The 144,179-nt window shown below is 36.2% G+C and overlaps 4 protein-coding genes, 1 non-coding gene and 1 pseudogene across 6 annotated transcripts; 3 read left to right on the top strand and 3 right to left on the bottom strand.

Annotated features, from left to right (window-relative positions):
* Nucleotides 1-48,467: 48,467 nt before the first annotated feature.
* On the bottom strand, nucleotides 48,468-50,543 carry LOC121249104 (dCTP pyrophosphatase 1-like). The gene is made up of 2 exons (XM_041147779.1): nucleotides 50,245-50,543; nucleotides 48,468-49,250 (listed from the first exon to the last, which is right to left on the bottom strand). Exons 1-2 carry the CDS (start codon nucleotides 50,368-50,370, stop codon nucleotides 49,029-49,031), a joined length of 348 nt encoding a protein of 115 aa, XP_041003713.1. The 5' UTR covers nucleotides 50,371-50,543; the 3' UTR covers nucleotides 48,468-49,028.
* Nucleotides 50,544-70,676: 20,133 nt separating this feature from the next.
* On the top strand, nucleotides 70,677-72,551 carry LOC121248805 (dCTP pyrophosphatase 1-like). Its single transcript, XM_041147390.1, has 2 exons — nucleotides 70,677-70,953; nucleotides 72,039-72,551. Exons 1-2 carry the CDS (start codon nucleotides 70,828-70,830, stop codon nucleotides 72,378-72,380), a joined length of 468 nt encoding a protein of 155 aa, XP_041003324.1. The 5' UTR covers nucleotides 70,677-70,827; the 3' UTR covers nucleotides 72,381-72,551.
* A 5,130-nt stretch (nucleotides 72,552-77,681) lies between these two features.
* Nucleotides 77,682-79,529, top strand: LOC121248797 (annotated as a pseudogene).
* A 13,266-nt stretch (nucleotides 79,530-92,795) lies between these two features.
* On the top strand, nucleotides 92,796-92,903 carry LOC121243811. Its single transcript, XR_005936298.1, has one exon. It is a non-coding gene; the product is annotated as a small nucleolar RNA R71 (small nucleolar RNA).
* Nucleotides 92,904-104,086: 11,183 nt separating this feature from the next.
* On the bottom strand, nucleotides 104,087-115,173 carry LOC121265608 (30S ribosomal protein S1). 2 transcript variants are annotated; one of them, XM_041169301.1, is made up of 11 exons: nucleotides 114,787-114,928; nucleotides 114,493-114,658; nucleotides 113,126-113,270; nucleotides 111,172-111,233; nucleotides 109,730-109,889; nucleotides 109,522-109,642; nucleotides 108,393-108,474; nucleotides 108,196-108,299; nucleotides 104,647-104,725; nucleotides 104,505-104,555; nucleotides 104,087-104,427 (listed from the first exon to the last, which is right to left on the bottom strand). In XM_041169301.1, exons 3-11 carry the CDS (start codon nucleotides 113,139-113,141, stop codon nucleotides 104,344-104,346), a joined length of 759 nt encoding a protein of 252 aa, XP_041025235.1. In that variant the 5' UTR covers nucleotides 113,142-113,270; nucleotides 114,493-114,658; nucleotides 114,787-114,928; the 3' UTR covers nucleotides 104,087-104,343. The 2 variants fall into 2 exon arrangements, with proteins under 2 accessions (XP_041025235.1, XP_041025226.1); XM_041169292.1 differs by lacking the exon at nucleotides 113,126-113,270 and having other exon boundaries at nucleotides 114,493-114,652; nucleotides 114,787-115,173.
* A 6,821-nt stretch (nucleotides 115,174-121,994) lies between these two features.
* On the bottom strand, nucleotides 121,995-123,279 carry LOC121245376. Its single transcript, XM_041143527.1, has 2 exons — nucleotides 122,761-123,279; nucleotides 121,995-122,624 (listed from the first exon to the last, which is right to left on the bottom strand). The coding sequence occupies exons 1-2, from the start codon at nucleotides 123,277-123,279 to the stop codon at nucleotides 121,995-121,997; spliced, it is 1,149 nt and encodes a 382-aa protein (XP_040999461.1).
* Nucleotides 123,280-144,179: the final 20,900 nt, after the last annotated feature.

Raw genomic sequence — 144,179 nt, 5'->3', positions numbered from 1 at the left:
CAGGCGATCGGATCATTCCTTTCCATTTGTATCTGTTCTGCTTGTTGCAAATTCCAATTTGAGTATACAACTTTCTTAGCCTCTTGAATCTTCTATTTACTTTTTTTTTTCTTTTCTTTTATTTGTGTGTAATGCAGCTTTACTCCGTACTCCAGCTTGGTAGTTTCCACCACCTGTCAGGGGTTGAGCCCTGGGATTTGACGGCGGACTTAAAAAGCTACCTACAGACACTTTACGCCCAATCATTCCGGATAACGCTTGTATCCTCTGTATTACCACGGCTGCTGGTACAGAGTTAGCCAATGCTTATTCCGCAGATACCGTCATTGCTTCTTCTCCGGGGAAAGAAGTTCACGACCCGTAGGCCTTCTACCTCCACATGGCATTGCTTGATCAACTATTAACGAGTAATCCTAATGTGGGTGGATTTGGTCAGGGGATGCTGAAATCGTACTTCAAGATCCATTACGTGTCCAAGGCCTTTCAGATGTTCCTTTTAGAAGGGTAGAATCGAAGTATAGTGTCGAACAAGTAGGTATAACTGTGGAGTTCTATGGCGGCGAACTGAATGAAGTCAGTTATAGTGATCCTGCTACTGATTATAATTCGATTACACTTGATTGCATTTGATTCTATTCAATTGGCAAAATCGACAAAACAAACTAGTTATGAAATCATATTAATAGCCTCTACTCGTGTCCTAGCTCGTCTGAGAGCTAGATTTGCCTCAATTGTTTGTCTCTTACCTTCAGCTTTACTCAAGTTCGCTTCGAAATTGTCAAAACATTTGACCGTTCACCTATTCCATATAAAAAATTAGTCAATCAAATAATAGATAGTAAATGGGTCAATACTCTTGGTCATAATCTTGTTTTGATCGGCCCACACGGAACCTGCATATAAGGGCACTCTATATATAATTGCCTTTTGTACGTGCACTGCTATTTCTAGAGATTCATGCTTTTTCGTTGACAATATTGGTTTAGTGTTCTATTGAATTTGAATGGACCAGATCTTACAGAGCGCATTCATATTACTTATTTATATATGTTATTTTGATCTTTTCCAAGCTTAGGTTAATAATTAATTCCACAGTATTGACTACACTTTTGGAATCTTCCTACGTCAATGCGTACATACATGTATGACTTTATAACATATATATATATATATATATATATATTCTACGACTCGAAAAAAAAAAAATTAACGTTGCAAAAACTAAAGAGAAAAGCATTGAATTGATTAGGCAGGGGAATCCAATTCCACTCAACTCATATATGTTATAAAATGCAAGGGAAATTAATTGAACGTTTTTTTAGTGCTTATATATATATATAGTCGTATATAAGAAGCGTGACAAATTATTAATCTGCATCGTAACTTGCAAATTTAAACCGAGAAAACTGTATGGAAATATATAGCTAGAACTTGTAACTAATTTGGCTCCTCTATTGTAATATTCTTCTTTGTACGACTATACTTGTCCTCAAACTCGTAGTAGTTATACTTTTGCCACCATTCCTTAACTAATGAATTTTATTACGTATAGTCACTTTTTATGTATACTCCTTGAGCATTCTGGTGATGTGATTGGCTGCATTATTTCTTTTATATTTTTAAAAAATAATGCAACCAATCACATTATCAGAGTGTACAAAAAATACGCAAAAGTGACTGTACATAAAATTTTTGTTAATTATATGATTTCCTCAATCGTTAACACCATCTAAAACAAACAAAACATCTATTTATAAATCTTATTTGTTACATACCTAACACATTGTTGAACTAGATTTGCAAAAAATTATTGGTATTTTAGTTTTTTTTTTTTTTTTTAAATGTTAATGGGTTCCACCATAAGTAATGTGTTAACACACCAATTTATGTATATATAGCAAAACTCATATGAAAATAACACGTCGATCAACACAGTTTGGAAGTTGATTATAAGTTAGGGAAATCAAAGTACTAATGCGTACTCATTTCATAACATAAACATATATATACATATATATATATATATATATGTATATATATAAATTAAGGTATGGGGGTTGCAAATTAATCTTGCAATGTAATATATGGTAAAAGTAGATGCGGTCAAGGCGTAGGATGACTGCATGTAGTCCTTCAATCGAGTTATTTATTAAATGTCTTAAAGCCTTTCGGGTTTGATGAACAATATTAATATTGGTGGAAGCTTATTACCAACTACATTTCATTATATATTTTTTTTCTCAGTAATGATAAATGGTACTTCTAATTAAGGTCTTCATTGGATGTTTCAGCAGGGAGATCCACCGTTTTCATGTGACGCAGGACAAAATTTGATTTACTGTTACAACTAGCAATTATAAACTAATACGAATTAGCGATCGAGATTGAGAAAATACGTAAAATAGAGTGAAAACTTTGATAAATATAAATTCAAAATTATGAGAAATTTTTCTGAAAATACAAAATAGCAATTATTGCAGGACAATAAAAATATGTATCTAAATAAGGATGCTCCCAAAAAATTGGGCCAAAGTCGGAATTAGAAACAAATGAAAATCAAATATTTTCATAAAAGGCGAAAAGAAACGTAAATTGGTGGTTAGAAAGGGAATTAACAGATTGATTTCGTAGTTGAAATGGTAGACCAACATGCATAGCATCATAACCACGACTTGTGCACTGAAAGGAGTTATCCGAGTTGGGGTCATAAGTGCAATTTTGATACCCATAGCCAAATTATGGCCAAAATAGTGACACGTGTCAATATTGCCCAATCTGAGGAATTTTCATTGTTTTTTGCCATATTTGCATTTGATATACATTTTCAAGATAATCCAATACTATCAACCTAAAATCTAAAAAATCTGCATCATTAGACCCGGATCCCCCTGCATCACCTTGTTCATATTAGTTGAGAGTACAATATTGAACAAGCTAGGCCTTTACTTCGTATGGCAACATTTGTGCATTCCAATTTATAAAGATCTAAAGATTGCCCGTTAGTGTTGCATTCATTATTTGTGGATGACTTTATGATTTTTGTAAACCATTCGAAATCCTGTTTGAAGGTAGGACTGTAAAATGAACAGGCTACTCGACTAACAGTTCAACTCGATTAAACTTCAAATTGACTCGAATTGAATATTAAATGGACCGTTCGTAAATACAGAATTAGTCTCAATTATTAAACGACACAAACTCGTATAAAACTCAACTGACTTGAATAATATTCCTAAACAAACTCGTATGAAACTCAACTCGACTCATCTCGTCAACTCTACTCTTATATATGTATACATATATAATACAATATATAATAGCCAAAATTTATATATTTGTTATTAATTATGTATATAGAATTATAGTGACTTATAGTTATAGTCCACTACATATACTATAATTTTAATTTATAATATTAATATATCATATTTGATATATTTATCTTATTCTTAACAAATATTGAATTGTCATATAAAAATTTATGCTTGCAGGCTAGAGGCAATAGGCTATAGTCATAACTTATTATTCTATCATTATATCATTATTAATAACTTGTTATTATTCTATCATTATATCATTATTAAAGACTTATCACTTATGATTATATCATTACATATTCTATGAAGTTACAAAGTACTTGTGATTCTATCATTCTATGAAGTACTATTAATAACTTATCACTAGTTATTAATCTTATTACTTTATATATTATTAATCACTAGACTCTAGTAATATTGTATTCATAAGATTATCTAAACTATTGTAATATACATATTTAGTGTTAATATTTATTATTATTAATTAATAAGCTCATACTAGTAGACTACTAGACTAGTGTCTATTGTGTAGTGAGTCTAGTGACTAGTAGTAGTAGTCTAGTATTAATTTTTTCATATGCATTATAACTACAAGCATAAATAATATTATTATTTTATGCAAATATAAGAACGTAGGGTATCAACATATAAGTATCAATATACACATTTTGCAGTTAATATACAATATTAGTATATTATACTAATTAATATAACTATAATATTATATTATGAGAACTAAATTATAATGTTTGATAAAATATAATGTTAGACAATTTTATATAATTAAATACTACAAATAAATATGGATTTTTTTGTTTACAACACTACCTGCTAGTTTTATAGTATATAACAATTAAACATGTATTATAATTTATAGACTACAGTATTTTTTTCTAAACTGACTATAGTAGTTTGGTATTTAATTTTGTAGTTACTTTATTTTATGTGTGGTCTTGTGGAGTTATTGAGGGCCTGAGGCTGTTATTTCAAATAATCTTAATTGTGAGCCGTTGATTCCATACCCTAAAGCTAGGGTTACAAACTTACAAGATGCTCATCTCATTTTGAACTTTAGCCATTTCACTTTCATTGTCTCACACTTCGACTCACTTCTTCAGACCTTCTCTCAAAGCCATCGAGAAACCCTAGCCTCTTATGCTTATGCCGGTTACCTCCTATTCAATTTGCATGGAATCAAGGGTTGAATCAAGGTTCTCAAAGGCTTTTAGATAGGGATTCTCAAGGGGCCAAGAGTGATACCGGCTGCAACCATGAGAAACCCTGGCAGATGCTACTGGTGACCGTATTTTCAGGGAGCTATGGCTATAATCTCACTGTCTAAGTTCCCAGCCCGGACTTGACAAACGGGTCATTAAATACATGCATTTATGACTCCCAACCAACTGAATCCTTGATTTCGTGGTCCCTAGTTCTTTGGTTCTTCAATTCGTTTGTCTATCAGTCGATTAGCTTGGTTCTTTTTCTGTTTCTAAGCATTTGGTTGGGAACTTAGCAAAGTTGGAGCCACTTATCTAGTTATCAACTTATTTGAGTATTTTCAGGGATTTATTCTAATTCTCTCATAATTCTTTGTAAATTATAGTATTGTATATCTAGATCTAATCATCTAGGTACGCCGAACTCCTAAGTGGTCAGTGGTGTGACACTGTTCTACATACATCACCAATCACAACATCTATGCACGCTTCTGTGACTATCTATCACATTAGTTGATAAGTTTATGTCTTTTTTTATTTATTTTGTACTAGCAGAATATGCCCTATTAAGTTGTTAACTCTTTTCCTATATTGATTTTACTATTATTTGCAAACATTAGTTTCAAGCTTTATATTGTTCATATCTGAAAATTGTGAAAAAAACCTTCTGAAGAGTTTGCCTATATATCTGTGTTTGAAGCAAAATTTCCAGTGCACATCTCTATGAGGTAACTTATTATCCCTCCTATTTGGTGCCGTATTATATTTATTTACTATAGATTTTAAATTTTTCTTTTGCCTATCTGAGTTCTCTCCGGTTATTTGTGTATATTGTTGACTGGAGTAAGGAGTCTGGTGATTTGGTTTTGGCTTTATGTTCTTGATCCAAGTATTAAGGATGCTTTCTTTTAAATGTTTTGGTTGATTAATCTGATCATATCTGATTCTTGCTTTAAGTATTTAAAGATGCTTTCTTGAACTTGTTTTGGTTAATTATAAATTATCCTATTTGGTTCTTGCTTCATGTTCTTGTTTCAACTATTTAATTATGCTTTTTTTTAACATGTTTTTGTTGATTAATTTGATCCTATTTGGTTCTTGCTTTAAGTATTTAAATATGCTTTATTTAACATGTTTTGACTAACTATAAATTATCATATATGATTCTTGCTTCAAATATTTAATTATGCTTTCTTTAACATGTTTTGGTGGATTAATATGATCCTATTTGGTTCTTGATTTATTTTATTGCTTTAAGTATTTAAAGATGATATATTTAACATGTCTTGGTTAATTAATCTTATCATTTCTTTAAAATGTTTATGTTCTTGCTTTAAGTATGAAATGGTGCTCTGTTTAAGATGTTTTGGTTCATAAATCTTATCCAATTTATTCTATGTTTATATTCTTGCTTTAGGTATGAAATGGTGGTGTGTTTAACATGTTTTGGTTGATAAATTTTATCCAATCTGTTATATGTTTATGTTATTGAGGTGCCTTGCTTCTAGAGGTACATCGAGTAACCAAGGCAAGACTGTATATTAAAACTGTTCGAGTCAAAACTGTTTGACTTTAACATATTTTAGTATCTTTGCTTCTGAGGCACCTTGAGCCATCAAGACAAGATTGTTTTATTTTAGTTGATTAATATAACCTGTATAGTCAATGTTTATAGTTATTTTAGCAAATGGATGATCGTAAGAATGAATTTGATCTGGTGGAGGAGTATGAAAATAAAAACTCCATTGGAATTAGCTTAGTAGAGCCCATATCTGATGATGATGGAGACACTGCAAATACTGAGGCCCCTAATATTGTCTCTTATGAAGCCCCAATAGAAGTGCGAACAGTAGCCTATGAAAGAAAGAAGAGAAAGATGACTTCTGTTGTAAGAACGATTTTGTCAAAACTGAACGAGATAAGGCTAGACAACCTCAATGCAAGTGGTGTAAAACTTTGTTTAAAGCATCTAGATCGAGTTTTACGACTACACTATGTAGGCACTTGCTAACTTGTTTGCCATACATGTGATCTAATAAAAAACATAAAATTTTAACAGTTGAGTCTAAGGAGTCAAATGTTGGCTTCACTGTATCAAACTTTACAAATGATCGTAGTAGGGTCCAAGAGCTTGCCTCTCATATGATACTATACCATAAATATCCATTTTCTTTAATGAAGCTTGTAATATTTAATAAGTTCATGAGCGCAAACACTCTATATTGGAAAAAAAATGCCTAAGGCTACTGTAAGGAATGAATGCATGAGAACTTATGAGACTAAAAAGATGAAGTTAAAGGCTTTGCTTAAACAAATTAACAAAGTTCATACCACAACTGACATGTGGACTTCTCATAAAAAAACTTTCATATATAGTAGTGACATGTCATTTTATAGATACTAATTGCCATCTTCAGATATGTGTGTTGAACTTTTATAATTCACCACCTCCACATACTGGCATTCTTATTGCGGATGCTTTAGAAAAGTGGTTCCAGGATTGGAAATTTTAGAATAAAATTAGTTCAATTACTGTTGATAATGCAAGTTCTAAAGATATTGTCATTAGGATCTTGAAATATGATTTTAGATTGAAGAAAACATTGCCTATTGGAGGGAAATTGTTTCATGTACGTTGTTGTGCGCATCTAACTAATTTACTTGTGTAGTATGGACTTGGGGAGATTAGAGAGATCTTTAATTCTATGATATGGTATAAAATATCTGGTAATATCAGAGAGTAGGCTAAAATAGTTTGGTTAGATTTGAAAACAGTTGCAATTGCCCTCAAAGCAACTGATTTTAGTTGTGCCAGCAAGATGGAACAACACACATTTAATGTTGGATGCTGCAGTTCAGTTCAAATAAGTTTTTCCCAGATATGTTGATAGGGATAACAGTTTTAAATGGGTTCCAACTGTTGAAGAGTGGGGGCAAGTTGAAAATGTTTGTCAACTTTTCAATAAAGTAACCAATATTGTATTTAGGGGTGATTACCCAACAACAAACTTATTACTTTCTGAAGTATGGAGAATAAAGGACATCTTGGATAAGAAGAGTAGAGATGAGAATGAGTACATGAAATCAAGAAAAATGAGTGCTAAGTTTGAGAAATATGAGGGGAGTGTAATCTATTGATGGTAATTGTTGCGGTATTAGGCCTTAGATTCAAGATGGTACTGATCCAGTTTTGTTTTCTTTTAATTTATCAAAAGCTAGAAGCTTCCAAGAATATTGAGTATGTCTCTTAAGTGTTGCATCAGTTATATGATAAGTATGTTCAAGACTACAATTCAACTATTGAGGCACAAAGAGAGTAGGAAAATGCTCGAATAAACGTATCCAATTGTTCCTCAAGTGCTGAGAGAAGCATGCAGAGTAGTCAATCATTATTTAAATTTTTTGTTAGAAGTATTGATATGGTGCAACCTATTAAATTAGAATTAGACAATTATTTAGAGGAGAGCTTATATATCTGTGAAGTGGGTTCAGATATAATTCTTGATGACTTGGAATGGTGGAAAGCGAATAGTCTCTAGTTTTGAACTTTGTCCAAATTGGCCTGAGAATTGGAAGAGATAAGGGCGGATGCAGAAGTCAGAGTTGCAGCTTCTAAAAAGAAGGCAGAGCAACACTTCAACAACCGAGGGAGGCCCAGATCTTTCAAAGCATGTGACTTAGTGCTAAAGGAAACCAGTGTCACCATGAGAGAAGAAGGGAAGTTAGGCCCTCGATGGGAAGGCCCTTATGTTGTAGTAGCAAGCCACAGATCGGGAGCTTACCATCTCAAGGACGCCGTAGGGTGCGAGCTACCCCACCCATGGAATGCAGAACATCTACGAAAGTACTACGTCTAAGTGAAAGATATGTAACTTTTTTATTTCTCGGTTTACTTATTGATATCATTTTTCAATAAATACCTGCACATTTTTTTTTTCTTTGGTTTTTTGACAAACTCAAAAATGCGGCGAAGAAAGACAAAATGTGAAGTGGTCGAGGGATCTCCCGCTAGGCTAATAATTAAAGGTAAAACGATCGAGAGATCTCCTGTTAACACCTTCTCGCAAAAAGGTGACGTGATCGAGGAATCTCCCACTAGCCTAATAATTAAATGTAAAACAGTTGAGGAATCTCCCGTTAACCCCTTATCGCCAAAAAAGGTGATGTGGTCGAGGGATCTCTCACTAGTCTAATAACTAAAAGTAAAACAGTCGATGGATCTCTCGTTAACACCTTCTCGCCAAAAAGGTGACGTGGTAGAGGGATCTCCCACTAACTCAATAATTAAAGGTAAAACAGTCGAGGGATCTCTCATTAACCCATTCTCACCAAAAAAAGGTGATGTGGTTGAGGGATCTCCCACTAGTCTAATAACTAAAAGTAAACCGGTCGAAGGATCTCTCGTTAACACCTTCTCACCAAAAAGGTGATGTAGTTGAGGGATCTCCCGTTAACCCCTTCTCGCCAAAAATGTGAAGTGATTGAGGGATCTCCCACTAGCATAATAATTAAAGGTAAAAGGTCGAGAGATCTCCCATTAACCCCTTCTTGCCAAAAATGTGACGTGATCAAGAGATCTCTCACTAACCTAATAACTAAAGGTAAAACGATCGAGGGATCTCCCGTTAACACCTTCTCGCCAAAAAGGTGACGTGGTCGAGGGATCTCCTACTAGCATAATAATTAAAGGTAAAATGGTCGAAAGATCCAGTTAACCCCTTCTCACCAAAAAGGTGACGTGGTTGAGAGATATCCCACTAGCCTAATAATGAAAGATAAAACGGTCGAGGGATCTCCTATTAACCCCTTCTCGCCAAAAAAGGTGATGTGATCGAGAGATCTCCCATTAGCCTAATAATTAAAGGTAAAATGGTCGAGGGATCTCCCATTAATCCCTTCTCGCCAAAAAGGTGGCGTGGTCGAGGGATCTCCCACTAGCCTAATAATTAAAGGTAGAACGGTCGAGAGATCTTCCGTTAACCCATTCTCGCCAAAAAGGTGACATGATCGAGAGATCTCTCACTAGCCTAATAATTAAAGATAAAATAGTCAAGAGATATCCCATTAACACCTTCTTACCAAAAGGTGACGTGGTCGAGGGATCTCCCACTAGCCTAATAATTCAAAGAAAAAACGGTCGAGGGATCTCCCGTTAACATCTTCTCGCCAAAAAGGCGAAATGGTCGAGGAACTCACCCACTAGCCTAACACGTAAGGTATGAATAATTTCGCCTGGTACTTAAAGTATGAACAACGTCATGTTTATATCTATGCACAAATTACAAAAAAAAACAAAGAGTGCTTATTATCCGATAAACAAAGTTAGAAAGGAAACAATGCATCAATAAAGATTTTCTCAAAGTCTCATTAATAATATAAAGAAGTCTTATCGCATACAAAAATTTACAAAAGTTAAACAAATCCGTCACGGATTACAAAACTTTCAAAACAGACAAGTCTTATGAGGGGCAAGGAAAAGCGTCTGGCATTTCAGCCCGACCTAAGGAGTCACAAACATGCAAAGCAACCTCATTGGCACGAACAGACTTCCAGTTCAAAGTTTGCAGGTTCATCTTTGGGTTGGCAAGAAGAAGCTCCCTAAGTTGTTTCACGCCAAGTTTGAAACCAATTCCCCTAGCTCGCGCTCCAACTTTGGGAGCGGCAGCCAATTGGAGAAGGACCCGGTTGAGGTCTTGCCGCGATTCCTCCAAGGCGAGAGTCAGCTCAAATACTTGTTTCTCAAAAATAGAGATTTTCCTTTTGGCATAAACGACAATTGTGCTAAGTTGAAGATACTTGTTATCACTATTTTTGAGATTTTTCTTCACCTCAGGCAAAGCCTTTTCAGCCTCTGCTTTCACGCCTTCCGCCACACCTAATTTTATAAGTAACTCTTGCCGCTCGTCCTCTAGGGAAGCCATGCGAGAGGCGTAGTCAGACTTGGCTACCTTCGCCTCTTCAAGCTCTGCCCTTATCCAGTCATGGCTCACAACCAAATCATCTCACTGTAACACCCCATATTTTAGTGTATTTTCACTGAAGGATTATTTTTAATAATTCAAAATTTTATTCTCTTATTTTATAATTATCGGATATTTTATAATCTTTAAATTGTGAAAAATTAAATTGTTATATTTTCTTAATATTTATTTACTGTTGTACATTTAAATTGTTCTTCTTTTAAATTAATTGATTGTGGGATTTAATTATTTTATTTTCATTGTATCATTACATTTAATTTAATTTAATTGATTTACTGTTTTAAAATCATTTTTGTTGGATCATTTTCTGTGACCTAAGATGTGAGGATTGAATCTCATTTCTTTCCCTCCATTTTTCTTTTTCCCTTTTTCTTTTCTTTCCTTTCTCTTTTTTCTTTTTCTTCCCCAGTTTTCCCCCCTCCCGCGCGACGCACTCTCTCTCTCTCTCCCCGTCCGATTTCTCCTCCACCCAGCCCGCCGCCGTGAGCCACTGGTGACCGACACCGCCCCTTCCGTCCACCTCCCCATCGGCCGGCGACCTCACCTCCCAAATCCCAGCCCCTATCTCGCCGCCGATAGCCTCCAAGCGCAACACCCAGTCGTGGCCTTCTCTTCCTTCGCGCGCCGCCGTCGCGCCACCTCCGGCCACCATCTCTTCACCACTTCATTCCCGACCTCTTAGCAACCCAATGGACCCAACCCTGGCTCCCATCCGTCACCGGTGAAGCACAACCAAGCTCATCTCCGTTTCAGACTTTTTTTAAAACCACCCTTTGCGCCGCCACCCACGGCAAACCACCACCACCATTGGCTTCACCGACCTCTCTAGGCCCTACCCTATCAATTTCGGGTCTTAGTTTGTCTCCGTTGAAAAGTGGGTTTTTGAGACCCACGGCCACAGTATATTTTACACTGTTTTGTTGCTGAGCCGCTACCTTTTGCAACTCCGTGATCTTTCAGAAATTATAATATAGTACTGTAAGTATTTTTCCAAAGAACTATCGTGATTTAAATATATTTTTGCACTAACTCATATTATTGTGATCTGGTTGGACATGCCGGATTGAGTCCGAGGAGTTCGGGGGTCGGATGGATTATGAACGGAGTTGTGTGTTTGGTTGGTATTGTAATTGTTGGTTGTTGTGGTGTTGTTTCATGTATATGGCATATTTGCACGCATGTTCATGTTTGTAAATGAAAACTAGATTTTCACATGATTGCATACATGTTCATGTGTTTATCTGAAAATTGGATTTTCATGTGAAATGATTTGAGTGTGTTTGAAACAACTGGATTGACTGGTTTGAGAAAAAGGAAAAGAGACTGTAGGGACGGTGGTAAGCAGGGATGGTGGTAGAGTCCCGCCTGTGATTCCAGCCTATGGTGCACGCGGTAGGGATGGTGGTAAGCAAGGATGGTGGTTGTGTCCCGCCTGTAATTCCCGCCTATGGTACACGTGCTAGGGATGGTGGTAAGCAGGGATAGTAGTATAGTCCCGCCTGTGATTCCCGCCTACAGTGCTCTGATAAGTATTCATGGTGTGTAATATGTATTCATTTTGTGTGATAAGTATTCATTGTGTGGAAAGGAACTGTATGAATGGTGGTAAGCAGGGATGGTGGTAGAGTCCCGCATGTAATTCCTGCCTACGGTGCACGCGGTAGGGATGGTGGTAAGCAGGGATGGTGGTTGTGTCCAGCCTGTGATTCCTGCCTACGGTGCACGCGCTAAGGATGGTGGTAAGCAGGGACGGTGGTAGAGTCCCGCCTGCGATTCCTGCCTACAGTGTCCAATAATTGGTTTGTTTGTATGAATCATTTTCTGGGAAAATGACAGACTATGTTTTTGGGCCAAAATGGGATTTTGGCATGTGTTGGAAATAATTATTTTTGGAAAAAAATGGTATTTTATCGATAAGTGGATTTTGTCGTATGAATGCATGTTAGTTGCATTAATATGTTTTTATCCCGAGAGTTGTTTGGTTTATACTTACCTGTGGTACCATTTTATGGTATCGCATATTTTGTTGCAGATGAGGATGACGAGCCTTAGCTTGGCCCCGTTGGTAGAGTGATCTGGGATTGCTCCTGTTTATCGAGTTTCGTTTTTTATCAATTTATGTGTTGTCTTTGTAATATATTTGGGATAACTGTATAACTCTTTAAAGGTAATTTGTTTTGGAATATTTGTATTTAAATTTCTGATACTTAGATGACTTATTTATATTATCTACTGCGATTTTTATTGTGCACTCTTGCATGTTGCACACACTTGAGCACATTTCGTTGGGATGCGTGACCCGTGTTGTCATCATCCTGATGTCACGATTCCCTTGTTTTTGTACGTGGGAGTCGGGGCGTCACACTCACTCTTTCAAAGCAAGCTCCACCCGAGTGGCCCTTTTGTCTCTCTCTTTGTTGAAGGCCTTCAGTTGGGCGACCAAGTCATCCCCCTCCCTCATGGCCACTTATACTTGACAAAGGCAAGTGGCCAAATCATCCCTTTCCTGTGTAGCCATCTCAGCTTGGCGAAGATGAGCAGAAAGTCATCTCGCTCCTGCTCAATGTTCTTCATTTGGTTTAGGCGGGTAGCAAGATCATCTTGCTCCTTCCTGAGAACAACCACTTCTTGGTAGTAGTAGTCGGCATTCACAACAAAACTCGCCAACTCTTCCCGAAGTGACTCAACCTGGACAAGAAGAGCAACCAATTCCTCGTCAGCCGTGTGGGAAAGAGCTTCCAGCAGGGCCAACTCATTGGCCATTCGATCATTTTCCTCCTCTAAACGTAATCTTTCTTCCACCAAGTCGACAGCAAGGCAACAAAAAAAAAATTGCATTGAATGTTAATATCTTTTCAAGAAATAACAATAAAAACACACAGAAAATGAGAAATGGATACAAGAAGATTACTGGTGCAAAAATACTCTGAAGATGTTGAACGGCAGCTTTGAAAGCCTCTTCACGACGAGCATGTGAGGAAGGCGAGGAACCCGACAAATGAGGGCTACAATGTCTCCTCGAGTTAGAGGCTTGAACATGAGTATTAGCAAAAAACCCCGGAGGAAAAGCTTTGTCGGCCTGACCAGGTGGGAGACTAGCAGGTGCCTCAACGTATGGGCCCGAACACACTTTAGCCTCATCTCGGTGAGATGGTCCAGAGTAACTCGAAAATATTCCTCAGGAACAATCAAGGGCGGCTCACCCTCTCCCCTACGAGGAGTAGCTCCACTAGATATCTTTGAAGCAAGTGGTGAGCCAGAACCTGCTGCTACTTCATCAACATATTCCTCCTTGACATGTTCTCCCTCAACATTTTCTACTCGAGAAGGTTCCACGAGAACATCAAGGGACCGAGCAGTGGAAGGCGGGGACAAAGGCAATGCAAGCAGAGGAGTCTCGAAGGATTCGAAGTCCGTTTGAGTAGACGGAGGCACCAACAAGTCAGGATTTAGTAGGATCATGTCATCCTCCTCCAGAGGGTTATCATCGCCCTTTCTTGTAGAAACATCTTCCGATGTGTTTAAGGGCTGAATAGCGGCCGCATCGGTAGCTTCTGCTGTAATAATGGCCTCAAGATCCTCTTCGGCCAGAGACATCAGTCATCCAAGGAAAGAGTTTATGACACCACAAAAGTAGATAGTTTGCTCAGTTTCTCCTAAGGTGCCGCCTTCATTCTCCCACTCACCTGGGAGGTCTTTCCACTCAGTTTAGACAAAGGGGAAGCCAAATTAATATCACCTCCACTCGCCTGGGGTGTCGATTAGCTTGGTTGCTCCCGAAGAGGAGCCAACTTATTGCCTCCACTTAGCGCAAGGGGGAGCAAGGAGTCATGCGTCGACGAGATGGATTCATCTAAACGAGGTGAGATACGAGCCCTTTTGAGTTCTCTCTTTTCTGATCCATCTGCACCAGGGCGTTTCTTTTTTCTCAACTCATCTGCCTGGGAGGGGCACCCAAAAACTCACGTCCTAATGTATGGGCCCAACTAGGAACCATTAGGAACTTCTCAATATTGCTAGGGGTCAGAAGCACATCAAAAAAGTTGGGATGAGCCTTAGCCCAAGAATGAACCAACCTCACACGAGCCTCCTCAGGTGGGGAAAGAATAACCTCAAAGGCATCCCCATCAGGAACATGAGACATGCACGCTCTAATAGGAAACTCCCAATTGAGAGCTTCATCAGCGAGAAATTCCCAACCCGAGCCAATAAGCAGGAAAAATTTATTAGTCCAGTCTTTTACATGCGAATACTTTCACTCCAAATCAACCAATGCCCTCTTGGCCTTAAAACTGCAAAGATTCCCATCCAAACGCCAAAACCCATGAAGGGAAAAAAACTCACGGGCTGTTAAGTCTGGGCATTGATCGTCCACGGGTTCCAATACCCTTTGCCACAAAATGCAGCAAGCCATCAAAATTCTCCAGGTGTTAGTCACCAATTGAGCCAGGGCGAGCCCTAGGACGTCTAACATGTCGTGAACTGGTCACACGAAGGGCAATCGAAGCCCCATGGTAAACATAGCAAAGTAAAAGGCAACAGAAATGACCATACCTTTGGTGTCGATAGCTTTCTGGTCTGGAGTAGGGGCCCTCAAATCAATAGAGTTAGAAATGTTGAAATTGTTTCGAGCATTTTCTCCAGTCGTGAGAAGTGATGGTTGAAGACCAATGAGAGCTTGCAAATATGGACACCAGAGGAGCAACGACAACTCGGGGGGAGGAGTCGCGGGTGGTGAAGGGTCAGAAGCATAACCACACCCTTACCTTTGGAATGGGAAGAAGTCATGGAGGAAGGAAAGAGAGCAAGAACTCGGAAAAAGAGCAAGAACTCGGAAAGAGAGTAAGAACTTGTAAAGAGAGCAAGAAATGTGAAAGAGACAAAAGTTCGAAAGGAGTGGGAAAATGAATGTCCAAGGAGCATTAATAGGACGGTACGTGAGATGAAGGTTGACATGCCCTAGGAATAGAGATGAAACAAGGCCCTAACATGCCTCGAAAACTAAAATGGCGCTTGGGTTCAAGTCCCATCACACCCGGGTGTAATGAGACTTCGCGGGGTAATTGGAGAGGACATTCCTCTCGGTCAGTACAATATGGGTCTAGGATTGGCCTAGGCCTAATTTGAGAAGACCCAGCCCACTCCCCAAAACCGACTGGATAACCACCTAGCTACGATACAGGATAAGAGCAGTTACAATAACGATTCATTAAAGTCATCCCCAAGTTTGAATTTGAATAATTGATATATCTATTATCATTTAAGCAACAGAATGGTTCAGAAGCTCTATATAAGAGGAAAACCCAAGTATGTAAAAATGATCTGATTCTTGGAGATTAAAGATTATTCTTGCAGTCACTGACTTAGGTATCGGAGGCTTCCCATCGAACCCCGAAGCCATCTAATCTTTGGTTGCAAGTGATCGTGAGGTGGCAACTATGAAACATGTCCATAACAGCCCTATAAAATTTTCTTAAATTTTTAAAGAAAATCAGTCTAAATTATGACTCAAACACATGCAACTTGTAAACTTTCAATCGTCTAGCTCTTCCTATTAGAATATTTTTAATGGATGGTGTTGGACTATTGTTATGATGTTATCATTGTCTGGTAGGGCCACCTTTGCTGAATATATCACTCCTATTGGTTGAAAAAAAAAGTCATTTTATCCAGAGTCATGCTTACAAGCGTGCACTTATTTTGAAAAAAAAAAGTAAATCTTATATTTATTTATTTTTTCTAAAAGATTTCACAGTGTTTGCATACTGCACGACTACAAATACCATTTTCTTTTTATCCATCATCTGCACACTAGATATCACACTTTATTTTTATTTTTTATTTTATTTTTTTATTCTTACTAAACTAAAAGAATTCTTCTATTTATTATTCATACACTACATCTAGTATCATCCATCTCCTTCTTTCTACCATTTAACTATTGTTCCCCATGCTTTGGCACTAAACCATAAACCCCTTAGGTTTTTGGTTTAACTTCAATATCAGTACCAGTTTTTAGATGACAAATCTATATTTTAACTTCCATGAGGGAAACACTAAGAGAAACTCTGACCCACTAGGGGTAATGTCTCCCTATATTCCACTATGAGTTAGATTTTTCTAATCACATGCCCATATGAGGATTTGACATATAGAACCGTTGGAGATTATGCCTTTTCCATTAAAATGATAAGAAGGTTTCTTAAGATGAGATCAATCTTTTACTCTCTTTGAGGTCTGAGCCACTTCTCTAGTTGTTTTTTTTCAAGACGCAATTCCAAATTTTGGCAATGAACGATTTGTAAAAGTCCAGCTTGTCTTTGGAATTGTTGTGAGCAACAAAAATCATGGAACAACAGCAACTACATCACCTTAAAACACCCCCCCCCCCCCCCCCCGCGCGAACCAAAAAAGAGAAAAGCAACTGCATGGGGCTTCGAGGTGGAATGAATACTTTCAAAGAGAGTTCCATCATTGTATCCATGAGACAATAAAGAATGATGAGTTCGAGGAGGAATGAAGTTCAATACTGGTGAGGTATGGTCTAGTCGGTGATAATTGGCTGCAAAATCTTTATAACCGACAGAGTAAGTGGGTTCGGGCTTACTTGCGAACCACGCTTTGTGCCGGTATGTAAACCATGCAAAAGAGCGAGAGCATGAATAAATTTTTCAAGGATTATATTCGTTCGAGCATGATGGTGACTGACTTTGTATATTAATACAAGAAAACCTTAGATGCATGTTATTTCAAGGAGAAAGAGAAGGATGTGAGAATGAAATTGACTAGAGCGATTTTGAAAACCTGTCACAAAATTGAAGAGAGGTGCCCAAAGTCTATACAAAGAAATCTTTCATCATCGTTCAAGATGAGCTATTTAATTGCCAACAGTACAAAACAACCAAAGTTTAGAAAGAGGGTGAAAATAAGATGTATGGAGTGACATCTCATGACAAAGAAAAACCTATTTATTATGTAACTTTGGAGAGTGGAGAAGTGAAGGCAACATATACATGTCATATGTTTGAGTTTCTAGGTCTTCATTGTAAGCATATCCTATGTATCCTTGCCAAGAAAGAGAAGTTAGATATGTTGCCACATCACTATATTCTAGAGAGATGGACAATCAATGCTAAGAGTCGAGGGATACTTGAAATACCAAATTCCCAAGGGCTTGCAATGACACAAGAAGATCCGATCATACGAAAAAGTAAGTTGATGATGCAATTTTATAATATTGTAGAACTTGGCTCACAATCAAGTCAAAGAATGAACCAGCTCTCTCTTGCCTTAGATAAGGTCCACAAGGAGTTGTTTTTTGTGGAAGATATTGTCGAGAAAAATATAAAAGGCGGAGACATGTCAACGAATGATTCTCATATGTTAAGATCTCAAGTTGTATCAAATTTCTCACAAACTTTACAGTATCCACGACGGGAGCCAACGAAAGGACGACAAAAAATTTTGAGAGCAAAGAACCCAAAAGAGACCCAATCAGTGAAGAAAATGCATTATAGCATTTGCAAGATTAAGGGTCATGCGAAGAATAACTGCCCTTCAGTGAGGTATAGTACTTATGTAGGGATCTTGAAAATATAACTGACAACATATCACAAAGCATGGATCTTCAAGAAGAAACATGAGATTGGTGTTTAAAATATTCTGTATATGGAACATGATGGTACTGTTGTTTGCAAACTTATTTGATTTTTTTTTTTTTTGTTATAGTTAATGAAAGTGGAGATAAAGGCTTGTTAGAGTGCATTTAAGGGTTATTTGGAGCTGTTGAAGATCTAGACTTGTTTAAGGTTGTTTCAGGAATTTATGATATTTTGAACATTTGGACATTTGGAGGTGGAACTTAAGTTGGGTTTGAATATTGAGCTGAGTTGAGTTCTATATTAATAATAGTGAATTGGGATGGTAGAGTAAGTTTTGTGGAGTCCACCTCAGATGAGTTTAAGGCTGTGTTTAGATGTTGAGCTGAGCTGAGCTGAGCTGAGTTATTTACAAATAGTAGTGAGTTGAGTAGTGGAGGGAGTTATGTGGGGCCCACCTAAGCTGAGTTTAAAATATGTTTGAATGTTAAAATAAGTTTAGTACTTTTTATGAGAAATTGAAAAATGTTGTGGGTCCCATGTATAGAGATGTTTTAAGTTGAAAAATGTTGTGAGTCCCATGTGTAACAAAGTTTTGTGTTGGGATGAGTTTAGTAATTTGAAAGTTTCGTGTTTGAATATTAGACTCAGCTTAAAGTTAGACTGAACTCAAATGAGCTTAGTTGAGTTTGGGAACCAAAAGCAACCTAATTGTGTTTGGATATTAAAATGAATTTAGATATATTTATGATAAGTTGAAAAAGGTTGTGGATTCTACGTGTAAAGAGGTTTTGAGTTGAGATAAGTTTAGTAATTTAAGAGTTAAGTATTTGGATGTTAGACTTGGTTTAAAATTAGACTGAACTGAGTTGAACTCAAATGAATTTAACAACCAAACGGGACCTTAATGTATTTGGACCTATGTTTTTGATGTCATTGTATTTTGAATATATTTTCAGAGTGGCTGCATCTTTTTATGTTTGAACTTGTAGCAACGATCAATATTATGTATTTGACTACTTGTTTGGTTGACTGCAGAAAATTACTGCAATATTCTTGTGCAATATCCTGTTTAGAAAATGTAAATAAATTCATCTTTTTATACAAAATGTAATACAAAAGAGAAATGTAATACATTCAGTCTTTCCTTACATTTAAAAATGGTCTAGATACATTCCAAAAGTACTTCTTTGGAGAACTACAAAATTTAATTACGAACAGGCTAATAACCATGGGATCTTAGCATAACCCGACATACATGATTCTCGTTCAGATACAAAATAAGTACAGCACAAATCACAACAATATAGAACCATGACAATAATAAAACTTTTAATGTTCCCTTGTACTTCTTTTCCATAACTTAAATTTTATTTCTTGAGCCATTACACATTCTTGTTTGATCTTGTTGTTCCTTCTTTGAGCTAATTCCAATGTCATTTTGCAGCAACTGTTTTGTAGCATTTAAAAATCAATCCATTGAAAAAATATGTATTGTTTGTTGATCTTATAGTTTGGACAATTGAAAAAACGTCTACCAAAACCAGTATCTTTGCCAGAAATCCTTAGTTTCAATGGAATCCCATAGTAGCAAAGTGGTATCTTCAAAGCAGGTTGGTCTTTTGCTCTTGAAGTCCAAGAACTTGAACTGGCACCGTTGTCAGTATGTTTCATATTGCTTGGATTTTGTATGCAAGTTCCACAAGGAAGATGATGATGAATTCAAAAGTGGGTCTAATGTCTAAATAAAGCTTGCCAATGTAGTAGTAGTGCTATATGGATTTGGCTGGTATATATCACTAGGTCTGCAAATATTGGAAAGCATAGAATAAAAATTTTGGAAGCACAGAAGCTACATATAATTGTTGTGTTGTACCAGTACTTAGGAGGAAAATCTAATATTGACAGACAATCTTGGGCCAACTACAAGTAGGAATGTAGGCTAACAAATGATTGATTAGTGGCCTCAGAAAATAATATGTGTGTGTAGGTGTGGTAGAAAACCAAGTATTAAATATAGTTAGAGGACCTTAGGAGCAGGAACTTATGCTAATTTTAGCAAAAGTTGACACTAGTTTATATAAAAGTGACACCTATCTATTTATATATATGACAAAGGCTCAATAATTTATAGGCTAACATAAATGCTTTGAACATATTTCGAAAGAGGGAGAAAGAAACATTAAACTCTATGAATATGAACCAATATAATGGTGAAGAGCCTCTATAAAGTCAGAGCATGTGAAAATGTTTTTATTTGGAAATGATATTGCTAGGATGGTATTTTCAAAGTGATAGATGTAACATTGATTTTATTTAAACAAAAAACTGACCTATGTTCTAGCCCCCGTGTCCAAGCAAATATTGAGGCAATGAGTGGAGTTTGTTTGAATGTGATTTTAACTTGTAGCTCTTTGAAACCTTTTATCAAACACCTTTCCTGCGTCTCTCATTTCCATTCTTGCAGCTATCATTCATAACTCCACCGAATCCTTATTACATCACAATACTCACAGCATTAATTACAACAGGTTTCTATTAAAATCAAGAACACAGTTTCAAACAAACAAGACCAAATTCTTGAACTGGAAATTAGTTTTTCAAACACAGTTTCAAAAACGAAGATAATAATACTTGAACTGGAAATTCCACGACCCGCAATACGGCGACTTATGGTGGAGAGAGAGAGAGAGAGAGAGAGAGAGAGAGAGGGTGACTTACGGACAAGAAAGTCACATGGAGGAGGGATCACGTTGACAGGTATCCGAGAAAGGGAGTGGGTTTCGATAAACCGTGGCCCTTGCTCCTCGAAGGTTTTCCGACGGTGGCCCCTACTCCTCAAAGGTTTTATTGGGAAGGGGGGGAGCACGCTGCAAATCACCCGTATATATTTTTTTTCTTCCTCTAAATCGTCATTGGGTTCATGTAGAGTCTACGTGGCAGGCTACCATTAGACGTTGTTGATAGAAGTATCAGATGTGCCTGCAAGAAGATTAACTCTATTTTTACTCAATTATTTCTCTCTTATTTTTCAAAATTTAATAAAATATCTTAACAAAAATCATTTAACTATTATTCTCAAATATACTAAAATATTCCAAATATCTAAGCAAGGCCTTAGTGTCCATTTGCTCTTGAGTTTGGAAATTAAAAAAAAAAAAAATTATATATATATATATATATATATATATATATACCAGTTTAAAAGCTCTATTTAATAATATGTTTTGTAAGTTTTAGAAAGAGTGCTATGAGCAATTAAAAACATTGAAAAAATTTGAAGTACCAAATTCAACTTTTGTTAAAAAGTAATGCCAAAAACTACTAAGAACTTGCAAAACGTTTTAAACACATATTTAGCGAATAATAAATAGCTTTGAAATCCGATACAATGACTAGTGTTTAAACAAGGCTTATGGATGGTGATTTCATTGTTCACAATAGAGGTGATAATATGTGACATGAATTGTTAACCCAACACGAATAACATGATAAAACTGGATTAGGGTTTAGTCTTAACGGGTTCGGGTCAAAGCAGGTTGACCCGTTAAGACACGATTGTTTAACGGGTCAACCTGTTATAACCCGTTAAGAAAGTTAAAGTTACAATTATGCCCTTATATCTAAAAATAAAATCGTTGAAATTTTAATTTCGATATTTTTATTGTTTGGATTGTAATTTTGGAATTTGTAGTTAGTTTTATATTTTTTTATAGATATTGTGATTTTAACATTCATATAAAATTATGTTATACTTAATTAGGTCAAACGGGTTAATTTCGGATCTGTTCAACCCATTTACATAAACGGGTTGACATAATACGACCCGTTATATTAATGAGTCGTATTAGAGTTTAAGATTTTAACACGAGAAGCTTAACAGGTCAAGTTAGGATTGACCTATAGTATAATATACATGTCTTGACAAGATACGAATACGGCTCGTTACACGATTTAACACCCCTAGTTTACAAACACTGCTCATGTGATTGTGCACGTAAAAATGGCCGTGATTAGCATTTGTAAACAGATTTTCGACCAGTAACATTTTAACATTAATAACTTTATTATCTATAGTAATCTCAAACTCACTTATTTTTCGAGTGAAGTAAAATTAGGGTTTAGGTTCCCCTTCAGCTATGGCCCTTCCCCTTCCGACCCAACCAAAGTCGAAAGAGAACTTTATCTTCCACCAGTCCAGCCGAGCAATCCAAATTTTGATAGACTTTTCAAAGTTTCCAACTTCATTAAGTACTGGGATGGAAATTTGGAACACTCTAACGTAAAATTGGGCTGCCCGATCCATACCCTAACGTAAATGACAAGGGAAAACAGCAGCCAACCAGGCCCCAGCACCCAGCCACAGCCAATGCTCGGTCTCGGGACTCATGATGTTCCAAACATTTTCTGTAATAGCTTATAATTTGGGATGGAAAAATATAAATAAAAATGTTTTAGTTTAACATAGTATATATGTACTTATATTTTTATTTATAATTGTATTTAAAAAAATTATTTTGTTAGTTTTTCGTTCAAATTAAAATTATTTTAAATTTTAAAATTTCATAATTTTTAAATTTTAATAATTTTTTCTTAAAAAAATTAGCTGGTTTGGATTGGAAAATTCTCACTACTATTTATTATTATTTACAAATTTTAACTCATAAATTTTAATATTATTTACAAACTATCCGTCTCATATATCTCTCAATTCAAATAGTTATTAATATTTTACTTTAGTTTAGTCGATAAACATGCGTCGGGGAGAATCAAAGCACTTGAAAATCCAGCTGCAGCACCATTCGCCGGGTTAAAATCAGCGGCTTTTATTTGCAGCCCCTTGCATTCATTCCCCCACCCTTTCTTTCCTTTCCTTATTTCCTTCTTATTTATTTATATGATACGGGTTCCTGCACTTTTGCCAAGCCTAAAAGCTAAAACCAAAGCAATCAGTCTCTTTCCCACTCCTTCAACTGGTAGATAAATCTCGACTCTCAACTTTCCATGGCTTCTCTCTTGCTACTTCTGTCCCAACTTGTTCGTCCTGAAGCCACATGTCTGTCCTCTTCCTCTTCAGGGTCTAAGAATGTTGCTGCTACAATCTGTTTCACCGCCCAACAGCCACACAGATATGAGGTAACCGAGGATAACGAGGTCTCGGAAGATATGGAGAATCTGCAGGAGTGTAGAGTTCGTGTCGAATCTGTTTGGCCTTAAATCTGCAAATATAACTGAGTTGTATCAGAAATTATTATATGAAACTGAATCAAGTAAATTAAAGTTTTGGTGCACATGATGAAGGGTCGAATTCTCTCTCTCTCTCTCTCTCTTTGTTTTCTTTCTTTATTCCAGCAGGAAATTAACAACAAATAATCAATTTCTTGCCCATGATGATCTTATTCCAACTGGTTAATTGGGGTCAAGCGATTGGATTTCCAATTGGGTTTGGGTTCGTGAATTGTCAAGTGCTATCTGAAAGATCAAGTGCGTTTCAAGTTTCAACGTTGGCACTCGGTTTTGAAAAATGGGTTTCAAACCCCCCCCCCCCCCCCCATCCCTCTCTCTCTCTCTCTCTCTCTCTCTCTCTCTCTACCTCTCTTATAACCAACTTATTAAATAACATCACTTCACTGCTATTTAATATTTTGTCATTATTTTTTATTTTTTATTATTTTATTATTTTTTATTACTATTAAAAAATCATTTGAAATTACATCACTACCCAAACATAGACCCAGAAATGAACAATACAAGACTTCATAATTAGTTTCAAATCTATTAAAACTCTATTAAAAATAACTTCTAGACAACTATGTAAGAATTAGAAACTAAAATGTAAAACCCGAGAAGAAAATAGGAAGAAGGAGAAGACTAGATAGAGAATTTGCTGTGAATGACCACTTTATTCCATAAAGGACATTCTGCTATTACAATGCACAGCTCCTTATATAAAGGAAAACCAACTTTAACAAACTAGGAAATAATCGAATATATAGCAAATCTATATTGCTGCATAATTAACTCTACAATTACATAAATGTACATTACAACTCAGCTATAAGAAGGACTTTCTAGTAAATTAATAGCAACACTATTACAAGTAGGTGGTGCACTTGATGATGATAGTGTCTGCAGATCAGCTCTTGTGATTTTGTCACGAGCACCTTCTGATCCTTGATGATTTTGTGATTTGAGAGTGGTGATGCGATGTTGTGCATGCATCTCTAATACCCCCCACAAGATGGAGAATAGATGTTCACTATTCCCATCTTGGACAGCTGAAAATAAAGGACATGGGAGGGTAGAGACTTGGTGAATATATCAGCAAGCTGTGAATGGGTGGAAACATGAGCAGTTTTAATGCTCCCTTCTAGGATCTTATCCATTATTAGGTGACAATCCACTTTTATGTGTTTTGTCATTTCGTGAAAAATGGGATTAGCTGCTATATGGGGAGCAGCTTGGTTATCACAATACATGTCAGCAGCATGAGGATGAGGAATGGAAAGATCAGAGAAAAGCTGCCTAAGCCAAGTGAATTCAGTGGAAAGAGATGCCATTGCATGATATTCTGCCTCAGTAGAGGATCTTGATACAATTGTTTGTTTCTTTGAGCGCCAAGAGATAAGAGATTTACCCAAGATGCAATAGCTAGTTACAGACTTTCGGGTATTAGGGCATGAAGCCCAATCTGAGTCACAGTAGCCTTGGAGGTGAATGGAGGAAGTAGATGACAGTAGGATTCCCTGAACTGGAGCATTTTTAAGATACCTTAAGACTTTATGAGCTGCAACAAGGTGAGAGGTGGTAGGTTTGTCCATGAATTGGCTGAGAATTTGTGTAGGATAAGAGATATCTGGTCTAGTTAGGGTGAGGTAGAGTAGGCAACCTATAAGTTGTCTATAGGAGGTGGGATCAGCTAAGAAAGTTCTTGCGTTTTTGCTGAGCTTTTGATTTTGGTCCATTTGGAAGTTTCAAAGGCTTAGAAGCCAAGTGACCTGAGTCAACAAGAATATCCAGTGTGTGTTTTCTTTGGCAAGGATGAATGCCTTTGGGGGATCTAGCAACTTCAATTCCAAGAAAATACCTCAATGGACCAGGGTCCTTAATTCTGAAATGGTGGTTTAGAAAGCCTTTTAGGGCAGAAATGGATTCAAAAGAGTTGCTAGCAACCACTATGTCATCTACATAGACAAGAAAAACTGTGAATGTGGCACCATTAATGCAAGTAAAAAAGCTATAATCAGCCTTAGATTGTGTGAAGCCAAACTGAATTAAAGAGGTTGAAAATTTGTCATACCATTGGCGTGAGGCTTGCTTAAGTCCATAGAGACTTATAAGCAACCTGGATACTTGGCCTGGTTTTCCTTTGTGATATCTAGGTGGCTTTTTCATATAAATCTCCTCTTTAAGTTCTCCATTTAAGAATGCATTGTTGACATCAAATTGGTGAAGATGCCACCCTTTAATTGTAGCTAAGGCAATGATTGTTCTGACAGTGACAATTTTGACCACTGGTGAAAAGGTTTCATGGTAGTCCACCCCCTCTTGTTGAGTGAACCCTTTGGCCACCAATCTGGCCTTCTTTCTCTCGACAGTGCCATTTGAATGGTACTTGGTTTTGTAGACATGCTTGCATTCAATAGGGACTTTACCAGGGGGTAGATCAGTAAGAACCCAAGTGTGATTTAGCTCTAATGCATCAAGCTCAGTTTCCATTACCTTACACTAATCTGGATCTTTGGCTGCTTATTTGTATGTATGTGGATCATTAGTGGATGAGATGGCAGAAGAAAACAAAGCAAAAGTGGGTGATAAATGTGCATAAGAGATAGAGGATGATAAAGGAAAAGGTATACCTAGTGGGGAAGATGCCATGTCTGTAGATTGAGTAGGTGAGAATGAAGTGACCTGCTGGCAATGAAAATCTTGAAGATATTGAGGAGCTCGTCTAGTTCTGGTTGTCCTTCTAAGAGAATGATCACAAGCATGGTCTGTGTTTGATGGAATGAAGAGGATGGGGTAGAGACTAGTGGTTCAGGAGGTATAGGTGATTGAGGGGAAATGTGTGGAGATAGAGGCAGATTATTAATGGATGTAGGTGAAGGATGAGAGAAGGGAAATATTTGGCGGAATGAGGGAGGAAGGATTGGTGAAGAATAAGATGTCATATGAAATGCAAAGATGTGTTCATAGAATGTAACATCTCTAGAAATGAAAGTTGATTTAGTATTGAGATCAAGTAATTTGTAACCTTTAACCCTAAAGGGGTAACCAAGAAAAACACACTGCCTACCTTGAGAGTCAATTTTTTTTTTATTATTATTTTTTTTTATTTTTTTTTTTCTGTTTTGAGAGAGTGTAGAGGCAAAACATAGGCATCCTAAGATTCTCATATGAGAATATGTAGGAGATGAATTAAACAAGAGTTCAAAAGGAGTTTTATTGGAGAGCAATGGAGTTGGAACTTGATTGATTATATAAGCTGCAGTAAGGATGCAATCTATCCAATATTGATTGGGAAGGTTAGATTGAAGTTTGAGGGCTCGAGCTATGTTTAAGAGGTGCTGATGTTTCCTCTCAACAATCCCATTTTGTTGGGGGGTTTCTACACAGGTTCTGTGATGAATAATGCCGTGCTTATTGAAAAAAATCCCTCATTTGAAACTCAATGCCATTATCACTTCTAAGTATTTGAACTTTAGTGTGAAACTGAGTTGCTACTAAGGTACAAAATGCTTCAATGCATGGTCTGGTATGAGATTTTATTTTGAGGTGATAGATCCAAGTGCTTCTAGAAAAGTCATCAACAATGTTTAAATATATTCGGAATCATCATAAGCTTCAACTGAGTTGGGTCCCCATATATCACAGTGAATAAGTTCAAAATATATGTTTACTTTTATGAGTGCTAACTGGAAATGGAAACTTATGATGCTTTGCAAGTGGACAAACATGACAAAGGTTGGTATCAGAAATAGTAAAAACATGATTCTTAATAGAAGGATCTTTGATTACATTCAACTTTGAAATGGGTGTATGCCCCATTCTACAATACCAAATATCTAAAATGAGGTTAAAACTTGTGGAAATAGTAGAAACAGAAATTGTTTTGTGTAAAGAAGCAGAAAAATGATCAGTGATGGCTGTGGATGATACTAGTGCAGCAAGTAAATGGTAGAGGCCATCCTTCATCTCACCCATGCCAATCATGGTCCATGACAAAAGGTCCTAAATGAAGCAAAGTTGTGAAAGAAAAATAAAACAACAGGAAAGTGAGGTGGTTAGTTGTTTGGCTTAAATTAAATTGAAATTGAAAGATGGCACACATAACACATTATGTAAAATTAAGGTGTTAGTGATTTGGACAGTGCCAATGTGAGTAACAGGTGCAGTATGTCCATTGGGAAGTTTAACCACAAAGGAAACTTGATAGGTAATGGATGAAAAGAAGGAGGTGCTACAGATCATGTGATCTGTAGCTCCAGTGTCAATAATCCAAGGTGAGTGTGTGGCCGTGTGATGTAGAGAAGTGAGACAAAAGGAGATACCATTCGTGGCAAGAGGGTGGGTACAATCTGCTTGGACATGATTGATTGAATGATTTGCAATGGAAACTTCCTTGGACTGTAATAGAGATAAGAGTTACTGATATTGATCCTTGGTAAAATTGAATTTGTTATTTGATGGATCCTCTGCCTCAAGTGAAGTCATATTAGCATAGGAGAATCCAAGTGGATTGGCCTTACCATGTAACTTATGCCCAGGTGGGTAGCCATGCAATTTATAGCACTTGTCTGCTATGTGGCCAGTCATGTGACAGTAAGTGCATACTGGGGCTTGTGCATTCCCTGCCTTGAAGCAATTGTCTAGAGAATGACCTTGAATTTTATAGTGAGTACAGAATAGCTTGTCACGTTTGGGTTGTTGAGTTGTTTTAGAAAAGGGCTTATATGAGGAATATGACTGTTTAACAGCAAGGGCCATGGAATGTGGTGAAGGGATGCCAGAAAGCATGGTATGTTGCATCTCTTGCTGCTGGATCATGGAGAAAATTTTGTTTATGGGAGGCAATGGATCCAATAGCATGATTTGGTCACGACTGATATTGTAAGAATCATTTAAGCCCATGAGGAATTGTATGACACAATCCCTCTGGTACCTATCAAGTAACACAGAAAGTTTGCCACATTTGCAGTCGGGAATTGGATCATATATAAGGAGTTCATCCCATAGAGTTTTAAGTTTGCCAAAATAGACACTGACTGGGTCATTTTCTTGTTGCAAACCTGTTAGGGACTTCTTGAGCTGAAAGATTTGATGCCCATTTTGTTGAGTAAATCGATCTTTGAGCTCATCCCATATTTACTTAGCATCATCCACCAAGGCAATGCTAGATTTGAGGGTTAGATTGATTGAGTTGTGAAGCCATGACACAGCTAAATCATTACATCTTTCCCAGGCTTCATAAAGGGGGTCAGTAGTCTTTTTGGGTTTGGATAGAGTGTCATTAATAAAACCTAGTTTGTTTTTGGCACGAAGAGCTCTGCACATAGCTCTTGACCATATGGTATATTTATCTGTGGTAAGAAGGTCAGGGACCAAGGAAAAAGAAGAGTTATCCCCATTATCAAGTTGATAGGGGTTAGTAATATAAAAAAAATCCAGAAAAATGGAGGTGTTAGAAGTCTTTGGCGCATTAGTCATTTTAAAAAAAATCTCACTCTGTAGCTCTTAATACCATGTAAGAATTAGAAACTAAAATGTAAAACTAGAGAAGAAAATAGAAAGAAGGAGAAGAGCAGAGAGAGAATTTGCTGTGAATGACCACTTTATTCCATAAAAGACATTCTGCTATTACAATGCGCAGCTCCTTATATAAAGGAAAACCAACTTTAACCAACTAGGGAATAACCGAATATACATCAAATCTGTACTGCTGCATAACTAACTCTACAATTACATAAATGTACATTACAACTCAGCTATAAGAAGGACTTTCTAGTAAATTAATAGCAACACTATTACAAGCAGGTGGTGCACTTGATGATGACAGTGTCTGCAGATCAGCTCCTGTGATGTTGTCACAAGCACCTTCTGATCCTTGATAATTTTGTGATTTGAGAGTGGTGATGCCATGTTGTGCATGCATCTCTAATAAACTATTCCACAATTGAAGAGTATCCTCAATGTTACGGGCATGTCTACACTTTGTGAAATTTCAAAATTTGAAAAAAAGATTGATAAGACAATTTATTTTCATAGGCCCATGTGATGATAAAGAGGCAATCACATTTTTAATGGCTTCGACAACATTCGATGAGTCACCTTCCATAATTAAACTGCAAAAATCCATGCCTAACTTCATTTGCAAGGCCTCTCAATGCTATCAAAGTTTCAATTTTATCCACTGGAAAGACAACCCGAATCATCTCTAAGTATAATACCTACTGCAGCCGTAGCTTCATCCTAAAACAAAATCCCATCAAAATTTATCTTAACCTGAGGAGGAGGTTGCCACTTTAACACTTCTCCTTTTTCACAATCTGTGTAGTTGCTTTACTGTAATGTGCGGGCAGATTTCCATGTTCAACCATTAAAAATGATTAAAAAAACAAAAAAGAGGCTTAAAGGGAGCTTTCAGCAAATCCGGCTCATCAAGGGAGGCGAGAGACATGAAAGGATCCCTTGAAGAGGCCTAGTGGTATTCCGTTTCCATTGTTTATACCCAAAATCATTTCTTGGGTTTTCCTTTTGGAAAATCCTTATTCCACATATGGTGTCCACCGGTTGTGTTTTTTTTTATTAGTTATAGTAAGTATTTTTTAATAAATTTGTGATTTTTATTTTTATTTTTTGAAAATGTTTAATGAGTTTTAAAAAATAAACTAATACGCACTGGCAATTAATTTATATCTTTTAACCATATTTAACATGATTAGTATATTTCTTGTAACCATAATTTATATCCCTTATACATATATATTCATCATTTATATCCCTTATACTTATATATTCACTCCTGCATAAGTATTAATAACTAATTTAAATTTAGGTTTCCTCTCTAGTCGAGAACTTTTTGGTGAGGAGGAATTGTGTCCTTCACCTTCGGTGGAAGGTATTTTGCCTAGGGCAAGTTTGTAGTTAGCAATATTACCAGTTCTGAAGTTTTTGTTTTATACAAGTGTTCTTGTTACACTTCTGTCTCACAAGTTATAAACTTCGAGTCTATACAAGTTTCGCACTTTGGTTTCAAATGGAAGAGGAACTTTCAGAATTGTGGAATAAGTTTTCTTTAACTGAAGAGAAAAGGTATGAGATAGTCATAACTGAGCAAGATATAGAGAATAATATGGAGAGATGGAAGTTATGTCTGGTGGGAAAAGTTATTGCTGATAAAAAGATTAATAAAGAGGCTTTTAAAAATACGATGTTAAAGGTATGGAAATCTTGTGCTGGAACAAAGATTATTGAAGTAGGTGACAATCTTTATGTGTTTGAATTCCAAACTGAGGTAAATTTGAACAGAACTTAGGGAGGTCAGCTCTGGTTATTTGACACAAATCTGGTTTGTTTGAAAAAGTTTGATAGTATTACTCCACCTTCTGAATTGAATTTTAATTCTACAACTATGTGGGTTCAATTGCATAATTTACCACTTGGATGTATGAATAAGGATATTGGTGGTAGAATTGGATCCACGATAGATAAAATTATTGAGGTGGAGGCTGACTATGATGAGAATTGCTGGGGGAAGTGGATTAGAGTGCAAGTAGAGATGGATTTAATGAAGCCTTTAATAAGAGGGAAATTTGTGGAACTGCTTGGCTAGAAAAGTTTTATTCAATTTAAGTATGAAAGACTTCCTAGATTTTGTTTTAAATGTGGGACTATCAAGCATGGAGTGCAAGGATGTGTGGGAATGTTGACAAATCAGGAAGAAAATAAAGATTATAACATGCAGTAGTATGGATCATGGTTGCGAGCTTCAAGCTCAGCTGTAGTTTCAAGTTATGGAAGTACTTTAGGTGCTATATTTCCTACCATATCAAAGCAAGGGAATTGTAACAAGGTGGAAAATTTGACACAAAAAGAAATTCAGTCTGGTGAAGTTGATCCAAGCAGGGAACTATTGAAGCAGAATCTACTAGGAGAGGAGGCAGCAGAGAGTATTGTTGGTAACCTTCAACTTATTGAAATACCTGTGCTTTATAGGGAGGTAGAATCTAAAACCATAGTTCTTGACACTGCAAAAGATTTACTAGATCAGTCTGTTACAACATCTCCATTAGCAATGATGAGAACTAGTCAGCTTGCTCAAATTGAGATAATGCAGGAACATAAATATGTGGGTGAAGTACAGAAAATTCCTGAAGTATGTGCAAATAGATGGAAGAGAAGGGCGAGGGGACAACCAACTAATGAATTGATGCAACCTCCTGATTATGTTTCAAGAAAGAGACAGAGTGATGAAGACTCTAGAATGTGTGTTATGGAAAATCAGCAAGATGGTAGGGGCAAGAAACAGACTTTACCTCTTGATTATGATATATTGGCAGAGGCTATTAATCAGTCCTGCCGGGAGAAATGAGGCTTTTAAGTTGGAACTGCCGAGGGCTTTGTAACACTCGGACAGTTAGAGATCTTAGCCTGTTGGTTAAGATACATAAGCCTAGCATTTTGTGTCTTATGGAAACAAAATTGCATATGAAGAACTTAGAAGCTTTCAAATTGAAATTAGGGTTCCAATGTGTATTTTCAGTTGAAGGCGTTGGAAGAAGTGGAGGTATGATTATGTTATGGGCAGAAGAGGTTCAACTCAATATAAGCCATTTTTCTCAAAGACACATAAACATGTGGATTTCTGACTCAGAAGCAAAGTGGATGCTTACTTGTTTGTTTTTATGGCAATCCTGAAACAGAAAAGAGACATGAAGGGTGGGGTATTCTGAGACATCTAAATCTTCTCAAGCCTCAAAGGTGGCTTTGCATAGGAGATTTTAATGAAATATTACATCATAGTGAAAAATATGGAGGGGCTCGAAGAGATGAAAAACAGATGGATGATTTTAGAGGGGTTTTATAGGACTGTGAGTTGAAGGATTTGGGTTTCATTCAAGGCAAATATACTTGGTCTAACTTTAGACAGGATCATAATTTTACTAAAGAAAAGCTTGATTGAGCCACAACCAACTCTGAATGGTGTGCAGCTTTTGGTGGGGGAGAAGTACAAGTCTTAGCCTCTTCTTCTTCAAATCACTGTTCTCTTTTGATAACAGTTGGGCAACAGAATGATTAGGCTGAGAAACCTGCTCAAATTTGTAGATATGAAGACAATTGGTCTTTATTTATAGAGTGTGAAGATGTTATCCATAATGCTTGGCAAAGGTATGGGAGGAACAAGGAAGGCCTCACAAAGATTAATAAAAAACTTGAGGGTTGCTTACAGGTGCTGAAGCAATGGAGTTACCAAAAAGAGTGTGCCTCTAGAGATAGTTTTAAGCAAAAGAGGAAATCTCTTCAACATTTACAACAATCTGTTACTGCTGAATCAGTGCAACAATTTAGAAAGTTACAAACAGAAATTGACAACCAGCTTGAAAGAGAGCATGTGAAATGGAAACAAAGGGCCAAAGAGAATTGGCTATAGAAAGGAGATAGAAGTACAAGATTCTATCACCTTTGTGCAACACAGAAAAAAAAAAGAGGAACAATATTTCCAAGATTGTTGATGATACTGGCAGGATAATTTCTTATCCAATGCAAATAGGAGAGGCATTCACTCAGTTTTTTAAAGGACTTTTTGCCACCTCCAATCCAAAGCAGATGGAAGATGTGATTAACAAAATCAAGAGAAATGTCACTTCTCAAATGAATGAAGCTCTCTTGGCACCTTTCAGAAAAGAGGAAGTGGAGGAAGCTGTTTTTTAGATGGGGCCTTATAAAGCTTCAGGACTAGATGGATATGGGGCTTGTTTTTACCAAAAATACTGGTCTGGGATAGGGGAGGAGGTTATTGATGCAATTCTTGACTTTCTGAACTCTGATCATGTCATGGAAGACATCAATTTTACCTATTTAGTGATGATCCCTAAATGCAGTAACCTAGTGAACATTATTGACTTTAGACCCATTAGTCTTTGTAATGTTTCTTACAAAATCATTACTAAATTGTTAGCCAATCGACTCAAACAGATTCTCCCTTCCATAATTTCTCAAAACAAGTGTGCTTTACCTGGTAGGTTAATTTCTGATAATATTTTGACTGCCTATGAAACTTTGCATGTTATGAGAACTAAGATGAAAGGAAAAAAGGGCTATATGGCTTTGAAATTGGATATGAGCAATGCCTATGATATGATTGAGTGGAATTTTATGAAAGAATCTATGTTGAAGATGGGTTTTGATGTTAGATGGATTGAGCTGATTTTGAGGTGCATTTCTTCTTCTTCTTTTTCTGTGTTATTAAATGGTGTCCCTCAAGAATGCTTTAAACCCACTAGGGGACTTCCAAGAATTTTATGCAACAAGTTGAATTCTCTGATTTCAAATTTCTAGTGGGGTACACATGATAAAATTGCCAAGATTCTTTGGAAAGGGTGGGATAGTTTGAGTAAAAACAAAGCAGCTGGGGGACTTGGTTTAAGAGATTTGATGGCTTTTAATTCTGCTTTATTGGCCCAACAGGTTTGGAGGATTCTTAATAATCCCACTGCCTTAACAACAAAAATTCTCAAGGCTGCTTACTTCCCAAATAGCTCTATTTTGCAGGCCAAAGTTGGATTCAAACCTTTGTATACGTGGAAAAGTATCAGCTCAGCAATCCACATTGTTAAATAGGGCATGATTTGGAGAATTGCCAATGGAGAAGGTGTTAAAATATGGCAAGATAAGTGGATTCCAACTAACAATTCTGGCTAAGTAGTGTCTCTTGTGAAAACATTGTCTTCGAATGCCAAGGTAGCAGAGCTCATTGATCCTAACACTAGATGGTGGAAAATGTAGTTGCTTAAAGATATTTTCTGGGAAGAAGATAGGCAACAGATTATAAAGATACCTGTAGCCCAGACCACTCATTCAAGGGACAATATAGTATGGAAGTACACAAGTAATGACTGTTTTACTGTCAAGAGTGCTTATTAGTTGTGTAAGCAGAGGCAAGATCAGGGTAAAGGGGAAACTTCAACAATAGGGAAGAATAAAGCTTTATGGAAGCACATATGGCAAATGCAAACTACAAATGCTGTAAAAGTGTTCATTTGGCGTGCTTGTAATAATGCTTTACCAACTAAGCAAAATTTATACAAGAGGAAGATTGTAGAGGAACCCTTTTGTCCAATCTATCAACAAACAGAAGAAACTCCAGGGCATGTTCTGTGGGCTTGTTCATCTGCACAAGATGCATGGATGTTAGGAAGCAAGAAAATGCAGAAAGCTGCAATCACTCATGAAGAGTTTGGAGATATCTTTATGCATATGCTACAAAGAATAGGTAAAGATGAAATTTGTGTGTTTGCAGAAATGGCTAGAATGCTGTGGACAAGAAGAAATAAGATGTTGTTTGAAGACTATTTTGTAACCCCTTCCATTTTGATGCAAAAAGCAAAACAGGCGTGCACTGAGTTCCAACATATGCAACACAAACAATGCACCTCGAGAAGCCATGGAAATTTGGATCAGATAGACAATGCTCTTTGGCTTCCTCCTGAGTTAGATTGGATCAAGATAAATTGGGATATTGCAACAAAGGAAATAGGCCAAAGAATTGGAGTTGGGATTGCAGTTAAAGATTCTGAGGGAGATCTATTGGTTTCATGCATACAACCACTAAGTTTTTGCACACAAGCTACTATGGCAGAGGCTAGAGGATTAATATCAGCTGTGAAGCTATGTAAAGAACTCGGCTTACAGAAAGTTGTTTTTGAAGGAGATTCACTTCGGGTTGTTAATGCAGTAAGACATCATCTACAAGAGAATAGTTTGCTCCAATGCCTTGTGCAAGATGTTCACTCCATCATGGTAGATACAAGATGAGAGATTAGACATGTAAGAAGGAGGGCCAACCAAGTAGCTCATCAGCTAGCCCAGCAAGCACTCCATCAAAGCTCTGAGGTTATCGATATTGAGTTTATCAACCCTTGTATTCGTGCTTTAGTTATGGCTGATAAAATTAGATCTGGTTTTTGTCCAAGTTTAGTAGATGTAGAACAATCTACTGTAAATGGTGAAGGTCTTGTTATGTTTGATCATGTCATGAACAATGTAATAGCTGAATGCCACAGTGATGACGTTTGAAATGAATTTTGAGGTTTTTTTTAAAAAAAAACTAATTTTATATATATGGGTTTCAAAACCTCTCTCTCTCTCTCTCTCTCTTCTCGCTCTCTTTTTATTTACTTTTTATTTTTTATTTTTAACCAACTTCATTCAAAATAGGAACCTCCCAATACAAAATATAATATTAAGACTGTGTTTTTTATCGTTTCACTTTTTTTTATTTATTATTATTAGTTAATATTTTATCATTTTTTTTTCATCATTTTTACAGGTCATAAGAGATTAGCTCACTATCCAAACGTAACAAGTCCTCTCTCAACCCAGAAAGGAACAATACAATACATCATAACTAGTTTCAGATCCTCAATGTTGCGAGCATGTCTACATATATGCTGCTTCATTACATTGTCTTTCCACATGTGAAATTTTAAAATATGAAAAAAGATGGATATGACGATTTATTTCCAAAATGAGAGACCCATGTGATGATAAAGAGGCAGTCCCATTTTTAATGGCTTCAACAACATTCCATGAATCACCTTCCATAATTAAACTGCTAAAAGACATACCTAACACCATTTTAAAACCTAACCGAGTGCCAACGTTGAAACTTGAAACGCACTTGATCTTTCAGATAGCACTTGACAATTCACGAACCCAAACCCAATTGGAAATCCAATCGCTTGACCCCAATTAACCAGTTGGAATAAGATCATCATGGGCAAGAAATTGATTATTTGTTGTTAATTTCCTGCTGGAATAAAGAAAGAAAACAAAGAGAGAGAGAGAGAGAGAGAATTCGACCCTTCATCATGTGCACCAAAACTTTAATTTACTTGATTCAGTTTCATATAATAATTTCTGATACAACTCAGTTATATTTGCAGATTTAAGGCCAAACAGATTCGACACGAACTCTACACTCCTGCAGATTCTCCATATCTTCCGAGACCTCGTTATCCTCGGTTACCTCATATCTGTGTGGCTGTTGGGCGGTGAAACAGATTGTAGCAGCAACATTCTTAGACCCTGAAGAGGAAGAGGACAGACATGTGGTTTCAGGACGAACAAGTTGGGACAGAAGTAGCAAGAGAGAAGCCATGGAAAGTTGAGAGTCGAGGTTTATCTACCGGTTGAAGGAGTGGGAAAGAGACTGATTGCTTTGGTTTAAGCTTTTAGGCTTGGCAAAAGTGCAAGAACTCGTATCTATATATATATAAAAGAAGGAAATAAAGAAAGGGTGGGGGAGCCCACTGTTTGTGTCGTTCCTGTTTGAAAGATTGTTTACTGGGGTAATGAATACAAGTGGTTCCAAAATAAAGCCGCTGATTTTAACCCGGCGAAGGTGCTGCAGCTGGATTTTCCAGTGCGTTGATTCTCCCCACAGGGACAGAAAGTACAACGTTTTCGTCGACCCCCGAACCTACGTTTACGAGAAGCCCGACCCCGACGTATAGTTATCGACTAAACTAAAGTAAAATATTAATATCTCTTTTGAATTGAGAGATGAGATCATATAAATTGAGATAATTATAAATAATAATAAAATTTATGAGTTGAAATTTATGAATAGTAATATACAGTAATTTTCTAATCCAAATCAGTTAATATTTTTAAGAAAAAATTTAAAAATTATGAAATTTAAAATTTAAAATAATTGTAATTTAAAAGAAAGACTAACAAAATAAAATTTCCAAATAAAATTGTAAACGAAAATATAAGTACACATATACTATTTTAAACTAAAACAGACATTTTTATTTATATTTTTCCAACCCAAATTATAAGTCATTCCAGAAAATGTTTGGAACATCATGAGTCCCGAGACCGAGCATTGGCTGTGGCTGGGCGTTGTTTTCCCTTGTCATTTATGTTAGGGTATGGATCGGGCAGCCCACTTTTTACGTTAGAGTGTTCTAAATTTCCATCCCAGTACTCGAATGGAGTTGGAAACTTTGAAAAGTCTATCAAAACTTGGATTGCTCGGCTGGACTGGTGGAAAATAAAGCCCTCTTTCGACCTAGGTTGAGTCGGAAGGGGAAGGGCCATAGATGGGTGGTTGTCTTCTAACTTGGTGGGGGCATGAATAGAAAATTAAAAAAAAAAAAAAACAAAGATAGAAAAGAAAATAGGAAGAAAAATGGATATAGTTTAGGCCTACAGACCATGGTGATAAATGATAATTGATGATTCATGTAGTATAATTGGAATTCTAAGAAAAATCATAAACTTATAATTAATCTACAACTATTTTAATGAAATAACATAATTATATTGATTAATTTAAAATGAATTGTAAAATAATTATAAAAAATTTATTAAGTGTATCGTTAACCTAATTTTACTTCACTTGAGAATAATTAGTGAGTTTGAGATTACCATAGATAATAAAGTTATTAATGTTAAAATGTTACTGCTGCAAAAACTGTTTACAAATGCTAATCACGGCCGTTTTTACGTGCACAATCACATGGGCAGTGCCTCATGTGAACAATGAAATCACCATTCATAAGCATTGTTTAAACACTCGTCATTATATCGGTTTTCAAAGTTATTTATTATTCGGCAAATATGTATTTAAAAAATTTTTAAAATAAGAACTGCTACAAATATAAAGAGATTATACAAATTAAATTCACAAATTGACGTGACTTCATAAAATCCGTTTGATCTACTTTATAATAAAAATAACTTTATAATCTGACATACCACATCAAGCCACATCAGTTTGTGAGTTTATTTTTGTTTAATCTCTTTGTGACTAAAATATTTTCTTTTTAAAATTATTAGAAGTTTTTGGCATAACTTTTTAATAAAAGTTGAATTTGGTACTTCAAATTTTTTTCAATGTTTTTAAATGCACATAGCACTCTTTCTAAAACTTTTTTTTTTTTTTTTAATTTCTAAACTCAAAAGCAAAAGGACACTAAGGCCACGTTTGGATATTTAAAATATCTCAATATATCTGTGAATAATAGTTAAATGATTTGAGTTAAGATATTTTGTTAGATTTTGAGAAATGAGAGAAAAATAATTGGATAAAAATATTATAGTTAAAAAAATTGTTTGAATATAATTGTTTGGATATTATTTTTATTTTAAAATTTGAAAATTTTGTATTATTTTTTATGTTTTGTTTAGTAATTTGATAAAGTTGTAATGATTAAATAATAATTAGATGAAAAAATTGAAAACTTGAAATTGAAAAGTGTTTAATATCTTAGTGCTGTTTGGGAAAGAAATATCTAAAAATACTTGAAAATAATTGCATTTTCAAACAGACACTAAGTTTGTCAAGATTCATATTATTTGAGATCACGTTAAGGTGCTTCTTGCACCCCTTGAACGCAGGAGAACAATACAACTACTGAGAGAAAAAAGAATAATGAGAGAGAAAGCAGTGTGGGTGGGGTGGTCCTGCGCTACCACCCAACTGTTCACATTTAGTTCTTCAAGTTGATTTTAGGTCAGCCTTCTCTTTTTATTATGCTAATTTCATTTATATTGTATTCACTCATTACAAACTTTGGGCTATTTTGGATTCAGAGATGAGATAAGATGATTTTATATGAAAGAAGAAAGCCGAAAAAAAATATTGTTAGAATATTATTTTTTAATATTATTATTATTTTGAAATCTAAAAAAGTTGAATTGAGATTTGACAAAATTGAATTATTTATTATATTTTTATAAGAAAATTTGAAAAATATGTAATGATAAGATGACATGACATGACATGAAACACTTTCTGAATCCAAACGGACCTTTGTCTTTCTCTAAATAGCTCGATATAAAGTCCGGAGCCTCTTCTATCCACTTTTTCTCAACATTTAAGTGTATAGCTGCTTTTGCTAAGGTCTGTGCTATTGTGTTTCCACTAGTAGGTACAAATTGCACCTTCCACTCTGACCAAACAAGTAAGAATTTCTTCATGTCTTTGACGATGCGTCCATAGTAAGAAAGGTCTTCATTTACATCATTGATTGCATTAACTGTAACTTGTGTATCCCCTTCTAAAATCACTTTACTGAAATTCATATCACTGCAAATTTCCATCTTTTTCCTTAGTGCATAACTTTTTGCTATGGCTTGTTCTCAACATTGCTTATTTGATCACAACCTGCTACCATCACCTCCCCATTCTCATCTCTAATGATGATTCCTATCCTCATCTTCCTTGTCTTTACATGAAGTGTTGCATCCCAATTTGCCGTTACAAAATTATGTTCTAGTGTTTTCCAATGTTGCTCACCCCTTTCTACATTGGTTGGTCTCTCAAACCTCTTTAAAGCTTGTTGAGTTAACTAATATTCATTCAATCCTTCTTGTACTGATCTAATCACACTATTGGGACTAAGAAACTTTTTTTTCGAAAATGAACATTTTCCTTCTAATCCATAAACTTCATAATTGATGTTGTTTCTTCCATTTCAACCTTATTGAGTTTATTTATCAACTATTCCCATAACTTTAGTACGTCGTCTTCTGCTATCCTCCATTTCTGAATGGGATTCAAAGCCATAACCCAAACATCATTTAAAACAGGGCAATGTCACAACACATGCATCATAGTCTCTTTTTCTTCATTCCCTAACTTCCACATGAATATCTTCATTTTCCCAGGTACATCCAACTCCCAAATATCCTTCCACCTACTTTCTGTCTCAAGCTCTCCTGATGATTCACCTTGCAAGGCCTTCTTCCTTACAACTTCTAGAAAATATGCACTTTTAACTGTGAATTATCCCTTTTTGGAGGGATCCCAAACCAGTTTATCTTCTATGTTCAATTTGCTTATAGGGATGCTACATATCAGGTCTGCCTCCTCCTCCTTGAATATTTTTCTTATTAGTACCTCATTCCACTCCCTTTCCTCATGTACAAGTTTCTTTACTCTTGCTTCTCCACTTAATATCGAATTGGGGGACTGTACACAGAAGGAAGAAGGAGAGGATAACCATTTCTGACCTCCAAATCTGAATTTTATTATCATTCTCTACCCTCCATCTAAGCCTCTCTTTTAACAACACAATATATTCCCACACACTTTTCCATATTAAGGATTCTGCATTCCCAGTTTTGCCTCCAACAGTGAAGAATTTTAAAAGTAATTTTCTCTGAAAATTACTACAGCCATGGAATTAGGATTCTGAATTATTCTTCATCCTTGCTTAGCTAGCAAAGTTGAGTTAAAAACTCTCTCTATGTCTCTGAGCCCCAGACCTCCCTTCCCTTTTTGCTGCCCTATTTTCTCCCGGCTTCTCCACTGTATACTGCTATCATTCAGCTGGTTTCCCCATAAAAATATTGAAAACATTACATTCAGTTCTTTACAAAGTTTCTTAGGCAGCTTGAACACACTCATGGTATATAAGCGTATAGCTTGTAAGACAGCTTTAATCTTAATTTCATTTCCTATTGTCGAGGGTAAAGAGTTCTTCCAATTATTAATGTTTTGCCACACTCTTTCCTTTATACAGCTAAAAGTGTTATATTTTGATTTTCCTACCATGGTAGGGAGTAGGGGTGTAACCGGTCCGATCGGGTCCCTTTTTTTATAAAATTTAGGATCAAATCAGTATGTACCGGTTTTACATTTTCCAACCGATTACGCACCGATTACCCTCTTAAACTGGGACCTCTGGTTTTACCGGTTTCTGGTCCTATCCGATCCGGTTTTCCGGTTAGATAATGCAATCCATATACACAAACTGTCAAACACACACACACATACACAAACTGTCAAACACACACATACACACATAGACATATACACAAACACACACAGACACACAAACACATACAAAATCAAAAGAGTTAATCCATATACAAAAACTGTTAAACACACACACACACTGACACACACACAGAGACATATACATATACACAAACACACACAGACACACAAACACATAAATTCAAAAAAGTTAATCTATATACACAAACTGTCAAACACACATACACTGACACACACACAGAGACATATACATATACACAAACACACACAGACACACAAAGACATACACAAACACTAGCCATTGGCAACTTGTAGACTCAAGTTCACGCATATTGAGAGGGGGAAATAACATTAATAATGGTAGATCATTAGCACAAAAGCTTCCCAGCCTAAATAAACTGCATCAACAATGACAATTAACTTGAAGCAACAAGATTAAGCCCTTCAAAAAACTAATCTACAAAAACAACCAACCCAATGGTTTCCCATATATAGGCTACTAATACTTCGATCAAAACATCAAGGACCGAACACTATTCGAAATAAAGAAGATTAAAAATATTATAAATGGCACGAACCGAACATTGACTTGAGAGAGGGGCAGCGAAGCGTTGAGAACTTGAGAGAGGGGTCGACGACATGATGTGTGACAGAGACTCAAAGAGTGAGGCAAAGAGACAGAGACGAGACTTGAAAGGGCAGAAACTGAGAGGCAGAGTAGCAGAGAGACAGAGAGTGAGGAAGAGAGGGGCACCAATGGAGGGACTGGAGGATGCGACGGAGGCTGTTATGTGCGGCGCAGTTCCACTTAACAGTGGCTTTGGAGGGGTTGGGCTGCTGGTCCCTGGAGGGGGGGGGCGCTGCGCTAGGGTTTCTGAGGGAGGGGTGGGAAACTAATATGTATTCTTAAGTCCGAAAGTAAAGTGATTTTTTAGGGAGGGGGCTTTGGGGGAAACGACCCCGTTTCTTATAGTGATTAAACCTATTTAAAAAAATTGTTATAAACTTATAGTGATTTATATAGTGATTTACTGATTTATATGTAATACTATAGTATATTAGTATAGTATTAGTTATAGTGATTTAATATAACTATATTAGTATAACTATAACTATAGCTTATATTAGGCTATTAGTATTAGTAATTTAGTATATATATATTAGTATTAGTTAAATATTAGTAGAGCTATATAATATATTAGACTATATAATAGTATTAGTTATATATTAGTGTAGCTATTAATATGTTAGCCTATATAATAGTATTCATATTACACTATTAGTATTAGTATATATATTAGTTATAGCTATATAATATATTAGACTATATAATAGTATTAATATTATACTATTAGTATAGTTATATATTAGTATTAGTTATAAACTTATAGTGATTTAGTATAATTATATTAGTATAAGTATAACTATAGTCTATATTAGACTATTATTATTAGAATAACTATATATTAGTATTAGTTTTAGTGATTTAGTATAGCTATATTGTTATAATTATAACTATAGTCTATATTAGACTATTAGTATTAGAATAATGATATATTAGTATTAGTTATAGTGATTTAGTATAACTATATTAGTATAAGTATAAGTTATAACTATAGTCTATATTAGACTATTATTATTAGAATAACTATATCATTATTTTATATGTGATTATTTAGTATAGCGATTTATATACTAATAGAAATAGTAACATAGTATTAGACTTAAAGTATATTACTAATAATAATATAGTATTAGACTATTAGTATTAAGGCATAAAATGTAATAATATTGAGAATTTATTAGGCCATCTAAATTTAGTAATAATATTGAGTGATTTTCTTTCTTTTTTGGTTCTTACTTCTTATGATAAAATGTTATTAATGATTTAATATATATATATTATGTTTAAATTATATTATCAATTAATTTTCATCTTTAAGATTAAATTTTTATTTTATAAATTATAATAACATTATTTTATATATAATTATATTAATAACATATGATCAGACAAATTACAAATGTTCATATTTATTATTAACATTTTATGTTATAATTTAATATAGTATAATATCAAATTATTTCATATATTATATATAAAAATTTCATATATAATTATATATTATATGTAAAACTTATATATATAATATTAATTTATTTTTTTCCCAACCAGGCCGATCCAATCCCGGAAACCATGGAATCGGGACCGGACCAGGTCCGACTGGTTTTTCAGTTACAAGAACCGATCCCTGACCGAACCGGATCAAAACTGGGCCAATCGGTCCAGTCCAGTCCAGTTCAGATTGATTTTCCAGTTTTCCGGTTTAAATTTACACCCCTAGTAGGGAGCCTCGAGTATTTCTCATAACTTCATTTCACTACAGGCCCCTTCCTTTAAAATCTTCTTTTTGTCTTCCGCTTTTGTGTTAGTACTAAATAAAATAGCAATTTTTTCCTTATTCAAGAACTGGCTTGAGGCTTTTTCATACCTTAACAATATCTCTTGCAATTTCTTACATTCTTCCACTCTAACTCTTCCAAACAATACACAATCGTTAACAAATAACATGTGGTTTATCCTTGTTCCCCCCCTTACCACTGATACACCTCTTGTTTCCCCCATAAGGTAATAATTATTGATTCAACTATTCTATTGTAGTATAGCCCATGATAAATTCACAGAATAGGGGATTTCAATTTTGGAGGCTTAAGATTGGGAGAACTTCAAGTTAGCGTCCGTTGCAACATAAAGTCAAAAAGTAGGTTTGGATAGTAAAATGAGATGGGATGAGTTGAGATAAAAGTTTAAAATTAAATAAAATATTGTTAAGACTATTAGTTTTTAATATTATTATTAATTTAGAATTTGAAAAAATTGAAATATTTATTGTATTTTGTGCATGAATTTAAAAAAGTTGTAATAATTAGATAATATGAAATAAAATACTTTTTACATCCAAACCTAGCCAACGTCGATCTAAGGTTTTAAAATCTTGACACCAGTGAATTTTTTGGAGCTTACTAATTAATTATCATTATATATGTGGTGGTATTTCTGCCACTTTATTATTAATGAAGGTGAAACAATCGTTAAAATTATACTGACCATTTAAAACTTTTTGAAGGTTTATATTATACGTAATATTAAAAAAAAAAATGGTGCTGCTACAAAATTTGTGGGATTACTTTTGTGTAATCTTTGTATGGTTAGAGTATTTCTCTTGAAAAAATAAACAAAATTGAAAGTTTTATTATGATAATAGTATATGAAGTGAATTAGTTAGTCAGATCAAATTATAGATTATTCAAGTAGATCCGAAAATGAAAAGGTTATAATTGGTTTGATTTGGGTTCATGTCAAATTTATCATAATTCAATTAAACTCAATCTTAATTGTATTATTTTGTATCATATTTGTGTTGAATTTGCAGATCATGCATTAAGGTAAAGAAAAGCCATTTTCAACATCCTACTTTCGAACCAATCTTGTGTGTATAAATTTACCCATATTTCATTTTAGCTTGCGATTGACATTTGACACAAGGTTGTAGCTAATTGAGAAATAAATAAGAAATGCTAAAGTCCCTTTATGTTCTGATAATGTAGATAATAGAAGTGTTTGGGCTCATGAACGTAATGAATTGTTCAGTATACGAAGCTGCTATAGATTCATCTATGCTCAACTTGGTCATCAGTGTACTGAATCATCAAATATGCTGGCTCAACAAGTACTCTGGAAACATTTGTAGAAAATGAAAATGCCAAATAAGATTAAAATTTTTGTATGGTGTGCATGCAAAGATAGACTACCTACTGCTGTAAACTTGGTGAAGAAACATGTCCTGACAGATGATACTTGTAGATTCTATTTAACAACAAAGGAAGATATCACTCATGCAGTGGTCAGTTGTGGGGCTGTTCAAGGTATGTGGTGTTTTTATCTTTCTGAGTTAATACTTGATAAACAGCTGTCATTATTTGAGATGGCTTTGCAACTCTGTGAAAGGAATATGTACGAGAAATTTTCTATTTTATTTACTTTGGCCTAGGGTTTCTGGTATCGAAGAAACAAGTTTGTGCATGATCAAGAGCTATTTAGTCATAAAATAGTTACCGAGAATGCCTCTGTTCTGCTAAGAAGCCATGATCAAGTCAGGTAGAAGGCAAGAGTTCAGATTCTAAGACACTATAAGTGGCAACCCCCTCAATCTGATTTGCTTAAACTGAATGTTGATGTTGCATTTTTTCCTAAATGGGATAAGGTAGGTGTTGGGGTAGTGTTGAGAGATGCTACTGGTAGAGTCCTTATGGCACTTAGTAAAGCAGAAATTCCAATGGAGGGTTCAGAGGGTATAGAGTTACTTGCCATTTTTAGAGATTTGCAACTATGTGCCACCATGGGAGTCCCAAATATCATTGCAGAGAGTGACAGTTTGTTAAGTATTGAAGCTCTCACTGATGATAGCATGACTAACTCACTGCTAGGTGTGCTATATTATGAGATAAAGAAGCTTGCTAAATGTTTTGCTGCTTGTATGTTTTCCCATGTATATAGGGAAGGAAATATGGTAGTTCATAAGTTGGATAGAAATGCTTTCAAGGTTGAAAGTATAATGTTTGGTGGGATTGCATTCCAGACTGTATTTCTCAAATCTTATTGCTTAATAATTGTCTATAATCATTTATCCTATTGATTAATGATATTATCATTTTCTATCAAAAAAAAAATATTTTTTTATTTTTTGTATTTTTTAATATTTTTAACTTAGAAAAAAATATACAATTTTTTTAATAGTTAATTTCGTAATTATTATATAAAAAATTTAAAATATATGAACAAGAGGTGAAAACTGACGCCGACCGACGTCTGAAAAACTAGGAGAGCAACCGACCGTAACAAGTCGATGGGGAGGAAGAAACCAATCGAGGCGGTTATCGGTCGGCGTCGGTTCCCTTAGTGACGAGATTCTACTAAGAGAGAGAGAGAGTTGCATAGGAGAGAGAGAGTTGCATAGGAGAGAGAGAAAGAGTTAGAGAGTTGCAGAGGAGAGAGAGAGTTGTAGAGGAGATCGGGAACTGGAAGAAGGCTAGGGAATAAGAAGACCCCATACCAAAACCACCCCGTTCCACTTAAGTCTAAGTGGAACGGCATTATTTCAGACTTAATTTTTTTTTCTTATGTTCTTAGTAAAACGACGTCTTTTGGTTTAATACCAAATGACGTCGTTTCTATTATCTGTTGTATAATTATAAGTATAAAAACGATGCCATTCCATTTAAACTTAAATGGAACGCGTCGTTTTGATTAGGGTATATTAAAAAAAGTTTTATTATATCGGTCGGTTCAGTGGTCTAATCTAGCTTCAAATCGAGACCGAACCGCTGAATGTCAGTTTCTTCAAATTTCCACAACACGCCAGCCGATTCTCCACTGGTTTCAGCCAATTCCTAATGCGGCCAGTCGGTTCGCGTCGGTGGTAGCCAATTGTGTCCGTTTCTGTAAAGCCCTAATATGAACAATAAGATTATACAGTAAATTTAAGAAGTTAGCCGGACTAGCATTTTTCATTTTCGTATCAACAACAACAGGATTTAAGTACACGTCTTTTGGAGGTTTGCACTCATGTCACCCTAGGTACTAGTGCATTATATAAGGGTTGTACACCAAGATATCAATTTATTTGCATCCAGCTTTATTTGCTTTGTCGGCTTGGGAATGCCATTTTGCATAATAGTATATGGGTTGAAAAAAGTTAAGATGAGTTTGTTAACCAAACGTACTCATCTTATCCAATCCAAGCATCTCATTATGTCATCAAGATATACGAGCAGGGGTAAGATTCTCTAACAAAGGTCTCATTAAAACAACTGTAGTGAAATAAAAAATAAAACAGATTTTGAAACTAAAAAATTGGTCCTTCCCATTTCCTACAAAGGGGCACTGTCTTAAATGATTATTTTTTTACAGACTATTTTGTACAAACTATAGTCCCACAATTGGATGCAATGGATGGTGGCGATGCACTGCGGTTTATTGGCATGAAATGTTTGAAGAAGAGACCGACAACCTTGTCCTCATACCCAAAATCTTTATTACAGAAGGAAAAATATAGTGGGATAGATGACATAGCTGGCCGATCCATCGACAGCCAGATTTCTTCACATGCATTTGTGACATCGCTTGGACGCCATGCTCCAATGGTACTAGAGTGGGGTGGGTCAAATTGGATGAGAAACCACTAATACTATGTGTGTAGTTATCAGAGATGTTTTGATGAGGCAATGCGTGGTGGCCACACACAAGCTAAACCATGCGCAAGACTCGCGCCAAGATTTTCAGTGGTTTCACCTAGTACCAGTAAGTTGGCGGTTGGAGAGTTACGTGGTGGAGTGCATGTAAACATTTGATCACTTGAATGCGATAGATCAAGCCTAGACCGAACTGGTGAAAAGAAAAAACACTAGAAAAATAATTAGGAGAAACCCTATAACCAAGGTGGTGCCCAAAATGGAATAGAGAAAAGGATGAGAGGAGCCAAGGCTCCACCCTCCTCTTTGGCAAAATAATGAGATGTCGGGGATCGATGAGGGACTTTTTGTAGAGAGAAACAAGACTTTCTCTTTAGAGAGAAGCGAAACTTTGTAGGCACTTACATAAAAGAGTTGCTTGCATGAATCACATGGTCTTATATGCTTCTATCACGCAGGAAGCGCCATGTTTGTTCTGGTAAAAGCTGCTTAGAACTTGGCCGGCCTTGTTGTGGCTTGCTTGAGCACCCACATCCTCATGCAAGACAAGTTAAGCTAGAATACGTGACATACAGTATGTTTGGAGCACTCATCAAGATGCTTGACATACAGTATGTTTGTAAATCTTTTCTAGAAATCAAATGGATCGGTGTAGGATAACTATTTAGAATGACGAAAATTGGGATCCCTTGCAATAATAGACATCCATCTTTATTCCATAACGTAACTTATATAATCCAACCTCGATCCTGTCGAGGACAAAATAGTAGGAAGTCAATGTACCTGTTTGTTTAGAGGGCGGAGGCCACAGCCATTCCAGCACATGAAACTGGTCATAGTTTGCAAATGTTACATATATTTATGATTTAATAATGAGGAAGATGAGCCGAAGAAGATGGGCGGGCATCCATCCCAACCATCTCCCCTGTTAAAAGGCAAAGGTGAGTATTCTTTAGACCAGGCACGAAAATGTCGTGTGATTAATACACAGCAAAAGAACCTTCTTTTGAAGAAAAGGACTAACATCCGCGAGAAAAGGTCCAAAGACAAACAAATATAAATTAATCTATCAATAGAAAAAACATATAGAAACAAATATATAACACATACCACTGAAATTACCACTCGGGTGGCAGAAGGATACGCCTCAGCCCTACAGCTGCAAGGCTCTGCAACCAGATTTTTTATCACAAAACACCATAGAACAGTGCAACAGCTACAGTAAGCACAGTGGCACGCCACCCCAGATTGTGCTCATGCAAATCCAATCTCTAGTATTATAAAAAGCAAAACCCACCTCTAGTTGAAAACTTGAAATAAGCATAGAGAAATGTCAATTTCACCACCTTCAACTCCCACACCAAATCACCAAGAGAGAATGCATAAAGCTAAATCTATTACACTGTAGTTGAAAGCCTACTTAAACACATTACGGGATTGATTTTTGGGCATAAACTAACAAAAAGAGAAGGCTTTAAGAACCTAAAAGGAGAGAGGATGAGTCAAGGGGACATAAAATCAGAGGAAGATCACACACCATCACTGCGGCTTTTGCTGTCACTGTTGCTGATGGCCGTAACGCCACCATTACAACTACCCTCGTTGTTGTCTGGCACGTTGATTTGCGTGGGCTTTTTGGAGGAGCCCTTTCAGAGCTTGACTGGGTATTTAATGGCATTGAGTTCCAGCTTACGGAGAGCAGCTTTACCAAGATCAACGCCACATATGTCAGAGAGCCTAACAAGGTAAAGCAGTACGTCGGAAAGCTCTTCACCCAGGTGTTCCTTCTCTTCGTCTTTCCAATCGGGCAGTCCTCTTGGAACCTCCCCCTTCCACTGGAATATCTCGGACAGCTCTCCCACTTCTCCCACCTGAAACCACCCCAGCACACCTAGATACTCCAAAAATAACAGAGAAAAAGCAAAAGGTTGACAATGAAACCTCCACTATTATGTCTTTCTACCTAAGGCCAAGTCGGGTCTTGTTATTACATTTGAAAATCTTTTGATGGACTCCAATGCACTTTATAAAGCGACTCAAAATTAGGTGAGATGATCATATCATGGAAGCCCCATGCAGTTGCTAGTTGCTGTTATTCCATGATTTTTGTTGCCTTACGACGGTTCCAAAGACGAGCTGGACTTTTACAGATCGTTCATGGCCAAAATTTGGAATTGCGTCTTGAAAAAAACAACTAGAGAAGTGGCTCAGACCTCAGAAGAGTAAAAGATTGATCCCAGCTTGAGAAACCTTCTTATGTTAATGGAAAAGCCATAATCTCCAACGGTTCTCATATGGGCATGTGATCAGAAAAATCGAACTCATAGTGGAATATGGGGAGACATTACCCCCAGTGGGTCAGAGTTTCTCTGTGCCAGTGTTTCCCTCATGGAAGTTGACCTTAAAATATATATAGATCTGTCGTCTAAAAACTCGTACGGATATTGAAGTTCACCCAAAACCCTAAGGGGTTTATGGATTAGTACCAAGTCATGGGGAACAGTAATTAAATGGAAGAAAGAAGGAGATGGATGATACTAGCTGTTGATCATCCGTTGGTTTTCAGTTTACTACTGATATTTTTCCCTTCTGAGTGTCTTTTCATTTCTTCCCTCAGGCTTCTTAGCCGCTATCAAAAAGTCTTGCTTTTTCACTTTATATTTTCAAAAGGAAAATCGTTTTTTCTCCATATCACTGATATCACAAGGTGTTGAATCCCCAAAATACAAAAATGCATGAAGGGTAGAAGACAAAAATGATCAATATTGGTGATTAAGAAGTAAGTTGCTTAATGAATGTTGATCAGATTCCATTGTTTATTTGGAAGAGAACCCAAAAAAAAAAAAGGAAGGATTTTTATTTTACCAGAGCTAGAAGGAGATTTCTAGGGCTATGAAATTGATCCCAGTGCCTTTCCTTTGCAAACTCCGCCATTCTCTTCCTCAACCCTTCGAGAGTAACACCTTCTGATCTCTCTGCAACACCTGTCATTGAATTCTCTGCTCTTCTGCTATGCTTCTCTTACTCACAAAATGTTCGCTGGATAATGTAAATACTCACAAATGAAATGCTTTGCTTCTCTTCTCTCTGCAAGGACCAAAGGTTGTAAATAGTAAATACACATGAAGCGGGGACCCGGTCCATGCCTTTTCCCGGAGACGCATAAGAAAGAAAGCTCATTCACCGGGGCTTTTGTTTACCGGATGTTGCCCGTCCCTTGGATTTGGCGACGGGCGCGTGTCGGTGGCCACCGGTTATTTAGTCTAATATATCAAGAGAAATGATTTGTACAAGTTTCAAATAGATAAATTTTATACAAGTCTTTATAAAAAAGTAGACTCTACTTTAAAAAAGTGTAAAAAAATTTATTATTCATTAGTGAGACTTATTGTTTTATAAAAGTCTTGTATGAGACTTGTCTATTTAAAACTTGTATCTAGCATTACTCATGTTTCAATACTTTTTTCGTCTCTCATACGAATTTTTTTTATTTTAAGAAAAATATTATAAGAAAATCTTACATTACCTCTCTCCAATCAACGTATCTTTTATTTATATTTAAATGCATATATATTTAAAAATTAAGATAAAATAATAAAAATATAAATCACATGTGTATGATATAAAGCTTTTAAGTAGATTTTTTCTTTATTTTCTTTTCAGATTTATCTTGGCTTTAGTTTAACCAGGTCTCTCCCAAGTAAAAAATATGGGATGAAAATATTTTTTTCAAAAAATTCAAAAAAAAGGATTTTTTCTTGCTCAGTAAAATCCTGTGGATAAAACTTCTCAACCAATTTGCATATATCATCAATTTTAAATGATTTGTATGCACCTTTAGGGTTCAAAGCAGCACTAAGAATGAGAAGTTCCATTGTATGGTCGTTAAATCTATTATTCAATTCTTGTAACTGGAAGTCTATTGTAGCAGTAAATATATCAATCCTAAAATGATGCTCCATTGACTTGTCAACTTGATGACGAGATTTGCCTCTAGTTCTTGTATATTGGCCATCATATCAGGAATATCAATTTGATGTTTTTCATAAAATGATATAACATCAGTAGGCAAAGACTCCCACCCATCATCTCTCAGATTTTGAATGAGTATTTTTGTGGTTGAAACTAGGCTCATGGCATTCACAATATCTTGGCAATTTTGTTGCAAAGATTGGTAAAGTGCATTAGTGATTCCCATGATTTTTTTCATCATATATAATATCAAAATAAATTCAAAAGATGTTAATACCATGTAAGCCGCTTCAGCATCACCACGTTGAGAATAATTTGATCCCTCATTTGAGATAGTATTGATAATTGAGCAAGTAGTACTGAACATCATCATCAAGCTACAAATAGATTGAAAATGAGATCACCATCTAATATCTCCAGCTCGTTGTAGCGTACCAATTTGATTTGCCCCTTTTCTAGTCTCAATCTCATTGGAAGCAATCAAACTTTCAATTTCAGCAGCTTGAACAGATTGTAATTCATCATGACGTTTAGAAGAACCAACAACAATATTGATAATGGATGTCAATTGGACAAAGAACTGATAAACATGTTTGGCTTCTCTAGAGGCTGCAACTAAAGCTAATTGTAGTTTATGAGCCCAACAATGCACATAATATGCATAGGGACAATCTTTAAGAAATAAAGCTTGTAATCCATTCCATTCACCGCGCATATTACTTCATCCATCATATCCCTGACCTCAAATATTATCAATTTGAAGGTCGTAACGAGAAAGAAGAGCACATATCTCATTTTTTAGAGTTAGTGCCATAGTATCTTTGACATGCACAATATGAAAAAATCGCTCTCTAATAAAACCATCTCTATCAACAAACCTCAAAATGATAGCCATTTGTTCTCTTTTAGATTCATCCCGAGCTTCGTCAACAAGAATACAAAATTTGGCATCCCCGATTTCTTCGCAAATTACATTTCGCACTTTATTTGCAAATATATGTAAAATTTCCTTTTGAATTTTGGGTGATGTATATTTGGCATTATGTGGAGCATTTTCCATGACAACTCCATTAACTTGATCATTATAACTTGCCAAAATTTTTATCAGTTCAATGAAGTTACCTTGATTTTTTTAGTCAGAGCTTTCATCATAACCTCTAAAGGCACAAGCTTGGAACATAAGCCATCAAACACTTTCTATCGAAGTTTTGAGCCGCAACCGATTATTCTCCATATCTTGTGATACTTGTTTTTCAACTAACTTGTTAATATGTCTTGACTGATTCATTAGATCCACACAACATTTTACAGCATTTTTATGTGGTGAATTTGGATCTCTCCCCACATGTTCTATTAAAGGATAATTCATTCTATCATTCACTTTTTTTCAATTGTCAAAACCTTTAATAGTAAATGCATCTGATCCTGGACGGCCTGTTGATTTCTTAGCAAAAATGTAGCATGGAAGACAAAATATAGCATTCTTCGATGGTGAGTACTGGATCACGTTCCAAAGAGGTAGCATCCATCTCTTCAGGTTGGATTCTTGAAGTTTAGAGGCACGCTCGTCAGTGATAGAAGCATCACGTTTCGTTGTTACCGAGCTCTCTAAATGTATATTACTCTCCGAATTGTCCACGTCTTTCTTTTTAAAAAAATTATCAATTGTTCTTGATTTGCTCATATTTTTCTATACTTTAAGAAAAATTTATAGATCAAGAATAAACTTGAGAAGTACCTAATAAGTAATGATATAAAGTTGTTAGATTTTTTTGTATAGTTTGCATTTATTAGAGTAAACAAAAAAAACTAGATGCAAATGTTTTATCAGGCTATCAGCAATAGAATAATCATCAAACTGATAGAATTGAAAAATTCATAAAGTACCTTTTAGAAGTCTGTGGCGGCGTGACCCTCTCTCAAAGATCTTAAGGTACCTTTTATGAGCATTTGATCTCTGAAATAAATTCATAAAAAAGATGCAGACAAATTAGATAACACTACTTAAAATTTTTTGAGTAACCTACACAAAATAACAAACTTATTTTTTTTTCAATTTTCAGCATTTCATACCATTGATACCAATCAAAATAAAAATCCCAACTAATTTTTTTTCTTATTTAAAAAAAAAAGTACATAGAAGTTACTATTACTATTATTCACAAGAAAAATTATTATTTTTATCAATTAAAAAAGTCAAATCTCAACTTTTTTTCTTTTCTCCAACTTGCAAGAAAAGTCGATAACCTTCCAGACTTTTTTCTTTTACATTGTTAGTTCATCAAGGCAAGGGGTCTTCGGTTACTGTGCTCTCCTCTTAAATTCTTCGGCTCCATGTTTAAATTCCAATCATTTTGGCTGAATACTCAACGTTCAATGGGGAAGCTTTCCACATCAATTATGAATGATACACACAAGTTTATATATAGCAAAACCGATAGTCAATATAGCGTTTGCTTCGCAGAGGCATGGCAAAGGCAATTTATTAATTTGTAAGATACAGAGAATACAGAGTAGAAACCTGCAACTTTTGTTTAGAAAATTGCATGCGTCTCGTAATGGCTTATATACAGGATCCTACTGAGTCTCTTCGCCTCTTAATATAATAATACTCGAAAGTCGAACTCGATTCTCAAAGGACAAACTATGAAGGGCCAAAGCACTGAGTTGCAGAACCCATTTTTCTAAAAAAAAAAAAAAAAAAAAAAAAAGACCGAACAAAACTGGATAGTTTGAACTTACTACGGTGAAGTCAAGAACTACAAGAGTAGAAGCACTGCAGATGAAAGGTGAAGCACTGAAGAGGCGAAGCTCACAGTCACTGTAGATGCAAAAAAGTTGAGATTTAAGAGAAACTTTCCAAGTTCAACCTCATTGCAGATGCGGAAAGGCGAAGCAGCAAAGCTCACTAATATTTAATGGTCAAATAAAAAAAAATGAAACTTGCAGCCTGCAGGTCTATAGGAAATGAGCCTAGATGAGAAACAGAGAAAGTAAAAAGTTTCATATTTCCAAGATATGATCATGCATGCACACCCAGACTTGACTCTTGAGTTGCCCATTGGTATTTTCACCTCTCTCATCTCTATGTGATATGTCATCTGCTTGTAAAAATTCACTTCTCGAGATTTATGTTTTATCGGTAAGCAGCAAAGATTTGTGCGTTCGGTAAAATGAAGTGAAAAGTTAGAATGAAGTTACGTGAATATTGAGATTTGGGGAGACAGTTTTAATAAAAATTTTGAAAGTCTGAGTATTGGGGGGGCGATTTTAATTATATAAAAAAATATTATATTTATTTACATATGATATTAATGTTTTAAAAAATACCGCCCCCCAACCTTATAGCTAGTTCCGCCCCTGCCTACGTGCGAGTGTGAAATGTTTTAGCGCCAACGTTCGAATGTTAGTAAGTAACGTTCGAAAATCAATTATAAATTTAAATTAAATATGACTTTAATTTAAAAATTATGTAATTTTTATAGTGCATAATTTGTGAACAATTCTAAAAAATTGTAATATATATTTATATACACACTTTGTAAAATATAATTATATATTTATATATTTATATATACATATATAACTATATATTTATGTTTATATATATTTCAAGTGCAATAATTTAGTATTAAAGTTGAAAAATGTAACATTAAAAAGGATTGAGAATTGAAATTAAAAAATAATAGATATATTAAATAATATTGTTCCTTACATATATTAAAAGTAAAATACAAAATATGATAGAATTTTATAAACAACACTCAGACGAACGCGTTGCTCACGAAATTCGTATTTCATATCTCTTCAGTTAAGCTATCAACCTTCTCATTGAGGATACCTACACGATAGTCTATCTCTGCAACAGACTCCTTTATAGCCACGATTTGTCGATCGATATGTACAGTCAACTGTGAGATCACTGCATCAACCTAAGCAGGCCGCGCATCTCCCACAGATGTACTCGTCGGCTACAGACTACTACTCCCCACACCGGGCCCCAGCAGTGTCGGAGAAGCTAGATTCGCTACATGGGTGGTTGACGTCTATGATACCCCTCGCTTGTCTAATGCTACGTCGTTGCATGCTCATATCGAGGAAACTCATCTGATATGTGACCCGCTCCTCTGGCTGGAGTGGCACTCTCCGAGCAAGTAATAGTTGACTGATGATGACATCATATGAGAGGTTGTTCATGGAGACGATGCTCACATTGTAACGAATCCCCTAAAAAATGTGCAGTGGCAAATCGATTGGATCTCCACGTAACACTCGTATAAAAAACTGTGCCCGAGTCTAACTAAATGTTGTCTTATGTGTCACAAGATTCAAATTTGTTGTAACAATAAGCTGCAACATGCGGAAGAAAAATAACAAATGTATTTGGTTGAATGCGTTATTCCTCTCGATCAGTGTGCGGTCTCTCCCGATGAGGATGTAGGAATCCTCGGCTCGGCCATCATCCCGAGCCTCACAGTCAGTATCCTCAGTCTCTGACCAGTCTGCATCTCTAGCATCATCTACTGGCCCAACTATGATGTAGAAGTGCCTATATTTGCATCGAGTGTACCGTGTACAAATGTAGATGTGCGAACTGTAGTTGTGTTGCCAGTCTACGAGTCAGCTATAGTCGATGTCTCAACCACTGTTTTCAATTTCGTACCGTACCGGCCGATACGGCTGAAATTTTTCGTACTAGCTACTGGGCTGGTACAGGTACCTTATACGTTTGGTACTGGCCGATACCGGTCATACCGGCCTCAATTTCAGCCTGTACCGGCCTATATTTCGGCCGGTACTGACCAATATTTCGACCTTTATTTTTTTTTTCATTTTTTTAAACTACAAGCGTATTTTTTGACCCCCAATTCAGACTAAATTATTTATAATTTATATATATATGTATTTATATATAATTTATTCATATATAGACTATTATTTTGGAATATATTCTTTATATATATTTATATATATAATTTATTCATATTTCGACTATCTCGAAACAGTACACGAAACGGTACCGGTACCGAAATATTTCATTCAGTGTCTTGACAGATACGGCTTCGGGTACGATATTCAAACCATTGGTCTCAACTACTCGACCAATACCGGTGATCACATCTAGTGATCATGTCCAGTGAAATCTCAAGGAGCTCGGCGATCACATCCAATGAAATCTCAAACGACATCATTGTTTTGAATATTGTACCGTACCGGCCGGTATGGTCGGTATATGCCGTACCAGCACTAGTCCGCTATAGGTATTACATATATTTTGTATCGGCCCAAATACCGGCCTGTATTTCTGCCCATATTGGCCAATATTTTAGCCTTTAATTTTCTTTTCTTTTTCATACATTTTTTCAAACTGCAAGCTCATTTTTTAACCTCCAATTCAGACTAAGCTATTTATAATTTTTATATATGTATTTATATATAATTGATTCATATATAGACTATTATTTTGGAATATATTTTATATATGTAATTTATTCATATATCGACTATCCCAAAATGATATCGGTACTGAAATATTTTGTTCCAGTGCCTTGACCAGTATGACTTCCGATACGGTATTCAAAACTTTGAACGACACACCGCGTACAGTCACGGTGTGAGAGGATGCGTCTTGAAATATGGAGCACATCCCATATAGAACTCTCGAACCATTGAGGGGTATACCTTCCCCCTCAATATGCATATATTTCCTCAGTCTCTACTGATAAACACATCTCTGAGGTTCGTCTGCTCCTATCTGAACTCGTCAAACTCATTGATCAGGACCTCTCGCTCAACTATAACAGTACGAGCCCCAATCCGAGCAGTGTTTTCAGTGGCTCCTTCTCTCCCCCATTTCCTGGTATGCAAAGAATGAGTCATATCCTGAAAAAAGAAAAGGAAAAAAATTATTCGTATTATTGTTACATCTTTCGTATTAATTTTAAATTGTTATGCATTAACGTTCAAACATAATATAACTTGATGTTCGAACGTTTTATCTAAAGAAAGATGCACATTCTTTAGATAAAAATTATATTAACATTTGAACATAATATAATATACACGATCGAACGTTAAGGGCATAATGGATAAGAATTTTGAAATGTGTTGCATTCGAACGTTATGCCTTATATGTTCGACCGTATGTTTTTTACGTTCAAATTTAAAATATTGACTTCTGTAATGTAGAAGGCAAAGCGGATGATAAATTAAAAAGTTATACGTTCGAACGTTAATATTAAACGTTCAAAAGTAAATGCATCGAAAAGTAATGTTCGAATGTACAAATTATATGTTCAAATGTGGAAGGCATAACGACTTTGTAATTGAAACATCGTACATTCAAATGTTCTGTCGAAAAGTTTGAACATTTCAATACAAAATGGCTAAGTCGACTCAATCATCATCGAAAATCACGTACTATGGTTCTAAGTGGCCAAATGCCACCATAGAAATGAAGTATACATTTCAAAAAACTGTTCTACGGTGATCATTTGGCCAATGGCAACACATGGTGGCCGAAAAATAGAGTCAAAAATCCAGCCACCACTAGTGTTTGGTTTATACAAAATCTTAGTAAATCTTAAAAAAAAAAAAACATGTAAGAGGACAAAAGAAGGATGCCAACCTTTTTGTGACGGTTGTTGCAGGCTTTGATGGCAGAGGCGACGGTTTGACGGCAACGTGCAACGGCAAAGAGATAACAGTTTAGTTCTGAGAATGATGTTTCCCATTTCGGTTTTGGGCTTATACACACAAAACGTTCGAATGTCGTTCTGAGTAACGTTTAAACATTTGGTGATTTAATTTCTAAAAATATATTAAAAATATATTTTATTATTAATATATGTTATATATTATAATGTATATTATAATATATATACTATATACTAGAATATATATAGTATATAGTATATATATTATAATATCATATTATTGTTAATATAATTAATACTATATAGTAATGCTATTAGCATATAACATATAATATTAAACTAATATTATACTAATATATTATATGGTATAATGTTATATGATATAACATAATATATTAAGTATTATATATTTTATAGTCTAATATAATAATAACTATATATAATAATTCTAATTCATTAAAATGTCTAGATTATAATTTAAGGCTTGAATTAAAAAATTTGATGAATAATATAAAAGATCTTAAGAGAAAACAACAATTAATAAGATAAGGCTATACATTAATGATGTCATAATATCATATATATCAAAGTAGACAAGCGACAATAGAGGAATAGGAAGCTGATTGCAACTTCTTAAGAAACGATTGTCTTTTTGTATCATATATAATGATGTCTAAGTATCATATATACTAATACTATACACTAATACTATATATATAATGGAAAAACAATTCACAATATAATTAAATTCATGTATGCATTTAAGAGGACATACAATCATTTTTATAATCTTTTCGTAGACCATATTTTATTAACTATACGTTAGAATATTACTAACAACATTAACATATATATTTTTTTGTTGTTTTGTTAAAAATGTAAAAACTAATTCCCAATAATTGATATTTGATTTCAAGAATATTTTATGTTCTTAATAAGTTGTCTAAAATAACATTACATCAAACACATCAAGGATTTAGCATAAATATGTGATATTATTATTATATTCATAAAGCCGAATATTGTGATTTTTATTAATTATGTCATTTTTGCCATTAGCAAACCCTAATTCTCAGTTAGCTATCTAATATTAAAATTAGTATTACTATATTACTAATATATAGTATTATTATATAGTATAGTAATGCTATTAGTATATAACATATAATATTAAATTAATACTATACTAATATATTATATGGTATAATGTTATCCTAATACAATTAGTACTTATCCTACTACTATTAGATATATACTAATACTATACACAAATACTATATATAATGGAAAAACAATTCATAGTATAATTAAATTCATGTATGCATTTATAACAAGACAAACAAGCATTCTTATAATATTTTTGTAGACCATATTTTATTAACTATAAGTTAGAATATTACAAACAACATTAACATATATTAGTATTACATATAGTCGGTTATACCGCCAATTTTACATGCTTTCATACATATGGCTGGTTATACCACCTATTATTATTATTATTATTATTATTATTATTATTATTATTAGTAGTAGCTATTTATTACATGTGATTTACGTTTTTTGTATCAGAGCCATTGGCGAGTATTTTTTTATATTACATATTATTATTACAAGTTTTACTGGTCAATTGGCCAACTAAAAGGCTGGTGAGATCATTAACTTTCAAATGTCGCATCTCTTTCTTAAAATTATTCACCCTGACATCCACCTCTCATAAATCTGAAAATGAATATTTTTCTCCAATATATGCACAAGTGATTGGAAATATTGCTCAAATATACACTTTGAGTAAAAAAGAATTTAAAATTAAGAAAGAATATCTCAAGCAAGATTATATCAAAGAAACAAATAGTCACAAAAAGTTAGTATTTTTCTCAACTTTTCAAAAATAAAAAGAGATATATTCAAGAGAAATATTATAAGTATTTAGAAAAAAAATATATATATATAACTATTATATTAATAAATACTAACTACTGAATAACGTCCTACATTCACGTTCAAACGTACATTATTTACGTTCGAACATTAAAAAAATGCGAGAATGTTCCCGCTTGATTTCCTCATATCTATGATGATCTTTCCACGTTTGAACATTCCAATTTAATCTGCGAATGTGAATCGAGATATATAAGAGGAAATCAACTTACGTTTGAACACGAGAAGAATAAATGCGAGAAATTTTCCGCTCTATTTCCTCACTTCTGTGATGATCTGAAACGTTCAAACATGCAATATTTAGGTTCGAACATTAATCAATGAAATTTGCAAGGAAATTTATAAACATTTGAATGTTAAATTTCTGTACGTTCAATTTGGGCTCTGTCATAGGAAGATAAGTTCGAATGTGTATATTTAACGTCCTTACTTTATTTGCTGAAAATTTAGCTGAAATTTTTAACGTTTGAACATTTCATCTGAAAATTAAGCACGATATTTTAACATTCGAATGTACAACTTAAACATTCGAACGTTCTATTTAATGATTTAGTTCTTGCATGAATACACACATGGGAGGAAGCAGACTCATTTTTGCTGCTTCTCCCATGTGCGAAAATAACCGAGAGAAAGAGAGACGGTGAGAGAGGGTCGTGGGTTAGAGAGAGAGTTAGAGTGAGAGAGAGAGAGAGTTGAATGAGAGAGGGTTAATATTTTGAAACTCTAGCTCCATTTATTTTGGTAAGGAAAAACTTTTTTCATTTTTTATTTTTTTGAGTTTTATGATATTTGTATTGTGTTTTTTTTTATATATATGTCTCTAACAAGTTAGTGTTGTATTTTTTTAAAGGGTTGATTGTTTTGGCAAGTTGAAAGTTTTTTATTTGTAAGAGGAAATTGTGAGTGTTATGTATATTTTTAAACTTTAACAATATATTTATACATTTTGTTGTGATTTTATTGTAGATAATGATGAATATGACATGTGTATAATGTGAGTTTTTTGAAGGACTTTGATGAATTGTAGAATTGTATGGGTCGAGTATTTTGTGTTGAGTAGTGAATTTTGATTGTATCTATCATAGGAATAATGATAGGATTACTATCCTATTACTACTTATTTACTACTCGTTTTTTTATTTGATTTTTTAAAATTTCTTATTTTACTTAATGATTAAGGAAGTGAGTATTTGTAAAGTTATATATTTTTTTAATTTTTTCTTAGTGATTAAGGATGTTAAAAAAATATTTAAAAGAAAATGATAAAAAAAAAAAAAAACTTGAAATGTACTTGAGTAGTAATATGGTAGTAACCTTATCACTACCCTATACATAGCGAATATGTATCAATTGGGTATTGATGAATTAGAAGGAATTAAATTGTTTATATTGATAAATTAGAAGGAAATCTTTGTGATATAGATTGTGTAATATGATGAATTAATATAAAAAATTGTGTTGTTTTTATGCTTACTATTAAAATGAAAAATTGTCTTGTGTTTATGCTTACTCTTGAAATATTGTGATTATTATTTGTGAATTTTAAAAATATTTTGTGAGTTTATGGTGTTCATTGATGAAATAAACTGTTTAGAAAATTGGGATGGGAATATTGTGAATATGTTGTGATATGGATTTGAACTATTGTGATTATTTTTTTGTGACTTTTTATTGAATATGTTTATATGGTTAGAAATATATTGTGTTTAGTTTGTGAATTTATATGAATTTTTTGAAATAATATTTTTTGATATTTTTTGAATTTGTTCTTTAACAAAAAAATTATAAATTTAGGAACTTAATTTAAGTTAAAATTAAAACCCTTTAATATACATTTAATATGAAAATGAATAATTAATATTTAATAAGTATATATAATATATTCATACTTATTTAGTTAGAATATGATTATTATGCAAATTATAAGTATAATATATAACTTAATTTAAAAAAAAAAGAAAAAAAAAGTATATAACTTAACTATATATAAAGTATAATATACATATAATAACTATAATTAATAATAAATTATTAAATATTCTTACTATAGTGAGGTTCCAAACCATTATATTATTAAATATATATATATATAAAAAAAGAAAGAAAGTAAAATACTCTTAAAAAAAAAAAGCCTTAAACCTACCAAATAAGTAGAGAGTTGAAATAAATAAATATACTTATTTAAAATAAAATAGAGAGTAAATAAATAAGGATCAAATAAATGCTTATTTAGAAATTATATACTTATTGTCTATATAAATAAATAACTCAATCAATTAAGAATAACAATTATAATTATAATTTAGCAATGATAATAATTAAAATTATACAATAACCTTTAAAATTATATAATAACAATTAAAATGACATAGGTATCAATTAACAATGTGCTAAGATATATAATACCAATTAAATTTACAATCATTTAGGAATAATAATAGTAAATGATATTGACTAAATTTTAGTCTAATTGCTTGACTGTCGTAGTCTTTCCGACTTTGAGAGTTGTTGATCGGATAATTTGTAACAGTTAAGTAATCAGACTAAAATTTAGACATTTCTTCGATATCATTCTCTATCGGTATCTACTCATGACAGAAAACTTGTAAACATATTCTTCCATCTATCTCTAGTTTAACAATATAACACTACTATTTGTTTGACATTATTAATTCAAACAACATGGAGATATTGTTTGTAGTGTTTTTTTATAGATATTGTATGACATTGTATAAATAACCTTAGACCCGTTTGGAAATTAGTATACATTTATATGTCTACTAATTCCTGAATTGTCCAATGTGGACAGTTTGAGATTATATTATTTATATTGCACATTTTTGTTACTTCTACTCTCCACGTTTAATATAAAGTTTCGGTGTCTTCGTCTACAATTCTTCAGGTATATTATTCGTAGGATCACAATCTCTCTATGTGAACATGTATACTTGGAGAACTATGGGGAGATGCTGCCAAAATTTCTACTAACATGAAAAATAGTAGAGTGACGAGATTTGTACAATATGAATAATATAATCTCGAATGGGATAGAACCAACTACCTTTCTAAAAAAGTAATTAGAATTGGTGCAAGACATGCATGTGAATTTTCTATATAATTTTTATTAATAGATAGATATTTTTAGAAATGGACAAAAGTTAGATGCGTCTGAGTGATAGACTTGGAAATGATTACATATCTTATGCGCGTGGATTAAGAACTTTCATTGATTTTGCACAGGCCTCTACTGATAGTCGTGGTTATATTAAGTATCTATGTCGAGAGTATAAAAATTTATGTGCGATAGGGTTGGATAAAGTTGAAAGTCATATATTTGTGAACTGTATGGATCTGAGGTATACCCAATAGATATTGCATGGTGAGCCGTATGAACAATCAGCTGATATATTGGTTGATTATCTAAATTATTTGCGGCACATGGATGCTGATTATGAGTAGGGTGAGATGGAAGAGATGTTGGCTGACATTGGAGCTAAGATGTTTATGAATGAGGTTGACGACAATTCCTCAAGTGGATGAGGGACTGATTGTGAAAATTTCGCTGCAATGTGAGAAGATGCAAAGTGAGCTTTATCCACGCTATATAAAACATTCCAAAATGTCGTTTATTATGCAGTTGCTTTACATTAAGTCATTATGTGAGATGTCGACGAAAGTAATAAACATGGTATTGAACTTATTTAACTAGGTGCTTCCCGAAGGGTCTGCATTGCTGAAAAACTTTTATGAAGCGAAACGTTTGAGAAAGAGATTAGGATTTGAGTACAAGTCCATACATACATACAAGAATGATTGTGTTTTGTTTTGAAATGAGAACGAGGTTATAGATTCCATACTCTGGATCATGAACGTAATAGAAAAACTCAAAACTCTGGTGCGTTGGTCAAGGGGAGTCATGGAACATATGATATTGACTATTATGATGTCATACGTGATCTTATTGGATTGAAATATCTAGGTGGGTCTGTAACATATGTCTTTAAATGTGATTGGTGGGATCTAGGCGGTGGTCGGATTTCGATACATAGGGATAATCACTTTACGAGTGTCAATACTGTATCTAACTAGTACGAAGATGATTCATTCGTATTGGCTTGTCAAGCTAACCAAATCTATTACTTGATTGATCCAATGAAAAGTGCTGATGAAGATAGTGGAGAGATAACTTGGCGACTCGTATAAAAATTTGTCTCTCGAAATATATATGAAGTAGGAACAAGTGCAGATTACGAAAATAGTGGAGATAAAAATGACACTCTGATTGTAGATGCATACTAGGAAGATGGAGAGGGTATTAACTTGTTTGTTGACCTCGGTGCACTCGAGTTACTCCCATTGTGTAGAGATGACGTCCCACCTATCCATCTCGATCCGTCCGTATTAAATTATTATTCAATTCAAATAAGTGAGGAGAAAAAAAAAGAAGAGTCAAAAGAAGAAGACGAATCAAAATCCTAGGAGGAGGTGGATAAGGAGGACAAATAGGAGGTTGATGATGATGACGAAAATATTATTAAGGGATATTTTGAAACAAGTATGGAAAATATCTTAAAATGAAGAATAAAGGTACTAAATATTTTATTCACATAGGTGACTATAAAATATTGTACTTTTCATAATTTTTTTTAATTAATTTTCTTTGATTAGTTAATTATTTTCTAGGATGCTACCAAAAAGACAATGAAAAAATGTGCCTCCTCTATCAAATCTAACTCCCAAACCCATTAAAAACTCTCCACCCAAGGAATCCGCTCCTGAAGATCAAGTTAACACGCAAGAGAACAACAACCAGTTGACATCTATTAGTAAGGAAATGTCATTGATAATTAATTATATAAATAATACTTTTGTCTCAATAACTATATAACTATAATTATACTATTATCATATAGTTGATACATTTGCCCGTCACAGTCGTGGCTACATACGTGGCATCCCTCTTGAAAAAAATAGAAGGTACGAAAAACTCAAGATCATCATTCCTTATAATTCCATTGGAGGAATGGATGATAGTGCAACAACGTTGTCCACCTATATTGACATAATAGTTCGAGCTTATACTCCATTTTATATGTGATTATGAAGAGATGTTCCAAATGAGATTAAGGAGCACATTCGAAATCGTGTGCTAGTGAGTTTACTTTGAGAGTACATTTTTGTCACCAAGATTATTACATCATATTTTTTATCTAATTCACTTATTAAGATAAATTCGACCTCGATTTTAGCATTTCAAGAAATTTGAGAAGTTGGAAGAGGCTGTGCAGTTACCTTTTTAATAGATGAAGTTAGATGATTGAAGAAAGTATTGTGATCTTTTCGCATCTTCAAATTATCAAGTATTCTACATTTATATCCTTTAATTATTTACATTTATATTCATTCTATTTATTATATGTATATATATTACAATTAATATTCTTAATTAATTTTGTAACAATTAAGTTCTACTAATGCACATAATATATCCGCTCCAACTGTTCACCAGGTTCAAGGTCATTCCACCATCTTGCTAAAAAAATAGTAATTAAAAAATTATAGAATTTCATTTATCTTTATGATATTCTTTTATTTAAGTACTAACATTATCTTTTTAAAATTGCTAATGTTGCTTTGTTAGAAATGTGATGATCATGAAAACTTTTTCCTCATTCATGTTTATGCTGCTTCTCACACTAATGAGGGTAGTGAGTGGATGGATCCTGTCGCTGCAAATAATTATGTAAGCATTGTTAATTTTATTAAATAAATTATGTAACATGTGAATAATTTATTTTTTATTTGTATTTCTTTTAATACGTTACTTATTGAGTGTTTTCTTTCAAATTGCGGGAAAAAATGATGGAGACGCAGTCAGCTTCTGGAGAATCCTCTCCTAGTCACATAGACATATTCATGCAAGTGCTTGGGCTGCAGTCTAGTATGGCAAGAGGTTTGGGATGATCTTTCAAGCATAGATGTTCATCCTCCTCAACCTTATCGACTTCACAAATTAATAATCTTACCAAAATTTTAGAAGCTGCATGGCGTAAGAATAAGTATATAATATCGAGACAGCAAGAGTTAGAATCTCTTTGAGCGACAGTCTCATTTAGAGATGCGTTTGTAGAACTAACAGAGAGACCAGGAGGAAAGAATATGCAGTGAAGTCCAAGAGCAGGTGCATCAGGAGATGATGGTACAAATGGAGCGTGTTATGTCGTTACAACAGAATCGTGGTGGGTGAGGAAAGAAGAAGAAATGAATTTTATCAATTTTATCAGTGTATATAACTAATTTTATATCTAATTTTGAAATTTTATAAGATATTGTTCGTTGTTAATTGATGGTGTGTAATATGATACAATTGATATGTTCTTTAATTTTATGAAATTAGTATTTCTGATTTATACGTTCGAATGTAAATAAAAAATATGAACGTGAATACACAAAATTATATAATAACATTCGAATGTAGGCCTCAACGTTTGAACGTACTCACCTTCAAACAAACAAAGCATTCGAATGATTAAACGATTAACGTTCGAACAAACCTCCGAATATACCACTTGCGTTCGAACGCTTATTCGTTAACATTCGAAATAACGTCTGAACATTAAACTCGTTACGTTTGAACATTGGTCCGTTAATGTTCAAACAGAAATTCGAAAGTTTATTGCAATTAATGTTTGGAAGCATAACGTTCAAACGTAAATATGATACGTTCGAACTATAATCAACGAACATCAACTTCTGTCATTTGAACGCCAATCAGTCGAGTTGATGTTCGAATGTTCAATTGGATGTCTGAACGTTACTTTCTATGATAGATTTCAATTGTCACAAAAAAGGGAAGTTCGAATGTTACACCAAATGAAACATCTCCAACCGTCACTAAAAATATTTTCAGTGATGGTTCAACAGTAAACTGTCATCAATTGTTTTCTGTGACACCCATTAGATGACAGTCGTGAACCGTCACCATATATCTTTGGTGACGTTTTGGTTATTTTGGGTGATGGTTTCCTCTGTCACAAAAGACAAATTGTGTTATGATGTAATGTCCCATACACTTAACTCTATGTGCAAGGTTATGCATCAGCCCCACATTCTGTGGCTGCATGAGGAGTCGCTAAGGGTATTCTACCATACTATGGTGGACCATGCTTACGTCTATGGCTTGCATGTCCACCCATAAATGATATCGGTACCATGCATATAAATGGTCATATTATTCACTGTTCTAATCTTATCTTATACTTGATCACAAGAAAGCTTATTTGACTTATGGAACGTGAGATGCATGAGATGCATAATACATACATAATTATAATATGCAGAATGAAATATGATGAATGACGTACTTGTAAATATCATAACATACATGGTACATAAACACTGACTTTCAAAGGACATGTTTTAATAATATATATATATATATATAACTAGCTAATGCATATTAATTCTAATTTATGATCAACCTATTTACCTTGTAGTGTTGCTTCTTAAAATTTTCAATACAAAATAGATCATGGTGCAATAGTGGGATGACGGTGGTTGTGAGTAGGAGGGAGGAAGAGACGATGGTGGCCTCGTCGTGTTTCATGGTGGGGGGAGATGTGGTTGCGGCATGCTGAAGGTAAAAAGAGAGCTAAAAATAAAAAAATAAAACCTAGGCTTGAAGAGATTGGTGCACGTATTGTGTGTCAGACTCTATTTATAGGATTACATGGGTTGGGTTTAGGAATTTTAAGGTGAAGAAGATTCTAAAATTGTAATCCTAGTGTGTTTGAAATAAAAAAAACATACGCTTGCAGTTCATTTAATGTAGAATTGACAGTGATTGAGATTGTTTAGGGGACTTCAATCATAGATGATTTTAAATTGAAATAAATTTATAATGATTGATATTTAAATCCTAAAAGGAATCGAACTCATTTAATAAATAATAAATTGGATTTAACATAGTTATTGAGTCTAATTAAAACTTCTAATCAACTTTAATAATTTATCGCTTGTGTGCTTATCCAATATAGTCCATTTAATATAATTTAGGTTTAATAAAATTATTAATATTCTGACCTTAGAATTATTGGGTCAGGTTGTTACAATTATAAAGTTAAAATAATATTAATTTTATTTTGAAATTTGAAAGTTTTGTATTTTTTTTTTTTTGTATTTTGTTTAGATTGTAATTATTAGATGAAAATAATATTTAAATTTTGAAGTTGAAAAAGGGATTGTTTGGAAACTTAGATGAGACGAGATATTGTCTTAAAACTTCTTATAATTTTTCTCACAAATATAATTTAAACATAAAACAATTTTCAATTTCAAAATTTTAATATTTTTTTCATTTAATAATTACAATCTAAACAAAATAAAAAAATTACAAAACTTTCAAATTGCAAAACAAACTATATTCAAATAATTTTTTAACATTATATTCAAAATTAATATTAAATTACAAAACTTACTAACATTCCAACGTTGGCGCTAAAACATTTTACGTTCGCACGTAGGTAGGCACAGTGTTCGAGCGTATATGTGATATTCGAACATAAATTTGCTCTCCGTTCGAACATATAAAAGAAAAAAAAACTCATCTGTCTTTAGTGACGATTTTCAAAAATCGTCACAGAAAATACTATTTAGTGACAATTTGGGGGCTGTTACAATTTCTCAACCGTCACTAAAAAATAATTGTGTTGTAAGAAAAATATGATAAATTTGATAATTTAAGACAAGTCATGCATGACATAAGTATACGTATGAATTATCAGAATTTTAAGTTCTTGGTATAAAATATTTCATAAAAAAATCTTATGTTAAGTATATTTATGTTATGATATGTTTCTCACTATTGTTTACAAATCATTATATTAATATTCATAAAATTCTTATATCATCTGATTATCTAAACCTTTCAAACTTTACGCGATTCAATTTGGTTCTATTTTAGAAATTGATTCAATTGGATTGAGATCACACTTTTTTTTATTGTTAAATATGAACGGAAATGTACCGAGTGGTGGCTCGTTGATCTATGAATTTATGGTCATTCATTTTAAACTATAGTATTAGCCATCTAAGGAGAGGTTTGTATTCGTAACTCATCTCAACTCATTTCAATTCATTTCAATTCATCTCACTACTATTCATTACTATTCATAAACTTTAACTCACAAATCTCACTACTATTCATAACCCATCTCACTACTATTCACAACCCATCTCAACTCATCTAAACTCATCTTCGAATCCAAACGACACCTAAAACTTTCTTAAATTTTTAAATAAAATTACTCCAAATTATGACTCAAAAGTCAAAAGCAACTTGTAAACTTTCCATCGTCAAGGTCTTCCTATTAGAATATTTTTAATGGATGGACTACTGTTATCATTGTCGCGTAGGGCCATCTTTGCTGAAAATATATATCACTCCTATTGGTTGAAAAAACGTTATTTTATCAAATATTACGTATAGTTATAGAATGTATAAATATGATATAGTTATATATTAAAAAAAATAAGATTTATTATTAAAAAATTATTTTTTTATGTGAATACTATATTTATTCATTTTTTTTAAAAAGATTATTCGGTACTTACGTTCTTCACGACTGCAAATATTATTTCTTTTTTATTCATTAGCCACACACTACACATCACACTTTATTTTTATTCTTTTATTTTATTTCTTATTCTTGTTAAACTAAATGAATTCTTCTATTTATCATTCATATACTATACATTTGTTAAGAGAAAAAAATAATAAAAAAAATAATATATGGTATGTGATTTAGAGATGATTAATAGAATTTTTTGAAAATAATATTTTCATCCCATATTTTTTACTTGGCAGAGACCTGGTTAAACTACAGCCAAGATAAATCCTTTTCAAAAAAAAAAAAAAAAAGGCTTTATATTATACACATGTGATTTATAAAGCTTTATATTATAAAGCCAATATAAAGAAAAAATCTACTTGAAGCTTTATATTATACACATGTGATTTATATTTTTATTATTTTATCTTTTTTTTTAAATATATATGTATTTAAATAAAAATAAATGATACGGTGATTGGAGGGAGATAACGTATTCTTGTAATATTTTCTTTAAATAAAAAACATTCTCGTGAGAGACCAAAAAAGGCATTGGTATATTAGAGTAAGAATAAATATAAATAACAGTCACGGTTTAGAATAATCATTTTATATATATATATATATATATATATATGATATGACATCATCTAAATCACATATCTCTTAAATATAAAAAAAAATAAAAAATTAAAAACAGTTACGTACTAAATACAAAATATACATTATTACAACAACTTTTCTCTATCATTACTCTTAGATTAAGGCCTCGTTTGTTTTCAAAAAATATCTCATCTCATCTCATCCCATCTCACTTCATCATTACAACTTTTTCAAATCCCCACATAAAATAAAATAAACAATTCAACTTTTTCAAATCTCAAAACAAAAATAATATTAAAAAATATATTCTAACAATATTTTATTTAACTTTTTAATTTTAATCTCATCTCATCTCATCTCTGAAAACAAACGAGCCCTAAATAACCGTGGTTCCTCCAAATGGCAAGAACGCCACCGACACGCGCCCGTCGCCAAATCCAATGGACGGGTAGCATCCGGTAAACAAAAGCCCCAGTAGCCCCCGTGAATGAGCTTTCTCATGCGTCCCCGGGAAAAGGCATGGACCGGTCCCCGCTTGTGTATTTACCATTTACAGCCTTCGGTTCTTGCAGAGAGAAGAGAAGCAAAGCATTTCATTCGTGAGTATTTACATTATCCAGCGAACATTTTGTGAGTAAGAGAAGCAAAGCAGCAGATCAGAGAATTCAATGACAGGTGTTGCAGAGAGATCAGAAGGTGTCACTCTCGAAGGGTTGAGGAAGAGAATGGCGGAGTTTGCAAAGGAAAGGGACTGGGATCAATTTCATAGTCCTAGAAATCTCCTTCTGGCTCTGGTAAAAATACTTCCTTTTTTTTTTTTTGGGTTCTCTTCCAAATAAACAATGGAATCTGATCAACATTCATTAAGCAACTTACTTCTTAATCACCAATATTGATCATTGTTGTCTTCTACCCTTCATGCATTTTTATATTTTGGGGATTCAACACCTTGTGATATCAGTGATATGGAGAAAAAACGATTTTCTTTTTGAAAATATAAAGTAAAAAAGCAAGGCTTTTTGATAGCGGCTAAGAAGCCTGAGGGAAGAAATGGAAAGACACTTCAGAAGGGAAAAATACCACAAGTAAACTGAAAACCAATGGATGATCAACAGCTAGTATCATCCATCTCCTTCTTTCTTCCATTTAACTACTGTTCCCCATGCCTTGGCACTAATCCATAAACCCCTTAGGGTTTTGGGTGAACTTCAATATCAGTACGAGTTTTTAGACGACAGATCTATATATATTTTAAGGCTAACTTCCATGAGAGAAACTCTGACCCACTGGGGGTAATGTCTCCTTATATTCCACTATGAGTTCGATTTTTCTGATAGCATGCCCATATGAGGATTTGACATATAGAAACGTTGGAGATTATGGCTTTTCCATCAACATAAGAAGGTTTCTCAAGCTGGGATCAATCTTTTACTCTCTCTGAGGTCTGAGCCACTTCTCTAGTTGTTTTTTTCAAGACGCAATTCCAGATTTTGGCCATGAACGATCTGTAAAAGTCCAGCTCGGCTTTGTAACTGTCGTAAGGCAACAAAAGTCATGGAATAACAGCAACTACATCACCTTAACCACACCGCCGCAAAAAAAAAAAGAAAAAAGAAATAAATAAATAAAGGAGCTGCATGGGGCTTCCATGATATTTGATTATCTCACCTAATTTTGAATCGCTTTAGAAAGTGCATTGGAGTCCATCAAAATATTTTCAAAATGGTATACGGTGGGATGTGGGTTTGTTTATTTGTCCAATGTAATAACAAGACCCGACTATGGCCTTAGAAAGATATAATGGTGGAGGTTTCATTTTCAGCCTTTTGCTTTTTCTCTGTTATTTTTGGAGTATCTAGGTGTCTTGGGGTGGTTTCAGGTGGGAGAAGTGGGAGAGCTGTCCGAGATATTCCAGTGGAAGGGGGAGGTTCCAAGAGGACTGCCCGATTGGGAAGACGAAGAGAAGGAACACCTGGGTGAAGAGCTTTCGGACGTACTGCTTTACCTTGTTAGGCTCTCTGACATATGTGGCGTTGATCTTGGTAAAGCTGCTCTCCGTAAGCTGGAAATCAATGCCATTAAATACCCAGTCAAGCTCTGCAAGGGCTCCTCCAAAAAGCCCACGCAAATCAACGTGCCAGACAACAAGGAGGGTAGTTCTAATGGTGGCGTTACGGCCATCAGCAACAGTGACAGCAAAAGCCGCAGTGATGGTGTGTGATCTTCCTCTGAGTTTATGTCCCCTTGTCTTATCCTCTCTCCTTTTAGGTTCTTAAAGCCTTCTCTTTGGTTATTTTATGCCCAAAAATCAATCCCCTATTGTGTTTAAGTAGGCTTTCAACTACAGTGTAATAGATGTTTCTTTATGCAGTATCTCTCTCCCTTGGTGATTTGTTGTGGGCGAAAAAGTTATGGATTCCGTTGGGAGAGCTACCGCTATTTTTTTTTTAACTTTTTTTAACTTATGGGTTAAGAAAATATATTTTATTAATATTATAATTTTTTTTAAATATTTAAAAATATTAAAAAATGATGTGATAAAAAAATCCAAAAAAAAAAAAAAATTTAGAATTGGCCCAGCGGGAGTTAGTGCTAGCTGTGGGTGTAGACCCACTCGGGATGTGGGAATGGGAGGTGGTGAAATTGACATTTCACAATGCTTATTTCAACTAGAGGTGGGTTTTGCTTGTTAAAACACTAGAGATTGGTTTTGCATGAGCACAATCTGGGGTGGCGTGCGTCGCTGTTGCACTGTTCTATGGTGTTTTGTGATCAGAAATCTTGTTCCAGAGCCTTGCGGCTGTAGGGCTGAGGCGTATCCTTCTGCCCGCTGAGGCGTATCCTTCTGCCACGCGAGTGGTAATTTCAGTGGGATGCGTTATATATTTGTTTCTATATGTTTTTTCTAGTGATAGATTAAGGGCTTGTTTGTTTTCAGAGATGAGATGAGATGAGATGAGATATATTAAAAAATATATTAAAAATATATTTCTAGTGATATATTAAAAAATATATTTTTTAATATTATTTTTGTTTTGGGATTTGAAAAAGTTGAATTGTTTATTTTATTTTGTGTGGGGATTTGAGAAAGTTGTAATGATGAAGTGAGATGAGATGAGATGAGATGTTTCTTGAAAACAAACGAGAATTTATTGTTTGCCTTCGGACCTTTTCTCGAGGATATTAGTCCTTTTCTTCAAAAGAAAGGTTCTTTTGCTGTGTATTAATCACACAAACATTTTCGTGCCTGGTCTAAAGAATACTCACCTTTGCCTTTTATGGGGAGAGGGTAGGGATGGATGCCCGCCCATCTTCTTCGTCTCATCTTCGTCATTATTAAATCATAAATATATGTAACTTTTGCAAACTATGACCAGTTTCATGTGCTGGAATGGCTGTGGCCTCTGCCCTCACAACAAACAGGTACATTTGACTTCCTACTATTATGTCCTTGACAGGATCGAGGTTAGATTATAGCTCGGTCTGCTTCTAATTCATTCCTTACAAATATCCCAATAAAAAAATAAAAATATCTATTATGTAAGTTACGTTATGGAATAAAAATGGATGTCTATTATTGCAAGGGATCCCAATTTTCGCAATTCTAGATGGTTATCCTACACCAATCCATTTGACTTTTAGAAAAGATTTGCAAACATACTGTATGTCACGCATTCTAGCGTAACTTGTCTTGACTGAGGATGTGGGTGCCCTCGCAAGCCACAACAAGGTCAACTTCTAAGCTGCTTTTACCAGAACAAACTTGGCCGGCTTCCTGCGTGATAGAAGAAGCATGTAGGCCGTGTGATTCATGCAAGCAACTCATGGATGTAAGTGCCTACAAAGTTTTCGCTTCTCTCTAGAGAGAAAGTCTTGTTTCTCTCTACAAAAAGTCCCTCATCGATTCTCACCATCTCATTGTTTAGCCGGAGAGGAGGGTGGAGCCTTGGCTCCTCTCATCATTATCTCTATTCCATTTTCGGCACCACCTTCTTTATAGGGTTTCTCCTAATTATTTTTCTAGTCTTTTTTCTTTTCACCGGTTCGGTCTAGGCTTGATCTATCGCATTCTAGTGATCAAATGTGTACATGCGCTCCACCACGTAACTTTGCTGCCGCCGACTTACTGATACAATGTGAAACCACTGTGAAAATCTTGGCGCTTGAGTCTCGTGCAAACATTTCATGTCAATAAACTGCAATGCACCGCCACCAACCATTGCATCCAATTGTGGAACTATAGTTTGTACAACATGCTGTAAAAAATCATCATCTAAGACAGTGCCCCTTTGCAGGAAATGAGATGCTTGGATTGAATTAAGAAAACTACTCATGAATACAAGTACAATTGATAATTCATTAGAAAAAAGTACCCATAATAAGTACAAGGGCATTTTCCATGTCTTATTGCAAACTAGTTATTGCAAGTATACTGTTACCCAAAAGGGCATTCCCAAATCCAAAGGAGAGAAGCAAATAAAGCTGGATGCAAATAAATTTGTCATCTTGTTGTACAGCCATTATATAATGTGTGCACTAGTACCTAGAGTGACATGAATGCAAACCTCCAAAAGGCATGTACTTGTATCCTGTAGTTGTTGATACTAAAATTAGAAAGATGTTATTGTGCCTCTTTAAATTTAGAGCAGTGATATCTACACAATATATTTCATAACACATATTATAAAATAAGAATATTTTTATAAAATGATATTAGTTTTATAAGGTATTTTATAAAAATACCCATCCTTTTAAAATATTTGTTATTAGGGACTGTTTGGAAACTTAGAAGAGACGAGATCTTTTCTAAAAACTTCTTATAATTTTATTCACAAATATCATTTAAACATAAAACACTTTTCAATTTCAAAATTTTAATATTTTTTCATCTAATAATTAAAATCTAAGCAAAATACAAAAAGAAAAAAAAAATTACAAAACTTTCAAATTTCAAAACAAAATTAATATTAAAAAATTATATTCAAATAATTCTTTTAACTTTATAATTGTAATAACCTTGCCCAATAATTCTAAGGTTTGAATATTGATAATTTTATTAAGCCTAAATTATATTTAATGGGCTCTATTAGATAAGCCCACAAACTATAAATTATTAAAGTTAATTAGGAGTTTTAATTATACTCAATAACAAGGTTAAATCCAATTTATTATTTATTAAATGAGTTCGACTTTTTTTAGGATTTAAATATCGGTCATTAAAACTTTATTTAAATTTAAAATTATTAATGATTGAAGTCTCCTAAATAGTCTCAGTCATTGCCAATTCTACATTAAATGAGTTACTAACATATGTTTTATTTATTTATTTTTATCCTCTTCACCTTAAAATTCATAAACTCAACCCATGCAATTCTATAAATAGAGTCTGACACACAATACGTGCACCTATCTATTCAAGCCTAATTTTTTTTTTTTGGAGCACTCTTTTTACCTTCAGCATGCCGCAACAACATCGCCCCCCTCCCCTCCCCCACCCAAACCATGAAACACGTCCCACTATTGCACCACGATCGATTTTGTATCGAAAATTTTAGGACGCACCACTGCAAGGTAAATAGGTTAATTATAAATTAGGATTAATATTCGTTAGGTAGTTATATATATATATATATATATATTATTAAAACATGTCTTTTGAAAATCATGCATGTTATGATATTTACAAGCACGTCATTTATCATGTTTCATTCTGCATATTATGGTTATGTTTGTATTATGCATCTCATGCATCTCACATTCTATAAGACATAAACTTTCTTATGATCAAGTACAAGATAAAATAAGAATAGTAAATAATATGACTATTTAGATGCATGATAATAATACGATTTATGGGTAGCCGTGCAAACTACAAACGTAAGCATGGTCCGCCATAAAATGGTAGAATATCATTAGCGACTCTCCTTACAGCCTTGGGATGTGGAGCTGGTGTATAACCTTAGACATAGAGTTAATATGTAAGCCAGTAAAATAAGTATGATAAGTCAGATAATTGAAGACAAGTCATGCATGATGAATTATCACAATTTTAAGTTCTCAGTATGAAATATTTTATAAAAAATCTTATGTTAAGTATGTTTATGTTACGATGAGTTTTTTACTATTATTTACAAGTCATTACACTAATATTCATAGAATTCTTTATCTCATCTACTTACCTAAACTTTACGCAATTCGATTTGGTTCCATTCTAGAAATTGATTCTACTGGATTAAGATCACACTTTTTTATTTTTAAATATGAACGGAAATGTCCCGAGTGGTGGCTCGTTGATCTATGAATTTAAATAAAACTTTCTCAACTTTTTAAATAAAATTAGAATATTTTCCATCGTCTAGGTTTTCAACTTGTAAACTTTCTACCGTCTAGGTCTTCCTATTAGAATACTTTTAATGGATGGACTACTGTTATCATTGTCGCGTAGGGGCCGTAGGGCCATCTTTGCTGAAAAGAGCGGTGCTACTCTCCCTCTCGAGTAGCACCGTTCAGTGTTATCATTGATTGGTTATATAAGTAATTTTATTTTTTATTTATATTTTTTAATATATTTAAATATTTTAAAAAAATAAAAAAATATATTAATACACTTAAAATCACTTCTATCATTATTTTGTTAAAAAAAAAAAAAAAAATATTCACCTAACAGTCAAACCGAAAGGTATATTTAGAGCGGCATAATAGTAGCGTTTTTCTTGTTGAAAATATATATTACTCCTATTGGTTCAAATATAGTCATTTTATCTAAAATTACATGTAGTCAGAGTCGTATAGTTATTTGTAAAAAAAGTAAGATTTATTATTAATTTTTTTTATATAAGTCATATATTTATTCTATTTTTTTAAAAAAATTACACAATATTTACGCACTCTACAATTAAAAATATCATTTCTTTTTTATCCATTAACTACACACTACACATAACACTTCATTTTTATTCTTTTATTTTATTTTTTATTCTTGCTAAATTAAAAGATTTTTTCTATTTATCATTCATACACTATATATATTTATTAAAAAAATAAAAATAAAAAAATCGTACATGATATGTGATTTAGAGATGATTAGTAGAGTTTTTTGAAAAAAATTATTTTCATCCCATATTTTTTACTTGGGAGAGACCTGGGTAAACTAAGCCAAGACAACTGAAAAGAAAATAAAGAAAAATTATACTTGAAGCTTTATATTATATACATGTGATTTATATTTTTATTATTTTATATGTATTTAAATAAAAAAAAATATAAGTTGATTGGAGGGAGATAACGTAAGATTTTCTTCTAATATTTTTCTAAAAAAAAATTTCCTCTGAGAGACCAAAAGAGGTATTGGTATATTAGACTAATAACCGGTGGTTCCTCCCAATGGCAAGGACGCCACCGACACGCGCCGGTCGCCAAATCCAATGGACGGGCAGCGTCCGGTAAACAAAAGCCCCGGTGAATGAGCTTTCTTTCCTATGCGTCTCCGGGAAAAGGCTTGGACCAGGTCTCCGCTTGTGTATTTACTATTTACAGGCCTTACAGCCTTCGGTTCTTGCAGAGAGAAGAGAAGCAAAGCATTTAATTTGTGAGTATTTACATTATCCAGCGAACATTTTGTGAGTAAGAGGAGCAAAGCAGAAGATCAGAGAATTCAATGACAGGTGTTGCACAGAGATCAGAAGGTGTTACTCTCGAAGGGTTGAGGAAGAGAATGGCGGAGTTTGCAAAGGAAAGGGACTGGGATCAATTTCATAGCCCTAGAAATCTCCTTCTGGCTCTGGTAAAAATACTTCGTTTATTTTTATTTTTTATTTTTTGGGTTCTCTTCCAAATAAACAATGGAATCTGATCAACATTCATCAAGCAACTTACTTCTTAATCACCAATATTGATCATTTTTGTCTTCTACCCTTCATGCATTTTTGTCTTTTGGGGATTCAACACATATCAGTGATATGGAGAAAAAACGATTTTCTTTTTGAAAATATAAAGTAAAAGGCAAGACTTTTTCATAGCGGCTCAGAATGAGGGAAGAAATAAAAAGACACTCGGAAGGGAAAAAAATCAGAACTAAACTGAAAACCAATGGATGATCTACCATTTAACTACTGTTCCCCATGCCTTGGCACTAATCCATAAACCCCTTAGGGTTTTGGGTGAACTTCAATATCAGTACGAGTTTTTAGATGACAGATCTATATATATTTTAAGGTTAGCTTCCATGAGGGAAACACTGGCACAGAGAAACTCTGACCCACTGGGGGTAATGTCTCCCCATATTCCACTATGAGTTCGATTTTTCTGATCACATGCCCATATGAGAACCGTTGGAGATTATGGCTTTTCCATTAACATAAGAAGGTTTCTCAAGCTGGGATCAATCTTTTACTCTCTCTGAGGTCTGAGCCACTTCTCTAGTTGTTTTTTCAAGACGCAATTCCGGATTTTGGCCATGAACGATCTGTAAAAGTCCAGCTCGTCTTTGGAACTGTCGTGAGGCAACAAAAGTCATGGAATAACAACAACTACATCACCTTAACCCCGCCACCACCCAAAAAAAAAAAAAAAAAAGAAAGAAAAGAAAAGAAAAGAAAAGAAAAGCAGCTGCATGGGGCTTCCATGATATTTGATTATCTCACCTAATTTTGAATCGCTTTATAAAGTGCATTGGAGTCCATCAAAAGATTTTCAAAATGTATACGGTGGGATGTGGGTTTGTTTACTAGTTGTCCAATGTAATAACAAGACCCGACTATGGCCTTGGGTAGAAAGACATAATGGTGGAGGTTTCATTTTCAACCTTTTGCTTTTTCTCTGTTATTTTTGGAGTATGTAGGTTTGTTGGCGTGGTTTCAGGTGGGAGAAGTGGGAGAGCTGTCCGAGATATTCCAGTGGAAGGGGAGGTTCCAAGAGGACTGCCCGATTGGAAAGACGAAGAGAAGGAACACCTGGGTGAAGAGCTTTCGGACGTACTGCTTTACCTTGTTAGGCTCTCTGACATATGTGGCGTTGATCTTGGTAAGGCTGCTCTCCGTAAGCTGGAACTCAATGCCATTAAATACCCAGTCAAGCTCTGCAAGGGCTCCTCCAAAAAGCCCACGCAAATCAACGTGCCAGACAACAAGGAGGGTAGTTCTAATGGTGGCGTTACGGCCATCAGCAACAGTGACAGCAAAAGCCGCAGTGATGGTGTGTGATCTTCCTCTGAGTTTATGTCCCCTTGTCTTATCCTCTCTACTTTTAGGTTCTGAAAGCCTTCTCTTTTGTTATTTTATGCCCAAAAATCAATCCCATATTGTGTTTAAGTGGGCTTTCAACTACAGTGTAATAGATGTTTCTTTATGCAGTATCTCTCTCTCTTGGTGATTTGTTGTGGGGGAAAAAGTTAGGGATTCCGTTGGAAGCTACCGCTCTGTATTTTTTTTTCTTTATAGTTTTTTTTTTTTAACTTATGAGTTAAGAAAATATATTTTAATAATATTATAATTTTTTTTAAATATTTAAAAGTAGTAAAAATTGATGTTATAAAAAAATCCAAAAAAAAAAAAAAAAAACTTAGAATTGGCCCAGCGGGAACTCCTAGCGCCAGGGGTGGGTGTAGACCCACTCGGGATGTGAGAATGGGAAGTGGTGAAATTGACATTTCTCTATGCTTATTTCAACTAGAGGTGGGTTTTGCTTGTTAAAACACTAGGGATTGGTTTTGCATGAGCACAATCTGGGGTGGCGTGCGTAGCTGTTGCACTGTTCTATGGTGTTTTGTGATCAGAAATCTTGTTCCAGAGCCTTGCAGCTGTAGGGCTGAGGCGAATCCTTCTGCCACGCGAGTGGTAATTTCACACTTAATCACACTTAATGTTTTGGGTTAAAAAAAGAAAAAAAGAAAAAAGAAAAAGAGATGCACGTAAAATGTGTAGAGAGTGCAGACTGATAGTCTCTTTAATTTATTGTTTGCCTTTGGACCTTTTCTCGAGGATGTTAGTCCTTTTCTTCATAAGAAGGTTCTTTTGCTGTGTATTAATCTCACAACATTTTCGTGCCTGGTCTAAAGAATACTCACCTTTGCCTTTTAACAGGGGAGATTGTTGGGATGGATGCCCTCCCATCTTCTTCGTCTCATCTTCTTCATTATTAAATCATAAATATATGTAACTTTTGCAAACCATGACCAGTTTCGTGTTCTGGAATGGCTGTGGCCTCTGCCCTCTCAACAAACAGGTACATTGACTTCCTACTATTATGTCCTTGACAGGATCGAGGTTAGATTATTGCTCGGTCTGTTTCCAATTCATTCCTTACAAATATCCCAATAAAAAAATAAAAAAATCTATTATATAAGTTACGTTATGGAATAAAGATGGATGTCTATTATTACAAGGGATCCCAATTTTCGCAATTCTAGATAGTTATCCTACACCAATCCATTTGATTTTTAGAAAAGATTTACAAACATACTGTATGTCAAGTATCTTGATGAGTGCTCCAAACTTACTGTATGTCACGTATTCTAGCGTAACTTGTCTTGACTGAGGATGTGGGTGCTCTCGCAAGCCACAAGAAGGCCAAGTTCTAAGCTGCTTTTACCAGAACAAACTTGGCCGGCTTCCTGCGTGATAGAATAAGCATGTAGGCCGTGTGATTCATGCAAGCAACTCATGGATGTAAGTGCCTACAAAGTTCTCGCTTCTCTCTAGAGAGAGAAAGTCTTGTTTCTCTCTACAAAAAGTCCCTCATCGATTCTCACCATCTCATTGTTTTGCCGGAGAGGAGGGTGGAGCCTTGGCTCCTCTCTCATCCTTGTCTCTATTCCATTTTCGGCACCACCTTCTTTATAGGGTTTCTCCTAATTTTAGGCTTGATCTATTGCATTCTAGTGATCAAATGTTTACATGCGCTCCATGTAACTCTCCTGCCGCTGACTTACTGGTACAATATGAAATCACTGTGAAAATCTTGGCGCATGAGTCTCGTGCTCTTCTTCAAACATTTCGTGCCAATAAATTGCATTGCTCCGCCACCAACCATTGCATCCAATTGTGGGACTATAGTTTGTACAACATGCTGTAAAAAATCATCATTTAAGGCAATGTCCCTTTGCAGGAAATGAGCGATGACTAATTTTCTTGTTCCAAAATTTGTTTTATTTTTTATTTCACTACACTTATTTTAACGAGATATTTATTATCTACATAATACATTTCACAATATATTTTACAACACATGTCATAAGATAATAGTATTTTTGTAAAATAATGTTAGTTTTGTAAGATATTTTGTAAAAATTTTCCTCATTTTAAAATATTATTATGTAAAATATCGTGGGTTTATCATTTTTCTTAAACTTATTGTTCTACTTTGTCATTCATTTATTTTAATTCGTTTATTTAATAATTAAGAAAGTGATTATTATTAAAATTATATATATTTTTTAATTTTAATAATTAAAAACATTAAAAAATTACTAAAAAAATAAAAAAATAAAATTTATTACCAGCTATATGCCTAGCTATAAGAAAAATTCTATTTATCATTCTCATAAACCATGTATTACATCTTTTTTTAAATTTTTTTTCTTATTAAATGTGTGATATATGAAATTATAGATGATAAAAAAAAGAATTCAATTATTTAAAAAAAAAATATAATATATAATATATATAATATGTTATTAATGTATAATATGAGTGGGAAAACTCTAAACGCTAGCCGACCGATAGTACGATCCTACGAAAATTATAGTGAATGGGACAAGTAGGACCGCGGCGGCCTTGCATGTCTCCAGTCATGCATGAGCGCAATGGTAGGAACAGATAATGACGTGTGCCATCCCATAGGCCTATTATGCCATGAGCACATGGAGTACAGCCCGCTAGTGTTTCGAGTTCCACCCTCAACTACCCTTGCCTGCATCCAAAAAGTAATGCTCCTTGATTGATGCGCTTTAGGCTATCTTTTATTGTTGAATTAAATTAAATTATTTTAAATTAATTATTCATAAAATTTATTATAAAAAAATTAAATTCATCTTAATCTATTTTATACATTTTAATTTAAAAAATTAAAAATATCTTAATTTAAAAAAGCTAAATCTATCTCAATAAAATCTATAAAATATTATTATTTACAAGTCAATTTAACTCATCTCAACATTTAAACACATAAAAAATCAATGAATTTGTCAATCGTGGCGTGGAAGACTTCCTCTTGACTCTTGTTTTTTGTTTTGATTCTTCTAAATTTTAAATTTTAAATTTTTTATATAATTTAAACTCTATCATAACAGTGATATATATATAATATGTTAAATATATCAATTTGCAAATATAATTTCTTTTATGTTATAATTACATATAATTGTATTATTAAAAGAAAAATTTTATTTGCACACCATTTTCAATTGACACACCACCACCTTGCCCACGTGGTGTCTTGTCAACATCCCCAAGTAAACGAACTTATATTTGAAGGACGACAAATTTTCTTATTAGTTGGTGTGGCTATCACGTATAATAAAGTGTTTTATATAAGATAATTTATTTTAAAAGATAAATTTTAAAATAAGTAAGTTTAGACATTTAGTAAAATGCTTACATGGCAATTATGACATAATTGTATTTAGAAGATAAATTTTAAAACTTAAATTTTACCAATCAAATTTTATCATTTAAATAATGTGGATGGTGTGCTATACACATCAGCTTGAGAGTATAATAACTCTTGAAGGATATTCTCACTATAGTTATTTTATTCTCAAGCCGATATCTAAAATAAATTATCCACGTAATTTAAATGATAAGATTTGATTTGTCAGATAAAAATTTTAGAAATTTTCTTTCAAATTAAATTATAAACTTTACTAAGATTACGTTTGGATGTTGAGATTAGTTAAATTGAGTTCTGAATAGTAGTATTTTATGGGTTCCATTGAAATGAGTTTAACTGTTTTAAGTTGAGATAGATTTAATATTTTAGATTGAAATATATGACGTAGGTTGAAATAAATTTTACCTTTTTATAGAAAATTGAAAAAGTAGCTGTCAGATCCTATCAATAATTAATTTAAGATGAATTGAGTTGAAAAGCTTCCAAACACAACTTGCATATTATCCACACGACTTATAAATAGAATTTTTCTTCTCAATAACACTAGCACACCCTCTCACTATGTGCGTTGTCAAGACTTGGTCACGTCACAAAAAATTACTCTCATCTTCCATTTTTGGAGTCTATCTTGACTTTCTTTCCTCAATTATGCATTTTAATTAGATAAATAATTTTTGTAATTTTAGAATATACAAGTTTTGCACACTATTAAAAAAAATTTGATACGTAAATGTGAGACTCGTATGAAAAAAATTAAGGTTTTAATTATAGATTTTACTTTTTTTAAAAAAGAATAAGTGGAGTTTACACTATTTAAAAGTGTATCCTTACTCTTTTAATTAACCAACAAGAAATGATATTTGCGTCCTACAGTGTGCAAACCATGCGCACTCCATTTAATAAAAATTTGTAAATACGAGACCTATATAAAAAATTATTTTTTAATAATAAATATAACTTTTTTTCAAAAGGGGTATATACTATATACAACTTGCATATGGTAAGACGGTATATAGTATTACTCCAGACAAATCCTTGAAATTCTTCAATGTCAAACCCACACGGGCTTCGAGATGATTTCCATAACCAATATCCCTTCAACGTCGAACCTACCCTAACCCCAAATGTCAACCCCCATTGATCATCTCCTTTCGGCTTCAAACTCGAACATGAGCCCCAAATTCTCATCTCATACTACATTAGGTATCCCGCAAGGAAGGAAAGAGAGATCATCATCGTCATCATGGGGTTTCCTTCCAACTAGGATCACTTCAATCATATGAGCAATTTCGGTTTTCAAATCCCTCTTCTTTGCACACATTTTATTGCAACTCAAACCCAAATATAAGGGAATTACGTAAAAGGAAAAAAAAAAAAAAAAGTTGGGTTCGAGCCAAGTATAAATAATAGCCATCCCTCCCATAGGAAGGCTCTCTAAGCTCTTCTATTTTTCTACTTACTTAGCTTTCCTCATCATCCAACTATTCTCCATTGACTTTGGCATCGGAGTGACCCGGGACATCACCAGAGCCTCTTCTTCCACTTAGCTGCAGGTCTAGTGGGTTTGGTTGCTGTGGTACTGCTCGGTTGTAAACATGACATCAATAGTGGCGCTGTTGGTGAGATTCTTTCCATAAAAGCTTGTAATTCGCATGCCGACAGCGACACGGTCCCAAACTACACGGAGAGAGGAGAACCAGACTGAAGCAATGGAGGCAAGACTTGCTGGAATGGAGGAGACGATGAGGAAGCTTACGGAGGAAACTGGGACGCTCTGGTAGGAGAATGCAGCGCTCAGGCGGACCAATGAGGAGTTAGTAGAAAGAGGAGAACCGAGTGACAACGAACATGTGGATTTGCAGTGAGTCCCTGCCAACGCCATAACAGAGGAGGAAAGGCACAAGATGCACCTTGAACTTTGAGAGCTCGGGATAAAATATGCAGAAATGGCTAAGCGAATGGGCACGCCATCCACTGTAGACTAGCTACTCGTTAGCATCGATCTCCCATATAGTGTAGGTGTTATGGCGGTACCCTTCCGGCCTAAGTACAAGGTTCCCTAGATGGAAGTGTACGACGGGTCCAAGGACCCACTGTTGCACCTGGAGACGTTTAAAGCCTACATGACCTTGCACTGCTTTCTGGGAGAGAACGCCTGGCGAACCTTCCCACTGACACTGAAAGGAGCCGCCTGGACCTGGTTTGGGTCTTTGTTTCCAAGGATCGTAGATAGCTTCAACGAGCTGACTTGCCTCTTCATGATGCAGTTAATGGCAAGCCGAAAGAGGAGGCACCTAGTTGCTTACCTCCTTATAGTTAAGCAGCTAGATGGAGAAAGCCTAAAGTCATATCTCTCCTGATGCAATCAGGAACGCATGACCATAGACGACCAAGACAAGAATATCACCTAGGTAGCCCTTCTGGGGGAATCTAGCCTAGGAATCCATTTATGGCTGAAGTAGTGTTAAAGGCCCCTACCATGTTGAGGGAGTTTATGGACCGGGCAGACGGATTCATCAATGCGGAAGACACTCTCGAGGCCCTAACGACTCCATGAAGATTCGAGATGGAGCAAGCAGATCGGAAGGCAGTTAGGGGAGGTCATGACCATTGACTCAGCCACATGGGATACCTCATGCTCACACAAGTTTAGCAGTAGAAGGAGATCGACAATCGAGCCCGTGAAGAGAGCTGGCCCGAGGCAGAGAGAACCACCAATACTGCGAGTACCACATGACCAACTGACATAGCACTAGAGATTGCTTTGCCTTGAAAAGAAAAAGGAAGGAAGATCAACGAAACTGAAGGCACTAGTCAGAGGACCAGGAAGACCACCGTGGGGGGGGGGGGGGGGGGGGAGGGTCATCAGGGCCCCCGGCGAGGTGCAAGCTTGGGAAGGCAGGGAGTGAGAACAGAAGATCGGAGGAGTCCCCCGACAGAAGACCAACCAATCGGAGAAATCTGCATGATCACTAGAGGATATGCAGGAGGGGGAGTCACTTCGTCGACTACGAGAGCACACGCCCAAAGGGCACGATATAAGGAGGTGTTCACCACTGGGAGAGCTTCTGTCAGGGCACCACGACACCCTAGGAGCACCACGATAACCTTTGACGAGAAGGACGAAGAGGGCATCCTCCACCCCCACGACGATGCATTGGCAGTGACAACGCAGGTTGCGAATTTTATGACTCGAAGAATCTTGGTTGAGGGTACAACTAGATCAAGATGAGCTCGGATGAGGAAGAGAAGACCGAGTTCGTTACGGACTGAGGGTTTTACTGCTACAAAGCTATGTCATTCTACCTCAAGAATTCTAGGGCCACTTACCAACGGTTGGTGAACCGGATGTTCAAGGGCAGATTGGCGGGAGTATGGAAGTATACATGGTCAGCCTGCTAGTAAAGAGCTAGGAGCCAGGGTAGCATCTAGCAAATCTTCGAGAAGTCTTCTTCGTCCTTCGGTGGTACTAGATGAAGCTCAACCCATCAAAGTGTGCGTTCGGGGTGGAGTCGGGGAAGTTCTTGGGGTTCATGGTCTTCTAGAGAGGAATTGAGATGAACCCTGAAAAGGTGGAAGCAGTAGTGGGGATGCCCTCCCCTCGCAACCTCCATGAAGTTCAGAGGTTGGTTGGTCTAGTGGCAGTCCTGACCCGTTTCATCACCCGATCAACTGACCAGTGTCTTCCTTTCTTTAAAGTTCTAAGGAAGGCCCAAGAGTGGGATTCAGCTTGCGAAGAAGCCTTCGCTGACCTAAAGAAGTACCTAAGCCATCCCCTGCTACTAAGCCAAACAAAACTAGGTGAGGACTTGACTGTGTATCTAGCCGTGTCCCCGCACTTTGTGTTAGTAGTTCTAATCAGGGAGACAGAGGAAGGACAATGGCCTATCAACTACACTAGTTGGGCCTTTTGTAGAGCCAAGGCTAGGTACCCGCAGACTGAAATGTTGGTGTTCGCCTTGGTCGTCGTTGCAAGAAGATAAAGGTCATACTTTTAGGCCCACCCGATGAAGGTGCTCACTGATCTCCCACTCAAGAAAGTTGTGCAGAAGCCAGACACCTCTGGACAGCTTGCCAAGTGGGCGATCGAGCTTAGCGAGTTTGATATGGAGTATTTGTCCTCATCGCAATCAAAAGGCGGGCATTAGCAGACTTCGTTGCAGAGTTTACCAGCTTCCCAGAGGAAATCCTAACCACACCCCAAGGAAAGCCTTGACAGGTCTATGTAGATGGCTCGCCTTGCCGAGCTGGCGGGGTGTAAGGGTGCATATAGTGACCGAACGGGGGGAGAAGCATAACTACGCAGTTAAACTTGCCTTCAAAGCAACCAACAATGAAGCCGAGTATGAAGCGCTCTTGGTTGGGATGTCGATTGCTCGGTTGTTAGCAATCGAGGAAGTAGAAGTGAAGGCTAACTCCCAAGTGGTCGTCAGCTAGGTACTGAGGCAGTTTGCCACAAAAGGAGAAAGATTGCCAAAGTATCTTCAGCTCGTCTGCAATGAGTACGACTGCTTCCGCTATGTCCACATCCAGCAAATCCTGAGAGAAGAAAATTAGAAGGTAGACTGGTTGGAGAAAGCAGCGTCCGGGCATGAAGAGCTCCCTTTCCCAGAATGCACAGTGGTTAGAATGGTAGACACCCTGTCCATCGTGAGCGAGGTGTCCATCACCTCACCAATATTCCCAGAATGGGCTGCAGATATTAGGAATTTTCTGCAGGAAGGTTGCTACCAAGTGACTAGAAAGAAGTGCGAAAGGTTAGGAACAAGGAGGCTCGGTTTACCTGGCTAGAAGGGGTCCTTTACAAGAGAGGCTTCTCTAAGCCACTCTTTATATGCCTCTCGCCGAATGAGGCATAGTACGTGCTTCGAAGATCCACAAAGGAATCTGTGGGGGCCATTTGGGAGAAAGGGCACTGGCCGCAAGAGTAACCTGAGCCGGTTACTACTGGCCCTGTTCCCTCAAGCATGTAGAGGACTTCACCAAGAAATGCCCAAAGTGTCAGGAGCATGGACCTATGCTGCACTATCCATCAGAAGAGAAAACACCAGTCATGGCCCCATGGCCTTTTGCCTAGTGGGGCCTGAATCTGATTGGCCCATTCCCAGTGGCCAGAGGAGGGGCCAAATTCATGGTCGTGGCGGTCGATTACTTCATGAAGTGCGTCGAAGCAAAGGCCCTTGCGAGCATCACCTCGTGAGCCATCACGAAGTTCTTATGGAAGTCGGTAGTTTGCCGATTCAACATACACCAGAGCTTCATATCGAACAACGGAACACAGTTTGACTGTACACATTTTCGAGAATGGTGCGTAGATCTTAGAATCAAGGTGAAGTACTTGTCGCCAGGACATCCACAAGCCAACGGCTAGGCCTAGTGATTACGCCCAAACTAGTACGCGGTATTATAGTTTAGTTCAGGGTGTCGATCCACAGGGAGTCGAAAGAAACACAACAAGACGCAAACTTAAAAGAAAAGATCAAATTATAGTATGACAAGAATATGACAATTCTACCTAAAGCATGCAATTAAAATGAGATTAGGGTACGGATAAGAAGACAACTATAACTTTGGGCACAGATGTGTGAGTGAAATGTTATGATCAAAACACTAAGGTATGTCCAGACTGTCTCCTAGCACGTTTTGGACTCTGACTTCTTGTAGTTTCCTTGTATGATTTGTTTTCTTTTTTTGATCCAAATTACTCTCAAACCTCATCATTATCCTTATTTGAAGAGTCATACACTCGTTAAAAGTTTTAGGTTGTTCCAACGTCTTGCCCACTTAAAATTCATTTGAATTTGACTGGGTTTTGACTTGCTCTTTTATAGACCCTGAAATTAAACATATCTGTTTAGGAGTATCCCAAAGTAAATAGAAAATCAATTTAAGAATACACATTAATTCTTATTATTTCTATTCACATTTTAGCATTTTAGTCCAATAATATGGTATTTAGAGTGCCATTTGTACACTTATCACACCCCTTAACTTTCTTATTGCTAGTCCTTAGCAATTTCTATGCAAAAGAGATGAGAAAGACTAAAGAAAATACTAAAATAGCCCATTAATTCAAATTTTCCAGATTCACATATCAAAACAATCTAATGAATCTAATAACTCCATCAAGATCAATCCACCTATAGCAGTTCATAGAGTGTGTATGTATTCTCTAAGCCATAACTATCTTACCACTAACATTGGCACATGCAACATCAAAAACATCTCAAGTAAAAGGTTTAACTGCATAATTCACAGGTATGATAGTGTTTCATCTAAGGGCTCTTTCTATGGAGTTGAGAAGTGGTGCACACAATCACATGGAGATTTAGATAATTATGAACAAGCAACAAGTAAATATTGATCTTATGATAGGAATACTAACAAATGAGAATATTCAACCATTCTTTCCATTGGCTTACTTGGGATCAGAATAGTTAAAACAAAATGTTGTAATATGGCTTAGCTTAAGTTAACCTTTATGAAAAAAAAGGAATGAAAGAAAAGGGTTCAAAAACTTCCAAGTACATACTTAGGAATCTTATTAAATATCTCAATAAACCATATTCCTCACTTGATGCACTCTTCAGCATTTCAAATCATCGAATAATGTTTCTTTTTCTTTTTCTCTTTTTTCTATTTTTTTTATAATTTGGTGAACAATTATATGTCACCTGGTATTTTGCTATTTCTATCTAATCTTGGTATTTCTGCCTTTGAAGCTCACTCACTCAAACACTTTGTAACTCGTGTTCTTTCCTTTTCTTTATCTATTTCTTTTATTCCTTGCATAAAAAAAAAAAAAGAATTCCACATCTAGTACACACTTAGAAGTAAAAAGGGTAGAAAAAAATCAGTGCAGAGGTTATACTCCAACGTGAAGAGGTATGGATAATGTAGGTATATGAAGAAAAAAAGGGTATATGTGTTTCTTAGCTCAAAATTAGCTACTAAGGGTCTATAATTCAAAAGGTTGGCTTGAAAGGCTCAAACGTTAATTCTAAATTAACCTTCATCATATCCCAGGTATAACTGCCATCATACCACAAATCATACAAGGATATTCTCAAAATAAGTGTCTAATTCAAAAAATCAATAAATGCTTATCACAATTTTCAGCATTTGTTGGCTCTCAATCCTCTCTAACACTCGCATATAAAGACTTAAACAAAAGAGTTCTCTAGATACATGTCAAACTACCATCTTACCACAAAGCATGGGATGAGTGCATTACAAATTCTATGAATACCTCATCATAATGATCAAGATGGGGTTTGTTGAATTCACTAAAATGGCTATGCATGAGAATGAGCACACTTGTGAAAGGATGTGAGTGTGATGCTAATTAAAAAAACTCTAACACATGTAAACATGCCACAGAGTTCCAACAAGTATTTGTGAATGCATAATTTGCACCATCCCCCAACTTAAACGAAACATTATCCTCAATGTTTAAGAATCACGACTGAATGAACAATAATTGAAGATTAGAATACACCTGATGTGTGACGTAGATAGCCTGGTAAGTATAAGAGATGGTAAACTGAAATGACAAAATGACTCTATCCTACAAACAGAAAATAAAGAAAACAACAAAAACAAAAAAAAAAAAAGAAGAAAAGAAAATGAATGAAATGAAAAGAAAACAAAAGAAAATAAAACGAATAAAAAAACAACATTTCTGCATGGTGTGGTCAAGGTTGATAGATTGGGTCTGCAAGTGGAATGTCTTCCACTTCAGGCACTTATCTACCAATAAGGATTTTACGGTGTTGATCATTTACTTTAAAGATCTGGTCATCCCTAGGATCCTCTCTTTCTGCTCCTCTATTTTCAAAAACATACTTCACTACAAAAGGGCCGGTCCACCTAGACCGAAGTTTTCCTGGGTGCTTGTGAAGTCTAGAATCATATAAGTATACTCAGTCATTAGATTTAAACGTCTTCTTAATAATATTTTATCATGAAACGCTTTCATTTTAACCTTATAGATTATAGAGTTCTCATAAGCATAATTTCTCAACTCTTTGAACTCGATCAATTGAAATTTTTGAAACTTATCCGCATTCAATTTCGAAGAAATACTAACAAGAAAAGTGTCACCTAGGCTGAGAAATGCGTACTTTAAACTTTACGGTGGTGGTTTCAATTCCAATTTGGGATTCTTTACGCTTGAAGAAATTTATTTTTCACTTTTATTAGGTAACTCTTCAAATTTCAGTTGTCAAGCTTGTGTTCCATAATCCTGAGTTTCATAACAAATGACACAAATATCAACATCAGATGAATCAGTAATAGTATCAAATTCAGAATTAACAAGGAAATATTCAAGGGGATCAGAATCATGAGTTGTGTGAACTCCTTTGTCTATAAGTGTGTCAATCATGTATGTTTGGTAGCACTCGTCATCCTCTATTGAATGTTTTCCAATACGAAAAATATTCACCTCGAGAGTCATTTTTTCAAAAGAGAGTCTCATTAGACCATTCTTGCAATTAATGAGAGCATTAGCAGTAGCAAAAAAATGTTTACTTAAAATCACGAGGGTTTTAGAACTAGAGTCAACAACAGAACTAGTATCAAGGATTAAGAAATCAATAGGATAATAAAACTTATCAATTCGAATAAAAATATCTCCAACTATCCCTCTCGGTTTCTTAACTGAACGGTTAGCCAATTGAAGCACAACAAAAGTGGGCTTAATTTCACGCAAACCAAGCTGCAAATAAATGGAATAAGGCATTGAATTTACACTAACTCCTAAATCTAGCAAGACTTGCCCAAAGTCATGATTTCCAATTTTACATGCAATGGTTGGACAACTTAGATCCTTGTACTTAGGAGGAATTCGCTGCTCAATTATAATACTAACTTGCTCTTCAGGAATGCTGTCTTCTTAACATGGTGTTTCCTCTTTACTGTACACAAAATTTTGAGAACTTTTGCATAAGTAGGAATATGTTTAATAACATGCAAAAGAGGAAGATTGATCTTTATCTGCCTGAGGTTCTCCAAGATTTCATTGCTAGAATTCAAAGTTCGCATACCAAATTTTAAAGCTAGAGGAAATGGTACCTTAACTGGGCTCCTGATTATCTCAGCTTCCTTGGGCAACTCGGCACTATCATTGCTTTGTTCCTCTTTTATATCCTTTGGTTTATAAGTTGTTGGGATGTGTAAGGATTTACCTCTTCGTGTCACAATGACATTGACTTCTTTCAAATTTTCTTGAGTCATACGTTGACCTTGGAGTGTGGATTGAGTTTGAGAAGGAAATTTGCTAAGCTCATTCACACTCAAGAAGCTCATCAACTTGGATACATAGGTCTTTATCTCCTTGTTTTCTTTAACAACTTGCGTAATCAAAGATTCAAACTTTTGATTAGTTTTACCCTGTGCCTCAATAAAAGCATGTAAAGTATATTCTAAGGAGTTCCTAGAAGAAGAAGATGCATGATACGGTGCAGGGTAAGCTCTAGGTGGCTATGCAGGTTGCTGGTTTTCAGATTTGTAGTTGAAATTGGGGTGATTATGCCACCTAGGATTTTAGGTATTGAAGAAAGGTGTGAAAGGTTTCTTGTACATACCTAAGGCATTACCTTATTCCTCTTACATTCCCTTTATTTCAGCAAATGTGGGTCACTCTTGAGCTAGGTGATCTACCCCACCACACACAAAACATGGTTCAAAGGACTCTACACGGTTAGTCATGTGTGTTGGTTTTAAATCTTTAGTTTTTAACATCTCTAACTCCCTAGTAAACATCTCAATTTTATCTTTTAGGTTATCCTCTTACCTCAGATGGTAAATTCCACCACTATTTGGATTTTCAGTAGGTCGTGACATATTTGTACTCTCAGTAGCACTAGGTCAGGTTCAAGTGTGAGCTTTTTCAATAAGCTCATTAAGATATTCTATAGCCTCATCTAGATTTTTTTGTAAAAATTCACCATTACACATCATCTCTATAAATTGGCGCTCACTAGGTATAAGTTCCTCATAAAAATAACTAACTAAGCGCTAGTTCTCATACTCATGGTGAGGACACATACTCAACAACTCTTTAAACCTCTCCCAAGCTTGATACAAAGTCTCACTATTCTTTTGTGCAAAGGTGAAGATCTGTCTCTTCAAAGCATTGATCTTATGTTGGAAAAAATATTTGTTAAAGAAGACCTGTGTCATCTCATTCCATGATCCTATTGATCGCAGTCTTAATGAGTATAACCAGCTCTTTGCTTTATCTTTAAAAGAAAAAAGAAAGAACCTAAGTCTCACAACATCATCTGTAGCATTATGACTATGGAAAGTCGCAACTATTTCCTCAAACTCCTTAATGTGCAAATAAAGATTTTCATTCTCTAAATCATGAAAGGTGAGAAGTAGCTGTATCATACTTGTTTTAAAATCAAGTTGACGAGTGTTGGCTAGAAACATGTTGCATGATGGTGTGACTGTGCGTGTAGGGTTGAGGTAATCCTGAAGAGTTCTAGTAGGTAGATTTTCGTGTTCACTCATTTCTTCGAGATTAGATGGATTGTCAAATAAAGAATTTAAAAAATTTGATTCTGACTCTAGCACAGGCCTACAAGCTAATCTACCCAATGTGTCTCCATATCTCTGCATGTAAGGTAAAAAAAATAATACTAAACACTAAAAATACTACGAAAAGAAAGAAAAAAATTAATGTAGTAAATTAAAAGAGGGAACGACGTTACTGCCTTTACAAATTGCTAAAGTAAATTATGTCTTGTAATGATTCTTGCACCGTACTCCTTGACAACAGTGCCAAAATTTGATTACGCCCAAACTAATACGCGGTGTTATAATATAGTTCACGGTGTCAATTCATAAGGAGTCGAAAAAAACACAACATGACGCAAGCTTAAAAGAAAAGGTCAAATTATAATATAACAAAAATTTGAAGATTCTACCTAAAAAATGTAATTAAAATGAGATTAGGGCACAAATAAGAAGACAAGTAAAGTTTTGACCTTCCATCAACTAAATCCAATACTCTAACTTTTTCAATCCAAACTATATATACAATTAAGAATTATCGTACCAAATTCCTGATTGGAAGATATGACATTATATTCATCTACTTTCTCAAATTTAATTCTAGAATCTATTCTCCTTTTATAAACGACTGTTTTCATATATAAAAATTAATATCATATCTAAAAATGACACTATGTTCATGAACAATAATGTAGCAAAAGATCACATCAATGGCATGAAAATCCTGTTTAAGTTACAGTCATATATTTATAATTCTAAAACTCAACAAAATCAAACCATAACAAGATTTAATATAATTGTCTCAAACTTATAATATCCAAAAAAGATAGAGAATTGAATCCTTAAATCTTAAATAATAAAACTTAATCTATGAATTGAAATATAGTCAAAGTATTTTCACCAATCAATTTTCGCTTTAGGCTTTACCCAAGATTTAGCTCTCAATGGAAGAACTAAAAAATAAAAAATGGTATTTTTCTCTTCTCTAGAATTGTACCTACTCCATTAAAAAACTTCTCAATTTCATGCTAATGATATGCTTATATAAGATAGGAAATAAAGTCTAATGTCTTCATGATTCCCACATAAAAAATCGCCTAAATTTTAGGACTTAGTTTGGCAGCCATGTACGTGCTTCAGGATTTCGAATCTAGAAATCCTTATTATGAGACAAATTTATATCCCTTTAAGATAGCTTTCCAACGCATCACGAATCGCATTAATCGGATGTGAGAGTGGAATGTTATGATCAAAACACTAAGGTATGTCCAGGCTGTCTCCTAGCGTGTTTTGGACTCTGATTTCTTGCAGTTTTCTTTTGTGATTTGTTTCTTTTTCTCTTAATCCGAATTACTCTCAAACTCCATCATTATCTTTATTTGAAGAGTTCTACACTCGTTGAAAGTTCTTAGGTTGTTCCAATGTCTTACCCACTTGAAAGTCATTTGGATTTGACTGGGTTTTGACTTGCTCTTTTATAAACCCTGAAATTAAACATAAAAATCTGCTTAGGAGTATCCCATAGTAAATAGAAAATCAATTCAAGAATACACATTAATTCTTACGATTTCTATTCACATTTTAGCATTTTAGTCCAATAATAAGGTATATAGAGTGCCTTTCATACACTTATCACCGATGCAACCAATAAAACCCTCCTCTCCACCCTCAAGAAGAAGCTCAGGGCACACAAAGGAACATGGGCCGAAGAACAAGAGAAAGGTGGAATGACTGTTCGAACCCCCATTGTGGGGATACCCTTTGCCTTCACTTATGGAAGTGAAGCAATAATCCCTGTGGAAGTTGGAACGCCCACGTTCCGCATTCAACATTTTGATTTGGACACCAACAATGAGAGGTTAGCCTAGGGGCTGAATCTTCTAGAAAAGAGAAGGGAAGAGGAGGCAGTTCAAATGGCAAACAACAAGAGAAAGGTGGAATAATACTTCAACAAGCGGGTCAGACCACGCTCATTCAAAGTGGGTGACTTAGTAAGTGAAGCAATAATCCCTGTGGAAGTTGGAACGCCCACGTTCCGCATTCAACATTTTGATTTGGACACCAACAATGAGAGGTTAGCCTAGGGGCTGAATCTTCTAGAAAAGAGAAGGGAAGAGGAGGCAGTTCAAATGGCAAACAACAAGAGAAAGGTGGAATAATACTTCAACAAGCGGGTCAGACCACGCTCATTCAAAGTGGGTGACTTAGTGCTGCGACAAACCGGAATAACCACCTAGGAAGACGAGAAGTTGGGAGTGCGATGAGAAGGCCCGTATGGAGTGACCGCAAAAAACCGACCTGGCTCTTATCGCCTCAATAATAGCCAAGGACTCGAGCTCCCCCACCCTTGGAATGCCAAGCATATGAAGAAGTACTACGTATAGGGACATGGAATAATGCGTTGTATGAAAGTTGTATACTTATTTGATGAATGAGAATGCCTAGACGTTTGGCTCACAATCCTTGTCGTCTAAAGCTTAGAACTAACAAAGCTGAGTTCCTAGACTCGCCATGAAGTCGAGTCCCTAAACTCGGTACGGGGTAAGGTCAAGTCTCTAGACTCGCCGACCCCCTGTTCAACAAAGCCGAGTCTCTAGACTAGCGACAGAGCCGAGTCCCTAAACTTGCCACAAATTCGAGTCCCTAGACTCGCCGACCACCGTCAAACAAAGCCGAGTCCCAAGACTCGCTGCAGGGTAAGGCCAAGTCTTTAGACTTGCCGACCACCTGTTCAACAAATCCGAGTCCATAGGCTCACCAGGAAGATGAGTCCCTAGACTTGCCACAAAGCCGGGTCCCTAGATTAGCTGTGAGGTGTTCGCATAAAAATATAATCTGCAAGTGCACAGAATCGTAACAAGTAGTGAAGCGTTTTAAAGAAACGATTATCGAACCCATAAGGAATAATTATGCTATTGAGTATTGAAATTGACTAAATTAATTACTATTTGAAAAATCAAAATTTGAAAAATGGTTTATCTAAATTAAACTGAAGAAAAGAATATTAAAATTAAGATTTTAAAAATAATGAGAGTAGATCTAGAGCTTTTGACTTCACCTAGCAAATCCCACACAGTTTATTCTTTCTTGTTATGGAATTCCAATTATCCCAAATTTATGATGAAAATCTCTTAACTGTTCAATATTTTTCTCGAACAATACAAAAAATATCTCCAACTAATAACTCCATATCTTTATGTGAATTTAACGAATTAGAGACTCATTAAGTTTTTTGGATTTTTCTTGAAAATTACACTAGTTGTGGTAAAGTATCTCTGATTTCGCTCAACGAATGATGTTTAATCCTAGAGCTTTAATCAAAAATCACTTCTCGGTCTCATTACAATCCAAAAGATCGAATAATAGTTAGCTACAAAATTGTAAGCATTAAGAACAAGGAATAAACACTCAATCATGGAAATATTGAAATAAAATAATTTGGAATATAAACTATGTGTTCAATGTTAGTCTACATCAAAACTTTAGAAAATAAAATTAGTTCATAATGAAATTAAAAAGAAAAAAAATAAAACTGATGTTCTTCGTTGGAGTCAGTCGATGAAATATGTGGCTCTCGCTTCTGCTCCCACAGATATGCCTCCTTGAAAGAAACTTAAATAATAAATTCTGAACTATCGAAACCTAAACTCAAACTCTCTAAAACTCAAAACTAAAACTAAGATTAAGAACCAAGACCCCCTATTCATCCCACAAGATATGATTAAATAGATATTAAGATTCTGGAAACTAGTTTCTAAAGATGGATGTTAACATAAAATGAAATTATCCCAAGGATATTGAAATTATCTAAAATGGAAGATTCAGTAATATGCAGCTTGAATTACGGAGTTCGGGAGGATCTAGTCGCCAATAGATTGATTGCGGAATTCGAAAGGGTCCCATGAGGTAGATGCCGTGTGTGCTGAATATAACTAGCGGGTGTGGAGGTCACAATGACCACACGACCCTCTTCTCGTCTACCGAGTGTAAAGACTCCCGATTGGGATGAAAGATTACTCTCGCATTTTCTAGTTGTTGCCCACGATGTCGTTTAGGTTGGTTTTTTAAGTTGGTCGTTTAGACTAGTCTCCCAATTTAACTCCTCTCGCATTTTTTGGTTTTATTTGTTTTTTCATAGTAGGGCAAAATGCAGATCTGTTGTTCTTCAAAGCCAGGTGACCACCACCTGCCCCCTTAAGATTTCCAACGCATCGGTCTTTCAGACGGACGAAGAATTTCATCGAATGGAACGATGCGTGAGCCACATGTGCAGCCCAAAGTGCGCGGGTGACATCTAGGCACCATCGCAAGGAGAGCTCTATCGCCGCCACACGCTAAGGTTGCATTTTTTATTTCCTGTAAGGTTAAAAATACGGATATACATCTTTCCGAGCTGTAATTCACTATTTTTCCATGTATCTTTTACGTTTTCTGTTATTTCCTTTGTTTTAAGTTAAAAAAAACACATAATAGTCTATTGGATTTTGTTCTTAGAGTGTCCTCTACTTCGTCTTTGATTGAGTGTGTGGTTTTTAATTTTGTCTCTGGGCAAAATGTGGGGTTTGATAAATCTGTCTTAGGACAGAGTGCTGTCTCTCAGATAATTTGTCTGTAAAGAGTTGCAATGGAATAGATCATGTTAGTCACAACAAAATTTGTGTATTGGGGAGCCTTAAAAGCATTAGTTGGCTTATATTTTGCATGTTCAGGTCAAAGTTGTAATGTTCTGTTATGAATGAATGGAATTTGTTCTACGTTAAAAAAAAAAAAAAAATCAATGTTCCCGACATTCATCTAATTCGTACCACGTGCAAACGTAATTTTTTTTGGATTGTATATATCTCCGATTATTAGATTTTTCAAAAGGCCCATTGATTACATATTCTATATTTCTCATGCATCATATGCAATATATATACTTCCAAATTTCTTGCCAGTTTGTTCAGGCCGCTTGGATTATGATTTGTTTTTTCCTTTTTCACGAGTGATCATCAAATGATTTATTCATTTGGGTGTATGCATGAGTCCAGTCTATGAATTGCATCCATATTTAGGGTTGTACTCTTATTTATTGTTTCTAGTCTAAGAGAGTTCATGACAATATGATTGTGTTTCGGGTTGATAAATTTTGGGGGAGAGAATCGTAGCCAAGATGATAGGCGGAAGGTGGTGTAAGAAAGCGGTCGTCAAAGCGCTCATGGAGTTGTCGGCACTGTCGTAGCAGGGCTATAAAAGCCTAGAACAGTGGAGTGTCATTTCTGTTAATTTTTTTTTTTAAAAGGGGAGGGATGATGGTTTTTGCATTAGGAAGAGGCCGAAAACCTCCTCGCCGGTGTGTCCATAATGGTGATGCAAAGGATAGAGAAGTTTAGCAGCCATGATAGTGTGGGAAAATGATAAAAAAAAAAAGAGAGAGAAAAGGAACATAAGGTGGACGTCGGCGGCAGGATGCCTTGTCGGCATCTTCTCACTGACAATGACCACAACTGTGCTGGTATAGATGCTGAAAATCGAATAGCGGTGGCAACGTGAAATAGTTGAAAATAGGGCGAGTAGCGGGTCATCCAGTTGGATAGGCTTTTAAACAAAGATAATGTTTTGGGCCAATAACAATGGGTCATAAGCTTAGCTTAGACAAACAGTGAAACAAAAAAAGGATAGAAGCTCGCAGGCCAAGCATAGTGCTTGGATTTTGGCCTCGCCCAACGTTTAATTTAAAAGAAAAGGAAATGATGTGGATTGTGGGCCAACACAGTAGGCCCAACTCAACTTGAATAGAAGAAAAGAGATGCAGGTTGCGGGCCAACACGGTGGGCTAGTCCTAGCTCGAACAAGAAAAGAAACTACTGTAATTGTGACCCGAACCGTACGTTGACTCGGTTATTGAATTAGGCTGTGCACTATGTTGCTTGACCGGATCCGATTCAGACCCAGATCCAGTCAGATTATTTTATAAGACTATTTAAAAAACACGAGAAATAAAAAAATAATTATTTCTTTCTCTCTCGTTCTCAATGCATGTCTTTATAGTTTAATAAAATTATTTAGACTTGAATTATGCATGGATATTAGTTATAAAATTCTTAATTATTGTTTCTTATGAATTTTGTTGTATGGTAAGCCATAAAAATAAATTATTTGGACTTGACTTATGATTATTAGATATAAAACTCTTAATTATTTTTTTTTATGAATTTTACTGTTTGGTAAACCATATAAATATATGAATATTTGGAGTCGAATATGACTATTAGTTACAAAATTCTTAATTTTTTTTATAAATTTTATTCTATGGTTGGCCATATATATAATTGTTAATTTTAAATGTAGTGAATAATTTATACTAAAATCAAGGGAGGGGTTGGTTGCCCAAAGGTACAAAATCTTACTTTATTTTGGATGAAAAATAATTAAGTCTTTAATGTCATGAAAAATTTGTACAGAAATCTGAGAATGTGTTTCTAGTCTAAATATATAAATCTTATTTGTTTTTGGATAATATGATTCATGATATAATTAGTGATGTAGAAGAAACAATTTGTGTGTCAGAGTTCACTCCAAAAGTAGGAACTTTAATGATGCTACTAGTTTACCCACTGAACTAAATGTTGGAGGGAACAATTTATATATCAGAGTTTAATCCCAAAGTAGAATTTTAGTGACACAACTAGTTCATCAATATAATTTTAAATTGGAGGGAACATTTATGTGTTGGGGTAATTCTCACGTATTTGTCTGCTACATGAGAAGTCTCAAGCTATTGGTAATTCTTAAGGTACTTCTCATGGGAAGGAAATGTAGCTAAAGGTAAAAATTATCGAATTAGATTGAAATAGTGTCATGAAAATATTAAAAGTTGGGCTATAATCTTGGCCTATTTCCTTAACTTCTTGAAACAATGTGTAGTAAAACTCTTAATGATAATGGTGTATATCTTAGACCATGTTCCTAGTAAGTAGTCTCAAAGATTCATCTTGAGTTGTGAACTGATAGGATACTTGATTTAGGGCATATACACGTGCGAATAGTCAATCTAAAGTAAGAATTTACAATCTAAATGAAAGGGAACTGTATCATATAATAATTAATGACCACATTATTAATTATTCAGGGAGATCCAAATGATATATGATGGTATTGTTTTTATTCATAGTCTCAATATTGAGATAATTGAAATGTCAAATTCCTTAAAATTGACAAAACCAATGAGAGCATAGAAACTAGATATGTGATTGTCGAGGAAGTGCATTCCTGTATTAAAAAAAAAAAGATTTGTAGTTCATTTTTTTTATCATCTCAATGATAACACGGAACAACAAGCAAATGATCATAACACCCTCATTAGTGAAACACCGCTGAAGAATTAGACATGGAGATAATGGAGACATTAGAATAGGTAACTTCATGCATTCGTCTTGATTTGCTATTTGGTTATGCTATGTGGTGTATTTTTAAAATTTGGATTTGACATAGAAACAAATAAAGGTTCACATATGTTTTCACAAGTTATAGAAAGAAGTGATTCTATTAAAGACAGATGCGAGAAACTTGAAAGAGCGATTGAAATCTATGAATCAACGTAAAGTTTGTAATTTCATTTAATTGTCTGAAAAGTATAAAAAGTTGAATATAAATGGGTTTTGGAGACAAAACCTTGACTTTAAAGGCAATGTTGAACGATATAAAGTCAGACTTGTAATCAACTATTTCACTCAGACATGAGCATTGATTAGAAAAAGAGATTTTTCTAATAAACCTGAAATGGCTCGTTTAGGATTATTATGAAATTAATAGCTCATTACAATTGAGTGTTACATCAAATGGTTGTAAAAATGATTGTAGAGTGAAAATTTGAAGTCTACAAGAAACGAACAAAAGAGCTACATAGAAAAAGTAAAAGATTTTTTGAAAATTATATCTAAAGATTGATAATAACATCACTACCTCTGGATTAAAGAAAAATATTTATTGTTGATATATGTACTCGAAGGTTAGTGGGAGTACGTTTGTATTAATGATCAGGTATGTATATGACATTTTGGCCATTATAAATTATGGTTTGTAATATGACATTAAAGTTATATTTTTAAAGAACTTTAAAAATGAAATTTATGAATACCACATCCTTTGTGATTGTGATTGAATTTTAATAGATAGACGAGAACTGTTAGAATTATCTCAGTAAAGTTGCATAGAGGGTTTTGAGAGACTTTACATGAATAATTGATTGATCAATAGATACCTTGAAAACAAAATGTGACATGCTCAATATCTTACAATGTCTTAGAATTGATTATGTTATTAAAAAGATTTTGTATATAATGGTTATAAGGAAGTTGATGTTGCATACTTGTATATAGCTGAACATCAGTTTTACAGTTGACATTTTTGATTATTGCCAAAGTAACCCAAGGATGTTTGACCTAAAAGTTGTGAAAAGAGTGTAATGTTATTTGCAAGAAATTAAAGACTATATTTTTGCGCTTAGAAGAATTGATAATCTTAAGGTAATTGGATATTCAAACTCGATTTTGTGTGATTGCTCTAATTATAAAAAATACAATTATGGTTGTTTATTTTGTTATCTCATAATGCTATTTTATAGAAAAGTATGAAGCGGATTTCTTAATGCTTCATGTGCAATAGTGGATAAATTTGGGGCTTGCTTTGAGTCCACAATATATGGTAAATGATTGTGGAAATTTCTTTTAGGAATTAGAATTGTTGACTTTATAGCCAAGCAATAAGAATGTATTGCAAGAATTTCTCATAGTATTTTCTCCAAATAATGTGTGTTTAATAAAATTTTAAATATCTAAGTGTCAAGGAAAAGGTATAGAAACAAATAGTGTTCATATAATATATCGATACTAAAATTTAAAGAACATGTTCAAAAGATGGGTCTTATGCCTATACTTACGATTTGAACTTGTTAAAGTGATCATTGATATGTTGAGTATTTTTTTATTGGACATTGAGAGATATCTATTATGGTTGTTAATGTTATCTTGTATTTTCACTTTATATGTACATTGAATGATGTGGATGAACGAAAATAAGATAATGTCTAAAATAGATATGAATTGAAACTCAAGGCATTAAAATATTAGCCAACCTTAATTGGCCAAATTAAAGATCTTGTTAAAATAAGTTACAAGTGTTCTAGCACATGGAAGAAATTTTGTTGCTTATACAACATAAGTTACAACTGTATGTATGTCTGTGTGTGTGTATGTGTGTGTATATATGTATATATATATATATATATATATATATATATGAGCGGTGCTACTCTGCCGCCCGAGTAGCACCGCTTGGCTTGACCACTAGTTATAAAATTAGTTTTTTTTTTTAATTTTTCTATTCACATTTTTTAAGGTATTAAAATATTTTTAAAAAATAAAAAAATTACATCAATACATTTAAAATCACTTTCTTCATCGTTCGGTAAAAAAAAAAAAAAAAAAATACAGGGTGGTCAAACCGAGCGGTATCATTTGGGCGGCATAATAGACTTTTCCTATATATATACAAATATACATATAGAGTAATATTATATACAGTCATGAAGTGTACAAATATCGTTCAGTCGTTTTAAAAAAAATCTAGTCTACTATTAAAAAATTAAATTTTTTTTTTCATGTGAGTCTCGTATTTATTCACTTTTTTTATTGTAACTATCATTTCTCATACATACATACATATATATATATATATATATATTTATATATCCTCTCCCCCGAAAGGTACTCGAGGCATTAGAATGTCAAAAGAAAATCTCTCTCGTTTTGGTTCATTATAGTTCTCTCGGGTATTTAGGCCTGTTTGAAATTTTGATTGAACTGAAATGGTTTAGTCTAATTTTAAATTAAGTTTAACATTCAAAGATTCAACTCTTAAATCACTAAACTCATATCAACTCAAAAACTCTTGACACATGGGACCCACAACTTTTTTTAACTCAACACCTCTTTACACATGACTCACAATCTTTTTTAACTTCCTATAAATACATCTAAACTAATCTTAACATCCAAACTCGTTTTAGATGGACTCTACAAAACTCATTTCACTATCTCAAATCATTATTATTCATAAAAAACTCAACTCATCTCAATATCTATACGAAATGTTAGAGTGATTATGCTATTTCTGCCACATTGTTGACAGTCGTCCTTATTTTTACTTCGTGACATACTACATGACATCGATCCAATGCTGCTTAAGGTACATTAATTTGTTTATGTTGTGTTCAATGTTTGAGATTTCCAACAATTTAATTCGGATAATTAATTCTTGAAAAAAAAAAAAAATCTTGTCTTTGTCCGTAGTTCCGAAGACATACTCTCATGCAATATTTCTTTCTTGGGCTCTTTTCTTCTTTTTGCAAAAACGTCGTTTAGGAATCAGAATAAGGGGAAAACAAAAAAGAAAAGGATCTCTACGTTAAATACTTGCACGAAACACAAAATGTATTGAGACTAACACGTAGAAACGAATAGTAGATGGTCAAACACTCAACACGAATCGAACTCAAAAGTAATCACTGAATTATATTAATAAGCAACTCGTTTTATTTTGACAAAACAAATTATTTATATTTATATCATATAACTTTATTTGCAAACTTTGATAAATAAGATACCTATATTGAAAAAGATATCATAACAGGGGGGAAAAAGACAATGTCTTTAATTAACACATCAAGCATTGAAGGTACAGGCAATAATATTCAAAGCCACACACGAACCATAGCCTGAATTAAGTCCGGGCTTCGACGATGTATATCACAGACATGTGTTAAAAGATTAATAAGCTGAGATGTTGAATTAAGCTTGTTGCAGTACGTGGCAATAGCACCAAAAGAGAGAAAAAATTGAAATACCAATATTGCATTCGCACCATGGAAATCAAAACAATAAAATCTAGCTGAAAAGTAAAGGAAGTGGACCTGTAGATATGAAATATACAGCTAGCTTACAATGGCCAGATTCTAAATTGACTTTCTGTACAGGCGCCAGTCATTGGATATTCTCAGATGGAAAAATGGACTAAGATCATGGCACACGTTCTAATGCTCGCTGCAATGCCTTTTTTATACCTTCTTGATCAAGTGCTGTCGTCAGATGTATTTCTTGCACCTGAACCCACAGAAGATAACAGCATTTAGAGAGAGAGAGAGAGAGAGAGAGAGAGAGAGAGGCTACAAAAAACTTGCCTGCCTTCCAGCACGAGCAAGGAGAGTGAACTTCTGGTTGGTAGGTGGTGCCTGTGGCAATGAAGTATGATAAAGTGAATACATATATAAAAATGAAGACGTATACAAACTAGCTGATTTCATTCAAATAAAATGAACTCACATTTGAAAGCCAAAGCTGCAGATCTTGTGAAACCACCCGTTTTTCAAACCCCTGCCTACTGATTTTTACGTCATCTATACTGAATTACATGCAGAACAAGTACACTTATCAGCTGCTAAAGCAAAAAATTCCCATGTTTTTTAACTTCTAAATAGGCTTGCAAGTTTTGATCTAGAGAGAGAGAGAGAGAGAGAGAGGGAGGGAGAATTGGAATTTGAAATGATAGGCTCCAGGTCTAAGATTGTTTAAACCATGTCTGCTTGTTTAAATTGAAATTCATACTGAAATTAAATAATAAGAATAAATTACTGAGTATCACATCTCAAAATACTATAATCTATTATTCCTATAAAGTAGGAGTTGGACAATGGGGAAAATGAGTTACGAACAACGACTACTAAAGCCAGTATTAAGACACGGAGGCCACATGGGTCAAATACCACATTTAGACCAATCCCGAGGGATCACCGCTACAGCCTATGCCCAGATAAGCACAATTACCAAAATACCCTTGACTTAAAGAATATTAAAATGAAAGCAAGTCATAAAAAACAAAAATTAACGAAAGCTCTTAAAAAAGTATATATAGTAGACTAGTTTGAATAAAGAGATCATGTAGAGAGAGATCCTTTATGGAAGAATGTTGTTGCTGTTAAATATGAGAGTGGGTGGGGGATTGGTGTTCTAAAGAAGTTAGAGGAGCGCATGGGGTGAGTTTATGGAAGTTCATTAGGAAAGGCGGCTGCCGGGGAAGGTGGGGGGGGGGGGGGGGGGGGGGGGTTGGGGGAGGAATCAGCTCTCAAATCTGATTTTCCCTCTCTTTATAGGATTGCAAGGAATCAAAATGCTGCTGTGGCATATTATATCCAACCTATGGATAATAATATTCTATGGAATGTTGATTTTATTAGAGATGCAAATGACTGAGAAGTGAATGTTGTTTCAGAGTTTTTGGGAAGAATTTATAATTCAAAAGTGATGCAGGGAAGAGAGGACAGTCTACTGTTGGACCATGCTGGAAATTTTAGGTTTTCAGTTAGTTCTTTTTATAAGGTGCTTACTTGTCATTCTGGTTGTGTATTCCCTTGGAAAAGCATTTGGAGAGTGAAGGTACCTACTAAGGTGGTGTTTTTCACTTGGGTGGTTGCTCTAAGGAAAGTATTGACCACAGATAACCTTAGAAAACGTGGTTTGTGTATAGCTGATTTGTGTGTCATGTGCAAGAAGGATGGTGAATCTGTAAATCATCTCTTTCTACATTGTGAGGTGGTAGAGTCTTTGTGGAATGATGTTTTTGGTCAGACAGGTTTATATTGGGTGATGCCTAAGGAAGTTGTGGATCTTCTTGCTTGTTGGCGTGGTTTTGAGGGAAGGAAATGTGTATTTGGCTGGAAAAGAATGAGAGATGTTTTGAAGACAAAGAGCATTCTTTTGAAGATCTTCAGATTTTTTTCTTTTCTACTTTGTGTTGTGGGCTAAGATCTTTGCAAGGAATGATGATAATGTACTGAATCTGTTTGTCTTTTTTCCTGCTTCCTAGAGTGTAGTAGGTATTTCCTTTGTATACATCATATGTACTTGGGCTGTGCCTATTCTTGGTAATAAAATTTCTTATTAATTATCAAAAAAGAATAAAGAGATCCTAAGGTAAGACTCTTAATCAAGTATCAAATAGAGTCCAAGGTGCCAAATTCAGCCAAGCATTGAATGTAACCATATTTAGAGGTTCCTCTTGTCTTTTGAGCTCATTTTTTCTTGAGCCTCCATGAATGTCACTAAATTTACAAATACACTTGGACAACAAGGTTAAGCAAGTTACAGCCAACATATTCTTGTCACAAACAATCTAGTATATTTCACCAAATCTTTCTTGATTCAACAAGTGAAAAAGTGAGCTGAGCTCTGCTTTCTGGGTCTTTCGAAATAATGGTGCTCAAAAGTGCATCCTATTTAATATAGAGCATCTTATCCACCTTGAATATTAGTATTTCCTTTGTTTTTTCATAGTGGCCAATTCACATAGGAGGACTAACACCATTGAGATGTTAAACATTGATGGTGTTGTTTCAATGGAGCTTCCAGTGATTTAGAAGCATGTTGCTGGTTTTTTTGAACCATTGCTTACCAAGAAGGTAGTGTGATGGCCAAAACTCAATGGACTAGAATTTGAGACCATTGAGTAACGAAGTGTTGCCTAGCTGGAGAGGCCTTTTGATGAGACATAGGTTTATGAAGTGGTGAGAAAGATGGTCAAAGACAAAGCACCTGGTCCAGGCAGTTTCTCTATGGGATTCTTCCAATCCTGCTGGGAGGTGGTGAATGATGATTTGATGAAGGTTTTCCAGGAATTTTTCTCATTTATTAAGTTTGAGAAAAGTCTCAATGTCACTTTTATTGCGCTTATTTCCAAGAAGGTTGGGGCTTTGAATGTTAGAGATTTTCAGCCTATTAGTCTTGTGAATGGGGTGTATGAGATTATCTCCAAGGTTTTAGCAAACCGCTTGGGGGATGTCTTGGGGAGGATTATTTCAAGACGCCAAAACACCTTTCTAAAGGGAAGACAAATACTAGATCCAGTACTAATTGCCAATGAATGTTTAGATAGCAAATTAAAATATGGAGAATTGGGTGTTTTATGCAAGCTGGATATGGAGAAGGCTCATGATCATGTTGGGACTTCCTATTATACTTGCTAGGTGTGGATTTGGGGAGAGATAGTGCTCATGGATTAGGCATTGCATCTTGACTGCGAGGTTCTCGATTTTGGTGAATGGCATTCCAGCTGGTTTCTTTACCAGTTCACGCAGTCTATGACAGGGTGATCCATTGTCCCCATTTCTCTTTGTCTGGAGGTGCTTAGTAGAATGATGTCTGCCATGGTTGACAATGGCTTTATGGCTGGATTTCAATTAGTGACACCAATTGGGACACTCTTAACATTTCTCATTTGTTTGTTTGCAAATGACACTTTGATATTTTTTATGGCAGACCAAAATCATATTCCTTTTTTTAAGGGAATTCTTGCTTTGCTTTGAACCTGTGTCCGAATTGATATGGGCGAATGTTCATTGTCAAAACTTTGTTCATATGGGCAAATGTTGTAGATTGCAATGGCCTAAATTTTCATGATTTTCTTCTTTCTATTTCTTCCTCTTAACTAGGTGTAAACTCTCGTATACCCCATGTGTACTTGGGCTATGCCTATTTTTATTAATATAATCTGTTACTTATATATATATATATATATATATATATATATAAAAGAATATTAGTATTTCCTTCTCTTTTTACTGAAATTTAGATATGTGCTCTAAATACACAGTTTTACAGGACAAGGTGTGGATTAACATATGAACAAAACCCTCATATTGGTAGCCGTGGAAACACCTCTTTCTTCCATATATTGGACCTTAGCTCTAACTATGAAAGCTTTGGAAAACTGAACTTTCACACTTCACAGCATGCCTCACTCTCGCAATTTTTCATTCATCTATTCAACAAAACCTTCAGTGTTTAAAGCTCATTATTCAAGCGGTGATGAATTCATACCCGTCTTCCCGTAATAGCTCTTCAAATATTGTTTCAAGCCCTGGAAGAGGTTCAATATTACTGATATTGCTATTGCTCAACAAATCAGGGGCAGCAGAGGCATCCTGTGAAATGTACCATTCGTTAACAATGGAGATGTGCTTTGTTCAGTGAATATGGGTCCAATCAAAAACATGATCAAAGGGCATATAACAAACCTGAGGTATAACTTTGTCCAAAGTTTCTAGAAGTGGATCTTCCTCCAACTGTTTGATTGACAGAGTAATCCTTGACTTTTCCCTGAATAGATTATTTGTGAAAATCCCACACAGTTGCAGCTAAAACTTATATTCACGCACATGATGGTATGGGAAAGAAGGCAAGCTTATGACAAATAAAAACTCATTTCCCTTTTTGTTGTAAACACTGCCTTGCAATTCCGATATCAAATGAAAAGAGATTTATTGGTTCTCCAAGTTCATTAATTTAGTTGCTTAAGGAATCAGGGCAAGAGAACCTCAATAGAGAATGCCCAACAATTTATCCTCCTAAACATGACTGCTCATCAGTCATGACACAAACCAGAAAATGCACAAGAAAGTCTACTCTGTTAGCAAGGACCCGTGCAGACAAGCCAATTTTGCAATGCGTACAGAGGAAGTTCTTTCCATAGAAAACAAAAAACATGCATTAAATTTCCACTGTTGAGTCAAAATTTGATCAAATTGAGTATGATTTGGTTCTTATTTTAATATTTTCCAAAAAGTTCACAGAAACAGCCAGTATGTTCGATGATGATATTAATCGTTGGCTCAGGATCTTGAAAATCTCCCCCACTTCATGCTTAACAACTCTGCCCGGGGAATAAGTTCTTTTTTATGTGTCCGGGCTATAATTGGATACTAATGAATTTTGGGATCTTGATACAAATTGTGTATGACCAAGTGGGAATACATTTTTTCGAGAGGAGTATAATTGATTATCATACTGCAAACCAAAAACAAATCATCACGGTAAATACAATGAGCCAAACAAATACTGTGGGTCATGCCAGAACAAACTGATATAGCTAGCAACTGCTCAACTGCAGGAAGCCTTTCATTTTTGAGGCAAGAAAATGAGAAAACGTTAGAAAATAATTGCTCCAACAAAATTATCAAATCTAGTCATCCAAAGAAAAAGGTTTCACAGAGGAATATCGTTGACATTCCTTCAAAAAACAAAACACAACCAAACAGACCTAAAATTATTAGAAGCTTAAAAAAAACAGCTATAACTTTCATTCCTACTTTACCTTCAGGCGGATAACATTAAAAAAATGGAAATCAGCAAGTACCATGAACTAACCTATCAACACTTGTAACTTTTACCCTTACTTCATCGCCTTCAGTTAGGATGTCTCTTACATCCTGAACCAAATCCCATGAAACTTCTGAGACATGCACCAGTCCTGTGAGATGATAAAAACCTGCATCACAATTTTAAGATTCCATTTAAAACTTCCATACAAATATAATAGATAACTAAAAAACACAGGAATCAAAATAGAACATACCATCAGGGAAGCGTAAATGGATAAAAGCACCATAGTGCTCGACAGAACCCACTCTTGCTTCAAAAATATCCCCTACTTTAACTTGTTCAGAAAACTTTGACCAGGCAGCTTCCTTTTCAGAGACTATCAACTTCTTGTTCTCCTCATCTGCTTGGATTACCTAATACAACAAGAAACTAAGGTAGTATGCATATTCAGAACAACTCTTGAACTACAGTAATGTAGGAAGGAAGAAAGATTTTATTCTTCAATCATTATAAAATGTTGGAAACAGAATGTCTCAAGGAACTCACATTTCCAGATTATAAGTAGCCCAAGAACATATATGACATGAGTAATATCCCTATTTCTAGATTCTATTTTAGTAGAAAATATTTGAAGAGTATTCAACAGAAGCAACTTTTCTACCAAGACTTGGCCAATATATATCTCAGAGAGGGCAGAAGATGAGTATATCCGGTTGCTCCACTACAATTTATTGAAAGCAAATTTTGGAAGGCCCCGAAAGAATTCTGAAACTTTTTTTTTATAAGTACAAGAATTCTGAAACTAAGAGTGCAGAGATTCAATCAGGGAAATTTTGTAAAGGAAAAAGTATGGAAAATGGAAAACAATCTGTGCTCTCTTCTACTCCTTGAACACACCCTCTGAAATTCAGAAATCAACTGAACCTCGAAACTCAACCTGGTAGCAGAACATCTTGATCAACAAAGAGATGCCTAATATTTTTGAGACAGCCAACGTAGTCTTTGGCATGCTTTGTGGCTTCAAACTTAAGAATACTCCTACTATAGAAAGCTAAGTCTACCCATGGATTGATTGATATGTGTTGGAATTGTGCTGAGTCTGACCTAAGGCACGGATCAATGAAAGTGACCCAGCTTTTCTAAGCCAGTCTATTCAGTTTCCAGCGCATGCTAAATGTGAGGTTTAGGTGGATAGGTTGGATTTACAGGTCGAGAGGGCTATTACTCAGCTCTCCCATTCAAATCTTAAGCTATTGTCACTCAGATTCCTGTGCTGTGGTGATTGTGTAAATTCTTGCTCTGTTACACAGTATCAATGCTGGGTAATGGATTTTGAGCAGCAAGTAATGAGGTTCAACCCATGAAACTTGTACCGCCCAAATGTTCATGGAGGCACAGCACTGTTTACAGAGGTAATATTCTGGAAAGCTTAAAACATCCCTCAATGCTCATATACTTGAATTTTCAGCTGCAACAAAGTTCTACGGCAGAAACGTCAGTTTTGGCTTCCGTTAAATGATGTTCATCCTCAAAATCGATTTCTCAGTTCTCACAATAGGAACCTAAGGAAGCAGAAGTATATGCTAAGACATTATATATTATTCAAGGAGTTGACACAAACTTAGAGATAGGATTGTACTGATGTAGGAGGTAGATGTTGAAGTGTAGCACAGTTCAAGTACTATAGGTAATTACCTTTGTCGAAATGACTGAACCATTTAAACCTTTAGCAATCTCATGGATACTTTTGTGTGGTTCTGCATAAAATGGCATCAATCCTTTTTTCAGTATCCTAGCAATATGAAGTTCACTTTCCATAAAAGTAAGTTGGCAACACAAAATTACTCTAATCAACAGTAATTATATAGCCCCACGGGGGCGAAGATGTGGGAGAGAGAAGCTTTACGAATATACAAGAAAACTAAAGCATAAGTAGTGGTGGAGATAGGATTTTTCTTTGGGGGGGTGGGACTCCTAAGGTTAAGACGAAGTTGGATTTCCTTCTCTTATTTTCTGACTTGTAGAAGGTAGCTGGTTTTTCTATGATATCATGCAGCGGTTGCCCAATTTGACTGCTTAAAACTCTAAGCCTGAATTGTTGACTACTTACAATTTACAAGTTCTGTAAACATCCTTTGAAGTGTCTTAGGAAGGGGCCTTTTTTTGTTGGCCTTCTTTGAAGTAGTTGTTATAAAGGAGTTTGAGTGGCCAAAATGTTAAAGAAATGAAACCCATTCCCATTATTCCGGCCCTCCAGCTTAGTACCACTTTTCCCTTGGTAGGGTTGGGATTAAGCTATGGCTCAAGTTCATATTGAGGGAATGTTTGCAGCTCCTTGGCATCTAGGCCCCTCTTGAGGGGCTCCCCGGTGAGGTTAGGACATTAATATGGTCATGCCTAGGTAGAGGGTACCAACCTCTGGTCCCCTCATTAACTATACTAATCATATGGAGAAAGGCTATTTTAGTAGCATGGCTGCTCAATGTGGGCTGAAAGCGATTGGAGAATTCAATCAGGTGATAATAGAACAGGAGAGGCCTTCTCCACAACAAACAGAGGCCGTACTAGTTGCAGGAAAGTCAAGAACTCCTGTTTGGGATAGAAGATTGCCATTAGAGGGATTATTCTTTTCAATTTATTAACTCATAGTCCCTTGTTTCAGATGTATTAATTAACTAGTAGACTGGGTCTCAACCCGAGTTAATAGTTATTGTTTGCAGATAATGTTGCCTGTTTTGCATCTGATTCATAATATGTAGCTTCTTGGTTAAAGTTTATTTAATTTTCAACGAGGGTTGTTCTAAAGCATGAACAAGAAAAGGTTAAATGCAAAAAACATACAAGTGTGTACTTCGGTTGAACCCCTTTGCGCTTTGAATACAATTTCCTTACTAATAAAAAAGAGATGAAGCAAGTATATACGAGAAGATTCACAACTATAATGCATTTATCATTCCAGAGTTCAAATTTCAAACTTTTTTTTTTCTCTTCTTAAGATTACTAATTATTTACTAAATAGCTGATCAGAATGTAATCGATGACAGAGTACATGCAAAGATGAGTGGATTACACAAGAAGTAAAAATGAAAAGAAAAGGGAAAGGGAAAGAGAGAGAGAGAGAGAGAGAGAGAGAGAGAGAGAGAGAGAGAGAGAAAGATCGCTGCATTTTCAAATTTCAACCATGAAAACCCAAGTCATCATCATTATTTTTTTTTAATTTTTTATCTGCTATGATATAAATTATTTCCATCATGAAAAATCAAATACAAGAATGTATCCTGAGATAATTATGTCATTCTTCACAACATGCTAGGCCATACAGACAAATCTTTTGGAGGTTTTACTTGAAATTAAATTTTGCTCTAAACTTTCTGTTAACCTTAAACATTTTAAGCAGAATGTTCTCAAAGGACAGCACACCAACGCCTAAGCAAAATCCAATATTAAACATTTGAGATAATTGTCCAGTTGTTAGCGAGCATGAAATTTCATGTCTCTAAGTAGACTGGTACAGCTAGACCAACATGTAACCCACCTTACATAAAAGGTGTTTGGATTTCTACAAATGCAAGCAAAACACACTGTTTGTGCATTATTATCATGTGGAGGCAGACAAAGTAGTTTTAGTGTTAATCCATGAAACCCAGCCCTTGTGCAGCTGGCATCAGTTACGCTTTCGACGAGAGAGACTTGTGCAGACAAAGTTTGGGTTAAAACTTCTGTAGGGAGTTGATGAAAGTCCTCTGCTCAACTTTGGCATAAATAATTTCAAATTAAAAACCAATGCTAGAAGCCTGAAAACAAGTATTTTACCGCTAAGCATTGGCATTGGTTTCATCAAAGCCATCTTCAAAATTTGATGAAAAATACATGTTTTCCATAATTCCAAAACCTCCATATCCATAATCCTACATTGGATTAGCCATTAGATTCATCAAAATAATAATATAATATCATTTTTTTAATAATAATATTTTTAATTTTTTTTTCATATTTTGCAATTGCACTATCCAAAGAAAGTCCAAGGATTAATATCAAAGATTAAACGGAAGGCATCCTAGATAGCATCGGCAACTTTTTTGCTGGCCTGGAATTAGATGGGAGCATTGGATTTTTTAGCTAATAATATTATATTATAAATAAAAATTACTATAGCTATAACCCTATAGTATTAACCTTATACGAATTTAATTGGGTTATTATTTAAAGAACAAACTATTATATTATTGCACACCGTTTATGCAGGAAAGAAGTTGGTTTTAGTTTTTATAATAAAATATTACTTTTGATGATAAACAGTACATCTTCAAATTTGAAGATGTAATTAAAATCACTGTAGCTCAAAGTTCAAAATTTTGCATTTTGATGAAGCCAATGTAGATGATTTTATCTACATTTCTTCAAATTTAAATTTTGAAGATGCATTGGCTTTTGATGAAGCCAATGCCAATGCTTAGACCATTAAAAATGATTGAGAAGATACAAAGTATAGATAACAAGAAATCAGAAGAAAATGGTTGAAGTGAAATGAACGATCATAGCTGTTTCATATGCCTTATATAAATTATGTAAAGCACTATTGAATAAGATCTTCACATTTCGTCTCCATCTCCTCCGCAAGCACCACTCAAATTTTACTAAAATTTGTTGATCCTGTGTTGGTCAAACTTTATCAATGCCATAATTAACGTTGGTTCGTCGTTCCAGCCGGTCCAAGTAACTACTGACCATTAGACAGGCGAGAGTTCCAAAAAATAGTATCGAGGAAGATTCAATCATGTACACAGTACAAGTCATATTTGAAGTACATGCATTCTAAAGTTTTCTCTGACCTTAAGATATTAATAATAAGGGAGATGGAAACACACTCAAATCTATCCCCCCCGCGGATCAAATTCTAGGAAAAAAAGAGTATATAAGAGGGATAAAAGGGAAGAAAAAAGGTAGACAAACAAAAAGAAGAGGAAACAAAACACCCAAGACGGAAGTATGACCTGAAACAATGAAAGTTTGTACCTTTACAAGAGTGAGATGGACTCAATTGTGAGAATGGCAAAAACCCCACAAGAGAAAAAAAACGGACCAGCAAACCTCCGCCATTATAACCTTCAATCCGGCCCTCGTAGATGAACCCACTTTCGTGGTAAGACCTTGCTGCCTTCCAATCAGCAGATACCTACTTCTTCGCAGAAACTAAGTATTAGATCGAATGAATATTAAAAGAACTCAACTGCGACGGAACATAAAACCAATCAAACAAGACAAAGCTTAAAGCTCTTGCACTAATGCGCTATAGGCGAAGAGACACACCCGAGCTTGTCGAACGGCATCGGGTGAGGCGGACTCGCCGTCGAGAACTTGGGTATTGACATTGGCATTGGCGGAGACGAAGATTTTGGCCGCGTGGAAGGAGATTCTGCTGGAAGGAGACTTGTGGCAATGTTTATAGAAATTAGAATGGTTCACGAGAGAAGGAAAGGGAGAAGAAAGAGTACAAGAGGCGTCGCTGGTGAAGATGTTGGAGAGAAAGTAAAGGCCGGAGGGGACTGATCCTAGCGTTGCAGCGCTGAATATTGACATGCTTTTGTCGACGAGTCGCAGAGAGAGAATGGAAGAGAGGTGGGGTACTGGAGGGGTTGAGTAGCTGCACGCTGCTGCATCTGGATTGGGTTGGGATAACGGATTAGGCGATATTTCACGAGTCTGAATTTTCCAAGTGTCATGTCTCCACCCACAAAAATCTATGATATAAATCTTGTCGAAATTCACGGTATTATTGATTTACGTATCAGTTTTCTACTGCAATACTAGATTGCGCAGAAAACTAACCTTGGGTAACACTATATTCCTAAACTATTGTTATTAACGGCACCCAGCGAAAGGGAACCGCACATATCCAAATCAAACACAATTCTCTTTTTGATCGGTAAAAGCACACATACCCAAATCAAACAGAAATTAGAAATATAAATAACCCCGACAACATAAGTTGAATACCGAAATTCCAATCGATTCCTCAAGAACCCGAACCCCTATAAAGAAATTGATTATGTAACTAAATATCACTGAAGTAAAGGACCTTTATATCCTTAAAAAATCAACTTCTTTACAGCCTTAAACGATAAAACCTATAGTGAGAAAATATAAAAAAAAAACCTTAAACTTATTTAGAGTTGGTGTGATTTTTTATTGTATTTTATTTTGTGTCTTGTATTTACTTTTTTAAAAAATAAAAATTTAAAAAATAGTGCCTTCAATTCTTAATCCCAATAGAGTGGTCCTCCCTCTGCTTAGACGGTACTTATGGTGTGGGTTGGTGCACTCTAATAAAATAAAGGTAAAGATGCCTTGGCAAAAGTCCATTGTATTGAACGTAACAATTACAGAGAGCGTACAGGCTTTATATAGACAGATAGTACACCATGTAGTACTATGGAAAGAGTAAAAAGAAATAAAGTTTGCTATAACAGAAATGCTAAACGACAAAACATTCAGAATATTCTAGAGGTGGATTCTGTTGCAATTTATTTTTGAGAGGGGCAATGTCTTGCTCATGGTTAATACACCTCCCCAGGCTAGCGGGGTGTCTCGCACAGTTAGACTCGATCTCAGAACTGAGAAACAATCAGCTACCAACAGTTTTGTAAAAACATCAACTAATTGATTTTTACAATTGCAAAACTAAACTTGCAGTGTCTTGGCAGCCACTCTATCACGTACAAAATGAAAGTCTATATTCATATATTTAGTGTGGGAGTGATACACTAAATTAGAGGTTAGATACGTCGCCCATAGGTTATCACACCACAAGATAGGAGGTTTTGAGAGTGAGAAACCAAGCTCTTTGATCAGTGTTTGCAACCATATAAGTTTAGCACTTGTGTTGGCTAAGGACTTGTACTCAGCCTCGGTGCTAGAATGAGCAACTGTATGTTACTTTTTTGAACTCCATGAAATGAGATGATTCCCCAGAAAAATACGAAAACCACCCGTAGATCTTCTATCATCTGGGCACCCAGCCTAATCAGAGTCAGAATATGCATGCAATGTAAAGGGTGATGATTTAGAGAGAAAAAGACCATAATTGATTGTGGATTTGAGATAACCTAGGATCCTTTTTACAGCTGTACAGTGGGGAAGCTTGGGATCATGCATAAATTGGTAAACTCTATTGACAGCAAAGGACACATCGGGCCTAGTTAATGAAAGATATTGCAAATTACCAACAATACTTCTAAACAGAGTAGTATCATCAAAGGAAGGAGAATCAAACTTGGAGAGTTTTGTAGAGGCTGACATGGGGGAAGAAATGGGATTACAACCAGACATATTAGTTTTGTGCAATAAATCCAAGATGTATTTTCTTTGAGTAATCAGAACACCATCAATGAGATTTTCAACCTCCAAGCCTAGAAAGTATGACAATGGACCCAAGTCTTTTACTTGAAACACCAAGTTGAAAGTAAATTATTAATAGCAATTGAAAATGAAGAAGTGATGATCATGTCATCAACGTATACAAGAATGAACATACAGAGAGTAGATGTATGCATGACAAACAGAAAGGGATCACCCTTAGATGCTGAGAAGCCATAACTGATCATCCAAGAACTTAGTTCAGAGAACCAAGCTCGTAGAGCTTGCTTCAGGCCATAAATGGCCTTATTAAGTTTACAGACAAAGTCTGGTCTCAGAGGATCAATAAAATCTTACGGTTGTTGCATGAACACAGTCTCGAAAAGTTTACCATGAAGAAAGGCATTTTGAATGTCTATTTGACAGAGGCACCATCCTCGAGCAACAGCAATTGACAGCACCAACCGGATAATGGATGATTTTACCACTAGACTAAATGTTTCGGTATAGTCTATACTGATTTGTTGATGAAATCCCTTAGCTAAAAGTCTGGCTTTTCTCCTTTCAATGGACCCATCAGATCTCATCTTAGTAAGAAATACCCAGCAACACCCAACGAGATTAGAGGTTGAGGAAGGTGGTACTAAGGTCCAGGTGTTGGTATTCATAAGAGCTTGATACTCTTGAGTCATGGCAGATTTCCACTCAGAGAATTTCGAGGCTATGGTGAATGAAGATGGTTTATTTGGAACCATTGCAGTAGAGAGAAGGCAAGTTCGAGTTGGATATGGAATAGTTCCATTGGTGAAAGCTCGCGGTTTGGAGGAGTTAGTGTGGGAACGAGTTATAAAAGGAGACTGTGGTGGAAGTAGTTGAGTGGAGAGTTGAGGTGATGGAGAAGGTAACGTAGTAGTTGAGGTCGAGATTGAGTTGGGGATTTTGGGAGATTGATTTTGGGAAGAAAAAGATGACACAGAGACATGGGGGGTGGGTTGGGCTGAGTGAAGGACGAAGAGAGTGGGTTTGAGTTAGAAAGATATGGAGTGGGGCCAGAGCTTGAATTAGAAGGAGTAGAGAGGAGATTAGTGGAATCGGGTTCAAGTGGGGGTGGGCCCAGAATAGAGTTTGGGAAAATGGGAAGAGGTATGGAGGAAGTCTGGGATTCGGTTTGGTCTTGGACAGACTTTTTATATGGGAAGCTTGTTTCATGGAAAGTCACATCTTGGGAAATATATAGACGATTTTTGGTATAATCAAGACACTTATATCCCTTGTGAGTGTGCTATATCCAAGAAAAAGACATGAGGTGGATTCAAAATTTAATTTGTGTCGATTATATGGTCGGAGATTTGGCCAACACTCACACTCCAAAACTTTTAGAAAAGAGTAATCGGGGTGTTTATGATAAACCATGAAGGGGAGTAAATTGATGAGGTATGTTGCGGTTTTGAAAGCGTCGGCCCAAAAAGAAAAGGGAAGAGAGGCTTGGGCCAGGAGCATAAGCCCAGTTTCCATAATATGGCGATGTTTTTACTTTACAATACCGTTTTGTTGATGTGTATGAGGACGAGAGAAATGATGATTTATGCCAAGATTTATGCAAAGTTTGTTGAGAGAAAGAAATTCACCTCCAACATTAGTTTGTAATGAAATGATTTTGCTATTAAAGAACTGTTCAACAAATTCAATAAAGGAAGTGAAGATAGTTAGAACATCCGATTTATTCTTAAGAGGAAAACACCAAGTAAATCTGGTAAAATGATCAACAATGGAGAGAGATAGTATTTGAATCTCTTGAGACAATTGGATTAGGGCCCTATACATCAGCCCATAATAGATCCAAGGGCTTTACAGAAGAAATTGAACTTAAAGAAAAAGGCAGTTGATGGGCCTTGGCTAAAGGACATTCGGAGTAGATAGATAAAGACTGACTGGGAAAATAAGGCAAGCAATGAGTGCACAGTATTCTAGAGACAACCGCAGGTGAAGGATGACTGAATCTCTTGTGCCAAGAACTAATTAAGGCTTTCTCACCAAGATTTATGGGAGGAGTGGTTGTTGGCAGAGGAGAGGATGAGAACAGAGAGGTGGGAAATTGATAAAGACCATTAAGAGCTGGTTCGCTGATGAGGAGCTCTCAGTCATTTTGTCCTTTACCTAGAAATGAGTATCATGGAATTCAAAGAAACATGCATTATCAGTGTAGAATTGGGAAACAGAAACAAGATTTTTGGTGTTAGTGGGAACATGAAGAAGATTAGAAAGTTTAAAAGAAGTAGAGTTAATAGAGAAAGAAGATTCACCAATATTATGAATCGGAAGACCTGTTCCATTTCCAACTCGAATTTGCTCCTGTCCATTGTATGGTTCAGATGTGAGGTTGAGGTGGGAAAGATCATGGGTTATGTGATGGGTTGCAGCATTGTCTGGGTACCAGGTTTGGTCTGGGTTAGCTGATGGAGAGGTTTAGTTGGCTGATGGAGTGGTATGGTTGACTAAAAAGGATCGATGAGGGTCATATTGGTAGGCATGGTCGAATCGAAAATGGCATTGTAAGGCAACATGGCCGGGTTTGTTACATATGTGACAGGTAGGTCTTGATTGATTGGTTGGGTAGGAGTGAAAATGCTACTGTGAAGAGGATCGTCCCCTGTTAGAGGAAAAACGTCCACGACCTCGTCCATTTCAAGCACCTCGATAGAAGCCTCTACCTTTTTGATCTCTGGGGCTACTTGTACTTAGATGGGCAGATGGTTCAAAAGGAGGAGATAAGGGAACGGGTGTTATGGGCCATTCTGCTCTCATGAATGAGAAGAAGTATAGCTCATACGAGGAAATGGGTTCAGTGCGAGTTGTAATTGAAGTGATGAAGGGTTCGTAGTTTGAACTAAGACAATTGAGGATAAATGTAACAAACTCCTTGTTTGAGATTGAGCATTGAGCTCCCCGTTGCAGCAAGTGTATCAACAAGCATCTTAACTTTGTTGTAATAATTCGAAATGGACTATTCGCCCTTAGACAGATTGCTAAGCTGGAATCTAACTTGAAATTCCTTGGCTTGTAAGCGGGAGCTGTACATAGATTCAAGGGTGAGCCAGAGCTCGCGTGAGGTACCTGTAGAGATCACATGAGTAACCACAGATTCTGTTAGTGAAGAGAACAGGATACTCAAAATGAGTTGATCTGTTCGTTGCCAAGCAAGAAACGCTGGATTTATTTTAGGAGGCATTTTTTGAGTGCCATCCACATATGAGAATAGATCCTGGCATCGTAAGTAGGCAGTGATCTGACCTTTCCATAGCATATAATTTTCTGAGCTAAGTTTAATAGAAACTAGATGAGAAAATGAGGAAGGAACAGACGTAGGGGAGGGAGAGGTAGTAGAAGAAGTGGCCATGGTCAAAAAAAAAAAAAAAAAAAAAAAAAAACAAAAAAAGAGGATTGCTAGTCTGCTGGCTCTCGATACCATAATAGAAAAAAGGTAAAGATGCCTTGGCAAAAGTCCATTGTATTGAACGTAACAATTGCAGAGAGAGTGCATGCTTTATATAGACAGATAGTACACCATGTAGTACTATGGAAAGAGTAAAAGGAAATAAAGTCTATTACAACAGAAATGATAAACGACAAAACATTCAGAATATTCTAGAGCCACTGGTGTCGTTGCTGAGTCTGCTGAGGTGGATTCTGTTGCAATTTATTTTTGAGAGGGGTAGTGTCTTGCTCATGGTTAATACACCCTACTTCGCTTTGTTGGAGTATGGGGTTTTATTATCCGGTTATTGTTAATTATTTTGTTGTGGATAAAATTGTGCTATCTCTTAAAGTTAAATCTTTAGAGATTTGGACTAGATCATGTCAGTCACGGAAGTGTGTTGGCAAGCTATTAATGTTTGAAACTGACTTTTTTTAAGTCAACTTTATATGTCCTCTTTTAATGAATAGAATTTTGTTTGTTATTATAAATATATATATATATATATAATCAATGCATTAACCAACGCATATTAAATTGCAAAAGTAAAAAAAGAAAAGAAAAAAAAGAAAAGAAAAGAAATCTGCATTAAATCTTAATTTCTACATATATGTTTATGTACAGAGTGAGAGAGAAATGAAAGTATTTAGCATAACTGTACACATAAACACAATTAAGGGTAAAAACTTAGGCGAAAGCGGAGAGAAAGGGAATGGAATTGAAAGTAGTAGAGGAAATGGCTGAGCCTAATAGCTTTGTTTTATCTATTTATTTTGGTTAGGGTTTCAGAAAGAAAGGAGGAAATAGAGCTTGAGAGCTAAGTAGAGGTGAAATCTCTCAATTCATTGATTAATAATGCTGGATTCGTGGCAGTTTGTGGTTGCTAAATTTGATTTGATTTGATTTGGGTTTTAATGGGACAATGCTTGGTATACACCAAACGTGTTTCTCAAATATGCAACATGCACATAAATATAAATGAGTTTTCAGAAATGTTGAGGTCGTGTTTCACAGCTCGAGTAGTGCCACAGTAGCCAAACTTACGCCACCTACAATCAAGGAAGAATAATGGGCTTCGGTGACTTCCGGGGTAACTCTGATGCCAAAGTTAGTGAAGAACACCCTGGAAAATGGGAAATGCTTAGAGAATTAGGAGAAAATTTTTAGAAAGTTTAGATAGACCTCCTGTGGGGGAATGACCATTATTTATACCTGGTTTGGTCTCGATTACTAGGGGAGATCGTGGCATGTTAGATCGTACCTTGGTCAGACCTGCTAGCACTCCCCCTTGCCATAACAATGTGTCAGGCCGCGGCTCAGACTATTGAGGGAGATCGTGGGGTGTCAGGTCATGCTCGATCTGACTCGGTTTTGTTGGTTCCAAGCTTAAGATGACAAGGAATTTAAGATAAACATCCGAGCATTCTCATTCATTGAACAAGTTTACAATGCTCATACAAGGTATTGCTGTACACCCCTATACTTAGTACTTCTTCAGGTGTTCAGTGTTCCTGGGGTGGGAGAGCTTGTTTCCCATATTGTCCTTGAGGCGGTAGGAGCTAGGTTGATTGCTTGCGGTTACCACATATGGGCCTTCCCATCGCAGTCCTAGTTTTCCTTCTTCTTGGGTTGTTACTCCGGCTTGTTGTAGCACCAAGTCATCCACTTTGAAGGAGTGTGGCTTGACTCATCTGTTGAAATATTGCTTCGCTTTTCGCTTGTTACTTACCGCTTGCGTGGCTGCATCTTCCCTTTTTTCTTCCAACAGGTCCAATTGCTCGGCTATCCTCTTGTTATTGGTGTCTGGGTTGAAGTGCTGAGCATGAAAGGTGGGTATTCCAACCTCTATAGGGATCATTACTTCGCTCCCGTATGTGAGGGTGAAGGGTGTTTCTCTGGTAGGGGTTTGAATAGTTGTTCTGTATGCCCACAGTACACTTGGGAGTTCTTCTGCCCACACTGCTTTGTACATCCCAAGCTTCTTCTTCAGGGTGGAAAGGAAGGTCTTGTTGGTTGCCTCAGCTTGGCCATTGGCTTGCAGGTGTCCTGACAAGGAGTATTTTGCCTCGATTCCAAGCTCTACGCACCACTCCCAGTAATGCACGTAGTCGAACTGTCTCCCATTGTCCGATATGAAGCTCCGAGGTACGCTGAACCGGCATACTACTGACTTCCACAGGAACTTTGTGATAATTCGAGAGGAGATGCTTGCCCGGGCTTCCGTTTCAATCCACTTGGTGAAGTAATTGACTGCTACGACTACGAATTTGGCCCCTCCCCGAGCTGCTGGGAATGGGCTGATGAGGTCCAGGCCCCACTGTGCGAAGGGCCAAGGGGGCGTGATCGATGTTAGTTCCTCTGGTGGGCAGTGCGACATTGTCCCATGCTCCTGACACTTTGGGCATTTTTTTGCGAAATCCTCCACATTTCTTAGGGACCGAGGCTAGTAGTACCCAACTCAGCTTACCCTTGCAGCCAATTCTTTTCCTTCCAGGCTCCTGCAAATTTCTGCTAGTACGTACTGCCCATTTGTACAGGATCCCTTCCAATAGGGTGAACTGAGCCACCCTATTCCTGACCTTCCGCGCTTCTTTCGTGTTGTCTAGTAGTTTACCCTCTTGCAGGAAATCCCTAATATTTGTTGCCCATTTGGGGGATGCCGGGGTGGTGAAGGACACTTCTCCTACGATGGATGGGGCATCGACCGATCTGACCACGGTGTGTTCTGGGAGGGGAAGTTCTTCTTGCCTAGATGCAGCCTTAGCCAGCTGGTTTGCCTTTTGATTCTCTCCTCTCAGGACTTGCTGGAGGCAGAAGTAACGGAAGTGGTCGCGCTTATTGCAGATTATTTGGAGGTACTTCTTCAGCTTTTCTCCTTTCATGGTGAACTGACCCAGTACCTGGCTGACGACCACTTGGGAGCCGGCCCTTACTTCTATCTCTTCTGCTCTTAACAGCTGACCGACCGACATCCCGGTCAAGAGTGCTTCATACTTGGCCTCATTGTTGGTTACCTTGAAGGCGAGTTTGCACCCTCACCTCATTCGGTCACTATGTGCACCCTCATACCCCCGCCAGGCTGCAGGATGAGCCATCTACGTAGACCTACCAGGGCTTTTCTTGGAGTGCGATCGGGGCTTCCTCCGGGAAGCTGGTGAACTCTGTGACGAAGTCTGCCAACACCTGTCATTTGATCACGGTGCGGGGCAGGTACTCCATATCAAACTTGGCGAGGCGTCCCAAGGTAACTGGCTTCTGCAAGACTTTCTTGAGGGAAAGGTTGGTGAGCACCTTCACCGAGTGGGCTTGGAAGTATGGCCTCAATCTCCTCGTGGCAACGACTAGGGTGAACACCAACATCTCAGTCCGTGGTACCTAGATTTGACTCTGCAGAAGGATCGGCTTGTGTAGTAGATGGGCCGTTGTCCTTCCTCTGTTTCCCTTACCAGTACTGCTGACATTAGGTACACAGTTAAATCCTCTCCTGGTTTCTTTTGGCTCAGCAAAGGGGGCGGCTTAGGTATATCTTAAGGTCGGCAAAGGCCTCATCGTAGGCAAGTCACATCCCAACCTTGGGCCTTTCTTAGGACTTGGAAGAAGGGGAGACACTGGTCGGTTGATCGGGCGATGAAACAGTTCAGGGCTGCCACCTGGTTGGCCAGCCTTTGGACCTCATGAAGGTTGTGGGGGGGAGGGCATCCCATCATTGCTTCCTCCTTTTTTGCCTCGATCCCCTTTTTGGAGACCATGAACCCTAGGAACTTTCCCGACTCCACCCCGAATGTGCGCTTCAACGGGTTGAGCTTCATCTAGTATCGGCAGAGGACAGAGAATGCCTCTCAAAGGTCTACTAGATGTAGCTTGGGCTTATTGCTCTTTACTAGTAGGTCGTCCACATACACTTCCATATTTCGGCCGATCTACTGCTTGAACATACGGTTGACCAAACATTGGTAGGTGGCCCCGACATTCTTAAGGGCGTACGACATTACTCTGTAGTAGCAAAGCCCCCGATCCGTGACAAACACAGTCTTCTCTTCATCTTCCAGATTCATCCTAATTTGATTATATCCTGAGTAGGTGTCCATGAAGCTGAGGAGGGGATGTCCTGCCGTTGAATCCACAATTAGGTCTATACGCAGTAATGGAAAGCTATCCTTTGGGCAAGCTTTATTCAGGTCAGTGAAGTTGATGCACATCCGCCATTTTCTGTTGGCCTTTTTCACCATGACCATGTTTGAGAGCCATTTTGGATAGTGAACTTCACGGATGAACCTTGTTGCCAAGAGACGGTCCACTTCCTCGGCTATCACTGCGTACTTCTCGGCGCTAAAGCTCCGCCGCTTTTGCTTGACTTTCTAGGCTCTAGGGTGGAGAAGGAAGTCTCGAGGGTGGCTCACGGTGGGGGGCAATGAATGAGCTAGAGGAAAGGTGGGAAAAACTGAAGTTGACGGAGGATGAAGTATTGAATATTGATGTGGGTGATGATTTATCAGAAGAATTGAGATACAAAGAGGAACGAAGTATGGTTGGGAAAGTATGGATGGAGAGAAGACTAAGCTCTGCTGTGTTAGAAACAACTATGGGTAAGGTATGGAGGATTAGCCAAAGAGCGAGATTTTAGGAAGGCAGACCGTGGTTTTTTGACAACCATCTGTTTGTCATAATGTAGTTCGATGGGTACACGCCTCCACAAAAGTTGGATTTCAAGTATGAAAAGTTTTGGGTTTAGATGCATAATCTACCCTTGGTATGCATGAACAAGGAAATAGGAGAGGTCATTGGAGCTATGATTGGTAAAGTTATAGAGGTGGAAACGCAGGATGATGGAAGCAAATGGGGAAACTTCCTTAGAGTGTTGGTTCAAACTAATGTGTCGAAGCCATTGGGAAGAGGGCGTACCATATCTGTTAGATGGAAGAACTACTAGATCCCACTAAGGTATGAAAAACTTCCACAGTTTTGCTTTAAATGTGGTTGTATATAAGTAGAATGTGTGTGAGAGTAATGGGGAGGGTGGTGATGATCAATGTGGGGTCTGGCTCAAAGTGGGACGAAGGTTTAAAATGAGAGAGATGCAAACAAAGTTGAATGGGGAAAACAAAAAGTGTTTTAAAGAGAAAAGAGGAGAGGGTATATGTGCAAAGGGAAGGGTTACTGAAAAAAGTATTGATGTGATATGGGAGGAAAATAGTGGTGAGAACGAGAAGGAAAGTGAAAGGAGCATGGAAGGTCAAATTGAAATAAGGGAAGAGGGGAGAGGCAAGGAAGGGGAGGGTAATATGAGTGAGGAACCATCTAATATGAGTGAAGAAGTGAAGATTAGTGCGAAGGTGACAGGGTCTTGGAAGAGAATGGCAAGAGATAAGGGCAAAAGTTTGGTGCAGAATACTGTGTTAACAAAAACAAAATCAAAGAGGAAAGGGGTAATGATGTTGAAGGGAGGGAGACGAAAAAACAAAAGAATCAGGGCTATGAAGGGTCAAATGAAGAAGAAATAGAATTGGTGGAGACTGTTAAACAGCCCCACCAAACACAATGAAAACACTAAGTTGGAACAGTCAAGGGCTTGAGAACCCTCAGACAGTTCAAGATCATACATTCATGTAATATTCATATTCCGAGATCATATAAGCATATTCAAACCAACAAACAAGAAATAGCAAACAAAGCAAACATAACAATGAAAGAATTTACACAATCATATACAAATATTAACCAAGAGTAAGTTGAGTGTATACTTACAAAACTCCACGTAAAGAAATACTAGCAAGCTGTAAATCCAAGTATACTTCATTAGAAAGAGTATCTAAAAACCCTATTTCATGTTCTTGAGTGTGTGAGGATTTCTAGGGCATTACTTGATCTTAACCCACTCGGCTTTTAGAGTTCTTAGGTCAAAAACCCCTTTATTCCATTCATGTAGTAAAACAAAACCTAAAGTAAAACAAAATACATGTGGTGGTCGAAAACATGGAGGATGAACACCCTCCCACTATTCAACTACAATGATTTCTTAAAAACCCTAAGTCATTTTCCAAGAAATTGGGTAGAAAGTGTGTGTGTTCTATCATTTCGAAATCTTATGAGATTTGAATCTTATTTTTGGATTAAGAAAGTGACTTGTGTGTGTGGAACTAAGGCAAAAACCGATCCTTACCTTTCCTAGTCTTGAGGGTGGTGAAAACTTCTCTTGAAAAGGAATCCTCTTGCTTGGTTGGAAAGAAACCAAGAGAAACTGTGAGAAATCTCTAAGTGGTCGTGTAAGAGGGTATGGAGAGAATGAGAGCATGTAAAAATCCGAAAATGGCAAAAGAGGAAAGCCTTTGGGCGTGTGACTCCTCTTCCTTTTTATAGAATTTTCCTCAATCCCTCAGTGGTTGTTTTGAAGTCCATTGCATGTAAGACAAGTGGCCCTTCCCTCTTCCTTTTTCTCTTTAGTCGAAATGTCCCTTGGTGTTCCCAACATTTGATTTCATTGGGAAGACAAAAACTTGGGTGGCGTGTGGGTTCTTCTTCCCTTGGCCGAAGCCCTTCCTTTTTCCTTTTATGCCCCTTATTTTCTTAAGTAAGTGAATATCTCTTCAAAGGTACTTTTGTAAAACCTCTCTTGCCTTTTCCTTTTCCCAGCAAGCAGCCTTTGGCATGGGTGATAAGTGGCATTGGGCGTGTGCCATTGCCCTAGCTATCTACTCCTACCATTTTCCAAGTTGATGCTTGATCTTCCGAGTGCTCCTTTCCTAGGTGACTTCTCATCTGCCATTGGTCTAAGGATAGTCTAAGTGACAAGTGGCAAGTGAATGGGGTGCTTGGGAGTATGTTAGTCGAAACCCTAAGATTGTCCTTTGATACAAGAGTCCCTTCATCTAATCTTGTAGAAGCTTAGTGCATGTGTGACACTTGGCGAAAATTGACCAAATTCGAAATCCTTTGTGCCCCCTTCGGTTCCCCATGCAGATTTTCTAGAAAAGCTCTATTTCTCTTCCCCAGGCTTCCCTTCCCAAGAAATCTACCTTTGTGGGAAAATGGGCTAGCTGAAAATCCCTTAGTCTTCCTAGGTTCCTTTTGTCCCTTGATTCATCTAGAAGGTTTCTAGCATGTTGACAAGTGTTAATTCCTCTAGGGTAGGCGTGCAAATCACTTCTTAGTACTTTCCTACACTTCTCTCTCCCCTTATCCTATTATCAAGTCTAGATTCATAGCGTAACACTTACATGACTCATGGCACTAGTGACTAAGATTTGGGTCATGGGCCTAAAGCCATTGGGCCTGGGTTTCTAAATGGGGCTGAAAATTACAAGGTAATCTAAGGTCACTCCCCTCTTGGGCTCAAATCACTAAATCAAAGACTCTCAGGCATTCCAATGTAATTAAAGCTCTTAAAATGCCATGGCAACCAAGAATGAATTCTATGGGCCATGTTTAGACAAACTCGGGTCATCACATTCTCATTCCTTCAAATCCAAGAAAATAAATAAAAATATGTAGAAATAAAATAAAATCAATAGTATTGAATGAAAAATGACCCTTTTCATAAATAAAAGAGTGATAAAAATCACATAAAAATAACACTTATCAGTTGCAAAAGGATTAGGAAAAGGCTTAAGTGGGATAGTTTTTTTGTAGTAGAATCAATTGGTAGGAGTGTGGGTCTAATTATGTTATGGGACCATAATGTTAAAGCTGAGGTGGTGAATTATTCACCAAGGCATATCAGTATTTGGGTAACAAATGAAGGGGAGAATGAGAAGTGGTTGATGACTGGCTTTTATGGGAATCCTGAAACAAGTAGAAGGTCAGTATCTTGGAATTTACTTAACTCACTAAAGCCTATTGTGAATACTGGTTGGTGTGTTATAGGGGACTTCAATGAAATTTTCACTCATGATGAAAAATGGGGAGGGAGACATTGATAAGAAAGACAAATGGTTGGATTTAGTGAAGTTTTAGAGGTGAGTGAGCTGTTTGATTTGGGATGGAGAGGTGATAAATATACAATAACAAACATGAAGATGAGTCTTTTACTAAGGAGAGACTTGATAAAGTTGTGACTAATACTAGATGGAAGAGCATCTTTAAATAGGGGTGGGTAGAAGTGCTGGCAGCTAGAAGTTCTGACCATAAACCCTTACTGCTTTGCAAGGATTAGAGGGAAGGTGAGGAAGGGAGGGGAAGAAAGTTGTTCAGGTATGAAGCTAGCTGGGCATGGGGGGAGGATTGTGAGGTGGCTTTAAAGAAGGTATGGGAAGAGAGGATGGTGAAAGATGGTATCCTTAAGAATCTCCAAGATAGTTTGACTGACAGTAAAAGAGCCTTACTTAGATGGTGTAGGAAGAATGTGGAGGACAGGGGGAGAGAGTTAAAGTAGAAAACTCAGCCTTTAAAATGGCTTCAAGAAAATGAAAATAGGCACAATTCTGGTAAGATAAAAGAATTTAGAAGGAGATTGCGATGTTATTAGAGAAGGAAGATTTAAAATGGAGGTAAAGAGCTAAATTGAATGGGTACCAGCTAGGGGTTAAAAACACCAAACATTTCCATAGCTGTGCCAATCAAAGGAGAAGAAAAAACAAAATAAGAGTAGAAAGGGATGATCAAAATAGATGCCACTCGAAGCATGAAGATGTGGAAGGGGCTTTCAATGAGTTCTTTGGGAGATTATTCACATCCTCAACACCTAGCCAACATGAGATAGATGACTGTCTGAAGAATATGGAGGCTCGTGTGTCAGGGGATATGAATGAAGCCCTTACAAAGCCTTTCACCAGATTGGAGGTAGAGGAAGCTATAAAGCAGATGGCCCCTTTGAAATCACTTGGCCCAGGCGATTTTGGAGTTTGTTTCTAACAAAGTCACTGGCATATTATTGGAGAAGATGTAAGCAAGACAGTTCTATCTTGGTTAAATGGCAACTCTTTTGATCCCTCTGTTAATTTCACTTACATTGTCCTTATTCCAAAAGTTTCGAATCCTAGTCTAGTCAGTGAGTATAGACATATTAGTCTTTGTAATTTGGCCTATAAGATCATGTCAAAAGTATTGGCTAATAGACTAAAAACAACACTGGCTATTATCATCTCCCCTAATCAAATTGCCTTCATTCCTAGGAGATTAATCACTGACAATATTATGGTGGCTTATGAGCTTTTGCACTCGATGAAGGCTAGAAAGAGAGGTAGATAGGGGAATATGGCTATTAAGCTCGATATGTCAAAGGTATATGATAGGATTGAGTGGCCTTATCTAGAAGTAGTCATGAAAAAATTGGGTTTTAGCAGCAGATGGTCTGACTTAATAATGATGTGTGTGTCCTCAGTTTCTTACTCAGTTTTAATCAATGGAATACCTGGTTCTCAGTTTTGTCCTTTAAGAGGTTTGAGACAGGGAGACCCTTTGTCTCCCATCCTCTTTATATTGTGTGCTGAAGGTTTATCTTCATTTCTCAATGCTTCTGATATGAAAAGGATACACGGGAGGTCACTGTGGTTAGGGGGAAGTAGAGTGAATCACCTACTATTTGCTGATGATTGTGTATTACTTGGTAGAACAAAAGTAGAGGAATGGAAAAAATTGCAAGCTATGCTTTTAATATATGAGTAAGCTTCTGGTCAGGTGCTGAACAAAGAAAAATATGCTATTTTCTTTAGTTCAAACACCAACTTAAGGGAAAAAAAAGGATAAGAGAAGAAGGTGGGGCTATGATGGTAGGTTATTATAAAAAATATCTGGGTCTGCCCTTAGTAGCGAGAAGACAAAGTACTTAACCTTTAGAGGCATCAAAGAAAGAGTGTGGAAGAAGATAAACAATTGAAAATATTCATTTATGTCTGCTGCTGGAAAAGAGATACTCATTAAGGCAGTCCTTCAAGCTGTACCCACATACACTATGAGGATTTTTTAGCTTCCAAAAATGTTGTGTAATGAGCTGAATGTAATGTTTGCAAAATTTTGGTGGTGCAACCAACAGAAGAATAAGTGTATACATTGCAGCAGTTGGGAGAGTTTGGAAAACAAAAAGGTAAGGGAGGGTTGGGGTTCAGAGATGTGGAATGTTTTAAAAAGCCTTGTTGGCTAAGCAGGGTTGGAGGTTTTTACATAACCCTAACAATTTAGTTGCTCTCACTTACAAACATAAATATTTTAGGGGGTCTTCTATGTTGGAGGCTAAGTTAGGATCCAAACCCTCTTTGATATGGAGAAGTGTGTGGAAGACATCATACCTGTTAAAAGAGGGGCTGAGATGGAGGGTGGAGAATGGTAATAAAATAAAATTATGGGGGCACAAATGGCTATCTTCACCTATTTCTTTCTATGTACAGTCACTTGTGGCGATTGTAGATGGGGATGCTAAAGTTAGGGAGCTAATACAACAGAATAGAGGGGAGTGGGATGAGGATCTTATTACAGACATTTTTAATAGAGAAGAGGTTGAGCAAATTTTGAGTATACCTTTGAGTAAAACGAATGCAGAAGACAAAATGGTGTGGGGGCCTTCCATGAAGAGTCTATTTTCTGTAAAAAGTGCCTATTACCTGGAGGTTGAGAGGAAAAATGCCATCAGAGGAGAAACCTCAAAAGGAAATGAAGCAAATAAAAGATGGTTGTACATATGGGAGCTAAACATAGCAGAAAAGGTGAAATTATTTTTATGGAAGGCAGGGAATGACTACCTAGCCACAAGGAAGAAACTATACTTGAAGAAGCTGGTGGATAGTGATCATTGTCCAATCTATAAAAAGGAGGGAGAGGATGTCATGCATGTTTTATGGAAGTGTACTGCAACAAACGATGTATGGCTTGAGTCACTGATCAGAATCCAAAAATGGAGTACTGATGAAGATAATATACTGGATCTTTGGGGAAAAATGATGATGAAGCTGTCAAAAGAAGAACTAGAAGAAATAACAACTGTGATGAGGGGACTGTGGACAAGAAGAAACCAATTCATCTTTGAAGACAGTTTTAAAAAACCTGGAAAAGTCTTAAGCATTGCAAGGGAAGAGGTGAAATATCTTCAAAGGGCTCAAAGCTTAATAAGCAGAAAACATCCTACTGAAGCTGTTGTAAAGCAATTGAAATGGAAGAAACCAATGGAGAATTGTGTGAAAGCCAATTGGGATGCAACCATTGATCAAAACGAGAAAAAGATGGGCATTGGGATAGTCATAAGGGATGAGAATGGGAAATTTTGGTAGCTATCTGTGGTCAAAGAGGGAATGTACAACAAGCAACAACAACAGAAAGCTTGGCCCATTGGAGAGTTATGGAAATTTGCAGTGACCTCAAATTCGGTAAAGTAGTTTTTGAAAGTGATACTCAAATCATTGTTAAGGATGTTAATGAAGAAAATGAAGAAAATGAAGAATTCCCAGACTATGGACTGGTTATAAAAGATGCAAAGCAGATGTTAAAGAGTAGGATAGATTGGAAAGTGCAATTTGTGCATAGGAATTTTAACGAGGTAGCTCATATACTTGCAAAAAATGCTTTATACTTAGATTCAGAACAAATATGGATAGAAGAATTTCCTGATTGTATCATTCAAGCTTTAGAGAAGGACACAAGATGTATTGACAACAATCATTATCAATGATAGAGGATGATATGTTATACATTAAAAAAAAAAAAAAAAAAAAACTCAAACTCACTTCATCAATAAAAATGCCAAAATACCAAGATTAGGTCAAATAGGACCAACTATTGATGTTCTTGGTCTAATGCTTTCCAAATCAACTCCAAAGACTCCAAAACTCCATAATCACACTTGTACATGTTCATAAATCAAAATTAAGTGATATCATGCTTAATCAAACAACAAAATCACAAAAATACAAGCTACAAAGCTGGTTTACACGTAAACATCAAAACCGAGTACACCATGCTTTTGATCTCAGATCAAAATCACTAGATCCCAAACTTTCATCAAGTAAAACTTCAAGAAATAAAACCATATACCTCATATTCAAGTTCTAACTTGATCTAAGCATTAAATCTGAATCAAGAGCCTTTAGATTGAGTCCTAAACAAACTTTTGCATGTAGAAAATCATTCCTTTTAAGCTCAAAACCAATATTCTCCAAAAATAAACTCCAAACACATAGATCAAACCCTTAAGGACATCATATGTAAATATCAAGACCATTAGATCAAGTTTCCACAACAAAATATTACAACTTTACCAAAACAGAAACTGTTTTGTACTATCCAGTTTCTAACTTTCGAAAATCATCCAAAAGCTTTATAAAAAAATATTAAAATGCAATAAATCCAAACCTAAATTGCATGTTAACATTTTGAAAGTTTACCATAGCAAGATCTACCCAAGATTCCATCAAAAACTTCGTTAAAATATCAAAGTTTCATATAAGCATCAACATTGTAGCTTAGTGTGACCTTTGCATGTTCAAACCAAACTTTCACCAACCCAAACTCCATAAAAATTACCCAAAATATACCAATGGAGATTAGAGTCAAAGAAGAAAAGAATACATGAGATAGTTTCATGAGAAAAGGCTCAAAAAACTGGAGCAAGAACTGCCAGAAAAATTGCCTGAAGCTCTCACTTGGTTTCTTCCTAGAAAAGTGAAGAGAAAAATGTCAGGCTTGGTTTGGTTTTAGAAACCTTTCAAACCATTTCATCTCATCTCAACATCCAAAGATTATTCCGACACAAATAATAATTCAACTTTTTCAAATCCAAAAATAAAATAATATTAAAAAATTATTCTAATCCTCTTTTAACATTATAATTCTTTTATTCAAAATTTTCTCCCTCCTTTCCCAAAATCCCATAAAACATCTTAACTCAAACAATTTCACTACTATTCACAAATTATCTCACTATTATTCATATATTTCTCATCTCATCTCATATGTGTTACCAAATGAGATCTAAGTGTGGAGGAAAAGCAAGAGGCGTGTGAGGGTGTTGGAGGGGACTTAGTGGCTAAGTTAAGCGACTTTGATGGAAGGTTGGTAGCCATAAAAATGGTGAAACGATGGGCTCTGTAGCCCATGGTTTTCTACTACAATCGAATTGATGGGTGGTGCATGGTTTTGTAGGCTTTTGACTTGCCATCACCAATTACAACTTCGACAGATTTGGAAAAATCAAAATTGGGAGTCGGAGTTGAAATTACTTCAGAAAATATTGTCGAAGTCGTATTCAGAGTCGGAACTCATATCAGCTCCGACTTCCGAACATTGAACTCTGAACTCCGACTAAGAATAGTTTTTCCCATTGCCTTAAACTTTACCATTTCCTAGTGTTGCATTTTCACTGTCACGTAATTTATTGAATTTCTCCCACTGTATTTTCTATGTCTGTTTGGTTTAGTCTGTTTGCTTGTCTGTCTATCTTAGTTAGTCAGTCTATATGCCTACATGCTAGCTTTGGTTTTTATGTGCTTTAGGTTCAAATCACTGCCGTTTTCTCTTTTTCCCATCTTTTATTTTTCTAGATTTTTGGTTTAGGATCTTGTGAGTGTCAGATTTAGATATTTTCTTTGAGTTCAGTCTCGATGTAAAAAGCAATTCCTTTGATTTAGATTGATATTTTTGGTTTACAACCTTTTCATTGACAACTTCACATTTCCCATTTTGGTTGATTAGTTTCTTTGATTTGGATATAGTGCTCGCGTGCCCATACACACATGCACACACACACATACACCCAAAAAGCCATGCTACATTAAAGACCATGGCCTAGCAACTGTGTGTGAGACACTGACTCAAGATGTAGAGTACGAAATGCTCCCTTGATACCTTGTATAAACCTCAGACCCCAAGTATGAATACGAGCTCTCTTCTCTTTGATTTCTAAGAAAATTCTTCATTAAAAGGATACTGACTTTAGCATTGGAGGCTCCCCGGACCAACATCGTGCCCTCTCCGTCTTTGTATTGCAAGTAGATGGAATCTCCGTCTTTGTATTGCAAGTAGATGGAACTCAACTCAGACGCACGAAACACGTCATCAACAGTGGCACCATCTGTGGGATCTCTATAAATGCAGCGTGTCCTTCATATGCTGGCAACATGTTCTTAGACAAGTCGGAGACAAGAAGCATCATCAGAAAACATGGAAGCAAGGTTTGCAGAAATGGAGCAGGTCGTGAAGAAGTAAACCACGGAGGTGGAGACACTCCGAAAGGAAAATGAGACCGTGAGTGTAGAGACCAGCAGGCCAGGCGAAGATGCTAAACTAAGCTACAATGGACATGCGGAATCACGGGGAGCCAGATGGATGTTGACGAGGATTGTTCACATAAAAATATATCTCCAAGTGCATAGAATTGTAACAAGTAATAAAGTATTTAAAAAAAAAATGGTTATCAAACCCACATGGAATAATTACGCTATTGAATATTGAAATTGACTAAATTAATTACTATTTGGAAAACATAATTTTGAAGAGTGGATTATCTAAATTAAATTAAAGAAAAGAACATTAAAATTAAGATTTTTAAAACAATAAGAATAGATCTAGAGAGTTTGATTTCACTAGGAAATCCCACACAACTTATTCTCCCTTGTTATAGAATACCAATTATCCAAAGTAGATGATAAAAATCCCTTAGCTATTCAATATTTTCTCTCGAACAGTACCAAAAATATCTCCAACTAATAACTTTACATCTCTATGTGAATTTAACTAATTAGAGACTCATTAAGTTTTTTGAATTTTTCTTGAAAATCACATTAGTCACGGTAAAGTATCTTTGCTTTCGCTCAACTAATAGTGTTTAATCCTAGAGCTTTAATCACATATCACCTCTCGGTCTCATTGCAATCCAAAAGGTCGAACAATAGTTTGCTATAAAATTGTAAGCACTAAGAACAAGGAATAAACACTTAATTATGGAAATATTGAAAGTAAAATAACTTGGAATATAAACTGTATGTTCAATGCTAGGCTACATTAAAGCTCTGGAAAATGGAATTAGCTCATAATGGAATTGAAAAGAAAAAGAATAAAACTGATATTCTTTGTTGAAGTCAGTTGATGAGGCATGTGGATATCACCTCTGCCCTTCAGTTCTGCCCTTTTGAAAGAACACTTATAAAATAATTTCTGGAACTCTAAACTCAGACCCAGACTCTAAAACATAAAAATTCTCGACTCTGATTCAGAACTTTCCCTATTCATCCCACAAGACGGGATTAAATAGATGTCAAAATTTAAATCTGGAAAGAATATAACTGCGGCTACAATTTAGCCTAAAGATTTAGAAAATAGTTTCTAAAGATAAATGTTAATATAAAAGTAAGTATCACAAGAATAACGAGATTATCTAAAATGGACGATTCAGTAATATGCGGCTTGAATTGCGGGGTTTGGGAGGATTCGGTCACCAATAGATTGATTGCGAAACTCGGATTTGGTGATCAACATCAGATTCATCCCGGCCGGGAGGAATTATCACACTGAGTAGATGCCGTGTGTGTTGAATATAACTGGCAAGGAGGTCACAAATGAACGGGCGTGGGTCACCAAGAAAACACGACCCTCTCCTCGTCTACCGAGTGGAAAGACTCCTGACCGGGATGAAATACTCATCTCGCCTTTTCTAGTTGTTGCCCTGTAACGGCCTGATCTTTTATTTAGAAATAAATTACAGATAAAATTTTTATGAGTTAAAGCAAATTATCAGATGATTCTTTTTATAAACCTAGAGTTAAATCTCCATTATTATTATTATTATTATTTTCCCTCCAAACCCATGAATCCTCTTCATAATACAACTCCTCTCTACCGGATTTTTTTTTCTTCTTTGAATTTGAAACACGCACCAAACCTAATCCACCCGCATGCACATGCACATGCACGTCTTTTCCTTTATCTTTATCTAGGGTTTTCATTGGTCTATATATAGAGGCTTATTGTGTCCAGTCCGAGCGTCTATTTCCAGCGTGAACAACCAGCCTCAAGCCGAAACCAAACCCATGCCTTCTTCCCCACGCCGCACTATGATTCCTTCCACGCCAACCCAAGCTGCAAGCCGCACTCCCTAAGCCCCTTGTCGCTGCCCCCACTTCATGCACGGCCTCCAGGCCACGTCCAGGAAACAAGAAATCGAGAGCCACCTGCACGACGGAAACCGTGCGTTAGCACTACCCCAGCCCCACAAAAGAGCATAAAAAACTTGGCCTCCTTCCATAACCACGATGCAGCTCCTCCCTCTGGCCACCCCGTAGCCCAGCTAGCAGAACCACTGCACGGCCTGCACTCGGAAAAGCCATCAACCCGCTGCCATCCTCCCCTGTTTAAGCCCCCAAAAACAGAGCACTGAGCTCTCCGACCGTAAGCCACAGCCCAACCACCCTCAGCCACAGAACACGCTGACCAGCATAACCCATTGACACCCACTCCATCCCGGTAAACCCACGACCGTCGTTGTCCCCCTCTTTCTCTCGGTTTGTTTGCGGCTTGACTGAACTCCTGCTCTCATCCTCTCGGCGTCATACCACCACTGCCCAAAGGAACCCAGTTGCGCCGCTTTGGTTCCAGCCGCCGTGCCGTGCAGCTCCTCCCTCGGTGAGCTCCTTCATCGCAGACCCATCTCTCTCTCTCTCTCAAACGCTGTTGTTTTGTTTTTTCTTGTTTTCGGATGTGCCATGATTTTGGGTTCTAGTTCCTGTTGGGCCGTGGGCCTTAGGCCTGTATAAGGGTGGGATGGGCTTATTCTTTTGTTTGGGCTCATGAGGTAATATCTTTATGGGCTAGAATTTGCAACTATTTCAGATTATAATAATATTTAAATGGACTTGTATTTTTAAATTGGATTTGACTTAGCTGTGGGCTGGGCTTGAGGTTAATTAGATTTGTATCATGGTGATAGAGTTGTATTTTAAGTGGGACTTATAAACTCTAGATATACAGAATTGATGTCAATATTATAGAGTCAGTGTGATTTTAGAGTTTGAAAGACCATAGTTAATGAAAAATATAGATTAAGTTAGAATTTCTAGTTTAATTAAGAGGTATGTCTTTAAGTAGAAATTTACGTAAGCTACGTGTCTATCTTATAGGAAATCAGTCGCGCCCGAAAATTATTGGATTAGCGCTACGAGGTAAGTAGCATGATCATATCCTTACGCGTATGTACAGTGAGCTGTTTGTCTTTTTATAAAAGATATTATGCATGTATGCCCTTTATTGGAAGCCCCTTTTTACGTACCCAAAATATGATAAAATTATTTATGAAGAAGTCATGATTTTATGTGAAAGATTATTCATAAAATTATTTAGGAAATGCATGATTTTATGAGAGAGTTATTTCGTAAAATATTTATGAAAAATCATGATTTTATGCGATGAAACATGTATCATGACGTTTATGAAAGAATGCGATTTCGTTTGAAATCTATGATACGATATGACAAGTATGTATGTGATTTCTTTTGAAATCTATGAAATGTCAAGTATGCAAGTATAATTTGATAAAATATGTAACGGCCTATGTTATGATATGAAAACGGTACCTATGTTATGGGCATATTGCATTGCTAGGTCGTGCATGCTGGTAGTGCACCCAATATTGTCTTCCTTATGTATGGATTCCACAACCCGCGGCCACGGGTGGAATCGGAATCTATTTAGATTCGCTAACCCTAACTCACGGGGGTCAACAGTGGGTAACGGCCTATGACAAGTGAAAGATAAGTTAATGTTTATGTCATGTTATTTATGAATGTATTTATGAATATGCACGTTTTTTAAGAAACCTTATGTTTATTATGTTTACTGTATGATGTGTTGCTTATTGAGTATTCGACTCATTTTAGTTTGTTTTTATGTTTTTAAACCATCCCAGGTGATGACATTTATGAAGACGAGACTGCAGGATAGAACTTGACCCAGAGAGGCGAGACAGAGGCCTAGACAGATTATGTTATGATTATTTTTATGGTTCTAAGTTTTAAATAAATTATTTTGATAAGCACATGAGACTTCCTTATTTTTCATAAGTGCTTCCGCAGACCTTATTTTGAATTTTCAATATTTATTGAAGTTTGTTATTTTATGGAAATTTTTCGCATCTGGTGCATTGTTAAAAAGAAAAAGTTTTAAGTTCAAGTTTAGTAGTAGCACACTGGCTCCTCGAAAATTCTAAAATGTCTTTTCGGGAACGGGGTGTTACATGCCCACAATGTCATTTAGGTTGGTCTTTTAAGTTAGTCCTTAGACTAGTCGCCCAATCTAATCGCCTAGACTGTTGTCGTCAAGTTTTCGTGCCTTCTGGTCCCGCCTTTTCGTCGCAAGTTTCCTCGCCTACCGAGAGGCAAGTCTTATCGCCTTTGGGCGAGAGAAATTTCTTTGTTGCCCATGGGGAAAGGCTCCTTGCCCAAATGTCATAGGCTCTCTTCAGATCTCTCTGCCTCTCATCAGTCTGGATCCATAGTCTCTTCTTTTGTACTAAAGTGCTCTCATTTTGCACTAAATCTTCTCATTCCTTCAAATCTAAGAAAATAAATAAAAATATGTAAAAATAAAATAAAATCAATAGTATTGAAGGGAAAATAAATAAAAAAGTGATAAGTCACATAAAAATAACACTTATCAAGGATGAAAGAAAGAAGATGCAACACGAGCTGCATTGCCTTATGGGTAAGTACAGAGAAATGGCAAAGAGAATGGGTGCCTCATCATTGGTTGACTAGTTACTCACCAGCACAGACTTGCCTTACAGTACAAAGGTGATGGTGGCATCGCTACCACCAAAGTTCAAGGTCCTCTAGATAGACATGTATGATAGGTCTAAGGACCCCTTCAAGCACGTAGAAACCTTCATGGCTCATATGATCCTTAATGGGCTTCCCAGGGAGATCAGTTGCAGAGCGTTCCCATTGACCCTAAAGGGACTAGCAAGAGAATGGTTTAGGTTGTTGGTACTTGGATCAATTGATAACTTTGGAGAACTAGCCCACCTGTTCCTCGTAGTTCATGGCAAGCAGGAGTAGGAGGCGCCCGACCACTTATCTATTGAATGTCAAGCAGAAGGAAGACGAAAGCTTGAAGGCGTACTTGTCCAGGTTTAACAAGGAGCGTATGACGATGGATGACCAGGATGAGAAGATCACGCTAGCGGCACTCCTTGGAGGCATATGGCCACAAAACCCGTTCATGGTAGAGCTGGCGAGAAAAACTTTGACCATGTTGTGAGAGTTCATGGACCAGGAAGATGGCTTCATAAACGCCAAAGACAAACTCTGGGCTCTAACTGTACCCAGGAAGAAAGAGGTAGAGTAGCTTGATAGGAAATCTAAGTCGTCTGGCGGAGCTAAGGCTCTAGAGAAGAAGGTTGAGAAATTACCCAAGAAACTGACAGTAGTGACAGAGGTCGTTGTTATTGCTCCTACAATCAGATCAACACCCATAATACTGAGAACTGCATCTCCCTCAAAAGAAGGGTGGAAGAGTTAGGACACCACGACGACCATCGTTGTACCGAGCAAAGGCTAAGAAGAAGGAAAAGCCCCAGGAGACGGCAAATGGGGTGAGAGGCTGCTTGGAATTGCTCCCCGACACCTGTTCGCGGAAATAGCCCTTGGGCAGGATTTGCCAGCGGCGACCCCACCTCTTCCTGCCGGAAAGCGCATGCCAGGAGGTCACGATATGAAGAGGTATACACGGTTGACCACCGCCCGTCAAGGAAAGCGCATGCCAGGAGGGAAGCTGAAGAGAAGGGGGTCCTCTATCCCCACGATGATGCCCTGGTAGTGACCATGGTCATTGCAAACTTCAAGTCCAGAAGGATGCTCATCAACAATGGTAGCTCTACAGACATCCTCTTTTGGGATGTCTTTACCCAAATGGGAATCGAACCCGCCAGACTGTGGCTGGCACTCATGCCATTGAAGGGATTCTCATGGGATATGGTTTCCCCTTAGCGGGAACAATCACCTTGTCGGTTCTAGCCAGCAGCCCCCTCACACAGCTGCAACGATGGCCTACTTCCTAGCGGTAAAGGCCCATTCATCATACAATGCCATCTTGGGGCAATCAACCCTTAATAGCCTAAAGGTTGTAACTTCGACTTACCACCTGAAACTGAACTTCATGACGACCACGGGTGTGGGGGAGATCTGGGGTGAACAGGTGTTAACATGCAAGTGTTATGTGCAGGAGATGAAAGTGGGGAAGGGGGAGGTCCACGTGGTTGAAGGTCTGAGTAGTAGCACCACCCTGCCACTCCCCTGAGTTCACCACTAGAGAAGAAGAGATCAAAGATAAATAGGCTCTCAGGTAGGTGGAGCTAAACGAACCACTGGAACTAGCTTCCCTGGACCCTAGTCGCCCCGAGAACATAATTAGAATCGACAGTAGAATTGAGTCCAGCATTCGCCAAGCTATGAAGTTACTCTTGACGGAGCAAGGAGATGTGTTTGCCTGGGGCCGCGAGGACATGTCAGGGATCAATCTTGTCATAATCGAACACCACTGTTGCATGGACCCCAAGGCCAAAAAGACTAAGCAGAAGAGCCAGAGTTTTAGCGCCGAGAAATGCACTGCCATAGTCAAGGAAGTCGATCACCTCGACTAGGCTCATTCGAGAAGTACACTACCCAGGTTGGTTATCCAATGGCATGTTGGTGAAGAAGTCCAATGGTAAATGAAGAATGTGTGTCAACTTCACCAACTTGAACAAAGCCTGCACAAAGGACAACTTCCCACTACTTTGGATCGACTTGATAGTAGACTCCACCATGAGCTATTGCATGTTTAGTTTCATGGATGCTTGCTTAGTGTACAATTAGATCCACATGAACCTCGATGACGAGAAAAAGACATCATTCATTATAGATAGGGGTTGTACTGTTACACGACCATGCCCATTGGACTTTAGAATGAGGAAGCCATTTACCAGAGGTTGGTTAATTGCATGTTCAAGGAATAGATAGGGAAAAACATGGAGGTCTACAAAGATGACCTAATCTTTAAGAGTAGAACCCCTGAATAGCACCTAGCCGACTTGAGTGAGGCCTTTGTAGTTTTATGGCGATACCAGATGAGGCTCAATCCAACAAAGTGTCCATTCAGTGTTGAGTTTGGCAAGGCATCATGGTTTCTAAGCAGGGAATAGAGGCCAACCCGGAGAAGGTTCTGGCCATACCTAGAACATTAACGAAGTGCAAAGGCTCTTTAGGCGAGCTGCAGCTCTCAACCGGTTTGTTTCTCGGTCAATGGATAAATGCCTACCATTTTTCAAGGTGTTGCGGAAGGTGAGTGTGACTAGGCATTTGAGAACCTCAAGCAGTACCTCACCAGCCTACCACTGCTCAGTTAGGCTGAACCAGGAGAAACCTTGACCTGTATCTATCTATCTCTCTGCACACAGTCTCCACTGCTTTGGTACAAGACTTGACGGGCTTCTAGTAGCTGATATACTACACCAGTAGAGCCTTTCGAGGAGTGGAGTCGAGATACCTTTGGACCAGTTGGCCTTTGCCCTAGTGATGATGGCATGTCGGCTGAGACCTAGTTCCAAGCCCACCCGATACGAGTTTTAACCGAAACCCCCTGAAGAAGATCCTACAATGGCCAGATATCTTGGGTTGGTTGATGAACTGGGTGATGGAGCTAAGTGAGTTTGACATTGATTGCATGCCCAAAAATATCGTGAAAGGGAAAGTGTTGGCAGACTTCGTTGCAAAGTTCACTAGCTTTAATAAGAAGTCCCAAATGCACCTCCCATTAAGCCCTAGCAGGTCTTCTTCAATGGCTCGTCCTGCCAGGCTGGTGGGGGAGTGAAGTTGCAGATGGTCACGAACATTTGGGAAGAACACAAATATGCCATCAGGCTGGCATTCAAGACCACGACCAACGAGGCGGAGTATGAAGCATTGTTGGCCGGATTAGTGATTGCAAAGTCACTGGGTGCTGACGAAGTGGAAGTAAGAGCCGACTCTCAAGTGGTGATTAAACAAGTCTGGGGGGAGTTCACCACGAAGAGCAAGAAGCTAAAGAAATACTTGACACTAGTGTGGGAAAGGCACAACCACTAATGATATTTTCAAATTCAATAGGTACCGAGTGTAGAGAACTAAAAGGCCAATAGGTTGGCCCGAGCCGCATCTGGGTAGGAAGACACCCCTCTATCTAAGCAGACAGTGACGATAGGTTGGCCCGAGCCACTTCTGGGTAGGAAGACACCCCTCTATCTGAGCAGACAGTGATCATAACAGTAGACAGACCCACTGTAGGGGTTGAGATCTCAAAAGTAAGGCCATGGGCTCTAGAGTGGGCTATAGAGATAATCAAGTACCTAGATGTGAACGAGCTCCCCAAAGAGAAGTGGGAGGTTGGAAGATAAAAAACTGAGTAGCATGATTCACCATGGTGGATGGAGTTTTTATAGGTGGGGTTACTCCACACTCCTCCTAAGGTGTGTCTCATTTGAACAAGTCCAGTACATTCTGATGGAGATACATGAAGGGGTTTGCACCAACCACTCAGGCAAGAAGGCATTAGTAGGAAATCTAGTAAGGACGGGGTATTACTGGCCACATGTTCTCAAAGATGCATAAGAGTTTGTCAGAAAATGTTAGAAGTGTTAGGAGTACGCCCAAATACCTCATTGCTTGCCAAAGGAGTTGACATTGATCAGTCACCATGGCCATTCACACAGTAGGGGGTTGACCAAGTCGGTCCCCTACCTCCTAGTAAGGGAGATGTAAAGTTTATGATTGTTGTCGTATACTACTTCACCAAGCGGGTAGAGGTTGAGGCACTGTCAACAATAACGACGAGCAACATTACTCGATTCTTGTGGAAGACAATGGTGTACAGGTTCGGCATCCCTCGTTACATAAAATCAAACAAAGAAAGGTAGTTCGACTCAGACCACTACCTCAACTGATCCAGAGACTTGGGTATCAAGTTCAAATATTCATCCCGGGATATCCTTAGGCCAACAAGCATGTTGAGGCAATAAGACGTTGCTCGGGATACTCAAGAAGAAGCTTACCACAAAGAAAGAGGCATGGACAGAAGAGCTTCCCGGGGTGTTGTGGGCCTACTGGACCATAGTCAAGACTCCAACAGGTGAAATCCCCTTCACCCTCACCTACAAACACGAGGCAGTGGTGCCCTTCGAAGTCGGGATGCCAACTTTCTAGGTTCAACACTTCAAACAAGGATCCAATGACAAGAAACTAGAAGAACAACTCAACTTGTTGGAGGAGAAAAGGCAAGAGGCTGAGATGAGAACGAGGATCAACAAAAGAAAGGTCGAGCACTACTTCAATAAGAGAGTCTGACCAAGATCTTTCATGGTTGGTGACTTGGTGTTAAGACAAATAGGGATGACTACCCGAGAAGAAGGGAAGCTGGGGCCGCGATAGGAAGGTCCATACGTAATCATGACCAACAACCGTTTAGACTAATATTGACTTCCAGACTCCCAAGGGAAAGAGCTACCGCACCCATGTAATGTAGAGCATTTACAGAGATTTTTCTGTTAAGACCTACCAATTTCTCACTGAGGGTTAAGAGGTAGGACAAGTCCCAGGACTGCCTGACCTCCCTCACAATGAACTCACATGCTAGACGGGTGAAGGACCACTCGACCCTACTAGTCCGTCGTTGAGAGTCAACAGGCGGGACTAGTCCCTCAATTGGCGGACCTCCCTCGCAATGGATGTGATGCCCCAGATTTTCGCTAAGATTCCATTCGTAATTCTTTTGGATATTATTCATCTATTTATTTGGATTATTGGCTAAGTGTTGGAAGAGTTCTTTAGGCCACTTTCTATTTTTGTTGGATTGGATCTTATAGTTCTAAGTTAAAAAGCTCACAAGAGAAAAATAGAAGAAAAGGCCTATAGGAATTCGGCCCATTAAGGACTTTGGCTTTGGAAGGCTTAAGTTT

Source organism: Juglans microcarpa x Juglans regia, chromosome 1D, assembly GCF_004785595.1.
Source record: "Juglans microcarpa x Juglans regia isolate MS1-56 chromosome 1D, Jm3101_v1.0, whole genome shotgun sequence".
Lineage (NCBI taxonomy): Eukaryota > Viridiplantae > Streptophyta > Magnoliopsida > Fagales > Juglandaceae > Juglans > Juglans microcarpa x Juglans regia.
Note: the sequence above shows the minus strand (reverse complement) of the source record. Positions and strands in the feature narration are given on the sequence as shown.

Excerpts from the sequence above, each read along its gene's own strand:
- LOC121249104 (XM_041147779.1), bottom strand. The coding sequence starts at position 50,370 with ATGACAGGTGTTGCAGAGAGATCAGAAGGTGTTACTCTCGAAGGGTTG. Across the intron at positions 49,251-50,244 it reads GAAATCTCCTTCTAGCTCTG|GTGGGAGAAGTGGGAGAGCT; the intron begins GTAAAATAAAAA and ends GGGTGGTTTCAG.
- LOC121248805 (XM_041147390.1), top strand. The coding sequence starts at position 70,828 with ATGACAGGTGTTGCAGAGAGATCAGAAGGTGTCACTCTCGAAGGGTTG. Across the intron at positions 70,954-72,038 it reads GAAATCTCCTTCTGGCTCTG|GTGGGAGAAGTGGGAGAGCT; the intron begins GTAAAAATACTT and ends GGGTGGTTTCAG.
- LOC121265608 (XM_041169292.1), bottom strand. The coding sequence starts at position 115,056 with ATGTCAATATTCAGCGCTGCAACGCTAGGATCAGTCCCCTCCGGCCTT. Across the intron at positions 114,653-114,786 it reads ATGCCGTTCGACAAGCTCGG|GTATCTGCTGATTGGAAGGC; the intron begins GTGTGTCTCTTC and ends GCGAAGAAGTAG. Across the intron at positions 111,234-114,492 it reads TCCATCTCACTCTTGTAAAG|AACCACACAAAAGTATCCAT; the intron begins GTACAAACTTTC and ends CATTTTATGCAG.
- LOC121245376 (XM_041143527.1), bottom strand. The coding sequence starts at position 123,279 with ATGTCGGTCGGTCAGCTGTTAAGAGCAGAAGAGATAGAAGTAAGGGCC. Across the intron at positions 122,625-122,760 it reads GCAAGGGTAAGCTGAGTTGG|TGGGGCCTGGACCTCATCAG; the intron begins GTACTACTAGCC and ends CCCTTCGCACAG.